Here is a 144179-nt window from a genome sequence, read left to right on the forward strand (position 1 = left end):
ATTGGGTATCTTGGTCCAAGGCAACCTTCTTTATAAAAGTCACATGGATTTCGCTTACAACCAAGATCCATGAATGGAAAGGGGAGAGGATATGTCCATGTAACTCCTAGGGTTTTAAACATCACATACATGCCAATCAAAATAGAAAAATTTAATTTAAAGCACCAAACAAAGTGTTATTTAATCTAGGAAATCTACACACATAGTTTAGACAAGCACATAGGGTCTTTGACAACATCTTACAAATAAGGATTAATAGTTCGTAATGATTATGTATTCATCCAATGATTACCACATACTACAAATAGACCATCAATAACACAAAGACATCTAATCTAGGTCCTAGAAGTAAAGAAAAATCCTAGTTTCAGATTCTAAGTGAAATATGTGCTTTCTATGAACCAACTACGCTCTGATAAAGCAGATTGTGCCCTAGAAGGCCAGAATGACTTAAGGTGCCCCTATCTACACTCAGATAGTGCTAACTATGCCCATGGTGCACTTGGGTCCTATAAGAGCACAATTGGTAGTTTCTAGGCATAGTTGGGAGGCCAGTTGCAAGTTGTGGGGAAATGAGCCCTAAACAATACCCAACAACTAAAACTTTGAAATCTACCCTTCCAGGTGCACCTAGATAGTGTAGACTACACCCATGGTGTAGTTGGAGCCCAAAAGGGCATAGTTGGTGAATTGGGAACAACAAATGGGGGTTGTGGTGGCTCTTACGCCCCTAAAATTGCTTCCTAGAGGTCCCTAGTGCACCTTGATAGAGCATAGTGCACTCTAGGACAACAAGATAATAGAATGCATGAAATGATAGCATATAACTATGTTATCAGACCCCATAATTAATCTAGATGTGATAAGGAAGTGCACATAGTCATTAAACCTTTCCAAGTGAGCTCCTTCCTTGCACCTATAGGCACAAAAAAAACAAGAAACCCAAGTTAGGTAAGCATGTTCACATCTCATTCACCAATTGTAGGACCAAAAAATGGGCTAATATCTAACATACTATGAGAAAATTAGAAACTCGATAAACATACATTGATACCCTCTAATCTACCATAAAAGCCAAATAAACAAAAGGATGAAAAATAAAGTTAAAAACCTCTCTTTCATTTGTAGCTCCCATGTCCTTCTTTCCTCTCCATATGATGTAGCTCCAATTTCCTAATGCACACAATTAGGTTCCTATGATAATGATAACACTATGAGAATACTAGAAGAAGTGATTTAAGCTTGAGAGACCAAAAAGACTAAGACTTAGACCCTAGGGACTCAAGAACTTAAGACTTAGGGACTTAGGGACCAAAATGAGAGGAAGAATGCTCAATTTATAATCATCACTCAAGATGAGAGCATTCAACTTTTCACCTTAGATATGTGACTTCACAAGAGATTCCTTTGAGAATCCATGACACATATGACACAAGATGCCAAATGTGGGATTGTATGATGCTTGGAAGTCAAACATGGCTAAAAATGGAAGAGGATCTATGATGCGTCATGTGACACCTCAAACCCACTTAAAGCCAAGAATCTATGAAAATGGAAGCCAAATATAGATATACATAAGGGAATAAGAATATATGGATTATGAAATATCTTAGCCAAGTGGAAATGGAGAATCCATGATGTGTCATGCCCATGTGACATGATGATGTCAATATTATGTGGAATATTTAAATAAAAATTCCATTATTCCACACAAATAGAAATTAGTAAAAAATGAAATTAATGGTAGAAAATGGTACTTAGGAAATTGTGAATTCCCATAGTTTGTGAATGAAGAATAAATTAATTAATAAAATAAATTAATTGAGGATGTTAGTTAGGAAGAACAATTAATAAAATGACATAGGATTAAATTATGGGTTTTTTAATCCTATAGAGAAAATTAGTTGATGATTGGCCAATTTGATTAAATAAGTGTGATAGTATCCTTTGATGAAATGTGATGATAATGGAGATTGACTAGGATGATGGTGGATAGACCAACTCCATGGTCAAATTGATCGATCGATTGAAATTGATAACATGCCAAGGACACATGACATGAATTAAGGACATGTAACATTTAACTGACGTTGTAAAATGTTATAGGATCAAGATTGGTTGATAGGGTTGATCATAATAACACCAGAAAACACTATCATTGTTATTAAATTGATGATAATACCATGATTTGACAATAGGAGACCCAAAAATGTCAAAGATCAGATGACGTGAATGATAGTTTGACCTAGCATTAAGAGCCATGATGAGCAATACAAGGGGAAGAATGCTAAAAGATATTTTGTCCCCTATGATGATGAAATATTAATTAAGAGGGTGGAAAGAAAAATAAAAAAGGTGCTTGCTCAAGATGGGGCTATTGAGAAAGAACCTAAGGAGATAGAGCTAGAAAGGAATAAATAGGGGAAGCATGAGGATTTCATTAAGCATAATAGGGAAGAGGATGACTAGAAGTTTCTAATTGGTAACCTGGGGATAATGATAAAGGATATAGGCACCCTAAAGCAATAAATGTGGGACATATCAAGGGACTTTGATCAGCCCAGTAAGATGACAAGGGGAGAGAGAACACTGGGTCAACACATTGACAGACTCTCTGAGGTTATTGGCAATGTAAAAGAGGTAAAGAATTTGATGAAGCATGTGCCACCACTTGAAGCCAAGAATGTAAATTTAGATTAGCTAGGTAAATATTTTCAAACAAGAATGGATGGTTTGGATACTAGAGTGGGTAACCTAGATAATGCTATTAAGAAACTAGTAGATCAGAACTGCACTATTTTGAAGACTGTGGCTAACAACTTTAACACCCTACTGAACAAGATGGAATAGAGTAAAGGCTAAGAATCCAATGTTATGAAAGAGGACCAGGGTCCAAGAAAGTGCACAAGGGCTAATTCTAAGAAGAATGAAGGTGAATAAATAGAAAGGTTGGATGACATGAAAGCATCTACAAAAAATATGAACATCCTAGTAGATCAAGCAACAAACCTTTTCAAGACTTTGTAGTTGTTTGGGGGCTGTCTTTTTTCTTTTCTTTTGTTGTCTTTTCATGCATAGTTGTATTTTGGCCTCTTATTTTTGGCTTGTGTTGTTTATTCTTTTTGGGCTTTGAGGCCTTCTATTGTTTGAGCTTATCAGCTTTTGTGGCTTTGTTACTTTGTTCAAGGTTTTGGGTCTTATAAAACCTATTTTTACGTAATAAAAAAAAAAAAAAACTTTTAAATGTTTGTATCATATCAAAGGAATAAGAATGTATGCCTATTTAGAGAATTGTTAAAGAATTATTGTTGGATCAATTTGGTTTTTGGTTTATGCTTAAATCAGAATCATATTTCTCTTAGTGACTGGATATGTATACTTCCTAAATTTTATTATAATAGTTTTTTGTATGACCCTTTCTATGGCTTTGTGGGTAGTATGTTTTGACTTTTAGTTATTGTAGTCAAAGTAGTTGGCTTCTAAGAGTACGACTATTTTTATGGGAAGAGGATGTAATAAACACTCACTTTCTACTTTTTTGTTAAACCCTAATATACCCTTCTATGACATGTTAGCTCTTAGTGATCTTTGAAATAAAATATTTTGATATGTTGAGTAATTGATTATATCAAATAGTGATGATTACTTACAACGATGATATTTATATTCTCTCAATTAATGACTAGATTTATTTTCATAGTGATGTTGTGTTATGTGATTATAATTGATGTTTATAACTATCTTCATGATGATGAAATTCATATGTTAGGAAATTTTGTTATTTATATTCATTGTTTATTAGTTGTACTTACCCCATACTTGCATGTGTATAGTGTGCATATTTGTTTTACATTATTGTTTGACATGCTTGATATGCTTGAGAGAGGGAGTTGCACAATCACTTGCAAGTCAAGATCTATACAATGTACCACTACCCACCATTTCCTATTTAAGTTGTGTGTGTATGTGTATATAGACACACACACACACACACACACACACACACACACATTTTCATCTTTTATGAAGGTTTTCATGTATTAGACATCGAATTCCTTGAATTACAAAGATAAGTGTTCCCTGTTGTAATATTTCAATGGTAAGAGAGGGGAGATAATGTTAAGATCTAAATCTCAACATAAGCCTAATTATTATTCTAAGAAGATAGATAAGATCTAACTTTCGACCTATCTAAATTTGTCAAGGTTGTGTGAATTTGTGGACCTAACTTTGAGCATGATGGTCTTTTTCACTTGTTTTCATATGGTTGAGTCATGTGAGTTTTTGTAGTGCCTCCCATGTTTGCATTCTCTACCTTGATCTATTTTGGGTTGCAAGATACTTTGATACTCATGTTTGAGGATATTTGAGATGACTTGATGGTTAGATCCTATATTTTAATTTACCAATATAATAGATGTTAGATTACTATGTTGTTTAATTTGACCATATCTACATAGTGATGCCTTTTGAATATGAAAGGATATTTTATGATGATATCTGATTATTTTGTATTCAAATATATACTCTATTCATGTTTATATGTGGACCTGTCAGATATTCACTTCATTCTTGGTTTGTGATGTTTTATGTGAAACTGAGTGGTGTAAATGGATTATTTTAGTAAAATTAAATAAATGGTTAAATTAGGTGATTTAATGCATTTATTGCTTGGGTTATATTATTATATGTAACTACACTTGATCATGTTATTTAGTGTGCATGATTCATATCCCTAGCAGTGGCACATGGAATTAGTGATTCAATTGTTTATATCTAATGAATGTCATCCCTATATGGTTGAAATATCCTATTTAATTGATTAAATTAAACCCTCTAGTGATTTAATAATTTTGAAATCATTTGCATTATGTGATTAGACTCGTGACCATGTCTATGCATTTAGAGATTCATAATTGTCATGAAGGTTATTAAGGAATTCTATGATTTTTGGTTTAAGGTAATTATGGGCTTTATCCTATTTAATGTAATTCTTGACAGCTTTGTCGTAGTTGAATTCCAATTACTTAGAACAACATGTTTTCATTTTGATGGATTTAGGGTTTAACTAGGTGACCTTTTTAATTACCCTAATCCTTTACTCACTTGAAAAGTGAATACATATCCAAAAAGAAATTTTATTCCTCACTTCTCACTTTTCTAAATAGAAATTTGAGAGAAAATTATAAATCCTCTTCAAGAGGAAATAATATTCTATTCATTGTAGGAGCTACATGCATGGGATCATCACAAGGTTGGTCTTGTTTGATCTAGCTCAGGGAGACCTTGGATTGCCGTGACTTTTGATAGTTTCTATGGGGTTTTTATTTTACTATTCAGATTCGTATATTTGCCTTTTTGGCTTTTAGGTAGGGCTCTCATGTTTTACCATTTCAGCTTCATTTCTACTTATGTTTTTGATAGTTTTTTGTTTGAAGGTTGAGACTAGTGTTCCCCTTTATTTCTAATTGCTAGTTCTACCTGATTGAGTGGGTATGAGCATTTCCCAATTTTTCAAGATGAGGGTTTGGGGTTTTGCACTGTTATGTTGGCCATTTTTTCATACAACATTCAAAGCCAACTTTTATTGGATTTTTGTGGCTCATTTACTCAAGGGTGGAATGAGTTTTAATTTCATCAATTTTTGTTAATGTCGAGGTTTTGCCTCAATTTGTATGCTACCTAGTTTTCTTTGTTTTTCTTAGCATGGTGTTGGTCATGGATTTAGATTATCCATAGGATTTCTACCTAACCACTTTTGTGTCCTTATATTTGCATTGGGATGTGTATCACATCTGTACTCCTAGATATAGGTTAGTTGAGTAATTTCTTAATTGCATCTTTTATTTCTCATCCAACTATTAAATAGTCTTTGATCATTTCATGTAGTTGTTTGTGCCCACACATGAGGATCGTTCTAGACTTGAACTCCTAGATATAGGCTGGTTGATGGTCTATTCAGTTGGGGTTGGGTTGGGAACGTGCATTGCCTCTAGGCACTCATTGTGATATGACCATGGGTGTATAGGGTAGGCATGTAGAGTGACTTCTCTCATATACCTCGATTATTTTTTGACAAGCTAGCATGAGGAATTTCTAAGAAGTGATAACCAAATTAATAAATGGGTAGTAAAACTTAATTTAGATAAGTGAATGCTTATACAGTGTCTTTGAAGGCATGGCATGATGGTTTCTTATAGGATTTGTTCAATGCTAGTGTGATGGTTTCCTAAGGGATTCATTCTATGTCAATTTATCTTGGGCTTTCTAATGCCAAGCAACTTACACTCCATTATAGTCCCTATATAGTTGACCCATAGAGTGTTTGACCAGGATCTGTTGTAATTGCATTATCTCATGATTTTGGTTTCAGTCCTCTTTACTATCTAGCATTAGTGTTAGCCATAGATGTTTGTTTTATGTGTGTTTGTGGCTGGATCCTTATCTCCATCAACATGGTGGGAATAGGCCTATGGGTTCCATGTGGTTGGGAGGTGTAGCTACCTATACCATTACCAGGGACCAGTGTACAAAGATGGTATATTTCTAGTTGAGACTTATGCTTGATGTTCACTTAGTATTTTAGGTTTCTGGAGTATGCTTTCTTGTGATCTATTCTTTAATTAGAATGTATGGATATCATGTTTAGATGATGTTAGTTTCATTGATGCATTTATTTATTATGATGTTTTAGAATATGGTTAGATAATGTGATTCACTACTAGTTGGAGTATCTATGCTTTGTTAGATTAGCATGTTAGATCTTCTTGTTCTTATGATGTTACTTACATTCTAGTAGGAACACCCTCATAAGACAACTCCAACTATCTATTTGGAAGTTTGGGATGTTATGTTTGAGGTATGGCTAGGGCCCTTAAGGTCTCATGATGTTATTATGGTTAGGAAGAACCGAGCACAAGTTTAGTTGTGTTGGTGCTTAGATGTTTATGCTTTCCTTCATTTGATGTTTGGTTTATGCACATGTATGCTCATTGTGATGTTTCTTTTTGCATGATTACATTAGATGATGTGGATTAGATGTTATATATATTTGATCTCTTCTATTCTCTTGAGTGATCATTCCTTGATTTACATGGATCTAGACTCCCCGATGTGGAGGTTTCTTATTTTTACATTTATTCTTTTACTTTTTGGTCATGCTATAAACTATTTTCTTGCATGGGAAGGAAAATTTCTCATGTGAGTATGTACTTCCTCACATGGAGAAATGAAGTCTCACACAACATGTGCACTTCCTCATGTTCACCTATGTAGTTCCTTGTGCAAACTAATGTACTCTCTCATGCCTAGTAATGCATTCTCTCATGTGTAGCACTACAAAGTCTTGCACGAGACTAGAGACTTGTGTTTCCTCATGTGAGAAATAATGGGTATTTGGGTTTGGTGGAGGAAAGTTTGGAAGTTGGTTTTGGACACCCTATTGAGTTTTGCACCTTCCTATTCAAAATGAATTTCTTTGGGATTTAAAATATATTGTTTCCTTATACTTAAGATAGATTTTAATATATTTGATGATTCATTTGAGATAGGTTTCAGACCTACCTGAGTTAAGATTAGGATTCTAGGAAATTTTAGGATTCAACATTTAGCTTTCAACATGATTTCTAGTAGATGAGTGATCATAACTTTGAACCCTCATCTTGTGTGTGGCCATTGTTGGTCTTTGCTTGTAATTTCTTATTATGTTATGGTTAGTTGGAAATGGACTTCTATATTTAATCAGGATAGGAACTTGCTCTTTGGGGCTTAAAAAGAACATATCTTCTTGTGTATTCTCATGATTCATGTGATCATTGATTTTGAGTTGGTATAGTGCATAGAGAACTTTGGAGGTGTTTGTTAGACTTTTGCTAGTGTAAGCGAGCATGTGAGCTTAGCCATATTTCTTATTTTATTATCTCGTATAGATGTTTCACTTTAGCACTTGGTTACTTTATTTTGTTGTTAAGTAACTTATCTTTAAAAAAAGTATTTAGTGTATCTTTTATCCTTATGTTCCAAGGATATCTGGGTAGGGCATTAAAATTTTATCATATGTTTATCGGGTGAAAGAATTTATTAAGATTAAGTATGACTTATGAATAATGGAGTATTAATATTAGAACATTTAAGTGTGATGAATTATATAAATAGTTTTATTTAATTAAAATTTTGGTTGTAGAATTAAAATATTTAATTAATTATTAAATCAAAAACTTAAATTAAAGTTGCACAAATAATATGAATTGGTTTTAAAAGTCAAGTTGCACATTATATTTGGCTAAAATTATTAATTATAAATTTTCCATAATATTGTACTAAAAATATTGATTCTAAATTAAGTTATAATTATTCTTTCTGAATTCACAATCATTAAATACTTGAATTAATTTAATTTATTCCAAATTAAGAAGTCGAGTTAAGTGACTTTGTTTTTTCTTTTGAAAGATGAGTTTTTTTAAAAGAAAACCTCACAAATATTTTTATGAATTAGATGAGATTTTCATCTTAGGGATTCATTATTATGAGGTGGAAGATTTTTTGAGATTTGTAGAGGAAAAGAAAAAGTAATTCAAAGCTGGAATTTTCGGTTGAAACATTGTTCTATGTTCTTTTCAAATTGCTTCATGTTTTTGAGGTAGTGTTTTTAACCTTTGTAATTTCAATTTAAGAAGAAGAAAGAATTTTTATTTTTGGATTGGTATTGGTCTCTCTATTTCAAAGTTGATTCCTTGAGGCTTTCTTTCTTCAATTTTGGTTATTGTCTTCTTTGTGCAAGAATGAGTGTTGCTAAATTTTTTACCACTACTACAATGTTTTCCCAAATAGCATGTATGCAAGAAGGAAAGGCATCTATCTTAAAAATTATCATTCATTCCTATATTTTTTAATGAGACCAATATTTTTGGAGTGAAAAAGATATCTCAATTTTATTTGCATAATATGAATTTGATACATTTTTGTTTATACATTCAAAAGACAAGAAAATGTATTGAATATCAAATGTAAATATTTCAGACAAGCAATGAGATTATCCTTTTTATCTTTCATACACATGAAAAATAAAAGGAAAGAGAAAATAAGTAGAGTAAGGTGGATGATAGTAACCAATCTTTTCCTTGTGTTTTGACTAGCATAAATGGCTTATTGATGACTTCTCATCTGATCCTAGTTGTACAAGCCTCTTGAGACCTCGTAAAGTCTACACGAGTGAAAAAAAAGCTATTGGATCTCATGGATCTAAGAAATGGATTATTTTTCCTAATCATCTATTTTTTTACCTATGATATCTATGCTTTTCTTAAATTTGTATAAAGAATAGAAAGACTAGATAAGATTCATAAAAATGATCAAAGTGAGAATGTGATTGAATAGTGGAAAACCAAAAATAAATAATTAAAGGGATATTTATTTGATATATGAAACCTTTTACTTTGTAATCCACATCTAGGAAAATAAGGGATGATAGTGAATACAAAGACAAACCCAAGAAATAGCATACATGGAATCTTAAAGGGACAAGTCTCTGTGATTTGAAACCTTGCATTTTATTTGAAACATTCAAGATTAGGTAAAGAATGAATACATAGAGAGAATAAATCATATTTATGAGGAAAAAATAATCTAGGACACATAAATACAAAATCAAGAGTGCAACAAAGAATAGAAATCACAAGCGGTGATCATATTTTGGTAAGAGGAAGCAAATTTTGTAGTTGAGAAACTAGAAAGACATCTCTAACAATAAGAATAATGGATAAAAGTCCAAAGTGTCAATCAAAGGAAATAATTATAATGATCTATTTATAATCTTTTAAAGAGAGCTCAAATGAGAAGAGTTAGTTTTCTAATTAACACTCTATCAATATCATGAATAATGAGGTATACTTGTTGTGAATTGTGTCTCAACCTTGCAAGCTTTTTCTATAAAACTCTAGAATTTTTTTAGAAAATTCTACAATTTGTTTGTGGTAGTTTTCCACATGTTTATGAGTTTGAAAAAGGTGTATGAATTGTTAAAAATGTGTTTAGTCTCCACAACAATGTAGAAGGGATATTTTTAGAGTGTAAACAACTCATTATATGAATTTTATGGGGGTCTAAACTAGAGGACAAAATTATGGACAAAAATGGTATTCTTGGATTTACAAATTACAAATGGGTAACATGTGGCATGTTTGTTTTGCCCATGGTTTTGTAAAATCACAAATGGTTTCCAAGTGGAAAATCACTATAAAAGGAGGGCTTAGGGAGGTTTTTTAATCATTGAGTTCAATTTGTAAGACTGGTGCTAGAAGGAGTCTCTCTAAGTTTGAGTCTGAGTTTGAGTTGGGGTGATGCGCTCCTGTAAGAACTTGATTTGCAAGTGTATTGTAATATTCTTGATTTGAAAACACATTGTGTGGGTTTTAGAGGGTGAGATTTTTCTCCTAGAAGGGTTTCCCCATATTAATCATTGTGTTATGTGTTCATTGTTATTTTGATTATATTATTATGCATTTCTTGAGATCTCTATAATAGTTAGTTGAATTTGCATAATCATCTTCTCAAAGATTAGTTTAGGAAGTGATTCCATGCACCTTAGCTTCCTTACAAGTGGTATCAAAGCTTAGCTAGTTTTGGTTCTATTTGTTGGGTATAGGGTTTTTTGAGCTAATCAAGGTTTGAGTGGGAGCCTGTGCAAAGGTTTTTATTTATATGTTGTAGGATTGCAAAGATGGCAAGAACATCAAGGAGGATTGATGTAGAGAAGTTTTCTAGTACAAACTTTGAAATGTGGAAGCTGAAGATGGAAGATCTATAAATTGATCAAGAGCTATGGGATGTGATTAATGAAAAGAAGTTAAGGCCCATAGATCCAACTTTAGCCTAGAGTATGATGTGGGAGACAAAAAAGCTAAAAGTCTCATCAGATTGTGTGTTGTAAACTCTATACTAATTAATGTCCATGAAGAATAAGAAGATGCTAAGTGAGATCTATCAAGTGAAATCACTTGTGAACAAGACTTTCTTGAGGAAGAAGTTGTATTGATATAGGAGCCTCTTGGTTTTCCTTTTAATAATACAATTTTGTTCATTCTTCTAGTTGCCAATGAGTTCTAGTTATTGTAGAGTGCCAATTTTTAGTTATTGCCAAGTTCTTAGTTATTACTGAGTGATTCCTTTGGTTGCTAAGTGATCGTTTGGTTGCTAAGTGATTCCTTTGGTTGTTGAGTGATCCTTTGGTTGCTTAGTACTTAATGGTTGCTGAGCATTGGAGGATGTTGAGTTTGTAGTTCCTACCAAGTGATTCTTTGGATGTCAAATTTGTGTGGTTGCCAAGTGCCAATATTTTGTGAAGTCTTCATTTGCTAAGTAGTCTATGTCTAGCTCTAGTTTGGGCCAACCTTTGTTGCATTTAATTTTGGTATAGGTAGTTATTGTGAACTAACTTATGGCTATGCATGCATTTAATGTAATATTTAATTATGTGATTTTTTGACCTATGGCCGTTCAAGTATTTAAGGAAGTTTAGGAATTGAGTTTTAGGTAGATTGATAGAATGGCAAGGAACAAAATAAGGTGTTATGTGTTTGGAAGTGTGAACTTCAAGTTGGGTTGTGAATCTAGAAGTTGTATATTGTAATTGGCTATAACACAGAAGACCTTATAACTAGGCATATATGTTGATTATCTGATGAATCAACAAACATTTTGTTCTCCTCCTCCTTGGTGTTGTTCTTGTATTGTGTTTTCCATTGTGTTAACTCTTGTAGGGTGGTTTGGATAGTTGGGTGTACCTTTGGCCCTAGTTATTCTTTCATTTCCTTACATCAGGTGATATCAGAGCTCAAGGTTCATCCTTGTGATGATTGGATCATGTAGAACCCTAAGTGAATTTGGTTGTGGGGTAGTAGATCTACATATTTGACCTATAATTTATAGAGGGTTATGATCTTGCAGGAACCTAATTTGTAAAGATGGTTTGAGGTAGAGGAAATGTTGATAATGCAATATTGGATACATTGAGACAAATTGAAACTAGATTAGATGTTGTAGAGACAACCCAAAGGAGAGGAGATAATCTTGATGATATAAGTGATGATGAAGTAGTAACACCAAAACCTAATCTAGAACCTAAAGAGGACCAAGATAAAGCAAGGTTGTTGAGATTATTGTCTAGAGAAAATTCAAATCTTGCAATAGAAGTTGTCCCTTATAAGGGAAAATTGGACACAAATGTTGTGTTGGATTGGATCAATGGAATGGAGTTATTTGAGTATGAAAACACTCTTGATTATAGGAAAGTGAAGATTGCAATTACTAGGTTGAAAGGTCATGCTTCACTATGGTGGGAGCATTTGCAAACTAATAGACAGAGGAGAGGAAAGGAGAAGATTGGAACTTAGGTGAAGATGGTGAACAAGGTAAAGAACAAATTCCTTCCTACTGATTAACAAGTTATCTTGTTGAGAAAGATGAAAAATTTGAGACAAAGAGACCTAAGTCTGGAGGAGTATACTAATGAATTTTATAGATTGGACATCAGATTTGGACATGTGGATGATGATGTTGAGAAAATTGCAAGGTACATAAATGGATTGAGATCTAGAATTCAATATGAAATAAATTTTGTGAAGTTGGAAAGTGTGGAAGAAGCATACCAATATGCCTTGAAGGTTGATGAGATCTTGACTAAGAAGCATAAACAAAGGTGAAGAGGTAGAGGTGGTAGATTCCAAAGAGGAAATGGTAGATCTTATGGAGAAGGTAGTAGATTTGATAATTTTATGCAATATAAGGGAAAATCTAAATGGAAGAATGATGACAAAGGCAAGAATTAGTGGAAAGGTGGTGATTATTACTAAGGAAGTACTAGATCTTACCAAGTAAGAGGTAATTCTTATCCTAGAAGTGGTTTCTATGGTAATTATTTTAGATGTGGTAAAGAAGGGCATAGATCTTTTGAATGTAGATCTTCTAAAAGTGGGTAGAATAATAGAAATATTGTGATTCAAGAAGACATTGAGAGTTCACCAAGTGGTCTTGAGGCTAGAGAAAATTTGAAGGTTAGGAGAACCTTATTTAATAAGGGAACCTATTTTAAGAAGAATTTTTTCAAAACCAGATGTAAGATGGCTAAAAAATGTTGCAAGGTAATCATTAACAGTGGAAGTTCTACAAATTTGGCATCAGAAGAGCTAGTTACAAAGTTACAATTGCAAAGGTTGAAGCATCCCAAATCCTATCATGTTTCATGGATAAAAGATGAGTATAAAATATTGGTAAGTGAGCAATGCCTTGTGAAGTTCAAGATTGGACATTACTTTGATGAAGTTTTGTGTGATATTATACCTATGGATTTTTGTCATATTTTGTTGGGTAGACCTTGGCAATATGATAGATATGTTGTACATAATGGAAGATTGAATCAATATACTCTTTGGGTAAATAAGAAGAAGCAAATATTGTTACCTTCGATTGAAGGTCTAGATGAGGTTAGTTGTACTAATAAAAGTTTGCATGGTTAATGGAAAAAAATTTGAAGGAATGATCGAGTGATAGCAAAAGCTAGTAATGACTAAGTGATAGTAGATAGTGGTAGCCGAGTACCAAAAGAAATTGTAGAATTGTTGAATGAGTCCAAAGAGATTGTTGTAGAGGATATACTTGATGGTTTACCTCCAATAAGAAGTATAAGTCATTGTATGGATCTAATTTTCCAAATAAATCACCATATAAATTGACACCTATAGAAAATGAAGAACTTAACAGACAAGTGCATGAATTGTTGTAAAAAGGTTTGATCAGAGAAAGTTTGAGTCCATGTGTTGTACCTACTATATTGGTACCTAAAAAGAATGGAGAATGGAGAATGTGTATTGATTCCAAAGCTATTAATAAGATCATAGTGAAATATGCAAAATATGGATGACATAATGGATTCTTTGAGTGGAGCAAAGTATTTTGCCAAGACTAATTTAAAGAATGGCTATCATCAGATTAGAATCAAAGAAGGTGATGAATGGAAAATTGCTTTCAAGACAAAAGATGGTTTGTATGAATGGTTGGTTATTCCTTTTGGTTTGACTAATGCACCTAGTACTTTCATGAGGTTGATGAATTAAGTTTTGAAAAGATTCTTGGGTAAGTTTGTGATTATTTGTTTGGATGATATTCTGATATATAGTAAGACCAAGGAAGAACATCTTTAGCATGCTAGACAAGTAATGCAGAGGTTGAAAGAGGAGAAGTTGCTGATTAATCTGAACAAGTGTTCTTTTGTGTAAGAGGAGATTGTGTATTTGAGATTTGTATTTTAGTTGATGGTTTGAAGATGGATCCTGAGAAGGTTAAAGAAATTTTGGAGTGGCCTACACCTACGAATGTGGGTGAGGTAGATCATTTCATGGTTTGGCTAGTTTCTATAGAAAGTTCATAAGAAATTTTAGTTTTGTTTGTAATGCTATGACTGAGACAATGAGAGGAGATTTAAAGGAATTCAAATGGACACATGGAGCTAATAAGAGTTTTGAGACATTAAAACAAAAGGTTACTAAGTTACTTGTATTGGATTTTCCTAATTTCAATAAAGTACTTCAAGTTGAATGTGATACAAGTGGTAGTGTAGTAGGATCCGTATTGAGTCAAGAAGGTAAACCTGTTGCTTTCTTTAGTGAGAAGTTGAATGATGCTAAAAGGAAGTATTCTATGTATGATCAAGAGTTTTATACTATTGTTAAAACCTTGAAGATGTAGACACATTATTTGATTCCTAAGGAGTTTGTGTTGTATACTGATCATAAAGCTTTACAATACTTGGGATGTCAACATAAATTGAATCAAAGACATATGAAATGGGTTGAGTACTTGAAAAGTTTCACATTTGTCACTAAGCATAAGAGTGGAGTTACTAATAGAGTTGCTGATGCATTGAGTAGAAGATGTTCTTTATTGACTGAGATGAAGGTTGAAGTTCTTGGTTTTGATGAAATGAAAGAGTTGTATAATACTAACCTTGATTTTTCTAAGGCATGGAGAGAGTGCAGAGGACCAAATTTAACAAATCACATAAGTATGATGAGTATTTCATTCAAGAAGGTATGTGTTGTGGCATCCAGAACACATGCCCCATTCCTCAATAGGAATGGGCAACCCCTATCTTTTTTCGACTCATGGGCTCATAGTTTGAGATTCGGGAGAAGAAAGTTGATTATAGTTAGAAATGTTAGGAGTCTAAAATTTGAAAAAAAAAAGTAAGAAAGAAAAAAAAAAAGTCAAAAAAAAACTAGGATTCATGTGCATGCACATGGGCCAAGTGCGCGTCACCCACTGGCGTAGGCGTCGAGGTACGCTGCACAACTTGTCCAGTGCGGCGGGTTATAAAACCCCCCCAAGCACTAACACTTTATTGATTTTCTTGCGAATAGTTTTTTTCCCACACAAGGTGCACTTCCATTTTTTAAGGTCTTTGTTATGCATGTGTTGCGCACCCACTGACGACCCCCTAGCACCACTTTGTTCCCCACAACCTCTACCACATAGTGCTAAAAATTGCATCAAAGAGCCGCACTTCCTCCACATGGTGCTATGCACCTATGTCACGCTAAAAAATTATCACTCACATTGAAATGATCACGGTACTCACTGTCTTAGCGATGCTTCATGCTCATATATTACTTTTTTGGTCACGCTCATGTGTGCTTGATTTGCTCTACCTAGATGGTATGTTGTGCACCACCGCACATGGTGCCAAAACTTTACGGAATGAGCACCCTCAAAAACCTTCATGGTGCTTCATTTCACTCCAATAGTGCCCATGGTAGTGCACTATTTTGCATGCTACATAATGTTTGCAAGTGCATCCACTACCCACATCATGGCATTCACCCCCTCTGTTGCTCATGCATCTTGCACCATGTGACCACTTTGAAACTCGTGCACACTACCCCTTTTGAAGCCCTCACGTGCCCACTTAAAACCCTCGCCTCACACCTCTTGCACATGCATCCACCTCATTACACCCTTTTTTTTTTTAGTAAAAAAAAATATTTAAAATATCCAAAGGGGATTTTTTTTTTCTTTTTTTCTTTTTTTAGTTTAATAGTTTTTACGTCTTATCTTTCGACTAATAAACATTTTTCTCATTGTGTGTAGATAATCAAATGCCATCCACATCAAGAGTAGCACCTAAGCCTATAGTTTTCAAGTTACAAGGTGTACCATCCAAATCAAGATTTCACAATGATTATGTGGAGATCTGAGATACTAACCTGGGACACACTGACTTAGGGGAATTCTTTAAAACTTGTAATAAACCAACCAAGAGATCAGATCTAGTTTCATCCTTGATACATTTCAGGTTGGTGAATTCAACATCACATCCCATATCAATACAATCAATAGAACTAGTAATGACTCTGGTGCAACATTTTGTTTCTAAAGAGAGAGTGGTGAAAAGTGTGATAGGATAAGTGGTCCTTCATCTTTGACTTGACAACATTGAGAGGTTCTTCCATCTCCCGAGAGTAGATCAATTCATTAGGCTCTTCTATGAATCAACAGAGAGATGGTATAGGGAATGTATGAAGTAGGTGACAAATATTATATAGTCATCCTATCTTATTGAGAGACTTCCTCAAGGAAGGATAACAGAAAAGTGGATATCACTCGGGGATATATGAAAGAGGATATCGGTTACTCCATCATCCTTTTGAGCAGAGTCATGAGTTTATCTCTAGTAGGCCACCTCAGTACCTTCATGATCAACTTCATTGAGACCATCAAAACATCAAAGATACCATTGGGCTAGGGCACCACATTAAGTGAAAACTTTTGTGAGTAATCGAGGATGATGAAGGACAAGAAGAAGGTTTATATGATGTCTTACATAGTATACTTGCCTGCAGCAAGGGCAATAGATTATCCCAAATTGTATAGAAAGGGAAACATATAGGATCCCAATGCCTGGTCTTACATAGTCTACCCTCAACTGGTGAAGAAGAAACTATCTACTTAAAGCAAGGAATATAGAATCGTGAATGATGTGTTCATTTTTGCTATCATTTGATTCACTGAAGGATATTATGGAAAGAGGCTATCTAATGAAGCAAAAGCATTAATAACAACTCTCAGGGCCTATTTCATTCAATTTAAGGTGTTCACATACCTGCAGGTAGGTGGTGCCTCTATCAACCCAAAGAAGCTCCCCAAATATTCAATTGACAAGCTAGTGCTATTGGAGATATTCTAGCAGATTGAATTTTCATATGAAAGGGTGAAGAGACAAAGAAGACCCTATTGGACATGGCCTCTCATCATTGGACCATACAAGGTAAAGTGGAAGCAAGACATTTTGAATTTTGAGTGGGAATGGGAGAATTATCCCCTTGAGGAGTACAATTCCCCTAGGATACATTTTGATAATGTTAGGAAAGTGGAGAGTATGGCTAGAAAAGAGTTCCATCATGAAGATGTTATTGAAGATCATTGGATGAACATGAAAAATAAATATGATATCAACATAAGGGATTATTGTAGGATGACTTTGTATGTAGTAGAGAAGACCCTCAATCTCAATATTCTAGAAGAAATAAGGCAACAAGATTCTAAGGAGCTATTGGACCCCCTGTTCAACTTAGACAAAATTGGAGAAAGACCCATCATGAATGTAGAAGTTGACAGTGAGGAGGGTGATGATATTGATCATCAGGCAAGACATCTGGTTAGAATGAAGAAGGAATGGATCAAGAAGCCTTTTTGACTTGATCCCATACCTAATATTGTTGTCTTCCATGCTCAAGCCCACTTTGAGAAAGGTATAGGAAGGAAAGTTACAGTTCCTACTTTTGTGCTCCAATCTCCCATCAAGCTAGAGATAGTATACCAACTTGACTGTCTAATTGGATACTATCATCCTTCAAAGAGGACAAGAAAGAATAAAAGGAAGAGGACTTCCCCGCAAAGAATTCAAGCAAAACAGGGTGAAGTGCAAGAACCTTCCCAACAACAACAAGAAGTGCAAGGGTCTAAGGATACTAGAGCTACTCAAGTCTAGGATATTCCTCCATTGCCTCCCTTTGTGCCTTCCCAATCTAAAGAGGAAGAGAGTCAACAAGTTTCTATACTTCTTGTGCAAGAACAACCAGTATCCCTTTTTGCCTCCACAAAACAAAAGAGGATTAAGATCTGAATGAAGAAAAGGAAAAGGGTGACTAAAAGAATAGTGCCTTTTCCTTCTATTCCTAAAACCATCCTAGAAGAAGAAGAAGAGGAAGAAGAGGAGACAGATGAAGAGGAGGAAGTTCCCATAAAAAGAAGAACCCAACTAGCTAGAGCCATGGAGGAAGAAAGGAGAAGGAGTACCTCGAGCATATCACCATCCACTCAGGCAAGACCCTTACAAGTCTCTTCTTTGGAAGATGAAGTGCAACAGTGGGTAGATGAGAAAAGTGAAGAAGGGGATGATGTATTTAAAATGTTTGTTTTTGACTTCATGCCCGTGGGAATGACATTGATTGAGGCAAATATTAGGCATACTCCTACATGGAAATCCCAAAAAGAAGGCTAGATGTAGATACCACCAAGCACACAAGGTCTTGATCCTAATCCCCCATCTCCACCACAAGTTATGGTGGTAGATAAAGGTTTAGTTACTCCCCCGCTTCCAAGATAAAAAGAACAAGTTGAAGAGGAACTATCTTAAGAGGAGCAATTAGAAAAAAGGGTGACTAATGAAGTATCTAAGGAGGGACAAATAGTCAAATATTCCCAATCACCTTCCCAAGACACTAAGGTGCAAGCTACAGGGTCCACTAAGACTAAGAAAATAGAAGGAGAGCCCTCATTGATGAAAACAACTCCAAGGAGGAGCGATAAGGGGAAGGAAGTTGTAAAACATACTCCTTTGTCCTCAATAAGAAGACCTCTAGCTAAACACACTCCAAGGTGGCTACAAAAGGAAGTGATAAGAAGCTCCAGACCCAGATTCTGAGCTTTATAGGAAGACATTTATGAGATTGCAGAAATTTTGAATAAAACTAAGTCCCTAGCACATGAGGCAATACCATTGGCATTTTTTATAGGTACATGGAATAGCCCAGAGTTGTTTGCATAGGTAGCTATTCCTCCTAGAGATATAGATGCAGAAAGCCTTAGTCCCAAGGATTATGAATTGAAAAATGTCATGTTGGGAAAACCCACATGAGATGCATCCCGATTAATGGTGACCATGGGAATTAAAGAAATCATGAAAAACATGGGGAGGATGAAATGTAAATCCAAGCACTTTGAAGGAAGGTTGAGATCCTAAAGGGATATTTGGCCAAAGTTGTTGGTCCCCTTGATCTTAAGTGCCCTGAGGAGACCTTGAATACTATTCTTAGAGAAGGGGAGTAGTCCATATGGATCCATTTTTGAGAGCCTAGCAACAATGGCAGGAGAGTTTTGAGGAGAAAGGAGTCATGATTATCATAGCAAACTAAAGATGTTACACTCTACACAAGAAAATGTGAATAAAATGGTGGAAATTTTGAAGCAAGACTTCAGCATTATTGATGAAGTACGAGCTTGGAGCAAAGATTTATAGACTCTACAAGCCATAAAGTTTTAAAGATATCAAGTTTTGATTGATGTTTATACATGAGATGAATTAGATATGATTGATGACTAGATAGAAAAGATATCAAATAGCAATAAAGTAATGAAAACATTACATGATGAAATTCATCTGCTCAAGGATCAAGCCTAAGAGCAAATTTTGGAAGCAGAGAGGCACTATAGCGATGCCTGTTTGGATATTTTTGAAGATGAGGAATGTGAGAGGTTGCTACCTATAGATATAGTAGTGGAGAATATTAAGAAGATTTTTGTGGAAGTTGATGATGAGGAGGACATTTGATAGGCCTTCAAAACTGAGGAAGCATTGTTAGAATTGGATACCAAACTTGGGGATTTTGCTGATACCCAAATTGAGGTTGACAATTATATATGAAAGGTCAAGGAAAAATATGAGGCTTTTGATTTATTGGATGTAGCCAAAATAACTAAGATTATAGAGAAATTCAAGGGCAAACATCCAAACATACCCTTGGGATGAAGAAGAACAAAACCTAGATGCTAAAATTTTAGTTTTGGCACTTAGTGAAATTTTGAGATTTTTGACCCTATCGAGGTTTGTAATTTTAGAGCTCCATAGCTATTTAGGTCTGCACCTATGTAGCTCCATAGGTTCATAGCTTTCCAGATACATAGGTCCACAGCTTTGCAGCTCCACAATTCCAGTGGTGCGCTGACAGTTAACTGCTAGTTCCAAAATAGAGCTTTCCATGCATTGAAAACACATTTTGATGGCAGTTTAACTCTGACTAATGCCCTATGAAGGATCAACTTCTAATTTTGGCATCTCCAGATACTTCCACTTTGACTCAGAGCTTTTGCATGCTTTTCTCTCATAATTTCTTTGTTTTTTAACATGTAAAGGCTCATGCATCCAATTAATGAATATAAAATGGATGGAGTCCTACTAAGTACTAGTTAGATAAGTAGTTTTTATATAATTCATTTTTATTATTATTTTAAAAGCATCTTATTGCATGAAGATATCTCTCACTCTCAACACAAATTGAGGAGATGATTTCTTATAAATAGCTGATTGTAATATGTAATTGAGGCTACCATTATTATGCAATAAAATTCTGCTTTTGGTACTAGCATTCAGAGTGTAGTTATTCTTGCATGAATTTCTCATTATTTTGTGGATTTTATTCATGAGATTGTGATTAAGCCAAAGGTTTATTGAGTTATTTCTAGTTGTGCGATCTTTTAATTCTAGTGTTTTCTATAAAGCTATGAATTTCGTTGACGTAACAATCTTGAGAAGAGATCACCCAATTTGTATCTACCTAGCTTTTTGTCTCGCATGAGCATACTTTTTGTGGCCTTGTGATTTGATGAGGAGTGAAACATCATTTTATTTGTTAAAGATTCTCACTGACGATTGCATCAGTGGATTCTAGGAAGCACTACTCCTGTTTTCATTGGTTTCCTACTGATTTCTTCAAAGGTTTAACTCGCAACATGTTGTGTTCTGTAGCTTATGTCCATTTAGGAATTTCAATTTCAAGTCATTTAATTTCACATTATTTTTCTTTTATTTTTGTTATTTTCTTTGCTAACCCCTTGTTATAATAGGACCTCATAGTAGCTGCATTGTTAGAGTTGCATTCATTGAAAAATAGAAAATACAAAAAATATTGTTCTTTTGGTGTGATATTTTGAGACAACAAATAGATTCACTTCGATTCCAAGATAAAAAAATTTTAGAACCAGAAAAGAACTCCTTGTGAACACTCACATTTATCTTCTATTGAATAGATTTTGGTACGCTGCAAGACAAATACTGAACCTTGGAGTGGATTCATAAATAGATTTTCTTTTCAAGAGAGGAATTACACTATGAATTCCTGCCATTGACCTCATGCAAAATGAATGCCCAATAGAAGTGGTGCTAGAAGGATGACCACAAAAAAAAGAACCAACTATTGGAAATAAGGAAGATTTGATAAAGTTTCAAAAATTTTGCACCCTGGCAATAATCTGCACTCCATAAAAGTTCAAAAATCACTTCTAAAATTTTCAAACATTCAGATCCATAGGCCCACAAATCTATAGGTACGTAGGTCTGTAGATCCATAGGTAAATAGGTCCATAGAACTCTGTGGTGTGCATAATTCAAAGAAGTGAGGAAGTGTACTTCTGCAAAGGTGCACTTTTTCTAGAATTGATACAAGCTAGAGGATATGGATCCAAGATCCTCATTCCAACAAGCGTTAAGATCTTCACCAAGTACCCAAGAATTTCTAGAGCTTACTCATTTTTGTAAGCCACGTAGTGACATAGGAATACCCCTAGTTCAATCACTTCCATTTGACATTTCATCATCTTCTTCTACTCCACCACCCATTCAACCATTAGTTAGACCTCCACATATTCCAACAGTCCCATCACCATCCCAGCCACCTTTAGGTCCAAAAAATCCTCCAATGGCCTTTTTCGCAAACACAGTTGATTCACCCATTAACTTGAGAGGTGCACTCCATGACCTCCCTAAGAATCCCAAGAAATTTTTTCCAAGGTTCATTTATGGAGAAACAAGAACCACCGAAGATCATGTCAAGTTTTTTAAGGAAATTTGCAACTGAAAGAAAAATTGCTAATGAGGATGTGGTTCTTTGTTTGTTTCCCTACTCTTTGGAGGAAATTGCCTTCAGTTGGTATGTTAATCTGCCACCTAGATGCATTGGAGATTGGGACACTTTCAAAAAATTATTTTTAGAAAAATTTAAAACTTTCATCAATCCAGTTGTGATACATCAACAATTCATATCTATTAAAAAGGACCTAGCCAAGATAGTTTCATGCTTCAACCATTGCTTTCATATGGCCTCCTGCAAGTTAGAAACACCATACACAATATCGGTTGAAGCCACAATCCAAATTTATTTGAACACTATGGACCCTCTTACTATGATCTTTCTGAGAAGACTTCCTATAGCAAATATTGAGACATTGGACAAAGTCTTTGCATAAGTGATCATGTTCATGAAACAAGCTAATCCCAATGGAGGAGGATTGATGCTTCCTATACAAGCTATCATAACAACACTAACGTACCCACCCATGACAGTCATGGTGCCTAGCAAATTCATACCTATGAATCTGGTTCCACTATAGCAAGTGCCCACTCCACAAACTCTGACTTTGACATATCTAGGGTATGAATCCTGGAAAGCTACTTTCTTCGAACAAAAGACAACAGCTCTAGCTGAGGCAGACGATAATTTTACCTCCGAGTTCAGCCAAATGAAAAAGACTATGTCACAAATGAACAACGAGTTGACATGTCTTAGATTGTCACAAGGACAAAATAAAAACTTCCAAAGAAATAATACTGGCCCCTAAAACAACAATTTTGGTCAAAATTACAATAGGAAGTCCAACAATAATAGTAAGAACAATGTAGGAAACAATGGCAGAGGAAACAACTTCAATCCTCTAGATCACAACAATGGCTTCCAAATATAGAATCGCCAGGGGAACACACATCCGAATAAAGGAATTTTTCCTGTAGATAACAACAAAAACAACAATGTTCAATATGCTGATATCAATCAGTATGATGACAGTCAAAATCCCCCCAATAATGATGGTTCATGCTATAATGGAAATCAAGACATGACTCAAAATCAACAAGCAAATGACAATGCTCCTCCTATGTAGTTTAATGCTATGTTACTGGATTCTTATGAGCCCATACAGAATGCACAAGTTGAACAAACAACCAATGAAGAATTCTCTTTTCCATTTAGCTAGGAACCAAATATTCAACATGATGAGATGTTTTCTTTTCACAATGATAATCGAAACACCTACAAGTTGTGAAATAGAAAAGAACCTTTGATGGATGGAATTCCTCCAAGACTACAACCAACTCCTCCCAATCTAAGAGTGAGTAATAATCTGGCACTAGTCAAGCCCCTATATGGAGGACAATAGAATTAGAATCAAATAACAGTTCCTACAATCTTGAAAAATCTAGCATGGTCTACTGAGAAATACAATGCAGTAGAAGATTTGAAATGAACTATGGCCAACATGTCTATGTTTGACATGTTGCAAAATTGTCTACAACAATGGGAAGCACTAATGAAGACTTTTGATCATACAAAGACCCCTCAAAATACACATATTATTTCTCAAAATGTAGCTCCTCAATAGGTCAATACTTTGAAACCAATGCCAACGATGTTTAAAGACTTGAGGTGCCTCCATTTCTACTAAGTATCAAGATATGTGGGGAAATCTTCACAATTGCCTAATCGACTCAAGAGCCTCATGTAATGTGATGCCACTATCAATATCAAAAAGGTTGGGAGTAAATCCCCAGCCTTCTAATTGAATAGTAATACAACTGGATAAGAATAAGGTGAAAGTGATTGGTGTGCTAAAAGATGTCCGCATACAATTGATAGTCAACCCCAACATTCAAGATGTAATTGATATACATGTGGTTGATATACCTGAGACATATGGATTGCTACTAAGTAGGGAATGGACAAAATATCGAAGAGGATGGTTCTCTATGGACTTCACTCAGTTATGGTTACTATGGAAAGGATTGAACAACCAAATCAAGATAGATGTAGAACCAAAGTTAAAAACTATGATTAATGAATACAATGTTCCTAATGAACTAGTATTCTTGCAATTAGATCTGGGTTCATACAAAGTGATGGCTTTCTCAACCAAAATATTGGATGATCAAACTGAAAAGTAGAAGGTTTCAATTCCAAGGCAAGAAGTTGTAATGTAGTTTGTAGACAACATGGTGGCTAATCTATAATGTTTAGGAGAGGAAGCTAACCTGGCAATCCTACTTCTCCCAAGATTTTGTTGATTGCATAAAGTTAGCCATTCAGAGTTTGAATTTTCATCATGCCAAGAAGTAGTTGCTAAGGTATTGACACAAATGATGGAATCCAAGAGTGATAACATGCTGAAAGATAAACCTATGGAAGATCAAGCCCTAGTAAACATATCTGAATCTGTTGAAAAAGCTAAAGAAGAAATCGAAGACTTGAATGCATCATACAATGATACCTCTTCAGATGGTGGAGGTTTGTCTTCTCCTCCACCAGGAATAATCAAAATCAAAAGGAGAAGATGGTACATGAAAGGGCAAGGATGGACTTTAGTAGTTGTTTGTCCAATAGCCTAGGATGATGAAATCAAGGAATTGATAGGGGAAATTAAAGATAAACAAGAAAAACATGCACTCTTGGTATCAAAGAGTGACAATAGAAAATCAGTAAGTCCACCTCGAGAAAGATTAAAGTGGGTACCTAAGAGACAATCTTTTCAAGTGCAAGTAAAGGAGAAGATGAGAACAAATAAACACAAAGTTAAAAAACCCTAGGAATGCCTAATATGGACACTTCGCTTTGACAGTTCTAGATGCAAATTGGGAGTTGGCGTGGGTATTCAGTTGGTCAATCCTGAAGGTAAGTCTTTTTATGTTGCATATTGATTACAATTTAGATGCACTAATAATGCTACAGAATATGGAGCATTGATTTGAGGACTCCTTTTTTATTTGGAAAAGGGGGTTAAAGCTCTCATCATCGAGGGAGATTCTTAGTTAGTTGTGAGATAAGTAAAATTGTTATACTCCTATAATGATAAGAGGTTTCTCGCATACAGGAAAAGAGTATGGGATTTAATGGATGATTTTGAAGCTTTGAATATGAGATCTATTCTGAGAAGGAAAAATATGGTAGTAGATGCTCTAGCTATTTCAGCTAGTGCATTACAAGCAGTTGAACAAACCAAATTGAGAAGATTTTCAATTGAATTGGTTGTTGTTCCATCCATTTTGGAGAATATCACAAAATTCCAAGTCTTTCAAGATGATCAACATATATTCAAATTTATCATGAGTAGTGGCCACTTTAAAGGGCAAGAAATTGATGACACTCTAGACGACAAACCTGAGAATGATGAAATTGAAGATGAGGATGGGATTATGAATTTAAAGACCAACACTATTCCTAAGGGGATGTTTGAGTTGGAGTGTATCTTTGATCATGATGAATTGACACTTAATAGAATAACGAATGAAGAAAAAGGAATAGAGGAATGTGACTCATACAACTTGGGCATTGATGATGATCCTAAAATGATAAGGGTTGAGAAAGCATGCACTCAAAAAGAAAGAGAAGATATGCTTAAATTACTCTCAGAATATAAATATGTCATGGCATGGAGCTAAGAAGAGCTAAAAACATATGATCTCAAGATTATGACACATGACATTTCATTGAAACCTAATGCAAAGCCTTTCTGTCAAAGGCAAAGACGTGTCAATCCAATCATCAAACCATTGATAATGAAAGAAGTTTAGAAACTTCTCAATGCCAAGATCATTTTCCCTATTTGTCATTCCACATGGGTGGCCTATTTGGTACCTGTATAGAAGACTAGAGAAATTTGTCTTTGTGTTGAATTTTCCAACCTAAATATGGCATCTCAAAAGGACAATTATCCTTTACCTTCACTACATGAGGTCTTACAAATCGTAAATGGTTCAAAAATGATGTCCTTCTTGGATGGATACTCAAGATATAATGAGATAATGGTTGATGAAAAAGATAGACTAAAGAAAATATTCACAACTAAGTGGGGAACTTTTGCTTACAAAAGAATACCTTTTGGGCTGATCAATGCAGGGGCTACATTTCAATGAGCCATGGATGAAGCTTTTAAAGGATTGATAAGTGGATGACTTGACAGTCTTTTTGAAAGATTGAAGCACTCACATTGTGGATTTGAACTAGGTATTCAATAGATGTCACAAGTATGACATATCTCTCAATCCTAAGAAGTGTTCTTTTGGCATCACTAAAGGAAAGCTCTTGGGTCACATCATTTCTAAATAAGGGATCTCCATTGATCCCGATAGAATTGAATCTATTTTGAAGCTATCACCTCCCCACAGTCAAAAGGAACTCATGTCTTTCTTTGGGAACATCAATTTTGTCGAAAACTTCATAAGTGGATTTTCAAAAATAGTCTGTCCCCTCAACGACTTACTCAAAAAGGGGGCTAAGATAGAATGGATTCTAGAAATTAAGAAATCATTCAAGGATATCAAAGTGGACATTTCTATAGCCCTATTACTGGTTTGTCTAGATTATGGGTTACCTTTCAAAATATACTCTTTTGCCTCAGAACATTCATGTGCTGGGATCCTTACGTAGAAGAAAGAAAAGGAAGATGAAAGGTCCATTGCTTTTATGAGTTGTCCTCTCAAAAATGCTAAGTTGAAATACTCAAATCTTGATAAAAAATCCTTCACATTAATCAAGGCAGTAAAGAATTTTTGTCACTACATACTTAGAAGTAAAGTGTATGCAATAGTATCTAATCTAGTAGTAAAGATGCTTTTGATGCAGAATGAACTTGGTGAAAGGAGAGGCAAATGGATGGTGATACTTTAAGAATTTGATCTAGAGATTCAGCCTATGAAACTAGTTTGAGGACAAGAATTGTCTAAAATGATAGCTGATAATGAGGATGGAAATGAAAAGGAATTCAAGTTTGACAATCAATCAAATAAGGATGATCAGAAAAAGATGGTTGTGTCACAAGTTGATATTAATCAGGGAGTAGTGATTGATGTTTGGTACCAAGACATCATCTATTACCTTCTACAAAATTAGTATCCCATTTGGGTGAATAGCTCATAGTGTAAAGGACTTAAAATTAAATGTGAGGCCTATATGCTACGTGTTAGGAAGTTGTACAAAAGAAATTATGAAGGGATCTATCTCAAGTTCTTAGGTCACGAAAAAGAAAAGGAAGTTTTGGAACATTTTCACAACAAGTATGGTACAGGACATGGTTCAGCAAAAGCAACTACTCACATGATTCTAAGATCGGGCTATTTTTGGCCCTCGATATTTAAAGACACTTTTGAGTACGTACATTCTTGCCATATTTGTCAAACCAGTGCCAATAGAGAAAGGAATCTAGCAATGCCCTTATAGCCTATATTTGAGAAACGCCCTTTTGCAAAGTGGGGGTTGGATTTTATTGGGCCGGTTAACCCACCATTGTCAATGGGACACACATTCATTCTCATAGCCATGGATTATTATAAGGTATGGACAAAAGTAGAAACCTTTAGGAATTGTGTTGCTAAGGTGGTGACTAACTTCTTGGAGGAACATATTGTCACTAGGTTTGGATTGTCATTCTCCTTGGTATGTGATAACGGGTCGACTTTTGCATCAACATTCTTGACCCAATGGGCATTTGAAAATCAAGTCATTATCAAGTTTTCTTTGAATTACTACCTACAAGGAAATGGGGTAGCAAAATCCACAAACAAGAACTTGATCACGGTTATAAAATGCTTGTTGGAGGAAAACCCTAGAGATTGGCATACACAACTTAAATATGCTCTATGGACAAATCAAGTAAGGATCAAGAATGCTTTAGGGACTTCTCCATACTTGCTTGTCTATGGACAAGAACCAATATTTCCACTCAACCTCAAAATTATTGTTTTGAAGTTCATGAGTGGATATGATGAAGATGTTGACAAAGTACATATCAAATTGATGAATCTTTTAGACATGGATGAGTAACAAATAGCTTCATTGGAGCACATGGCTAAACACCAAGCAATCATAAAGAGGTGGTTTAATAAGAGAGCCACAATAAAATCCTTCAGGATTTTTGACCCTGTCCTACTTTGGGATAACGTGAAAGAAAAGCTAGATAGCCGTACCAAGTTTCAACACTTGTGGATGGGCCAATATAAGATTATGAAAATTCTTGGCTAAAACACTTTTAGTTTTCTACAAGTGTGTTTGCTTTCAGTTGTGTGCATTGTTTTCAAAGTTTTGTTAGTCCTAAGGGGTAAGGTGTACTTGAGATTTTTCTCAAGACTTTACTAACCATTCTTTGGTCCTGATTTTAGGAAGAGGTATTTCTTTGTCAAAACATTTTGAAGATTGTGTGTCTTATACCAATTGAGAAATGGACATTTCTTGTGGAAGTAAGGGATTTTTATTTAGGAAATTAGAACTCTAGACCAACAAGTTCTCAACACTTTGAAAATTTTAAAATTTGATCATTTTTAGAGTGTTGTTGAATTGAAGTTAAAGATGATGAAAGATTATCCAAACTTCAACTAGTTCAAATAGGAAAGGTATCCTCGAAAGGTTACTAAGATCATTGATTACGGTGAGAGTTTTTTTAAAAGAGTTATAAAAGAGGAATGCAAGGGATTTTCACAAGAGATCAAATCTAAGAAATGACACCAATGTCCTAACTACATAGTTTAGGTGTTGTTAGGATACAAAAGATTTTTTTTAAAAATAGAGATATGGTGTTAAGACTGAAGGATTCCAAAGATCTGAAATGGCAAAAGATACATTCTCAAAATATAGTATCTTATATTCAAACTATTGCTTCATCAAAAGTAGCATTCAAAATGACATGGAACAATTATTCAAAAAAGCCAAAAAATTTAAAGAATGTGGCATTCTACCAAGAGCCCTCAAACTGATTCTCTCATCTAGTCAAGCCTTTGATTGATGAATAGCTTTCGTGGAGATTTTGAATGAATGAGCTAGGAGAAGTATTAGAAAAATTTGATAAACTACATCCTGAGATGTCAAAAGGAATGAATACACATTACACACATTGAGCTTGAAGAATTTAGGTTCTTAAAGTTTTGACTATGAAGTCATTTGAAATAAGCTCAAGATGTTCGAGGTTTGGTTAGTGTTTGACACACATTGGAGGAGTGTTTTCTGATGAAGAAATACCTTGGTCATTTCTTCCTTTTTCAGGGGCAATTTATTGTTGGATCCACAACACACGCCCCATTCCTCAATAGGAATGGGGACCCCCTTATCTTTTTTTGACTCCCCAGCTCACAATTTGAGATTTGGGAGAAGAAAGTTGATTATAGTTAGAAATGTTAGGAGTCTAAAATTTACAAAAAAAAAAAGAAAAGAAAAAAAAGGTCAAAAAAAAAAACTAGGATTCATGCGCATGTGCATGGGCCAAGTGTGCATCACACAATGACATAGGTACCAAGGCACACTGCACACCTAGTTCAGTACGAGGGGTTATAAAATGCCCCCAAGCACTAACACTTTATTGCTTTTGTTGCGAATAGGTTTTTTCCCACACAAGGTGTGCTTCCATTTTTTTTTGGTCTTTGTTATGTGCATGTCGCACACTTGTGCATGGCCCCCTAGTTCCATTGTGTGTCCCACTACCTTCACTGTGTAGTGCTATGCACCTATGCCATGCTAAAAAAAATGCCACTCGCATCGAAATGACCGTGGCACTCACTATCTTAGCAGTGCTCCATGCTCGTACACTACTTTTTTGGCCACGACTGAGTGCACTTGATGCACTTTGCCCACTTCCACTCATGGTGCCAAAACTTTACTGTGCAAGCACCCTCCAAAACCTTTGCACTGCTTCATTTCACTCCAACCGCACCCGCAACAATGCACCATTTTGCACACTACACTATGTTTGCAAGTGTGCCCACTACTCACACCACAACATTGACCCCCTTTGTTGCGTGTGCATCCTGCATTGTACCACCACTTTGAAACTCATGCACATCACCTCTTTTGAAGCCCCCACGTGCCCACTTAAAACCCTTGCCCTGCACCTCTTGCACATGCATCCACCTCATTAGACCCCTTTTTTTATTATTTAAAAAAAAAATTAATTTTTTTTTAAAAAAAATTTAAAATACCCAAAGGGTATTTTCTTCTTATGCTTATTTTAAAAAAATAAAATTAGTTTAATAGTTTTTACATCTTATCTTTCGACTAATAAACATTTTTCTCATTGTGTGTAGATAATCAAATGGTGTCCACATCTAGAGTAGCACCTAAGCCTATAGTCTTTAAGTTCCAAGGTGTACCATCCAAATCAAGATTTCATGATGATTATGTCAAGATCTAAGATACTAATCTGGGACACACTGACTTAGGGGAATTCCTAAAAACCTATAATAAACAAACTGAGAGATTAGATCTGGTTTCATCCTTGATAAATTCTAGGTTGGTGAACACAGCATCACATCCCATATCAGTACAATCAGCAAAACTAGTAATGACTCTGGTGCACCATTTTGTTTCTTAAGAGAGAGTGGCAAAAAGTGCGATAGGAGAAGTGGTCCTTGATCTTTGACCTAACAACATTGAGAGGGTCTTCCATCTTCTAAGAGTGGATCAATTCATTAGGCTCTCCTATGAATCAACAAAGAGATGGTACAGGGAACATACAAAGAAGGCAATAAATATTATAAAATCATCCTACCTTATTGAGAGACCTCCTCAAGGAAGGATAACAGGCAAACTGGATATGACTCAGGGATATATGAAGGAGGATGTTGGTTAATCCATCATCCTTTTGAGTAAAGTCATGGGTTTATCTACATCAAGCCACCTTAGTACCTTCATGATCAACTTCATTGAGACCATCAAAACATCAAAGATACCATAGGACTAAGCCACCACACTAAGTGAAAACTTGTGTGAGCAATTGAGGATAGTGAAGGACAAGAAGAAATTTTATATGATGTCTTACATAGTATACCTACTTGTAGCAAGGGCAACAGATTATCCTAGATTTTATAGAAAGGGCAACATGTAGGATCACAATGTCTGGCCTTATATAGTCTACCCTCAATTGGAGAAGAAGAAACTATATGCTCAAAGCAAGGAATATAGAATCATGAATGATGCATTCATTTTTGTGATCATTTGATTCATTGAAGGAGATTATGGAAAGAGGCTATTTGATGAAGCAAAAGCACAGATAACGACTCTCGAGGCCTATTTCATTCAGTTTAAGATGTCCACATACCTACAAGTAGGTGGTGCTACTATCAACCCCAAGAAGCTCCCAAGATATTTGAGTGACAAGCTGGTGCTATTGGAGATTTCCTGGAAGATTGAATCTACATATGAAAGGGTGAAGAGACAAAGAAGACCCTATTGGACATGGCCTCTCATCATTGGACCATGCAAGGTAAAATAGAAGCAAGACATTTTGAATTTTGAGTGGGAATGGGAGAATTATCCCCTTGAGGAGTACAATTCCACTAGGATACATTTTGATAATGTCAAGAAAGTGGAGAGTATGGTTGGAAAAGAATTTCATCATGAAGATGCTATTCAATATCATTGGATGAATGCAACAAATGACTACACTATCCACATAAGGGATTATTGTAGGATGACTTTGTATCTAGTAGAGAAGACCCTCAATCTCAATATTCCAGAAGAAATAAGGCAACAAGATTATAAGGAGGTATTAGACCCCCATTTAACTTAGACAAAATTGGAGAAAGACCCATCATGAACAAAGAAGTTGATAGGAACGATGGTGATGATATTGATCATCGGGGAAGATGTGTGGTTAGAATGATGTAAGGAATGGATCAAGCAACCTTTTCAACTTGATCCCATACTTGATACTGTAGTCTTCCATGCTCAAGACCGCCCTGAGAAAGATACAGGAAGAAAAGTTACAATTCCTACTTTTGCACTCCAATCTCCCATCAAGCTAGAGATACTATACCAACTTGACCATGTGGTTGGATACTACCATCTGGCAGAGAGGATAGGAAAGAAGAAAAGGAAGATGACTTCCTCGTAAAGAATTCAATTAGAATACAGTGAAGTGCAAGAACCTTCTCAGCAACAAGAAGAAGTGTAAAGGTCTAAGGATAATCCTCCACTACCTCTCTTTGTGCCTTCCCAATCTGAAGAGGAAGAGAGGCAACAAGTTTCTATGCTTCCTACGCAAGAACAACCAATATCCCCTTTTGCCTCCACAAAACAAAAGAGGATTAAGATCCAAATGAAGAAAAGGTAAAGGGTGACTATAAACGCTTAAAAATGGTTCACATCTACAATTTCATCACTTCTTCAAATTAATTTGTCCCATTTTCTCATTCTACTAACTTTGATCTTTTGGCCAAATTGATCATACTTTATCATCTATATCCTCTTTCACATCAATTTCATGTCATTTCAAAATCATTTCATATCAACTCGAAACTATTTCAAATCAACTCAAAATCACCCCAAATCAACTCAAAATCACTCAAAATCAATCCTAATCATCCCAAAACATATCAAACATCCCAAATCAATCATCATCTATCCAATCCTAGGCATTGTTGTGGCTTTCAATGTCTTGGAAACCAATCAACCTATCCATCTTATCAATTTGACCTTAGTACTAGCGTGGCTCTCAATGCTAGGTCAAACTATCATTTATGTCATTCAATCTTTGACATTGTTGAGGCTTTCAATGTTAGATCATGGAATCATCAACCATTTTAATAATATTGATAGTGTCCATCAATGTTATTATGATAAAACCTTTTCGATCAATTTCAATCCTATAGCATTTACAATGTCGATTAAATGTTACATATCAACCAATTCATGTCATGTGTCCTTGGCATGTTATCATTTTTTATCAATCAATCAATCTAACCATGGATTTGGTCTACTTTTCATCATCTTATTTGATATCCATCATCATCACATTTTTATCAAAGCATATGGTTGCATTCATTTAATCAATTTGGCCAATCATCTACTAATTTTCTCTATAGGATTAAATAACCCATAATTTAATCCTATTATTCTTTCTAATTATTATTCCTAATAATCATCCTCAATTAATTAATTATATTAATTAATTGGTTCATCATCTGCAAACCATGGAAATTTGCAGTTTCCTAAGTTCCATTTTCCATCATTAATTCCATTTTCTACTATTCTTATTTTGTGGAATAAAAGGATTTTTAATTCAAATATTCCATAAAATATTGCATCATCATGACACTTGGATATGACACCTCATGGATTCTCCTTTGACACTTGGATAAGATATGTCATAACCAAATATTCTTAAACTCTTATGCATGTATTTTGCTTATTTTTCATACATTGTTGGCTTTAAGTGGGTTGAGGTATCTTATGACGCATCAAAGATTCTCTTCCATATTTAGCCAAGTTTAACTTTCATGTGTCATAGAATCTTAAAATTGGCATATTTTTCATATGCATCATGGATTCTCAAAGGAATCTCTTGCCACATTGCATATGTATGGGTGACAAATCCAATACTCTCACCCTCCATGCCCATTATAAAATAGACACTCTTTCTCTCATTTTTGTTCCTTGGAAGTTTTTCTCTTGGAAGTCCTTGAACCCTTGAAGCCTTGAGTCCTTGGTCCTAATTCTCGATCATTTTTCAAGTCCTTAGCTTCTTTTCATTTTCACACCATTTTCTCTCAAGCTTAAATCACAACTTCAAGTATTCTCATGGCATTATCCATATCATAGGCTTTTGCTTCAATTTTGTGTGCACTAGAGGCAACTTTGAAGCTACATCATTTGGAGAAGAAAGAAGGACATGGGAGCTACAAACAAAAGAGGGGGTTTCTATTGCTTTCTTTATTAGTTTGGCTTTCATGGTAGACTAGTGGGTGCTAACATATGTTGATTGAGTTTTGTGATTTCTCATAGTATGTTATGCATTTAACCCATTTTCTAGTTGCTACATTTGGTGAACCTAGTTCAACATTTCTAATACATAGTCCCATGTGAACCCACTTGAATTACACACAATTTACCAACAACAATTTCAGTAATAATTCCAACAACAAAAAACCATGTTTTGTAAACAACAAGAACAACTCAAACAACAAAAAAAATATCAAAGATGCCTTGAGCAAAAAATTGCATAGAAGCAACATTTTTTATGGAAAAAACATGTGTCACAACAACCTCAATAGATACCCCTACAAAAACACTCATGTACGTGGTCTCACATACAAACAACAGAGGTTTCCCAACAACAACCACAACACATGGCACAACAACAACACATGGTACAACAATCGCAGTCAATCCCACAAAAAGTGCCACATCAAATACCACAACAAGTTCCCCAACAACAAGGACCCTTCTATCTTTGAGGTGCCAACATACCTCCACCACCTAGTGACACTTCATCAGACTCATCAGACACAGAAATGTCAAAACCGAGTAGACATAGTTCCCACCATAGCAAACGGTCTACTCATAGACACAAAAGACTTGAAGGAAAGACTATCATGCAACACCCCAATGAAGAACTATTGCAAAAATTCAAACAACTTTCCAAACAAGTCGAGGCATTGGGAGTCTAGAAGAAATAGGCTCTATATAGAGAAAGGGACCTACGTCCTAATCCATTCGATAAAAGTTTGTATATGCCCCCATTCCCAAAACACTTTGAGGCTCCAAGGTTTGAAAAATATTGTAGAAAAGGCAACCCTATTGATCATATCAGATAATTTTTTACTTCAAGTACTGAACTCACTGATAAACCCACTTACCTTATGAGATTATTCCCTCGTTCTCTAGGTGGGCCCACACTTAAATGGTACTCCAAACTTCCTAGTAATATCAAATCTTGGTCAAAACTTGCAAACAAGTTCATCTCACACTTTGCCTTTAACATTACAAATGAGGTGACACTTTCTGATTTGTGCTCAACTAAACAAAAGGTAGGAGAGCCATTCATCACATTTTTACTCCATTGGAGAAGCTTAGTCAGTCAATGCTCACTAGACATTCTTGAAGAACAACAAGTTAACTTGTGCATTGAAAACTTAGTCCTAGACTTAATGTATGAACTCAAAATCAAGAGCCCAAGCACCATTTCTAAACTAATGAAAAAAGGGGCTAGTATTGAAGATGCTCTTATCCATAAGGGAATCCTCAAGACAAACAAGGATAGCACCAATACCAACTTGTCTAATGACAAGCCAAATTTTTTCTCCAAAAATAAGAATGTGACTAATGATGGCATTTTAGATACTTAAAAAATTAGTACAACACAACCTAAATTGACTTTGAAAGGCACAAACCCCACAAATTCACAAGCTCCTAATCAAACAACACCTCAACAATAGAAAACTAATACTTCCATGCAAGACAAAAGACATCCTAGAACAAAGGGTAGAAAATTCACACCATTGGGGATACCTCTTGAGATTGCACTACAATAATTGCTAAGTAATAACTTCCTGTAGTTACCCCCAATCAAAGATGAACCATTGACTAAAGCAGATTGGTGGGATGACAACAAATACTATGATTACCACTGCACCAAAGGACATAAGACTTCATCATGCTTCCAATTGAAACATGCAATACAAGATCTTATTAATGATGGTGTAATCACAGTTGACCCATCACTGTTAGCATCCAACTCTAACCACACTATATTCAAAGATCATTTGGGTAATCATGAAAAAGAGAAACCCTCAAGTTCAAACTCAAACTCACAAGTGAATGTGAATTACACATGCATGGGATATGACTACACTGTCAATTATTTCAATGAGACTGATTCTTGCATATCCGCATTCACATTGAAGGCTAAAGACCCTCATTGTGTTGTCACTACATGTTGTGCTAAGATCACCCTACCTAGAGCACCATCTAGACCTACTACTCCTATGAGACTTGCATCCCCTAGTAGAATTGTTGCTCCTACTTCATCTGATTATAGCCTTGTTGAATAGCTCGGCAAAACCCCTACACAAATATTGATTTTGGACCTACTTTGTGCATCCCCCCAACACCAAAAGATCTTGGAGCAAGCCCTTAAAGAGTCAATAGTCCTAGATAACATGGATTTTTTCCAGTTCCAAGCCATGATTGGGAACCTATCTGCCTCACAATATATCACCTTTTCCACTTGAGATATTCCTAAGGAAAAACCTAACCATAATGATCCCCTTTATCTCAAAGTCTTCATCCATAATGAAAAAAGCCAAATGTGTCTTAATAGATGGACGAGCAAGACTGAACATCTGTACTCTTAAGGTTGTCAACAATTTGGGTTATTTTGAAGATGATGTATATCCCTCTTGAAGAATCACAATAAAAGCTCATGATGACGGTGAATGCTTCTCCAAGGGCATCATCACATTACCTATCAAAGTTGGTCCAGCTACTAAAGATACATTTTTCTATGTTCTAGATATAGAAATGAATTGCAACATGATATTGGGATGCCCTTGGCTTCATGATATGAAAGAAGTCCTTTCTACATATCATCAATGTCTAAATTTTTCCTATCACAATGTAGAGGTTACCATCCCCAGTGATCTAGATCCTTTCTAGTTTTGTTCTAATCTAAGAGATGCTACTGCATTCCAAATCCAAACAAAGAATGAAGCACAACCCACAAATTCCTCTAAGTATGTGGATGCTGATATATTTCTCAGTAAAGCCAAGGAAAAGATGAAGATTGAAGACAATGGGTGTGGAGAGTACTTTATTTCTCAAGTCTCTCACATTAGGGAGTCACTAGTTTCTCCCCAATCTCATGGTAAATCACAACCACTTCAAGCACAATATTCAAAGATCAATACAAAGAATGATACTTCTATCAATGAGAATACATCTAAATGTATTGAGAAAGCAAAAGCAGAATGAGAACCCACTTTGATATCTCCTAGCAAGTATGGACTTGGGTTTACTATCATGGAGAAACAAGGTTATGATGGCTATAGTGGTCTTGGATCTCAGAAACAAGGAATCACAGAACCTATCACTACAAAAGGATAACCTCCTAGTTTGGGGCTTGGATTTAAACCATTAGGAATAGGTCCTCCTAGTACCATGGTACCTATGTGTAAGACTATTGATGTTTTAAAATGATGAAAAGGCATCTGAGGATATCCCACCTAAAACCAACAATCCTCTAGCTTCTAAGCATAACCCCAATGATCCAACTGAATTAAATACCCATATATCTACCTTCAACCAAAGCCCATTCCATATTGATGATGACATCCCCTCAAGTTATCCTGAACTATTAGATTGGGACCAACATGGACCACCAATTTTATCAATTCGATGATGATGAAACTCTCATAATAGACTTTGAAGGCATTATGACTGAAGATCATAAAGAAGCAATTTCTTCTAAAGAGAACACATTGGTATATTTTGGGGAGACAACTCCACCTTCTAGTTACAAAGAAAAAAGAGAAAAAGATTGCAAGCATAGGTCTCTTGGTGAAAACTGAAAGGCACCATTAGACTATAAAAAATCAAAAGCTAAGCAACTCCCAAGGATACAAAATGAAAAATATGATGGCATGAATATTAGTGTTCCAGTGTTCAACATGCCAAAAAGTCATTTGGAGCTTTCTCGATCAGCATTCATGTGGGAGGTCATTGGTCTGAACGTTCCTAGCACACAGACACCCTCAAGTATTTCTTTCACATCGGGTTCACCAAATGTAGCAACTATAAAATGGGTTAAATGCATAACTACTATGAGAAAATTACAAAACTCAATAATCATTTATTAGCACCCACTAGTCTACCATGAAAGCCAAACTAATAAAGAAAGCAATAGAAACCCCCTCTTTCATTTGTAGCTCTCATGTCCTTCTTTCTTCTCCAAATGATTCTAGCTCCAAAGTTGCCTATAGTGCACACAAAATTGAAGCCAAAGTCTATGATGTGGATAATTCCATAAGAGTACTTGAAGTTGTGATTTAAGCTTGAGAGAAGATGGTGTGAAAATGAGAGGAAGAATGCTCATTTTATAAAGGGAATGGAGGGTGAGAGCATTGGGTTTTTCACCCATAGATATGCAATGTGGCAAGATATTCCTTTGAGAATCCATGTTACATATGAAAAAATATGCCAATTGTAAGATTCTATGATGCGTGAAAGTCAAACATGGCTAAATGTGGAAGAGAATCTATGACGCATCATAAGACACCTCAACCCAATTAAAGCCAAGAATCTATGACAAAGAAGCTAAATAGGGACATGCGTAAGAAATAAGAATATTTGATTATGACAAATCTTAGCCAAGTGTCAAAGGAGAATCCTCGAGGTGTCATATAAAAGTGTCATGATGATGCAATATTTTATGGAATATTCGAATAAAAAATCCTTTTATTCCACAAAATAAGAATTAGTCGAAAATGGAATTAATGATGGAAAATGAAACTTAGGAAATTAAGAATTTCCATGGTTTGAGGATAATGAGTCAATTAACTAATAAAATTAATTAATTGAGGAAAATAATTAGGAAGAATAGCTATTAAGCATAATAGGATTAAATTATGGGTTATTTAATCCTATAGAGAAAATTAGTAGATGATTGGCCAAATTGAATAAATGAATGCAACTATATCCTTTAATGAAAATGTGACGATGATATAGATCAAATAAGATGATGATAAATAGACCAAATCCATGCTCAAATTGATTGATAGATCGGAATTGATAACATGCCAAGGACACATGCCATGAATTGGTTGATATGTAACATTTAACCAACATTGTAAATGCTACAAGATTGAAATTGATTGATAAGGTTTGATCATAATAACATTGATGGACAATGTAAATATTATTAAAATGGTTGATGATTCCATGATCTGACATTGAAAGCCTCACCAATGTCAAAGATTGAATGACATGAATGATAGTTTGACCTACCACTGAGAGCCACGATAGTACTAAGGTTAGATTGATAAGATTGATAGGTTGATAGGTTTCTAAGGAACTGAAAGGCACAAAAATACCTAGGATTTAGATAAATGATGATTGATTTGAGATGTTTGATATGTTTTAGGTTGATTAGAACTTATTTTGAGTGATTCTGAGTTGATTTGGGGTGATTTCGAGTGATATGAAATGGTTTCGACTTGATTTGATATGATTTTGAAATGACATGAAATTGATGTGAAGAAGGATACATATGATAAAGTATAATCAATTTTGGCCAAAAGATCAAAGTTAGTAGAATGAGAAAATGGGACAAATTAGTATGAAGAAAAGATTAAATCATAGATGCAAACCATTTTTGGGCATCTACATTTTGCCCCTCTTTGATACAATGTGATTTAGAGCATTGTGTCAAAGAATAACTGATGAGAAAGCCACAACATGCCCCAGTCGGGATGATATATGGGTGCCCCCTTGAGAAATTGACTCAGATAAGCATATAATAAGTCATTTTTTTGGAAATGAGAATACAAAATCATAGCAATTGATGGATCGCAAATCAGAGCTAGGATGTGAAAGTTATGAGGTCCCAGAGTGCAGAAAGGGGTCAATCAGGAGCCTAAGAGTAATTGCATGGGTTACCACTCAAGAAAGACACAAAATGATGAAAATGATAGTTCATTTTTTCCACAACGAAGATAAAAATCCAACGAAACTGGCAAATTGCAATTTTGAGTTAAAACGCAAAAGTTATGGGCTCCGGACTGCAACATAGGGGCCCTAAGAGGAATTCTGGGCATCCTACTGTCCCAACTATGCCCAAAACTCAACCAAGTGTGTCAATGATGCAATTTGTAAGCCCAAGTGTTCCATGACAGTACCAAGTGTGTCAATGATGCACTTGGGAAGCCCAAGTGGACTCGAAAAGTGCAAGATGTGCCTAAAAATGCTCTAGGGGCCAAAATCAACATGACAAGGGGCAACTAGGAGCCCAAGAGTAATTTCAAGGATTAACCCTAAAAATGGTGACCAAATAATTAAAGTGATAGCTCATTATGTTCATAAGAAAGATATGAGTCCAACGCAATAGACGGTTCATAAATCAAAGTTGAAACACAAAAGTTATGGCCTCTGGAGTGCAACATAGGGGTTCCGAGAGCAGTTCTGGATACCCTAGGTCCCCAAGTGCACCCAAAACTATACCAAGTGCATCAATGACATAGTTGGTATGACCAAGTGTGTCAATGACATAGTTGGGAAGCCCAACTATGATATGAAAGTGTAGATTGCACCCTAAAAGGCTCTAGGGACCAAAAACAGCCCGATTGGACTCAAAATGCCCCAATACTTTGTATGCATGCCCAAAATGGTGGAAAGATGTTAGAGCATGATTGAAATCATCAAAAATGGTCATATTTGGTGAAATATGGTGAGAAAAATGTTAGAATGAGATTGAACCAAGTGGACAGCCACAGAAAGTTGATTGACAATGTAGGATGATGCAAGAATGCATGAATGCAAGATGAAGATGATTTGGTGAATTAGAAGACATGATCATCGTGATGGAGAATGAGATGAAGAAGAAAGATGAGACAAGCAGATGTTAGTATGATGGAAAGAATTTTACTTTCAAAAAGTGCACTATATGTCAAATGGAGCATTATTTTGATATGGCAAATGGAATGCAATGCATCATGGAATAAAGGACCAGAGCACAAATGCAAGCCTTTTGTGTAAACAAGCATGATGCAGACAAAAAATGACCTTGTCCTTCCTAAGGCATAAGTACATGCCCCAGACTCTGAAAGGTACATTGTAACAGACAAAAATAGAAAAAGATGACCATGAACCATCCCAACCACTCTCATAGATCAAGTTATAACATCGAGTAGAATAGGACCATGATCAAAGAAAAATAAAGCAAAAAACAAAGCACTCACTAAACAGCGTGAACCAATAGCTATTCTTGTTTTTTATTACTTGCTTTTTAGTTAGATGGTGTTTGATAGGTTGATCATATGATAGTGCTGATTGTGGATTCAATTGATAGGTTCGTAGTGATATGTTGGATCGATTATTGGTTCACGTTGCCCAGATAGTGTGATTGTCTTGAAAGTGTAGTGCTTTGAGTTTTAGGCTACAAAGTGCAAGTTTCTCTGGATCCACTTCAAAATTTAGATGCTCAAAAATGGTTTGCATCTATGATTTCATCACTTCTTCATACTAATTTGTCCCATTTTCTCATTCTCCTAACTTTGATCTTTTGGCCAAAATTGATTATACTTTATCATTTGTATCCTTCTTCACATCAAAGTGTTGAAGTGGATCCCAAGAAAGTGAAAGCAATACTTGACATGCCTTCTCCAACAAATCTAAAAACCCTAAGAGGACTACAAGGAAGATTTCAGTCTATCCATAGGTTCATTGCGCAACTAGCAGACAAGTGTCACTCCTAAAAAGCAACTTTCTCAGGATCCACTTCAAAGTGTAGATGCTTGAGATCTTTTGATCCAACATTGATGTAGTGGGCACTGTCCGAGTGCACTTGGGGGTTCTAAAACCTTGTTTTGGATTCCATATAACATTTTGGGGCTTCAAATGTATCCTTAGGTACCTGGTTAGCTCCCCTTACATTACCTTACCTAGATCTGCATTCTGCATCACCTAGTTTTCATTACCTTCACTTAAGACATAATTCCCTAGGTCATAACCTTTTTTTTTCACCTCCCAATGCATCCTAACGTCAACTCCATCATCTTAGCTTCCTAGCATATCAGTTTGTCAACCATACCCTTCAGAATCAGCAAACATTCTTCCTAGCTTACCAACTATGCCCAAAAACTACCAACTACACCCAAACTAGCTCCAAGTGCATCAATGATGTAGTTGGTACTTTTTGAGCACACTTGGCACTTTTAGGGTGCACTTGGGTACCTGCATGACCATTTTGGCCCTCCAAACTGCACTTTAGGACCTTAAAACTGCATCCAGGATCCTCTACACCTCCCCATTCTACACTTGACCCAAAACTACATCTTGCACCCAAAATCCCCTTTTGCATCATAGGAATTGTCCATATCACACATATTCTCAATATCACCACCATTTCAAGTCCCCAAAACATCATTTTGAACCACCAAAACCTTTGAATTTAGTAAAAAATCTAGACAAAGTATGAGTCTTAGAGTATCTCCTAGTGTTGGCGGATAATGGATCTTGACTAGCCTTTTTATCTTTTCTTATCATTTTCTTTGGTCAAAATATATCTATGTCTTGATATATTTGACCTTGTCATCTTTTATCAATTTGATCTTTTCGTCTTTTATCACTTTTTGGTCAAGATCCAAAGTCCTTTATCACAAGGTTAAGCTCCTAGAAAAAATACTTTCTAAAGGTTTTACCTAAGTTCAAAATCTTGCATACACCTCTATCATTAGCATAGTCATATTCCTAAACATCATTTTGACTTACACTAGTGGTATATCCCCTTCATCTTGCATTGATCAAAATCCTAGCATCATTTTCATTACCAAACCCTATCAAATTGTCCATCAACCAAATCGCCTCCTTGAGCATTTACCCTCATTTTTCATGTCCCAAACGTCATTATCAACCCTTCCACACCACCCCTTACATAGTCTACCTTGCACAAACCAACCTTTTACTCCTTAGGAAGTCCAAAACATAACCCTAATTGTCATTTTTCATACCTTAGAGTCATTTTCATCCCCTCTAGTCAAACTTCAAAAGATCACCTTGCATTTTCCATTTGCATAACATCCCTAGGACATTTTAACTTTGCACATCAAAACCCTAATTCATTTAGCATTTCCTCATATTTCATAGGATTCCTAAACACGCAAAAATCCCAAAAACACTCATATCTTGCATACCCACCACTCTAAATCACCCAAAACACTCAAAATTTCCAATGTATTTGCATTCTTAGGTATCATGCCAGCACTTACTAGGACACAATCAGCCTAGAGACCCTAGGAACTTTATCAACCTTTGTTTTCTAAGGCACAAACATAACCAAAACCTCTTCCAAGATAGAGAAAGAGCAAGAAAACCCAACAAACCTTTGATAAAGACCGAATCGAGGTATCACAACCATTACTAGCAAACCCCTTGAACATGTATCCGCAAGATCCTCATAATCAAGCTATGGCACAACAAACCTTGAGCAATGCACCTACCATGAGATTTCCTCCAAAGACTTCCCCCACACATGGGATGGTTCAATGGAGTCCTAACTTTGAACCTATATTTGTGCCAATACCACCAGGAGGAGGAAATGTACCAACCATACTCGAAGATGAATGTTAGTGAACAGATTGTCCTTCGAGAAATGTATGCAATTCTGACCCTGAATGCCTAAATGAAAGGAAAAACTAGCACCAACAATTGGATAGGTTATCATTGGGATTGATAACCTTCCTCTTAATTTTATCAAGTATAGCTCCCCATATGAAATATTCAATGAATTTTTTGTGAATACAATTAACCAAAAATCATAAAAGGATACCAAACATCTACCTGTAAATATAGCATAGATGTGAGAAAAACTAAACAACTACAAGAAATTAAATGGTAAATGACACAAAGTCCATTCACCTTGACATGCTACAAAAGACAGAATCAAGAAACACATTATCCATCTTCTTGAGAAAGTGCAGAAATGAAGATATGGAGATATAACAGCATATTTTAGAGAAAACCAAAGTGACACAAAGATCACAATTAGTGGAAAGTAGATTTCTCAAACTCAAAGTTTTGACAAACAATTAACTCTCAAGTCTCCCTCCTCTAAAAGCATAAAATGCATCACTATTACAATCACCATTAATAAAATCTTGAGGTTTTCTTTGCATTTTAAATAAAATACAACTCTCTTGACACACAGTTCAGAAAGAAAAGAGAGAAAACCCTGTCTCTGCTTCTCATGACCTACTCAAGAAAATGGACTAATGCTAGAAACAATCTGGAAGATTTCCCTCTTGGCTATAGCAAAAAGTCTACAGTCTCAGAGAGAAAAATCTATGTAACCCCCTGGCTCAACTCTTCTATTCTACAACATCAAAGTCTCCAGCACCGAAAGAAGTGGAACTTCTACTCTTTCTGCTGCTGGCTTATTTATTATCTTTTCATCTCCCATGAAACCTTTTCAGTTTCCATAACTGAATCTTGAAACCATTTCTCTTCACCTTCCTTGATAGATTTTCTTTGATTTTTATGATATTTAGCTTTTAAAGGTTTTTCACTAAATCAAATGTCATCTTAGCATATTTGGACAAGTGCCAAATGAATAAATTAGTCTAGTAATAATAATAATAATTTGCTGCTGGGCAGATTTGTTTTGATAGTCAAATGGGTCTCGGTGCGAGGGCCATAACTAATTATTCCACTATTGGATTTCCTTCATTTTTGGTTATGTTGGTGAAATCCTAATTTTGCACAACTTTACTGGAGCAATTGAGAAAATTATTTCTAAATAAAAAGTTATCAAAGACTGAGTGGAGGTATATAAAACTACCAAGATAATCAAACTCGTTGAACCTATTTTAACCATTCGAGCTCATTTGAACCTGTGGGATGAACTATTTTGGACTTGTGATTGCATCATAGGATCTTCTTCATTTTTTGATATGCTGGTTCTAGACTAGTCACTTATGTTCTCACTAGAGCTATTTGTGAAATTATGTCCAGGTGAAAAGTTACAATTCGTTGTTTATCAGTATACAAATTGTGGTTTTGAACTGTCATGCCATCAAACCTATTGAACCATCGAACTTAACATTTGAACCTGATCTCTGAATCACTTTGAACCATTTTAAACTTCTAAACCAAGCTACTAAATCATACATGTGAACCTCTCAGAATAGATAATTAAACTTGTATGAGAAAATTGAACTATTTTGAAACACTTTGAATGACTTCAAACTTCAGTTCGAAGTGGTTCAAAACTCTGCACTTGAAGTTTTGCAATTGAATCCTTCAAACCAGACCTTCATCTTGATTTGCACTTTTGCATCTTTTGAAACTATTGAGCTGATTGAAACTGAATTATGAACAAAAACTAGATTCTAGTATTAAGTTGAACACAATTTTTGAACCATTCTGAATTAACAAATTTGCATTTTTGAACTCATTTGAACTTCTTCGAACCTGTCATACCCCATGAACATTTCTGAACATAGAATAAGCCACATCAAACCAACAAGCCTATAGGCTCATTGAATTATCATGAGTTGGAGGAGAACATTTGAATCACTACATTCTGAACTCATAGGACCAATCTAAAACTTGCTTATGTTGAACCTGCAAGATGAGTCATTTGAACTACTTTGAACTACTTTGAACTAAGGTTCAAAGTGGTTCAAAAACACAAATTAGAAGTTTTAAAATTATGACCATATCGGTACTAACAAGGGCTCTAATTGCAGGACTACTTTTTATGCAAAAATAGAGAACTCCAGCAATCTCTAGGAAAAGAACAGTGCCTTATCCATTGGGCCAATAGAGTCAACAAGAAAAGAAAACTAGGAGCTACTTGCAGAGAGGGTGGAGGGGAGTAGGGAAAAACCAACAACCAACACCTAAACTACCAGCAAACACAAAGCTTGCACATTATTCCAACTAGCACTATGCACAAAAAAAACTTATTTACGATATTTACAAAATTAGGAATAGGACCTACCATGAAATTGGAATAAAGAGAAGAATCATGTGAAACCATTTACCAGCTGAGAGAAATGGGAGCCTTTTTGAATTAGCAGGATGTACCTTAATGGAATAGCTCCAAACCATTGCTCGTTGATGACTCTTTCAGTACCAAACTTCAAACTGAAAGTGCACATGCATATTCTAATCCAACATTCCTTTCCAAATAGCCATAACTCATTATAACACTCTTCTTTACCCAAGAATTGATCTTCAATATCCATAGGGTTAGATTCCATTTCAAACTAAAAAAAATTGAATGTTGAAACTTCACCAAGAGATGGTGCACAATATCTAAAAATCTTGTCATCAAGATTTAATTCATGCACATTACCTTTAATGTTATGGTCAACTTGCAGGCATAGAAATGCCTCATGCAACATAGGATCAATCCTTGAGAATGTGATTTCTTCATCTCTTTCAGGGAACCAGCTATCATCAATCCTTCCATCGATTCTATTCCTTTCTCTTTCTAAGATGCCATCACATATCTCAACACTTCTTTTACACTCCAAATCAACAATGTTATACATAGACGGATGAAAAGAAAAGTTTTCAATAAATACTTCATCCTTAATCTAATTTGGACAACTATCTAGTACATCATTAGAGGAATCACCCAGCTTGAGTGATGATAGGAACGTGTCTGTGATTTCCTATTCCTCATAGGTGATATTTTCAGATGATGTTATAATAGAATTTTCAAATGGCTGGAAAAGAGGATTTTCTCTAATAATAGTATTCTCACAAAACCCCGTTGGCATGAAAAGTGGATCAAGGTTGCTCCAGACAATTTTACCCTCCTGATTTTTAGACTTTTCTTCACCTTTTTCATCATTGGTGCTGGGATTCTCATTTTTAACCTGAGTATTCTCACTTTCCCATTTTATTTCATCATGGTGTTTAACCTCACTTTCACATTGTGAATTTTTCACAATGAGGTTGTCTTCATCTAGAGGTATCTTTGTCTCATCTCTATGAAAGAATGAATTACCATCAAAAGAAGTATTTTGAGAGAGGTCTTCCAGCTAAAGACATAACAAGAATTTGGAAATGACTTCTTCTTGTTGACCAAGTGATGTTTCAGCTGGACAGTTCACAAATTGAGTGCTAATTTCAGCATCTTCATAACGAGGAAGAAACTTTTCTTCATGCACATTCACCCTTTCATAATTACATATTTCATTATTAAATGAAAAAAGTCTTTGCAAGGGCTGGTCACTAGCTTCCAAGCACAAAGAGTCATGTTCATTCTTCATGTCAATGGGAAATTCATCTCTAGACTGCATGTCATTCTGAGTTGTTTCATCAAGAAGACTTTTCAAAGAGAGGTGATCAATATCATAAGTGAAAGACTGAAACTCAGGCGGCAAGTTGTCTAAATTTTCATAACTAAAAACCTCTAAAACAAGAGGACCATTGTCACTCTTAAAACCAAAATTTTCAAAACATGAAGAGAAAGTTTAAGAAGTGACTTCTTTATCATCAACAACACTAATAAAATTTTCTGTTGCATTACTTCTATAGTGGAAAGATTCTAATGTAGGTTTGTATTCATCATTCACATCTAAAGGGCTGATGACTTCACAATCTCTCATGGCATTAAAAGACTTATTTTTAGACCCGACATGGCTAAGAAATGTTCCAACAGAATCTTCAAGCAAAGAATGATCAGCATAACCCTCTACTATAAAATTTTCTACATGAGATGGAGAAAGATCTTGAGATAAGATTTCATCAATAGTGCTTACCCTTTTTCTATTGTTGGCACAAATATTTTCATTTGTTGAAGTTGGATCAATCTTAGGCTAGAGTAATTCTGGTTGGACCTTTTCTTTGCTAAAGACTGAATAGTTGCATGATATAAAATGAGATGAAATCATCGAGGCTTCCTCATTACCAACATCCAATTCATCTTCAAGTTGTTGGACCTTCCTCTTGTACATTTCCAAATATTTTAGTTTATGATACCTAGCACAGAGGCTTTTCCACAACAGCCAAGGTAAGTCATCATCTTCAATGGGTATATTGTTTTGGACACCCTACGAAATGCTTTCTTTGAAGCTGCACACGAACTCATGCAATACTTTATCATCTATTTGATAAAGTTCTGGTAGAGAAGGGTCTAGTCTTAATCTCCTCATGACTTTAATGGTCGGTATGGTATTTGCAATAGAGTTTCCAATCCCCTGCACATAGAGATAATCAAAAAATTGAGGAAACAAATGTTAGGCAATGATCTTCATTTCCTCCCTAGTGGAGTCACCAAAAATCTATTAGTGAACAGATTGTCCTTCGAGAAAATGCATGCAAATATGACCCTAAATGCCCAAATGAAAGGACAAACTAACACTGACAGTTGGACAGATTATCACTGGGTTGATAACTTTCCTCTGAATTTTATTGGGTACAGCTCCCCGTATAAAATATATAATGAATTAAACGTGAATGCTTTCACTAGAAAGCATAAAAGGACATCAAACATCTACCCGTAAACACAGAGTAGATGTGAAAACCTATAATACTGCATGAAAAGAAAGAAAAGAACAACAACTGACACAAAGTTCATTTGTTGAACACTGTGTGTGTAATGAAAACAAAACTATGTCATTCATCTCCTTCAGAGAAGTAAAATCATAGCCTTGCAGAATATTTGGAATGTCAACGTAATAAAGAAACAATGAAAACAAATTGTAATTTTAGGGAAAACTAGAAATGACTCAAAGTCCAAATTTAGTGGAAGGAAAAATACATTATCAACAAATTATAATATGTTTAACCTTCAGCCTCCCTTCCCTGACTGTAAAAGAGAGCAAAGACTCCTTTACACATTGCAATCTGACCATTATTTAAAGAAAAACATAAAATTCTTTCACAATATTACATCAACTATAAAAATCCTATCTCTATCTCAGACACACAGTTCTAGAAAAGAAAAAATAGCCCATGCTCTGTCTCTCACAGCCTCTCAAGAAAATGGAATCATTTGCAAAATCTCCTTCCTGCCTGAAGCTCAAAGTCTGCAGTCTAGAAGAAGCCAGAATGGAACCCTTTCTAAATACCTATGTCCTTTATTTATTCTTCTCTTTGTCCATCTCCATTCCCTTTCCCATAATTGATTCTTGGAAATCAATATTATTTCTAAAGTCATTCCCATGGAAACTTACAATTTTCCTCTACCATTGGTTTTTCTTGATAAACCTTATTTAAAATTTATGTTTTTCCACTTTCTTCATTTTTCTCTCATTTATGTTTTGATAATCTTATAAAATATTGATGTAAATATTTTATAAGAATAATTTGAAATATTAAATGAGACTTGGACAAGTGGCACATTATTATATTATTCCAATATGAAAATACTTTTGATTCTGGGCGGATTCAAAATAACTCTGTCAGAAACAATGGGTCTCAGTGTAGGACCCATAACTATTTATCCCATTGTTGGATCTTGCTAAATTTTGGATATGTTATCCAAATCCTAGTTCTCCACATTCTCACAAAGGAAATTTTTAAAATAATGCCTGAGTCAAAAGTTACAAATCTTTGTTTGAGGGTCTATATGATTATCATAAAATCCGACTTGCTGAACTTGATCCAAAAAGAAAGCTTCTCTTCATATTTTTATGCAAATTTGTGGGCTACCTTCAATTACTTTTCTAGATTATTGTAATGCAAATTTATATCTAAATGGCATGAACTTTGTGACAGGAGTTGTGTTTGAATGCTTATATTAAAAATCGTTGGTACCCTTTATAAACTGCTTCAGTCTGTCACAACATTTCATGATTGAGCAACTTTATTCCCTTTGATCAGATCTAATTGACATTAATCATGTTCACACTTGATTGGAGCACATTCTTACTATCAGTAGCTAGTATACCTGATGATGCAGCATCGTGGCTATACTCTCTTTGAGATATAGAGTTATTATGCTTGGGTGGATGCTAGTTTTCTTGCAATGTAATTTTCTTCATTATTTTCCTATCACACCGTTTGGAGATCTTGGTTGACCGTGGCATACAATGTGTAAAACACTTGATTTTCCATCGACCCTATGGCAGGCTTATATGTGATTCAATAATTAACATTGCCATCTTCAATCTTCATCCTCTTGGTGCAAACTTTCAATGTACGAGCCCTTTGATTCATCTTTACTAATCTGGGAGCTCCATGTTCCTCATTTTATGATGGAAGTGTGATCACTAACAAGCTTCAAGTTATATACTCCTGGGATATCTGTATCCTCTATAGCTTATTGGACTATCAATTTGCACCTTGAGATTACAATTGTCCCCCTTCAAGATCTGCATTTGGAGCTATTAACCTGACTTTGAGAATCTGAGACTATATTTCAGAATCTAATTTAGATCTGTATCTAAATCTTGAACCATTGAACCATATCAACAAATCCATATGAAGAGAAAAATGGACTACTTTAAATCTCTAAACCACTTATGAATGATATCCCAAGACTTATGTATCCCCATCTTTGAACACTAAAATTTGAATTGGCATCAAGAAGGATTAGATAGATTTGATGGGGTTTCCAGTGAAGTCTGACTTTTGAACTCAATGATCTCGATACTCCTGCCACTGGATCACCAAATTTGAAGATATTGAGCTCAGACATTGTCTCTGAATCTGTATGTTGAACTGATGAACTGCCTAGAACTTCTAAAGCATCAAACCACTTTGAAATTTTGAACCTAATCTTCATCTTAATCTGCACCTCACATCTTCTTAAATCATTGGGTTGAGACCAAATCATAGACAAAGGCTGAGCTCTGACCTTTTCAAACTAACCAATCTGCATTTTCAAAATCATTTGAATTGTTGAACTACTTTGAACTACTTTGAACTTTAGTTTGAAGTGGTTCAAAAACTCTAAACTTGAAGTTTTGAAACTGTGATTATATTGAGTGGTAACAAGCCTGTTAGTACCCGATATGGTCATAATTTTAAAACTTGTAATTTGTGTTTTGAACCATTTTGAACCTTAGTTCAAAGTAGTTCAAAGTAGTTCAAATGACTCAACTTGCAGGTTCAATATAAGCAAGTTTCAAATTGGTCTTATGGGTTCAGAATGTAGTGATTCAAATGCTCTGCTCCACCTCATGATAATTCAATGAGCCTATAGGCTTATTGGTTTGATGTATCTTATTCTATGTTCAAAAATGTTCATGGGGTATGACTGGTTCAAAGCAGTTGAAATGGGTTTGAAAATGCAGATTTGTTAATTCAGAATGGTTCAAAAATTGTGTTCAACTTAATACCAGAATCTAGTCTTTGTTCATAATTTAGTTTCAGTCAGCTCAATAGTTTCAAAAGATGCAAAAGTGCAGATCAAGATGAAGGTCTGGCTTGAAGGATTCAATTGCAAAACTTCAAGTGCAGATTTTTGAACCGCTTCGAATTGAAGTACGAAGTCATTTAAAGTGTTTCAAAATAGTTCAATTTGCTCATATAGGTTTAATTATCTATTCTGAGAGGTTCACATGTATGATCTAGTGGCTTGGTTCAAAAGTTCAAAATGGTTCAAAGTGATTCAGAGACCAGGTTCAAATGTCAAGTTCGATGGTTCAACAGGTTCGATGGCATGACAGTTCAAAATCACAATTTTGTATACTGATAAACAATGACTTGTAACTTTTTACCTTGACATAATTTCATAGATTGCTCTAGTGAGAACATAAATGACTAGTCTAGAACCAGCATATCCAAAAATGAAGAAGATCCAACTGTGCAATCACAAGTTCAGAAGAGTTCATCCCACAGGTTCAAATGAGTTTGAATGGTTCAAACAAGTTCAACGGGTTCGATTATCCTGGCAGTTTTATATACCTCCACTCAGTCTTCGATAAATTTTGACTCAACCATAATTTTCTCAATCGCTCTAGTCAAGCCATGTGGAATTAGAATCTCACCAACATATCCGAAAAAAAAGGAAATCCAATGGTGGAATAATTAGTTATGGCCCTCACACTGAGACCCATTTGACTGTCAAAAAAAATCCGCCTAGCAGAAAATTATTATTATTATTATTATTATTGGACTGATTTATTCATTTGCCACTTGTCCAAATATGCTAAGATGACATTTGATTTAGTGAAAAACCTTTAAAAGCTAAATGTCATAAAAATCAAAGAAAATCTATCAAGGAAGGTGAAGAGAAATGGTTTCAAGATTCAGTTATGGAAACTGAAAAGGTTTCATGGGTGATGAAAAGATAATAAATAAGCCAGCGGCAGAAAGAGCAGAGGTTCCACTTCTTTCGGTGCTGGAGACTTTGATGTTGTAGAATAGAAGAGTTGAGCTGGGGGGTTACATAGATTTTTCTCTCTAAGACTGTAGACTTTGTGCTATAGCCAAGAGGGAAATCTTCCAGATTGTTTCTAGCATTAGTCCATTTTCTTGAGCAAGTCATGAGAAGCAGAGACAGGGTTTTCTTTCTTTTCTTTCTGAACCGTGTGTCAAGAGAGTTGTATTTATTTTAAAATGCAAAGAAAACCTCAAAATTTTATTAATGGTGATTGTAATAGTGATGCATTTTATGCTTTCAGAGGAGGGAGACTTGAGAGTTAATTGTTTCTCAAAACTTTGAGTTTGAGCAATCTACTTTCCACTAATTGTGATCTTTGTGTCACTTTGGTTTTCTCTAAAATATGTTGTTATATCTCCATATCTTCATTTCTACACTTTCTCAAGAAGATGGATAATGTGTTTCTTGATTTCATCTTTTGTAGCATGTCAAGGTGAATGGACTTTGTGTCATTTACCATTTAATTTCTTGTAGTTGTTTATTTTTTCTCGCATCTACGCTGTATTTATGTGTAGATGTTTGGTATCCTTTTATGCTTTTTGGTTAAAAGTATTCACAAATAATTCATTGAATATTTCATATGGGGAGCTGTACCTGATAAAATTCAGAGGAAGGTTATCAATCCCAGTGATAACCTATCCAACTGTTGGTGCTAGTTTGTCCTTTCATTTGGGCATTCGGGATAAGAATTGCATACATTTTCTTGAAGGACAATTTGTTCACTAATAGATTTTTGGTGACTCCACTGGGGAAGGAATCGCAATTGCAGTGTTTTCTTTTCTCAAAAATCTGAAGGTACCTCCTCGAGGATGGAGGTTGGCGGCTCTATTGAGGAAGAATGTCAGAAAGTCTTCCTTACAAATCAAGAAATCCTAAAGGAATGGGTTCCAGCAAAGGATGGAGATACCTTTAAAATCTACATCTTTATCCCACCTTTCAAAGATAATCCCATCAGAGAAGTTACAAAAGAAGTAGCAAAGAAAGTGAGCTGGTTGAAGTCTTTCTATGGTGCTATCCTCATCAAGAAAAGACCCAAGATGCAATATTTAGAAGAAGAAGAAGATGCATGTGAAAAAGAAGAGATAGCTGAAATGGAATACAAAGAGGAGAAATATCTTGAAGAGGAAGTAGTTCAGTTGAAGGAGCATTTGAGGGAAGATAATGATGATAAACCTTGCATTATCACAGTTTCACCTAGGTATATAAATCTATTTTTCTTGAGTGACCAAGAAGTACGGCCAAAAATACTCCAACCTCTGGTTGATCCAACTTCAGCGGATGAGATTATTCATGCCAAAATGGAGAAGAGGTAAGCAATAATGGTGAAATCTTGTCTCAAGATCTTTCTGTATCTCATGCTAAAATTTGTATAGCAGAAGGTCATGGTGATTGTCCTTTTCCTGAAGGTTCTATTGAGATACTTTCTTGGGACATTTTATTTGAAAGTGAATCTCTAAATGTCACAAAAGATTGTGAGAGTATTGGTTCTTTGGAGGAGAATGTGGAAAAAGATCTTTTCCTTGAATCTTTTCATTATGAAGATGTTGCAACGGAAAACCTTGTAGGGGATGTTGTTTTCAATGGAGGTGTATTCAAATCTTTTTCTCCTCATGCTAAGAGTTTTAGTTTTAACTATGTGGATAGTCTCCCTATTACAGAAGTTTTTTTTGATGAGAAAGTAGACAATTTGCCTTCGGATTTTTAATGTTTCACCTTTGATGTCAATCTACTTTCTTTGGAAAATCTTCTTGATTATAAGATTTGGAATAACATGCAGTCTAAAGACGAATTTCCTATTGTCATGAAGAAAGAGGATGATTCCTTATGCTTACAAGCTAATGACCAGCCCTTGCGAAGACTTTATCCATTTGATGATGAAATGCGTAACTATGAAGAGGTGAAAGTGCATGAAGAAGAGTTTCTTTCTCATTTTGAAAATGTTGAGATTAGCACTCAGTCTGTAAACTGTCCAGCTGAAGCATGGAAAAAAATATCATTTGATCAACAAGAAGAGGTCATTACTGAATTCTTGCTATGTCTTTAGCCTGAAGATTTCTCTCAAACCAATCCTCTTGATGCTGATTCAATTCTTCATGAAGATGAGACAGAGATGCCCCTACTAAATTTCTTGTTGAGAAAGAGGAATATGAAGTTGGCCTTCAATCTAGTGGTGGTTCATCCGATGTGTTGGAGAATGCAATTCTTAATGGAGAAGAAGGAATCATAGGTGCATTTTTGTCATCAGTCAAGTTGGATCATTTCTTGGATGATGCCTCAGGTACTTTTTCAAATCAATTTCAGAATGAAGTATTTATTGGCAATTTTCCTTTTCATTCATCTATGCATGATGTTGCTAATTTGGGTAAGGCTGAGATATGTGATGGCACTCTGAGAAGAGAAGGGGATGGGATTTATGATATATTTGATGATAACTAGTTCCTTGAAAGGAATGAAGAAGACATATATCCAAGGTCTGATCCTATGCTGAAGGAAGCATCACCATGGTTGCGAACTGATCATAACCATGCACAAGAATTGAATCTGCATGACAATATTCTTGAAGATTGTACATTGTTTTTTGTTGAGGCCCTTTCATTTCATATTTTTCAGCTTGAAGTGGAGTCTAACCCTGATAGTGTGAGAGATCAATTCTTAAGTGGAGCTGAATACTATGATGAGTTATGGCTCTTTGGAAAAGAGAGGTGGATCAACATATGCATGCACACTATTAGTTTGAAGCTTGGCACTAAAAGAGTCATCAGCACAGAATGGTTTGGAGCTAGTCCATTGAGGTAAGCTTTGCTGATTTAGAAAGGCTCCTATTTCTCTCAGCCGGTAAATGGTTTCACTTGATTCTTCTTTCTTTCGGTCTTTATGGTAGGTTCCTTCCTACCTTTGTAAATATTGTAAATAAGTTTTTGTTGTGTGTAGTGTAGTTGGAATAATGTGCAAGCCTCGTGCTTGATGGTAGTTTAGGTGTTGGTTGTTGGTTGTTGGTTTTCTGGTTTTTCCCTACTCCCCTTCGCCCTCTCTACAAGCAGCTCTCGATCTTCTCTTGCTAACTCTATTTGCCCAATGGATAAGGCACTATTCTTTCCCAAAGATTGTTGGAGTTCTCTAATTTTGCATCAAAATTAGTCCCACAGTTAGATCCCCTATTAGCACTCAATATGATCACAGTTTCAAAACTTCAAGTTCAGAGTTTTTGAACTGCTTTGAACTAAAGGTCAAAGTAGTTCGACAATTTAAATGATTTTGACAATGCAAATTGGTTAGTTCGAAAAGGTTAGAACTCAACCTTTGTTTGTGATTTGGTCTCAGCCCAATGATTTTAGAAGATGTGAGGTGCAAATTAAGATGAAGATTAGGTTCAGAAGTTCAAAGTGGTTCGATGGTTTAGAACTTCTAGGCAGTTCATCAGTTCAACATACAGATTCGAAGACAATATCTAAGCTCAATGTATTCAAATTTGGTGATCCAATGATGGGGGTATCAAGATCATTGAGTTCAAAATTGAGACTTCACTAGAAACCCCATCAAATCTATCTAATAATTCTTGATGCCAATTCAAATTTTAGTGTTCAAAGATGGGGATACATAAGTCTTGGGATATCATTCATAAGTGGTTCAGAGGTTTAAAGCAGTCCATTTTTCTCTTCATATGGATTCGTCGATATGGTTCAATGGTTCAAGATTTAGATACATATCTAAATTAGATTCTGAAATATAGTCTCAAATTCTCAAAGTCAGGTTAATAGCTCCAAATGCAGATCTTGAGGGCGGGCAATTGTAATCTCAAGGTGCAAATTGATAATCCAATAAGCTATAGAGGATGCAAATATCCCACGAGCATATAACTTGAAGCTTGTTAGTGATCACACTTCCATCATAAAATGAGGAACATGGAGCTCCTAGATTAGTAAAGATGAATCAAAAGGCTTGTACATTGAAAGTTTTCACCAAGAGGATGAAGATTGAAGATGGCAATGTTAATTATTGAATTACATATAAGCCTGCCATAGGGTCGATGGAAAATCAAGTGTTTTACATGTTGTGTGCCATGGTCAACCAAGATCTCCACACGGTGTGATAGGAAAATAATGAAGAAAATTATGTTGCAAGAAAACTAGCATCCACCCGAGCATAATAACTCTGTGTCTTAAGGAGAGTATAGCCACAATGTTGCATCATCAGATATACTAGCTACCAATAGTGGGAATGTGCTCCAGTCAAGTGTGAACATGATTAATGTCAATTAGATCTGATCAAAGGGAATAAAGTTGCTCAATCATGAAATGTTGTGATAGACTAAAGCAATCTATAAGGGGTACCGGCAATTTTTAATATAAGCATTCAAACACAACTCCTATCACGAAGTTCATGCCATTTAGATATAAATGTGCATTACAATGATCTAGCAAAGTAATTGAAGGTAGCCCATGAATTTGCATAAAAATATGAAGAGAAGCTTGCTTTTTGGATCAAGTTCAACAAGTCAGATTTTCTGACAGTCATATAGACCCTCAAACAGAGATTTGTAACTTTTGACTCAGGCATTATTTTCAAAATCACCTTGGTGAGAATGTGGAGAACTAGGATGTGGATAACATATCTAAAATTTAGCAAGATCCAATGATGGGATAAATAGTTTGTGTCAGTTGTTGTTCTTTGCTATCTTTTCATGCAGTATTATAGGTTTTTGTGTCTACTATGTGTTTACAAGTAGATGTTTGATGTCCTTTTATGCTTTCTGGTGAAAGTATTCACGTTTAATTCATTGTATATTTTATACAGGGAGCTATACTCAATAAAATTAAGAGGAAGGTTATCGACCCAGTGATAACCTGTCCAACTGTTGGTGTTAGTTTGTCCTTTCATTTGGGCATTCAGGGTTAGATTTGCATGCATTTTCTTGAAGGACAATCTATTCACTAACAATGAACAATCACACTCCTTTGAATTTAGCCAACCTAACACAAGTACCTTCAACTATAACACATCAAACATACAACAAGTTATTATACACCTAAGTGATGACTCTGACACTGATTATGGCATCACTGATGAAGAAATGGCTAGGGCATGTAAAGACAAAAACTTTCATAAAAACTTCAAACTTTTGGCAGCCCAAGAAATTGTCAAATTCAACCCAAATATGGAAGGACCTAAGTCCAAACATCAAACCAACACAACCATTGAAAACCTATAACCCATGATCAATTTGTACTTAGATAAGGGAAAACAACCTTTGGAGTTTTCAAATGTAATAATGGCACCTATAAGGACCCATCGAGAACCAACAATTGAAATCCTCCAAAGTACATTTGAACACATAAATGTTAACCCCTTGTTCAACGAAATAGCACCAATCCCTAAACATCCCAAAAGTACATTAAGACTTGATTTTAGTCACATGATGCAACAACAAGATGCACCTAAAGGGACTTGTGCTCTAGGGATGCTAGACATACCTTCTTTGGAGGCAAATCAACAAAGTACACCTTTGCTCCTAAGTTTACCAGGTGCTATGACATCAAATGCTATTGACTCTCTCATAAGTACAACATATGAAACATCAAGCGCAACCATCTCTATGGACACACAAAGGAAAAGTCTTATTGACATTATGCCCATTCTTAACAAGAACACATCTCATAGTCAAGTCAATATGATGTCACAAGTAGGAACATCTAACACACAAAGGTACCAAAACAACAATCCAAACATGACATTCAATTCTCAAGGACTTAGTCAACCCCCATGACAACAACAACCTACAGTGGTACAAGGACTCAACACTTCCAAGGCGTAACCAAGTCTACATCCACTTAACACACATCACACATATCAACAACAACATCAACCACAACAACAAAAATCTCAAGTGGGGCAAAAATCCAACATTACTAATACGTACTCCCATGTGAAACCACTTGACTTACACACAATTTATCAACAACAATTTTAGTAGCAATTCCAACAACAACAAATGATGTTTTCTAAACAACAAGAGAAACTCAAGCAATAGTTGGAATGCCAAAGATGCCTTGAGAAACAAATCGCATACCAAAAACATTTTTTACAACAAAAATATGTGCCACAACAACCTCAATAAATACCTCTACAACAACAAGCACGTACATGGTCTCACATACAACCAACATGGTCTCACGTACATGGTCTCATAATAGACTTTGAAGGCATTATGACTAAAGATCATAAAGAAGCAATTTCTTCTAAAGAGAACACATTGGTATATTTTGGGGAGCCAACTCCACCTTTTAGTTACAAAGAAAAAAGAGAAAAAGATAGCAAGCATAGGTCTCTTGGTGAAAACCAAAAGGTGCCATTAGACTATAAAAAATTAAAAGCTAAGTAACTCCCAAGGATACAAAATGAAAAATATGATGGCATGAATATCAATGTTCCAGTGTTCAACATGCCACAAAGTCTTTTGGAGCTCTCTCAATCAACATTCATGTGGCAAGTCATTGGTCTCAACCCTCCCAACCCTCCCTTATATCTAGTTGTTTATCCCACATCTAGCTACCTAATTTTCCCAGCACCTAAGATCAAATCCTTCTCCAACAAGCCTTTGCATATGTCATCATCAATGACATCCCACATGACATTTCTATTGACCCAATTATCCTTAGATGCCTTGATTCATAAGAGATAGACACTATCTTACATATAGTACATGATGGTATATCTCGAGGCCTTTCCAATGGTTTGATTTTAGCTACAAACTTGGAACAACTCCTATGTAGTTATGGTCATTCATGGATCCAGAGCTTATCAAGTAGTAGCACCAACAATAGATTTTGTATTAGTAGTTGTTCGTAGCATTCTTAATTCCATCTAAAAGTCCTAAAAAAAAATATCAAAAAAATAGCAAAAAGTCCTGAAAAAAGAAAAGAAAAAAGTGAAAAAGGTCATGAAAAAATGGATTCCTTGATGAAAACCTAGCAAATAGGCATCTTGGCATGAAAATTTGAGTCAAGAGAAAAATTCCATCCAAAAGTGAAAACCTAACAAACATATGCTTTGGGAAAGTACCATGGTGAAAACCTGGCAAACAGGCACCATGTGTAATCAATTATTGCTCCTCCATCTATGGGGATTCCATCTGGTCTTTTCCCCCTCTATCATTCCTTGATCATATCCTTCATATTGCAAGACATCCTTGGTCTCTTATCATGGCTCACGAACTAGTTAATGTTCTTTTTTATCTTTCTTATGCATCACCCGTGTACACACACACTCTACCATTGGCCTTTGTACATAGTTTGTGTCTTGTTTGGGGGCATATTACCTACATGGTGCATGAGTTTGAACTTGAATTGGGGGCATATCCCTAAGCACTTTTTATCCATTGGACCTATCGCATAATAGATAGGAGCTAACACTTGTATATGCTTTTATGATCCTAAAAAAATCACTAAAAATTGTACAATGTCCTAAAAAAGCAATAAAAACCATAAAATGTCCTAAAAAAATCACTAAAAATTCAAATACGATCCTGAAGTAAAACCTAAAAATTGTAAAATGACCTGAAAAAACTAGTCACACAAAAAAATCAAATATCCCAAAAACCCTAAAAATCACAAAACCCATCAAAAATTTGCAGTAAACCTTGTACATATTCATTGTGGATAACCATCCCTTTTGCATAAACACTTGCACTTTGCAAACTGAAACTCAAAGCACTACGCTTTTAAAACAATCACACTATCTGGACAACATGACCAACAATCAATCCAACATGTCACTATGAACTTATCAACTGAATCCACAAACAGAACTATCACATTATCAACATGTCAAAAACTATCTACACACCTAAAACATTAACAAGAATGTAATAATGGACAAGAATAGCTGTTGGCTCACACTATTTAGTGAGTGATTTATTTTTGCTTTGTTTTTCTTTGATCATGTCCCTATGCTACTCAATGATATCAACTAATCTATGAGAGTGTTTGGGATGGTTCATGGTCATCTTTTTCTATTTTTGTCTATTACAATGTACCTTTGAGAGTCTGGGGCATGTACATATGCCTTAGGAAGGACAAGGTCATTCTCTATCCACATCGTGCTTGTTTATGCAAAAGGCTTGCATTTGCGCTCTAGCCCTTTATGCCATGATGCGTTGCATTCCATTTGCCATATCAAAATAAAGCTCCATTTGACATATAGTGCACTTTCTAAAAGAAAAAGTCTTCCCATCATACTAATAATTATTCATCTTATCTCCTTAGTCTTCTATCATTCATCTCCTCATCCACCACCATGATCATGTCTTCTGATTCACCAAATCATCTTCATCTTGCATTCATGCATTCTTGCATCATCCTACATTTTCAATCAACCTTAAATGGCTTTCCACCTAGTTCAACCTCTTTCTAACATTTGTCTCACCATATTTGACCAAATATGACCATTTTTTATGATTTCACTCATGTTAGGACATCTTTCCATCATTTTGGGCATGCATGCAAAGTTTTGAGGCATTCCGAGTCCAATTGGGCTTTTTTTGGCCCCCAAAACCTTTTAGGGCACAATATTCACTTTCAAGGTGTAGTTGGGGTTCCCAACTATGTCATTGACACACTTGGTCATACCAAATATGTCATTTATGCACTTGGCAACCTAGCGTATCCAAAATTGCTTCTAGAACCCCTATGTTGCACTCCGGAGGCTATAACTTTTGTGTTTCAACTCTAATTTATGAACCATCAGTTGCATTGGACTCATATATTTGTTGTGAACACAGTGATTTATCATTTTAATTATTTGGTCACTATATGGAGTGGTAATCCTTGAAACTACTCTTGGGCTCTTACTTGACCCCCGTCATGTTGATTTTGGCCCCCAAACCCTTCTCGGGCACATTTTGCACCTTTTGAGTCCACTTGGGTTTCCCAAGTACATCATTGACACACTTGGTACTATCATGATGCACTTGGGCTTACCAAATATTTCATTAATGCACTTGGTTGAGTTTTGGGCATAGTTGGGGACCTAGGATCCCCATAACTGCTCCCGGAGCCCCTAAGTTGCACTCCAGAGCCCATAACTTTTGCGTTTTAACTCAGATTTGCAATCCCCCTGTTGTGTTGGATTCATATCTTTGTTATGGAAAAAATGAACTATCATTTTCATCATTTTTTGTTTTTCTTGAGTGGTAACCCATGCAATTACTCTCGGGCTCCCGATTGACCCTGTTCTGCACTTTGGGCCTCATAACTTTCACATCTGAGCTTTCATTTACAATCCATCAATTGCTATGGTTTTTTCATCTTGTTTTCAACAAATTGAATTATAATATGATTATCTTATTCAATTTATGAAGGGGGCACCCATATATATCATTCCTACTGGGGCATGTTATGGCTTTCTCATCAGTTATTCTTTAAGACAACACTCTAAATCACATTGTATCAAAGAGGGGCAAAATGTAGACGCTTAAAAATGGTTTGCATCTACAATTTCATCACTTCTTCATACTAATTTTTCCCATTTTCTCATTCTACTAACTTTGATCTTTTTTCCAAATTGATCATACTTTATCATTTATATCCTCTTTCACATCAATTTCATGTCATTTCGAAATCATTTCATATCAACTCAAAACTAATTCAAATCAACTCAGAATCACCCCAAATCAACTCAAAATAACTCTAAATCACCCCAAATCAACTATAAATCAATTGAAATCAGTCCTAATCAACCCAAAATATATAAAACATCCCAAATCAATCATCATCTATCCAATCCTAGGCATTGTTGTGGCTTTCAGTGTCTTGGAAACCTATCAACCTATCAATCTTATCAATCTGACCTTAGTACTGTCGTGGCTCTCAGTGCTAGGTCAAATTATCATTCATTTCATTTAATCTTTGAAATTTTTGAGGATTTCAATGTTATATCATGGAATCATCAACCATTTTAATAATATTGATAGTGTTCGTCGATGTTATTATCATCAAATCTTTTTGATCAATTTCAATCCTATAGCATTTACAATGTCGGTTAAATGTTACATATCAACCAATTCATGTCATGTGTCCTTGGCATGTTATCAATTTTCATCAATCAATTAATATGACCATGGATTTGTTCTACTTTTCATCATCTTATTTGATATCCATCATCATCACATTTTCATCAAAGGATATGATCACATTCATTTAATCAATTTGGCCAATCATCTACTAATTTTCTCTATAGGATTAAATAACCCATAATATAATCCTCTTATTCTTTCTAATTATTCTTTCTAATTATTATTCCTAATCATCCTTAATTAATTAATTTTATTAATTAATTGGTTCATCATCTGCAAACCATGGAAATTTGCAATTTCCTAAGTTCCATTTTCCATCATTAATTCCATTTTCTACTATTTCTTATTTTGTGGAATAAAAGGATTTTTAATTCGAATATTTTATAAAATATTGCATCATCATGACACTTAGATATGACACCTCATGGATTCTCCTTTGACACTTGGATAAGATATGTCATAACCAAATATTCTTATTCTCTTACGCATGTCTCTATTTGGCTTATTTGTCATAGATTCTAGGCTTTAAGTGGGTTGAGGTGTCTTATGATGCATCATAGATTCTCTTCCACATTTAGCCAAGTTTGACTTTCATGCATCATAGAATCTTACAATTGGCATATTTTTTCATATTCATCATGGATTCTCAAAGGAATCTCTTGCCACATTGCATATCTATGGGTGAAAAATCCAATGCTCTCACCCTCCATGCCCATTATAAAATGGACACTCTTTCTCTCATTTCTAGTCCTTGGAAGTTTTTGTCTTGGAAGTCCTTGAATCCTTGAAGTATTGAGTCCTTGGTCCTAATTCTTGAGCATTTTTCAAGTCCTTAGCTTCTTTTTATTTTCACACCATATTCTCTCAATCTTAAATCAAAACTTCAAGTATTCTCATGGCATTATCCATATCATAGGCTTTTGCTTCAATTTTGTGTGCACTATAAGCAACTTTGGAGCTACATCATTTGGAGAAGAAAGAAGGACATGGGAGCTACAAACAATAGAGGGATTTTCTATTGCTTTCTTTATTAGTTTGGCTTTCATGGTAGACTAGTGGGTGCTAATGTATGTTGATTGAGTTTTGTGATTTCTCATAGTATGTTATGCATTTAACCTATTTTCTAGTTTCTATAGTGACTAAGAGAATGGTGCCTTTTCCTTCTATTCCTAAAACCATCCTAGAAGAAGAAGAAGAGGAAGAAGGGGAGATAGATGTAGAGGAAGAAGTCCCCATACAAAGAAGAACCTAGCTAGCTAGAGCCATGGAGGAAGTAAGGAGAAGGAGTGCCTCAAGCATATCACCATCCACTCAGGCAAGACCCTTACAAGTCTCTTCTTTGGAAGATGAAGTGCAAAAATGGGTAGATGAGCAAAGTGAAGAAAGGGATGATGTATTTGAAATGTCTATTTTTGACTTCATGTCTATGGGAATGACATTGATTGATGGAAAGATTAGGCATACTCCTACATGGAAATCCCAACAAGAAGGCTAGACATAGATACCACTAGGCACACAAGGTCTCGATCCTACTCCCCATCTCCACCACAGGTTATGGTGGTAGATAAAGGTTCAATTACTCCTTTGCTTCCAGGATCAAAAGAACAAGTTGAAAAGGAACTATCTCAACAGGAGCAATTAGTATAGAGGGAAATCGATGAAGTGTCTAAGGAGGGACAAATAGTCAAATATTCGCAATCACCTTCACAAGACACTGAGGTGCAAGCTATAGGGTCCATTGAGACCAAAGAAATAGAAGGAGAGCCCTCACAGACAAAAAAAACTCCAAGGAGGAGTGATAAGGGGAAGGAAGTTGCAGAACATACTCCTTTTTCCCCAATAAGAAGACTTCCAACTTAACACACTCCAAGGTGTCTGCAAAAGGAAGTGATAAGAAGCTCTAGACCCAAATTTTGAGCTTCAGAGGAAGACATTAATGAGATTGTAGAAATTTTGCATAAACCTAAGTCCCCAGAACATGAGTCAATACCATTTGTATTTGTTATAGGTACATAGAATAGCCCAGAGTTGTTTGCACAGGTAGCTATTCCTCCTGGAGATACAGAAGTAGAAAGCCTGGGTCCCAAGGATTATGAATTGAAAAATGTCATGTTGGGAAAACCCACCTAGGATGCATCCCAATTAATGGTGACCATTTGAATTAAAGAAATCATGAAGAACATAGGGGAGGATGAAATGGAAATCCAAGCACTTCAAAGGTAGGTTGAGATCCTAAAGGGATATTTGGCTAAAGTTGTTGGTCCTCTTGATCCTGAGTGTCTTGAGGAGACCTTGAATACTATTTTTAGAGAAGGGGGAGCAGTCCATATGGATCCAGTTTGAGAGCCTATCAGTAGTGGCAAGAGATTTTTGAAGAGAAAGGAGTCATGATTATCATAGAAAACCTAAAGATGTTGTACGCTACACAAGAAAATGTGAATAAAATGGTGGTGATTTTGAAGCAAGACTTTAGCATTATTGATGAAGTACGAGCCTGGAGCAAAGATATACCAACTCTATAAGCCATAAAGGGGAAATGGTATCAAGTTTTGATTCATGTATATATTGGAGATGAATTAGATATGATTGATGTTTGGATAGAAAAGATAGTAGATAACAATAAAGTAATTGAAACATTACATGATGAAATTCATCAGCTCAAGGATCAAGCTCGAGAGAAAATTTTGGAAGCAAAGAGGCACTGTAGCAATGCCTGTTTGGATATTTTTGAAGATGAGGAATGCAATAGGTTTCTACCTATATATATAGTAGTGGAGAATTTTAAGAATATTTTTGTGGAATTTGATGATGAAGAGGACATCTGACGGGCCTTCAAAATTGAGGAAGCATTGTCAGAATTGGATACCAAACTTGGGGATTTTGTTGATACCCAAATTGAGGTAGACAATTATAGATAAAAGGTCAAGGAAAAATATGAGGCTTTGGATTTACTAGATGTAGAAAAAATAACTAAAATTATAGAGAAATTCAAGGGTAAACATCCAAACATACCTTTGGGATGAAGAAGAACAAAACCCAGATGCTAGAATTTTAGTTTTGACACTTAGTGAAATTTTGAGATTTTTAACCCTGTTGAGGTCCACAGTTTCATAGCTCTATAGCTACATAGGTCCACACCTATGTAGCTCCATAGGTCCATAGCTTCGTAGCTCCACAATTCTATAGGTACATTGATAGTTAACTACTAGTTTCAAAATAGAGCTTTCCATGCATCGAAAATGCATTCTGATGGTAGTTTAACTGTGACTAATGCCCTATGAAGGATCAGCTTCTAATTTTGGCATCTCTAGACACTTCCACTTTGACTCGAAGCTTTCACATACTTTTCTGTCATAATTTCTTTATTTTTTAACATGTAAAGGCTCATGCATCCAATTAATGAATATAGAATGGAAGTCCTACTAAGTACTAGTTAGATAGGTAGTTTGTATATAATTAGTTTGTTTTATTAGTTTAAAAGCATCTTATTGCATGAAGATATCTCTTACTCTCAACACAAATTGAGGAGATGATTTCTTATAAATACCCTATTGTAATATGTAATCGACACCGCCATTATTATGCAATAAAATTATGCTTTTTGTAATAGCATTCAAATTGTAGTTATTCTTGCTTGAATGTGTCATTTTTTTGTGGATTTTATTCATGAGATTGTGATTCAGCCAAAGGTTTATTGTGTTGTTTCTAGTTGTGTGATATTTTAGTTTTGGTGTTTGCTATAGATATATGAATTCCACTGACATAATGAGCTTGAGAAGAGATCACCCGAATTGTATCTACATAGCTTTTTGTCTCGCATGAGCATACTTTTTGTGGCCTTGCGATTTGATGAGGAGTGAAACATCGTTCAATTTGTTAAAGATTCTCATCGATGATTGCATAAGTGGATTCTAGGAAGCACTACACCTATTTTCATTGGTTTCCTACTGATTTCTTCAAAGGTTTAACTCGTAGCATGTTGTGTTATGTAGATTATGTCCATTTAGAAATTTCAATTTCAAGTCATTTGATTTCATGTTATTTTGCTTTTAGTTTTTTTATTTGCTTTGCTGACCCCTCATTAGAATAGGAAGTCATAGTAGCTACATTGTTAGAGTTGCATTCATTGAAAAATAGAAAATACAAAAAATATTGTTCTTTTGGTGTGATATTTTGAGACAGCAGACAGATTCACTTTGATTCGGAGATTTTTTTAAAAAATTAGAACCAGCAAAGACCTCCTTGTGAACACTCACATTTATCTTCTACTAAGAAAATTTTGGTACGTCACAAGACAAATACTGAAACTTGGAGTGGATCCATAAAAATATTTGCTTTTCAAGAGAGGAATTACACTATGGATTCTTGTCGTTGAGCTCATGCAAAATGAACTCCCAACAGTATGTTGTTGAAAGGTATTTAATTGTGTATTCCTAGAGGCTCTATTAGGTTGAATTTGATCAAGAAAAAGCATAGTGGTGGATTGACTAGACATTTTAGAATTGATAAGACATTGAGTTTGCTAAGGGATAAGTATTATTGGCCACAAATGTATAAAGATGTTCAAAAATTTGTGAAGAGTTGTGGAGTTTGTCAAGTTGAAAAAGGAGTAAGTTAGAATACTAGTTTGTATATACCTACTGTTGTTCCTAAGAAATCTTGGAGTGACATCAATATGGATTTTGTTCTTGGATTGCCTAAAATTGTGAAGGGGTATGATTCTATATTTGTTGTTGTGGATAGATTTTTTAAAATGGCTCATTTCATACCATGTAAGAAGACATCAAATGCTGAGCATATTTGCTAGACTTTTATTCAAAGATATTATGAGATTGCATGGACTACCAAGAAGTATTATTTTTCATAGAGATAGTAAGTTTGTTGATTATTTTTGGAAGACTTTGTGGAAGAAGATGGGTACTGAATTAAGGTTTAGTCTACATTCCAACCATAGAAAAATGGATACATAGAGATTGTAGATAGAAGCTTGGGTAATTTATTGAGATGTTTAGTTGGGAATAAGCCAAGTGATTGGAAGATGGTATTGGTGCAAGTTGAATTTGCATATAATAATTCTATAAATAGGAGTATAGGGAAGACACCTTTTGAGATTATTACTGGAATGTAGCCTAGAGGAGTATTAGATTTGAGGGATGTTTCTAGTGAAGAAAAGAGAAGTATTTTAGGAGAAGAATTTGCTAAATTTATAGAGTCTTTGCATAAGCAAGTAAAGTTGAGATTGAAACAAAATAACTAGCAGTATAAGGAGAATGCTGATAAGTCTAGAAGACATTATAATTTTGAAGTTGGTGATGAGGTGATGGTTCATTTGAAGAAAAGATGATTTCCTATTAGAATATATAGTAAGCAACAGATGAAGAAGTTTGACAATGGTAATTCTTATGAAGTTGAGTTACCTAATGACATGGATATATCTCCTATATTCAATGTTGTTGATTTATATAAGTATCACAAGTTAGATGATAAAGTTGTTGTATCAAATGATAATCCTAATAAGTAGATTGAAGAAGTTGAATAGATAGTGAATTAGAGAGTTGGTAAGAGCACAAGAGGAAAACATTACAATGAAAATTTGCTGAAATGGAAGAGCAAACCTAGTGAAGATGCCTCATAGATTTCTTAATCTGAGTTGGATTCAACTCAAGTTGTGATATCTCAGTGATTCAAGAGAATCATTTCTTCCAACTTTGGTTATTTGATGTAGGAGCATCTTGGGTTGCCTTGTAATCTTGCACTTTTGTTCATTTTTCCAATTGCCACTAAGTTCTAGTTATTGTCAAGCACCAATTTTTAGTTGTTGCCAAGTTCTTAGCTACTACTAAGTGATTCCTTTGGTTGTTGAGTGATTATTCCTTTGATTTTTTAGCAATCCTTTGGTTGTCGAGTCCTCTATGGTTACCGAGCATTGGAGGATGTCAAGTTCATAGTTGCTGCCAAGTGATTCTTTGGATGTCGAGCTTGTGTGATTGTTGGGTGCTAGTATTTTGTGAAATCTTCATTTGCTGAGTAGTCTGTGTCTAGTTCTAGTTTGGGCCAACCTTTGTTGCATTTAATTTTGGTATAGGTAGTTATTATGAGATGACTTATGGATGTGCATGCATTTAATGTAAGATTTAATTTTGTGATGGGTTGAATTGTGGCTGCTCAGGTATTTAAGGAAGTTTAGGAAATTAGTTTTAGGTAGATTGGTAGAACAAAGAGGAATAGAATAAGGCATTAGGTGTCTAGAAGTGTGAACTTGAATTTGGGTTGAGAATTTGGAAGTTGTATATTGTAATTGGTCGTAACCCATAAAGCCTTATAGCCTAGCATGTATGTTGATTATCTAATGAATTAATAAACATTTTGTTCTCCTCCTCCTTGTTGTTGTTCTTGTGTTGTGTTTTTTTTTGTGTTAACTCTTGTAGGGTGGTTTAAATAGTTGGGTGTTCATTTGGCCCTAGTTATTCTTTCCTTTCCTTGCACCATGTATTCCTTGAGAGTGGAAGAAGATGGATAGATTTCTGAGCATCTTGAAAGTTTTAATATGTTGGTGACTTAGTTGACCTCAGTTGGGGTGTCGATGGATGAAGAAGAAAGGTGCAAGAAGAAGCAAGATTTTGATTCTAAGTCTAAGAAGGAAGATGAAGATGCTTTCACCATAGCCTTGGCCACTCATGCAAGTGACAATGCATGGTTGATAGACTCAGGTGCATCTTTTCACATGAATCCTAATAGAAATTTTTTTAGTAATAATGAAAAGTTTGATGGTGGTAAGGTGTATCTGGGTGATAACTTAGTTCTTAATATTGTTGGTCATGGAAGTATTCATGTGAAATTTTCTGATGGTAGAATTAGAAGTTTTGATTCTGTCTTGCATATCCAAAGACTAGTGAGGAATTTGTTATCTATTAGTAAACTAATAGAAGTGGGTGTGGATGTACAATTTTTTAAAGCAAGTGTGAAAATGGTGAGACATGCTATGGTAATAGCAAGAGGAAGTGGATTGGATACATTGTACCAGCTTGATGCATGCAGATTGAGTGCAATAGTACTTCTGATAAGATTATGAAGAGGACTACTTTGTTGGAGAAGGAGAGAGTTTCTCTTTCAATAGATGGTTGTGTTTTTTGGGTACCCAAGGGTGCTCTATCTATTGAATCAAAGTTACCTACAGAGAAAACTATGTTATGACACCAAAGAATTGGCCACATAGGTGAGAATGGTCTACAAACCTTAAAGATTAAAAACTTTTTTGATGGGTTGAATGATTGCAATCTTGATTTTGATTTTTTTGAGCATTGTATCCATGGTAAACAAAGCCATGTTCAGTTTTACTTAAGTTCTCATAAGTCCTCATGTATTTTGGATCTAATCCATTCAAATATTTTTGGTCTAGTTGATGTTCCTTCTATTGGTAGATCAGTTTATCATGTTTCTTTCATTGATGATTTTAGTAGAAGAACAAGAGTTTATTTTCTTAGAAGTAAAGCTGAATTTTTCAATCATTTCAAAGAATTTAAAGAAATGATTGAGTTGTAGACTAGAAAGAAGATAAAGTGTTTGAGAACTGATAATGGTAGTGAATATTGCTCTAATGATTTTAACACATTTTGTAAAGATTGTGCTATTAAAAGAGAGAAGACAACTTTGTATTCTCCATAGCAAATTGGAGTTTCAAAAAGAATGAATAGGACCTTGATGGAGAAGGCTAGGAGTATGCTAAGTGGAGCTGGAATGGGAAAAAAAAATTGGGTTGAAGTTATAGGCACTACCTACTACCTAATAAACAGGTCTCCTACATCAACTCTTATTGATAAGACACTAATGGAAGCATGGTCAGGCCACAAGCCTTCAATTAGACATCTAAGAGTTTTTGGTTGTGAGGCATATGCTCATGTGCCAAAGGAGAAGTAGACAAAATTGGAAAATAAAGCTGTCAAATATATCTTCATCAGATATAGTTATGGTATGAAAGGGTACAAGCTTTGGGATCATATTGCACAAAAGGTATTCTACTCTAGAAGTGTTATTTTTAGGAAACTGAGCTTTCTTCTATTACAATGTAGCCAGAATAGATAAAATAAAAGAAAGGTGTGATTCAACCTCCTACTACACCTAAGAAAGTTGAATCAAAGCCCTTAGAAAGACAAGTTGTTGAAGAGAGCTCTATGATTTCTAAATCATCAGAGGAAGAGGGAGAACCTAATCATGAACTTGAACTTGAACTTGAACTAGATCTTGTTCAAAGGTCTAGTAGACAGAGGAATGCACCAAAAAGGTATGGACATTCTCCTAATGATTGGAGGTGTATATTTTCTTTGAATGCTAATATTGATGAACTAAAATCTATAGAAGAGGCTCTTGGTATGAATGATTTAGAGTCCTAGAAGATAGCCATGGAAGAAGGGATGGCAACTCTTAAGAGGAATGACGCATGGGACCTTGTAGCATTGCTTAAAGGATGGAAGCCTAATGGTTGTAAATGGATGTTCAAAAGGAAGATGGGTTTAGATGGAAGCATTGAGAAGTATAAAGCATGTTTGGTTGCAAAAGGTTACTCCTAGGTTGTAGGAATTGATTATGGTAAAAAAATTTCTCCTATAGCAAAAATGACATGAATTCAATTTTAACTTTTTATTACAGAAACTTATGCTCTATAAGTTGAGTAGATGGATGTGAAGACAACTTTCTTTCATGGAGATTCAGAGGAAGAAATTTATATGACACAGCCATAACATTTTGTGGTGAAAGGTAAAATTCATTTGGTCTATAAATTGAAGAAATCCTTGTATGGTTTAAAACAAAGTCCTTGGATGTGGTACTAGAAGTTTGATACATATGTATTGAGTTTGAGACTTGTGCAATCCAAATCTAATCACTATATATACTACTATTCTAATGGTGATTATTTTCTTGTTATTCCCTTATATGTTGATGACATGTTGTTTATTGGCAAAGGAAAAGGTTTGATTGCATAATTAAAATCTCATCTCTTAGCAAAGTTTAAAATGAAATATCTTGTTACATTTTAGGAATGGAGATTATAAGAGATAGACAAAATAGGAAGCTTTTTCTAGGTCAGAGTAAGTATGTTGGTACTATTCTAAGAAGATTTAATATGTAGGATTCCAAACCATTGTGTTCCTATTACTATTGGAACAAAGCTTTCTATCTCATAGTTTTCTTCATCCCCATTGGAGATGGAAGAGATGAGTCAAGTACCATATCAAAGTGCTATTGGAAGTTTGATGTATGCTATGGTCTGTACAAGACTAGACATTGCCCAAGTAGTGGGATTACTTTCCTGTTATATGCCTAATCTAGGAAGAGCACATTGGGATGTAGTAAAAAGAGTTTTTAGATACTTGTGGGGTACCTTATAGTACTCTATATGTTTTCATAGAATAGGAAATGAGCATTTCCTAGATATTCGAGGCTATGTGGATTTAGATTGGGTCGATGATGTTGATAGGAGAAGATCCACTTGTGCATATGTATTTACATTTTTTGCCAGTGCAGTTAGTTACATGAGCAAGGGACAAGTTGTGGTTTCTTTTTCCACTACAAAGGCAAAGTATATGGTAGCTACTCATGCTTGCAAGGAAGCCATTTAGCTTAGGAGACTATGTCCAGATATAGAATTCAAATAGGATGCAATGATAATTTATAGTGATAGTCAAAGTGTAATCTACCTATGAAGAACATAACATTTCATGTGAGGACCAAGTACATTGATGTACAATATCATTTTGTGAGAGATATGGTCAAGGATGGTAAGGTGAAGCTGGAGAAGTTAGAGATTTTGGTGAATGTTGTTGATGCATTAACTAAGCCCGTGAGCATAGAGAAGTTTGGATGGTGTTTAGATTCTATGGGGCTTTCAACCCCTAGCAATTAAGTCCATGAAACTTTGGATCCCTTGACTCTTGCAAGGTGTTTGACAAGTGGGAGAATGTTAAGAATTGTGTCTCAACCTTGCAAGCTTTTTCCAAAAATTTTTTTTTTTTTTAGAAAATTCTAGAATTTGCTTGTGGTAGTTTTCCATATGTTTATGAGTTGGAAAAAGGTGTATTAGTTGTTAAAATTGTAGAAGGGCAATTTTTAAAGTGTAAACAACTCATTATATGAATTTTATGGGGGTCTAAACTAGAGGACAAAATTATGGACAAAAATGGTATTCTTGGAGTTACAAATTACAAGTGGGTAACATGTGGCATGGTTGTTTTGTCCTCTAGAACAATGTAGAAGGACAATTTTTAAAGTGTAAACAACTCATTATATGAATTTTATGGGGGTCTAAACTAGAGGACAAAATTATGGACAAAAATGGTATTCTTGGAGTTACAAATTACAAGTGGGTAACATGTGGCATGTTTGTTTTGCCCATAGTTTTGGTCCATGGTTTTGTAAAACCACAAATGGGTTCCAAGTGGCAAATCACTATAAAAGAAGGGCTAAGTGAGGTGTTTGAACCATTGAGTTTAGTTTGTAAGACTGGTGCTACAAAGAGTCTCTCTGAGTCTGAGTTCGAGTTTGAGTTGTGGTGATGGACTCTTATAAGAACTTGTATTGCAAGTGTATTTTAATCTTCTTGATTTGAGAATACATTGTGCAGGTTTTGGAGGGTGGGATTTTTCTCCTAGAAGGGTTTCCCCATGGTAATCATTGTGTTATGTGTTCATTGTTATTTTGATTATATTACTATGCATTTCTTTAGATCTCTACAATATTTAGTTGAATTTCAATAGTCGTCCTCTCAAAGATTAGTTTAGGAAGTGATTCAACAAACCTTAACTTCCTTAAATATTTTCAAGCAAGTAAAATATTTTTCAATAGTTCTTAAATTTGTCTATGCTAATACTATTCCTTATTGTACATGTGAAATGTGGTTGACATAATTACTAATTCATATTCATCATATTATAATGGTATACAAAGTCACTAGATAAGTGAAAAGGCTATGCTAACAATGAGAAGGAAGGACAATGTCATAATTAAATGTGATAGGGTTTTGTAAGAAAAGAAAAAACACACATTTATGACAGTTAAGAAATCAAACAACATTATAAAATCATCAATTTATTTTTTTAATAATTTTTATTATGTTTACAAGTTCCATGAGCTCTAGGGTTTACACTTATAGTCATTGCAGAAGGTGGGTGAGGCTCTAAAATTGGTCTTTAATTTGTCCTTTGCATTGGTCATAGCTTTTTTTGGGTTAGGGAAGTCTATGATTTCTATTGTGTGTGTTGATAGAGGTTCTAGAGAGTAGATTCTTTATTTTAGTAGTTTATTGGAGGTGGATAGGGCCCACCTTGATGTTTAACTAGAATTCAGGTCATTCCTATGGGATGATCTTCCCCTATCATAGTTTTTGATGGTACAACTCTTTTTGAATCAAGGGTCTAACAAAGTCATTCTCTAATTGATTTTGATAATTTCAAAAAGGGAACTATAGCTAGGGCTCCTAGCATTTTTTGTCTTATGCTACTAAGGTAATTAATGGGTCTTCAGTTCCCTCTACAAGAAATGATCCTTTCTCTATTTTTTCTACTTTCTTGTTTTGATTAGATAAGTAAAATGTGCAAGATATTGCATAGGAGATTAATACTCTTTTTGATCATGCAGTAGTATCTCACTTTTAGGGTCTCTCACCGAGTCTTTCAAATTTGCGTGCTTGGATTTCCAAAGAATTGGAACCTATATTATCTAGAACTATCCACCTTTTCCCCATGGCTAATATTGTTAAGTTTGATGAAATTGGGGATCATAAGAAGATCCTATCTTTTTCCTAGTCAAATGTACACCACTTGATGATTAAGAAACCTTGGCATCCAATTTTTTCCCCCAGTACCAAGTTTTTACTAATTTCCTAATCTATTTTTGGCTCCCTTACCTTCCTCTTCAACTTTGGGTTAATTCCTTATTGGAAGTGGTTGGTGAATATATTGGTATCTTTTTTATAATTGATGAAAATTCATTAAACATTTTTCATTCCACTTATGCAAGTATCCTTGTTGAGATGAATATTTTAGAGGGTTTATGAGAGAAATTTAAAGTTAAGCTTCTAGAGTAGTTGGATTCAAACACTAGATTATGAAGGAATTCTCTTCATATATAGAAAATGTTACAAAACTAGGCATTTGGTAGCTGATTGAGGTCTTTAAAGGCTAGAGAATAATAAGACTTCTTCTTGGTGGAAGGGGGTTTCTTCTGAAAAGTATACTATTACTCAGAAGATTTCTTGGGCTCCCCCCTATGTAGAGTCTTTGTGTCATATTGCTCATGACCTTTTAAATGTTCTTATTGTTTCTACTTGCACTATTGTGGGTAGTGAGGTGGCTAGTTTGAATGTTGTTGTGTGTTCCCCTACAATGGAGAAGTTTGATTGGGTCAAGGACCCTGTCAGATCCAGTTGTACTATGGATGTTCCCTCTGATGGAATTATTTCCATTGGCTCTACCTATGTTTCTTTTACTAGTTCTTCTACAATTGATTTTCTTATTCTGGATTCATAGATGGTGGTCTCATTAGTTAATGAGGGGTAGATACATGTTACTAGAAAGCACCACAATAAATCCTCTTCTCATTTTCATATGAATCTCTACTCCCATAAAAAAAGGGAGGTAAAGGAAAATCTTAGTGTTTTCCTTGTTTAATTTGGTTGAGGGTTTCCTTCCCTTAGGGTTTATTGGGACATCTATTCCCTTTTGAAGTTGGTCTATTTTTCATCTATCTTTCTTGGTTGTTGTTTATTGATTTATAGTGGAATACAAGACCATTATTTATTTAATTGGTGGTAGATATTCTTTTTAGTGGGGTTCTAGATCCCCTTTAAAATATATTTTATGGGGTTTTAGGTCCACTTGAAACCTTATTTTACCCTATATTAAAAACACTGTAAAAATCATGATGAAAGTTCCTTAGAAGGAATGATGAGTAGCTTAGTTCATAATGCATAGCTAGAATAGTGCTAAGGAGAGTTTACATGGAGAACACTTGAAATGTGATTATTTTACAAAAGAAAATCTCTACAATAGAAGGGAAGGTTCACTAGTAATAATAGTTGTTGCTACCAAAGCTCAATGGCATTCATTTTACATAGTACAATGATAGAGAAATCATAATTCATAATGGATTTGAGTAGCTAAAACAATGAAATAAACATATACAATGGATAAAAGCACTTGCGACTATGAAAATAATGGTAAAATAAAATGTAATAGATGAAAATGTCAAATTTCCATTTGACAAAACAAATTTCATACCTTCATTAATATTTGTTTCAAGTTATAGAAGTTAAAATTATTCCACATGAATGTATTAAGATCTACAAAAGGGAAAAATTGTATGGGTTCTTATTCAAAGGTTGTGACATCGATATACTTTGAACTACTTCTCACAAAATCCATAATTTATTCTTTTGATTCAAGAAAAAAATAAGTTGGTAGTATTTACTCTAAATAGATATCTCCTATCCATAGATTATTCATTAGGTATAACAATCAAAATAGAAATCACAAATGAGATTTGAAGCTTTCATTTGAAGAGAAAGATGTATAAACCTCATATGATATTGATAAATATTATTTGAAAAATGATCCACTTTTAAAAAATAGGAGTAGCAGTTGATTTTAATTAAATGGTGATCTAAAGGTTATGGTCAATAGTAATCTTTCCCTAGTTCAGAATGTTGAAGCTATTTTAAATGAGAAAATAGAAGTAGTTGGAGCAAAAGAGATGCAAGTTCAAGTTGTCCAACTAATAAGCAATATTTTAATACTAGGTATTGATGAGGTATATATGGGAGATCAAAAAAAATCCCATCTCATAATTTAGAATTTGAAATTAAATAATGCATGCTAAATTCAAAAGGAAAGAACCTGCACCCTTTCTTGAATTCCTCATCGTAGATCTTGACATAAAAAACTTGTTTTAAAAAATAAAGAAGGAAAACCATTTTTGGGTTATTGTTTTTGTTAAGAAACATGCATGTAATACTAAATCAAATAGGAAAATGGAAATTTATACAACAATAATGAAAAAAACATCAAAGTAATCTTTTGGAGTTACCTTTTGGATGGTCAATATTTTATTTGTAAAGTTCATTGGAAAAAATTCAATGTTTGAGCTTCAAATTCCTTAGAAGCTTCACATTCCAATCATGGTGGCACTAAAAAAGAAAAATATATAGCCAACTAACTTTATCAAAATGCAAGAACTTTTCCATGAATAATGGAAAAACTTTGCAAATATGTTAAAACTAACATTTCTAATCAATAGGTGCTTTGTAACATGGAATAGAACTTCAATGTTGATCTCCAAATGTCTCAAAAGAAGCTTCATGTTTTCATCTATGGTATCTAGTTAGGGTTTTTAAATCCCTCAAAATGCTCATCTAAAATTTGGAAAATGTAAAATGATAAAGTTTGAGGGGTTTTATACTCTCTAAAAATTCCTTAATAATGTTTAAACAAATTTCAAGTTTGATGCCCTTGTCATTTTGATGGGATTTTTATTTTTTCAATTTCATATATCTATATTTAATAGTATAGTGATATATGTTAATGATATTACTATATTATTGTGATTTTTGGGAGCATCCTAGGTTATTTGCTATTCTACTCACCTTTGTTAATTCTTTCTATAGTATCGAGTTTAGTTGTTGCCAAGTTCTAATAGTTGTTGAGCTTAGTAATTGTTGAGTTCCTTTATGTGCCAAGCTATTCATTGTTAGTTGAGAATTTTTGTATGTGCCAAGTTTTCTAGTGTTGGACAAGAATACCTTCATGTGCTGAGTAAACCTAATGTTTTTTGATACTCGGTTCTTTCTTTGACCAAGTCTTTCTATGATTGGTCCTTAGTTTGAGCTAACTTGTGTATTTAATTTGGATCATGTATTTATTATAGGGATCTTGTCTTGGAATGAGTACATACCATTTTAAGGTTGGCCTTCTATTATGTAATGATCTAGAAATTTTTGTAAGATGTTTGCCAAGCATAAATAGAAATGTTAAGTTTAGGTTAGGTGTCACTTAGAGAGTTGAGAGTAGATATTCTGGAAATATCAAATTTAGAGTTGGATCATGGATTTTGTAGTCGTATCTTTGTGTCTAGACATAACCCAAAAGGCCTTATAGCTAGAAATGTATGTTGATAACTTGATGAATCAATAAAGTATTTTCCATTTCTTCTCTCTTTTGTATTGTTCTCTATGTTGTTTACTTTCATTGTGTTAACTCAATCAGATTTTTGGATAGTTGGGTGTGCTTTTGAACCTAGCTATTCAAGCCCTCCTTATATTAGGTAGTATCAAATCCTAAGGTTTTTCCTTGAGGATATTGGATCATGTAGAACCCTAAGTTTTATTTGGGTTGTAGGGTGGTAGATATACAAATCTAACCTATAACTTGCAAAGGGTTATGATCTTGCAAGAACCTTTAAAATAGTTTGAGGTAGAGGAAATGCTAACACTGATATTATGTATATATTGAGACAAATTTAAGTTAGATTAGATGCTATGGAGATAGTCTTGAGTGGAGGAGCACATCTTGATGATGTGATTGATGATGAAGCAATGACATCAAACCCTAATCTAGAACCTGAAGAAGATCAAGATGAAGAAAGATTATTGAGAGATGATGGAAAATTGGACACCAACATTGTGTTGGATTAGATATTTGATATGGAGAAGTTCTTTGAGTTTGAAGGCATTTTGGATAATAGGAAGGTGAAGATTGTAGTCACTAGGTTGAAAGGTCATGCTTTACTATGGTGGGAGCATATGTAAACTGATAGAAGAAGAAAAGGAAAGGAGAAGATTAAGGCTTGGTTAAAATTGGTATAAAAAAAATTCATTCTTGTTGATTACCAAGTTAGCATGTTGAGGAAGATGAAAAATATGAGACCAAAAGATATGACTGTGAAAGAGTATACTAAGGAGTTTTATAGATTAGACATCAGAGTTGGACATGTGGATGATGAGGTTGAGAAAGTTGCACAATACCTAAATGGATTAAGATATGGAATTCAAGATGAGATAAGTTTTGTGAAATTGGAAAGTGTGAAAGAAGCATATCAAAATGTCTTGAAAGTTGAGATCTTGACAAAGAAGTATGAGAAATGATACAGGGGTAGAGGTGGTAGATTCTAGAGAGGCATGGGTAGATCTTATGGAGAAGGTGATAGATCTGATAATTATGTACAAGATAAAGGTAACTCTAAATAGAAAATTGATGGTAAAGGAAAGATTGAAAGAAGAGGTGGTAGTTCTTACCAAGGAGGTACTAGTTCTTACCAAGGAAGAGGTAATTCTTATTCTAGAGGTGGTTTGCATGGTAATTATTTTAAATGTGGAAAAGAAGGGCATAGATCCTACAATTGTAGATACTACGGTGAAAATGAAAAAGGTAACAAAAATGTTGTGATTCAAGGAGATCTTAAGGGTTCACATTTTGGACCTAAGGTAGGAGAGAACTTGATGGTAAGGAGAACTTTGTGTAATAAGACATTCTATGAGGAACCTATCCTAAGGAGAAGTATTTTCAAGACCAAATGTAAGATAGCAGGAAAATGGTCTAAAGTGATCATTGATAGTGGAAGTTCAATAAATTTGGCATCAAAGGAGTTGGTTACAAAGTTACAATTGTAGAGGTTGAAGTACCCTAAACCCTATCATGTTTCATGGGTCAAGATAAACATAAATTATTGGTAAGTGAGAAATGTGTTGTGAAATTTAAGATTGCAAACTATTTTGATGAAGTTTTGTGTAATATTATTCCTATGGATTGTTTCCATATTATGTTGGGTAGACCTTGGAAGTATGATGGACATGTTGTGCATCACGGTAGATTGAATCAATAAACACTTAGGGTGAATGGAGACAAAAAAATATTTTTGTTGTCGATTGAGTCTCCTGATGAGATAAATTGTACTACTATTAGAGTTTGCATGGTTAATGGATTTTTTTTGAGAAAGAGATAAAAAAGAACCAAGTTTGTTTTACTATAATTCCTAGAGGGCCAAGTTATGGTGGAGATGACCAAGTGATTGAGTATAGTAATGATTGAGAAACATATAGAGTCCAAGAAACCAAAGATAGTGGAGGTTGAGTGATAGAAGAAGTTAATAGTGTTAGTCAAGTGCCAGCAGAAATTGAAAAACTTGTTAAATTAATACATGGAGATTGTTGCAGAGGATATAACTAATGGTATACCACCAATAAGAAGTATAAGTCATTGTATGGATCTAATTCCTGGAGCTAGTTTTACAAACAAAGGACCATATAGATTAACACCTACAAAGAAAGAACTTAATAGACAAGTGCATGAATTATTGTAGAAATATTTGATCAAAGACTATTTGAGTCTCTATGTTGTACCTACTATATTGGCACCTAAGAAGAATGAGGAATGAAGAATGTGTAATAATTCTAGAGCTATTCAAAATATCATAGTGAAGCATAGGTTTCCTATGCCAAGGATGGATGACATAATGGATTATTTGAGTGGAGAAAAATATTTTACCAAGATTGATTTGAAAAGTGGTTATCATCATATTAGAATTAGAGGAGGTGATGAATGGAAGACTTCTTTCAAGATAAAAGATAGTTTGTGTCAGTGGTTGGTTATGCCTTTTGGTTTGACTAGTGCACCTAGCACTTTCATGATGTTGATGTATAAAGTTTTCAAAAGATTTTTGGGTAAGTTTTTGGTTGTTTACTTGGATACTATTCTGATATTTAGTAAGACCAAGGAATAAAATCTTTAGCATATTAGGAAAGTATTAGAGAGATTGAAAGAGGAGAAGTCTTTGATTTATTTGAAAAAGTATTCCTTTATGCAAGAAGAGATTGTGTATTTGGGAATTTTGATTTTAGGTAATGGTTCAAGAATGGATCCTAAGAAGGTTGAAGCAATTTTGGAATGACCTAAATCTAAGAATGTGGGTGAGGTAAGATAATTTCATGGTTTGGCTAGTTTCTACAAGAATTTTATAAAGAATTCTAGTTCTATTTGTAATGCTATGACTAAGACAATGAGAGGAGCTCAAAAGGATTTCAAATGGACACGTGGCGCTAATAAGAGTTTTGAGACTTTGAAGCAAAGGATTTTTCAGTTACCTATATTGTCTTTACCTAATTTCAATAAGGTATTTCAAGTTGAATGTAATGCAGTGGTAGTACAACAAGAGCTATGTTAATTCAAGAAGGAAAACCTATTTCTTTCTTTAATGAGAAGTTGAATGATTCTCAAAGGATGTATTTTGTGTATGATCAAGAATTGTCTTCTATTGTTCAAGCCTTAAAGAAGCAGAGACATTATTTGATTCCTAAGGACTTAGTGTTTTATATTGATCATAAAGCTTTACAATATTTGGGAAGTCAACATAAGTTAAATTAGAGATATACAAAGTGGGTTGAATATTTGCAAAGTTTCAAATTTGTGATAAAGTAGAAAACTGGAGTGACTAACCAAGTTGTAGATGCCTTGAAAAAATATATTCTTTGTTGATAGAGATGAAGGTTGAATTTCTTTGTTTTGATGAGATGAAGGAGTTGTATGATACTGACCCTAGTACATTTAGGTGAGAACTATTGGCTTCATAGATACAGAGACTCTAGGTGTTGATATCTCACAAAAGGAGAAGACTCCAGAAATGAGTGATAAAGGGAAGAGTATAGCTGAGAAAACTTCATCCTCTAAAGGTAAATCCATGGTATAGCATATCCCAAGGTGGCTCATAATTATTTTTATCCTTTACTTTCTACCTAACAACTTGACAGGTGTACTCAATGATCTTCCTAATAAAGCTCTAATAAAGCTTCTTCCTTGACCAAACAACTTTGCAGGTGTACTCAATGATCTTTCTAAGAATCTTGAGAAGTTTTTCCCAAGGTTTATTTATGGAGAGACACAAACTTCTAAAGATCACATTAAGGTTTTCAAGGAAATTTGCAACCAAAAGTAGATTGCTAATGAGAATGTGGTTCTTTGCTTATTCCCCTACTATTTGGGGGAAGTTTCCTTTTATTGGTATGTTAATCTGCCACCTAGATGTATTAGAGATTGGGCTACTTTCAAAAAAGTGTTCTTAGAATAATTTAAGACTTTCATCAATCCAATTGTGATACATCAACAATTCATATCAATCAAAAAGGATCCAACTAAGATAGTGTCACACTTCAACCATAACTTTCACATGGCATATCACAAGTTGGAAATGCCATACACTATACCAATTGAAGCTGCTATTCAAATTTATCTAAATGCTATGGACCATCTTACTACTATTTTTTTGAGAAGACTTCGGGCAATGGATATCAACAAACTAGACAAAGTCTTCACCAAAGAAATTACCTTTACTAAGAAATCCAAACCTAATGGAGGATTGATGCTTTCAACTCAAGCTATTACTATAATCCCAACATATCCTATTAGAGTGTCGACAATGCCTAGCCAGTTCATACCAATGAATACAATTCCATTACAATAGGCACCCACTCTATAAAACCAAGCTTTAAGATATCTAGGGTATGAACCTCCAAAAGTTGTTTTCTTTGAACAAAAGGCAATAGTTTTTGCTGACGTAAACAATGGTTTTGCCTTTGAGTCTGGTCAGATGAAGAAGACCATGTCACAAATGAAAAATGAGTTGACTCCCTTAAGATTTTTACAATGACATAATAACAAATTTCAAAGAAACAATGCTGGTCCTTACAACAACAACAATTATGATTAGAATTACAATAGGAATTTCACCAAAAACAACATGTCGAGAATAACAATGGAGGAAACAATTATAATCCTCCTAACATAGCAATGGCTTCCAAAGACATAGTAGACAATGTAACACTCATCTAAATAATGGGAGCATTCCTAGAGATAACAATAACAATAATGTTCAATATGTCGATGTGAATTAGTATGACAATGGCCAAAATTAATCTAACAATGATGGTTCATATTATAATGGGAATCAAGACATGACTTAGAATTCACAAGAAAATGACAATGTCCCTCTTGTATAGTTTAATGTTGTGCTACTAGAATCCTATGATTCTACATAGAATGCGTAGGTAAAGCAACCAAAGAATGAAGAATTCTCTTTTCCATTTAGTCAAGAACCAGACATTCAATCAGAAGAGATGTTATCCTTTCACAATGATAATTGAAATACATACAATCTATGAAGTCAAAAAGAACCTATGATAGATGGAATTCCTCTAGGACTACAACCAACTCCTCTTGATCTGAGAGCAAGTAATAATCCAATGCCAATTAGGCCCCCATATGGAGGAAAAAAAATCAAAACCAAGGAATTGTCCCAACAATCTTGAAAAATCTAGCTTGGCCTACTAAGAAATATAGTGTAGTGGAAAATTTGAAATGAACAAAGGCCAACATGTCCATGTTTGACATGCTACAAAACTATCCTCAACAATGAGAAGCACTGATGAAAACTCTAGATCATATAAAGGTATCCCATATTATGAATACTATTTCTCAAAAGATAGTATCTCAACAAGTCAATACATTGGAGGCAATGCCAACTATGCTTAAAGACAAGGTTGAGGTTCCCCTGTTTCTACTTAGCATTAGGATATATGGCAAGAATTTTCATAATTTCCTAATTGATTCAGGAGCCTCACATAATGTTAATGTTATGCCATTATCAATAGCAAAAAGTTTGGGAGTTAATCCTTAGCCTTCTAATCGAATAGTGATACAATTGGATAAAATAGAGGTGAAAGTCATTGGTGTGATGAAAGACATTTGGATAAAGTTGATAGTTGACCTTTGAATTCAAGATATCATTGATATATATGTGGTTGATATTCCTAAAACCTATGAATTGATACTAAGTAGAGAATGGACAAAATGCCTAAGAAGATGGTTTTCTACGGATTTCACTCAATTATGGTTACCATGGAAAGGGTTGAACAATCAAATGAAGATAGATGTAGAGCCAAACTTAAAAACAATGATTACCAAATATAATGAACCTAATGAGGTTGCATTCTTACAATTAGATTTGGGCTCTTACAAAGTGATTGCTTTTGATAAGATTTCAACCAAAATATCCATTGATCAAGATGAAAGATCCAAGGTTTCCTTTCCAAAACAAGAGGTCGTAACATAGTTCATAGATAACATGGAGGCTAATTTAAAATTTTTAGGAGAAGAAGCTCCCAACATCCTCCTTCTCCTAGGATTTTTCTAATTGCATAAAGTTAGTCATTTAGAGTTTGAATGTTCATCTTTCCAAGAAGTGGTCACTAAAGTATTAACACAGATGATGAGACTAGAAAATAGCAATGATCTAAAAGATGAACTCGTAGATAATCAAAATCTTATAAACATATTTGAATCTACAAGAATTGTTGATGAGGAAATTGAAGATCTAAATATGTTATTTAGTGATACCTCTTTAGATGGTGGAGGTTTGTCTACTCCTCCACTAGGAATGATCAAAGTTCAAAGAAGAAGATGATACGTGAAAGGTCAAGAATGGACTCTAGTAGTCATCCATCCAAAACCCAAAGTGGATGAAATTAAGGAATTGATAGGGGGAATTCATAATGAATAAGAAAAACATACACTCATGGTATCAAGGAATAAAAATGGAAAATCACCAAGTCCACCCTGCGAAAGACTACAATGGGTACCTAAGAGACAATCCTTTCAGACCCAAGTTAAAGAGATGTTGAGGAAAAATAAGCATAAGGTTAGAAAACCCAAGGAAGATCCAATTTGGATACTTAACTTTGATGGTTCCAAATGCAAATTGGGAGCCAATGTAGGTATTGAGTTGATCAACCCAAAAGGTAAGTCTTTCTATGTACTATATCAATTACAATTTAGATGTACTAATAATGCTGCAGAATATGAAGCATTGACCTGAGGACTTCTTTTCACATTGGAGAAATGAATCATAGCTCTCATAGTCAAAGGAGATTCTTAGTTAGTTATAAGACAAGGGAAATCATTATACTCCTGCAATTATAAGAGATCGCTTGCTTACAGGAAAGAGTATGGGATTTAATGGATGACTTTGAAGCTTTAAACATAAAGTATATTCCAAGAAAGAAAAACACAATAGTAGATGCTCTCACTATTTCAGCTAGTGCATTACAACCAATCAAAAGAAAAAAATTGAAAATATTTTCAGTTGAATTGGTTGCTACTCCATCTATTCTACACAATATCAAAAAATTCCAAGTCTTTTAGGATGATCAACATATACTCGAATTTATCATGTGCAATGGCCACTTTAAAGGGAAAGAAATTAATGACACTCTAGATGAAAAACCTAAAGATGATGAACTTGAAGATGAAGATGAGATCCTAAACTTAAAAACCAACACTATTCCTAAGGGAACGATTGAGTTGGAGTGCATTTTTTATCATGACAAATTAGTAATTAACAAAAGAATGGTCAAAGAGAAGGGAATTGAGGAATGTGATTCATACAATTTAGGTATCGATGATGATCCTAGAATAGTAAGGATTGGGAAAGCATGCAATACACAAGAAAGGGAAGACATGCTTAAATTACTTATAGAGTATAAGGATGTTATTGCTTAGAGCTACAAAGAGCTAAAGACATATGATCCTAAGATTATTACGCATGACATTCCATTAAAACCTAATGTAAAGCCTTTCTGGAAAAGATAAAGGCTTTTTAATCCTATCATTGAACCACTAATAATGAAGGAAGTTAACAAGTTAATTGATGCCAAGATCATCTTCCCCATTTTCCATTCTACGTAGGTGGCTAATTTGGTTCCTATATAGAAAAAGACTAGAGAGATTCATCTTTGCATAGATTTTCATAATTTGAACCTTGTGTCTCAAAAGGACAATTATCTATTGCCTTCACTAGATGAGGTTTTACAAATTATAAATGGTTCACAAATCATGTCATTCTTGGATGGGTATTTGGGATATAATTAGGTAATGGTTGATGAAGAAGATAGGCTAAAGACAACCTTCATGACTAAATGGGGAACCTTTTCTTACAGAAGAATGCCTTTTGGGTTGATTAATGTAGGGGCTACATTTCAACAAGCCATGGATGAAGCTTTTAATGGATTGATAAAAAGGTGTATAGTCATTTACATGGATGCTTTAACTATCTTTTTAAAATATTGAAGCACTCACATTGCTAATTTAAGACAGGTATTCAATAAATGTCATAAATATGACATATCCCTCAATCCTAAGAAATATTCATTTGGGGTTACTAAAGGAAAGCTCCTAGGTCATATCATCTCTAAAGGAGGAATCTCCATTAATCCTAATAGAATTGAAGCTATTTTGAAGTTATCACTGCCTCATAGTCAGAAAAAACTTAAGTCTTTCTTTGGGAAGATAAATTTTGTGTGAAACTTCATAAGTGGATTTGTAGAGATAGTACATCTCCTTAGTGATTTACTCAAAGAGGGAGCTAAAATAGAATGGGCTCTGGAGATTAAGAAATTATTTGAGGATATCAAAGTGGCCATTTGCATGGCCCCAATACTGGTAAGTCTAGATTATGGACTACCTTTCAAAATATATGCTTTTGCTTTAGAACATTATTATGCTAGGATTCTTACACAGAAGAAAGAAAAGGAAGATGAAAGATCCATTGCCTTCATGAGTTGCCCTCTGAAAAATGTAGAGTTGAATTATTCTGACCTTCACAAACAATATTTTTCCTTAATCAAAGTAGTAAATAAGTTCTACCATTACATACTGAGAAGCAAGGTCTATGCGATTGTGCCTGAACCAATAGTTAAGAAATTGCTAATGCAAAATGAACTTGGTGAAAGATGAGGGAAATGGATGGTGATCCTTCAAGAATTTGACTTAAAAATTCAACCCATGAGGTTAGTTAGAGTTCAAGGATTATCAAAGATGATAGCAAATAACTAGACCAAAGATGAAAAGAAATTTAGGTTTAATGGTGAAATAGTTGTGGAAGATCAGAAGAAGATTGTAGTATCTCAAGTTGATATTGGTCAGGGTGTAGTAACATATGTCTAGTACCAGGATATTATTTACTATCTTTTACAAAATCAATACCCCAGTTGGATGAATAGTTCATAGTATAAGGGACTTAAAATGAAGTGCAAATCCTACATGTTGCATGATAGAAAGTTATACAAAAGGAACTATGAAGGGATATATCTAAAATATTTGGGATGCGAGGAAGTAAAAGAAGTTCTAGAATAATTTCACAATAAGTATGGTATGGGGCGTGGTTTGTCAGAAGTGACTACTCATATGATTTTAAGATCAAGTTATTTTTAGCCCACAGTATTCAAGGATACTTTTGAGCATGTGTGTACTTGTCATATCTATCAAACTAGTGCTAACAGAGAAAGACGTCGTGCAATGCCATTAAAATCTATGTCTGAGATATGCCCCTTTGCAAAGTGGGGGCTATATTTTATTGGTCTAGTTAATCCACCGTCATCAACTAGACACACTTTTATTCTCACGGCTATTGACTACTGTACACGATGGACAAAAGTAGAGACAATTAGTAATTGCATGGCTAAGGTGGTTACAAACTTCTTGGAGGAACATAGTTATTAGATTTAGGATGCCATTCCCCTAGTGTGTGATAACAGATCAGCCTTTGCATCAATATTCCTAACTCAATGGGCCTTCAAAAATTAGGTTATTATCAAGTTCACTTCAAATTATTACCCACAAGGAAATGGGTTAGATGAATCTATAAACAAGAATTTGATCATAGTAATCAAATGTTTGTTGAAGGAGAAACCTAAAGATTGGCATACACAACTAAAATATTCTTTATGAACAGATTAAGGGTCAAGAATGCTTTGGGGACACCTCCATATTTTTTTGTTTATGGACAAGAGCTAGTATTCCCACTTAATCTCAGGAACCTTGTTTTGAAATTTATGAGTGGGTATGCTGAAGATGCTGATAGAGTACAAATCAAATTGATGAATCTTTTAGGGATGGATGAAAAATGGACAGCTACTTTGGAGCACATGGCTAAACATCAAGCTATCATCAAGAGGTGGTTCGAGAAGAGGGCCACAATAAAATTCTTTAGAATTCTAACCTTGTTCTACTTTGGGATAAGGTGAAAGAAAAGTTGGGCATCCACACAAAGTTTCAATGCTTGTGGATTAGTCCCTATTAGATCATGGAAATTCTTTGAGAAAATACTTTTAGGCTAAGTTCCTTATAGGAGGAATTGGTTCTATTGCTAGTCAATGGAAAATTTTTGAAACATTACTTTGAAGGCTAGAAGACCCAAAAAAAAAAAAAAAATCCACAAGTGTGTTTGCTTTTAGTCAAGTGTTTATTTTCAAAGTTGCATCAATCTAGGGGGTAGGCGTACTTGGTATTTTTATCTTGACGTATCTCTTTAACCATTCTTTTGGTCTCAATTTCAGGAAGAGATATTTCTTTGTCAATATTTTTTGATGATTTTGTATCTTATAGCAACTAGAGAATGGATGTTACTTGCAGTAATAGGGGACTTTCAGTGTTGAATTTAGGATTGTAGATTAACAAGTTCTCAACACTTTGCAAATATAAAAAATCAATTATCTCAAGTGTTGTCAAGCCAAGGTTGAAGATAGCAAGGGACAATCCAAGAATTTATATGTTGTGCATGTTGTTGAGACTTTATTCAAAGAGATTATTAGATTGTATGAATTACCAAGAAGTATTATTTCTGATAGATACATCAAATTTGTTGGTTGCTTTTGGAGGAATTTGTAAAAGAAGATGGATACTAAGTTTAAGTTTAGTTCTACATTCCATCCACAGATAGATGGATAGATAAATGTTGTGACTAGAAGCTTGGGTAATTTGTTGAGATGTTTGGTTGGAGATAAGATGAGTAACCATGATATGGTATTGATACAAGCTAAGTTTGCACATAATAATTATGTGAATAGGAGTATTGTAAAAGTATCTTTTGAGATTGTTATTAGGATGCAACCTAGAGTTATATCAGATTTGAGAGATGTTGTTGGTCAAGAGAAGAGAAGTGTTGAAGGGGAAGTATTTTCTAATTTTATAAAGCCTTTACATGAGGAAGTAAAGTTGAGATTGGAACAAAGTAATCATATATAAGGAGAATGTTGATAAGTCTAAAAGCCATCATGTTTTTGAAGTTGGTGATGAGGCCATGGTTTATTTGAAGGAAGGTAGACTTCCCATTGGAATATACAATAAGCTGAAAAATGAAGAAGTTTGGTCCTTGTAGGGTTTTGAGAAATTTTGACAGTGGTAATGCCTGTTAGGTTGATTTACCTAATGACATGGATATATCTCCTATATTCAATGTTGTTGATTTTCATAAGTATCATGAGTCAAATGATGATGTTGTTGTACCAAATGATTATCTTAAGAAGCAGATTGAATAGGTTGAACATATATTAGATTAGAGAGTTGGTAAATTCACAAGAGGAAAAGATTACTATTTATATTTTATGAAGAAGAAGAACATACCAGTTGAAGATGCTACATGGATTTATCAATTTGAGTTAGATTTGGCTTAGGTTGTGACACTTGCATGATTCAAGAGAATCATTTCTTTCAAACCTAGCTGTTTGATGTGGGAGCATCCTAAGTTGCTTTCTATCCTACTCATCTTTGTTCATTCTTCCTACTAGTACTAAGTTCAATTGCTACCAAGTTCTAATGGTTGTTGAGATGTAGTCATTGCCAAGTTCTTGTATGTGTTGAGTTGTCCAGTATTGTTTGAGTGTTCCTTTGTGCACTTAGTGAAGATTTTTTTTTTTTGATGCTTGGTTCCTTGTTTGACTGAGTTTATCTATGATTGGTCCTTAGTTTGAACTGACTTGTGTATTTAATTTGGATTGTAAATTTATTGTAGGGATCTTGTCTTAGGATGAGTGTAGACTATTTTAAGGTCAACCTTCTCTTGTGTAATGATCTAGAAACTTCTGTAAGCCATTTTGTAAAGCATAAATATGGATGTCAAGTTTAGGTTAGGTATCACTTAAAGAGTTGAGAGAAGATTTTTTGGAAATAGAGAATTTAGAGTTAGATCATGGATTTTGAAGTTGTATCTTTGTATCTAGTCATAACCTAGAAGGCCTTATAGTTGGGCATGTATGTTGATAACTTAATGAATTAATAAAGTATTTGTCATTTCTTCTCTCCTTGGTGTTGTTCCCTATGTTGTTTTCTTTCATTATGTTAACTCAACAAGGTGTCTAGATAGTTAAAAGTGCCTCTCACCCTAGATATTCAATCCCTCCTTGTGTCATATTGAATACAGATAATAAACCAACTTTTAATTTTCTATTTAATTAAACCTTTGTAATTTAATAATTATTAATTCATAGATATTATAAATCAATTTCTAATTATTAAAGCTTCTTTACTAAACATAATATTGATGCACTTTCAAAAATGATAAGATGTATTCATGAGCTCAAAGACTTCTTCCTAAAGTCTAATCAATTTTTAGACACTAGGAGGGAACATAGGAAGGTAAAATTTGACTTTTCCTTAGATTTGGGAGGTTATTTTTGAGAAGTTGGAGCAATTTTGGGGTGGTTTTATTGAGACATGTGTATGCTAATGACTTGAAGGGACTTTTTTATGATTACGAATTCATTTAAAAGTGTCTTGTTTTGGAGGCTATGTTCTTGCATCTAACCCTAGGATTTTGAGGGTAGTTTGTATAAAATGAGTTTTCTAATTCATTTTGGAGTTGAAGTTTTGTGGAAGATTTTTCTTGAGTTCTTTTCTCTTCATGTAGTTGTAACTCATTATAGGATATATTGACAATAGTACCTTGTGATTTTAAATAAAATTGTGGATTTTTCTAAAACTTAATTGGTATTCACTTTATTGTATGCTTTAATTCTAATTCAATGTGTTACTTGTTCTATATCATATTTGTTTGAATGCTACAATTTTATTTCTCATTTTGTGTCTATAAGTGAATATCACTATATCTTGCATATGCCACAACGTATGAAATTAAGTTCATTAAATCTAATTGATTGTGAAACTTCATTTTTCCTATCATCTTGTATAAGGAAAATTCTCCTTCTAGTGAGATACTTTTATATAAGTTATGCATGCATAAAGTTTGTGTTATTTAATCATTGTAACTTTTATCAGAATCACATTGTGTACAATGTTCTAGTATATCCATATTAGTTTGGTGTATCACCTACTAAGTCCATTTGATTTGAATTATCTAGATTTATTTATGATTTTTTTCCCTTTTCCTAAAAAGTTTTATAGTTTTTTTTGAGATTAGAAGGTGGTTGTATAATAGGAAGCAACCTAAAAAGTAGGGGTTTACTTCACTGTGAATAACCCATATTTGATAAATTGATCCCCATGTTATACCAAAATTATGATTGTTTGTATTTCATCAAGGGTACAATTTCAGTGCATAATATTTTTGGCATGCTTGATAGGACAAAGTCTAAATTTTTTAATTATTGTTGTTTTGATATGTTGACAAGAAGTTACTAACCTTTTAGAGGTTGAGTTTAAGCATATTTAGTGACTTTTTGTGAAGGAATAGATTATTGTTGTAGCACTTTTTATGAGAATAAGAGAGACCAAAATCTTAAAGTGTGTTAAGTTTTTCAGTTATCTCCACCAAGAAGAAGATGGAGAACACTTAGTAGGAATGCCCATTATTTTAGAGTCTAATCAACACCACCTAGTGTAGGAGATCAACCTCTTGTATCCTAAAAAATAAGAATATAGAGGACTTCAAAAGAGCATTATGTCAGACACTCAGCTTCACAAAATATTAGAACAAAGCCCTCAACTTCCACTTTTACAATTTTTACATTATTTGCAAGTAGTAACTATGCTTTGACCAATGCTTAATTTCAACAACCAATACTACTTCAAAAAGCTCTAATATTTCAGCATTAGCTTCAATAATCTCTAGTTTAGTTTTAGAAGTTCCAATTTTACTAAAAAAGGTTCAGCAATACATTCTAGCTCCATGGTTATAACAAGATCTTTTTTCTTTTTTGTCTTCCAATCAGGGTAGTTCTTTGAACTTAAGCCAAAATGATAATATTACATTAGAAGCTTTAAAGGGATTGCATAAATTTACTAGAGAAGGTTAGATAACACCATTTGAACATATTAGAAATATGGCCTCACTATGCAATGTGCGTCATTTGGTACAAGAGAATGTGGTTATTAGATTATCAATTGCATCCTTCAAAGGAAAAATGCTAGAGTGGTTTGAAAGCTTACCAATTTCTTTAATTTCAACATGGGACCAATTGAAAGATGATTTTACAAGATTTTTTGGAGAAAGATAAGATCTTTTTTCTATAGTAGAATAATTAACTACTATCAAAATATCGCCTCAAGATAAAATGGAAGATTACAATATTAGTTTCCAAAAAAATATGGAACATAATACTTTCTATAGTAAGACCTTCTGTTGGTTATGATTTACTTTACTATTTAAAAAGCCTAAATAGTGATATCTCAGTAATGATTCAATCCATGGGAGGTACCTCATTACCCTAAGCTTATAGTATAGTTCTTAGAGCACAAAATAGTCTCATTCAAGTGGGAAAGATAACACAACGACCACCCATGCCTATTTCGTTGACATTCAACCTAATATACTACTCCAAATGCAACCTTTGACTCCTTTACATGTTGTTCAACATTTCCTACTATTGGACATTATGAATTGTGGTTCCTTCTAATGAGTTACAAGAGATCAAAAGAGGTAAGAAAAAGATAGAGAACATCTTAAAAATCATGAAGAATGAGTTGATTAGTATCTAGAAGAAGTATCAAGGGCCTAGGCCAATATTTGAATAGAAAAATCAAGGAGCGAATTAACAATACTAGGGTTAAGGGAATATATATTAGGAAAATAAATAGTCATGCCAAGGGGCCTAGCACCAAGGTTGTTTTCAAGGAGCTAGACAAAATATCAGTCAAAGACCTTTTACATCATACAATCCAACCCCTCTTAATGTGGTTAAAACAGTAATAAATATTATTCCAATGTAGAATAACCTAAGAATATAATATGAATGGTGTTTTCTATGAATGGTGTTGTATATGGTGTTGTCTATGTAAATAATTGCATAACATGGCCACATGTTTGAATGTGGTAACTAATGAAGTACTTTTGGTCTAAAATACTACAAGATCACAAGTAGATATACCTCTTGGTATATCAAAACAATAATAAGATGCACTATAAGATTATGAGATTGCATTCCTTAAATAGAAAAGGGGAGGTATCTTGTGGTGTAAATGATAACTCAACAATTGCAACCAATACATGAGAAAAGAACAAAGCTCTAGAAATAGAGAACACAACTGAGAAACATAAGGGAGCTACAACTATAGAGACATTATCTGAACTAATTTCAAGTATGCTAAGGTGAGCACCTATCATTCCAACTAAAGAAAATCCTCGCAAGGATTTTGATCCAATGGTTGCTAAAGTAAATTCAATAAATCTTTTCAACATTGTAGACAATATGAATAATATGGGTGTGACCAAGACCATGTGGAGCTCATTGGTTATTTTAGACAAAGAATTTTTTTGAAGGAAGTTTTGTCTAAGGAGGTTATTCCTAGGCAAGGTGTTGATGAAAGTTGATAGGTTGTCTTGGTAAATATATAATAGATATATTCTCCTTGAGGAAATTGATAAAATCCATAGTAAGAGTGTGAAACATCCTCTTCTTTATCTCTCATTAATTATTGGTGATAAATTAATGAACAATCATATGGTAGATAATATAGTTAACAAATTTGTAATGCCTAAAAATGTAGTTGATCAGTTGGGTTTAGCTTATAAGCCATTAGAAAAGAGGATGGTTTAATTAAATGGTTCCACTATCAACATTATAGGTGTCATTCCTCACTCAATATCCCAGAGGAATTAACCTCTTAGAGTCACTAAGATTACTATTCTTTTTTTTTTTAAAGTTAATATAAAAAAAGTTAACGTAGTGTGGAAGAAATAAAAAGATAACATATTGCATTCACATATTAATATTATCTACATAGGTTGCATTCCTCTAAGATTCCTAAACAAGGTACCACATGTATTAAGTTTTTATTAATAAGTAAAGTGTCCATGTTAATTATAAGATCAATATTAGACAACTATAAAGAATGTAAATACATTATCTTAGTTGATGAACCATTATTACTATATAAATTATATCATTAAATTGATTCCACAAAATAATCTCAATACAAGACATCCATTACACAAGCTATATGGTATGCCATGATAAAATAGGTACACATAAAATATAATATCCAAATTACTTCAATTATAAAATATTTACCTAAATTAAATAAATCAAGAGAAAGTAAATAATCCTCTAAAATTGTTGAGTATAAATAAACAAGTACATCAAGAATCTTCGAGCATAAGCATTAGTAAAAATTCATCGGAGCTCATATGGTAAGAAATCCACTACCACCTGACCTCATGAACCTAAATGGTTCACTCCCACTATCCTAAGGAGAAAACATCAAGTCCTTATCAGAGATCAATTCACAAGATACAACCAAGTAACAAATATGGAAATCTTGAAAGCTTTCTACACAATGCTTCTACGAACATGGTAAGGATGATGATTTTAATTTTCTAGATGAAACCACACATACATGAAGGTATCATGTATAGGGGAAATGGCATCATGTGATTCAACTCTAAGGTAGCCCAATAGTCTCTATGGAACCCTTCCCCTAGTGACTCTATGTGGCATCAATGACCTTTTGTACAAATAAGGTAACTAACTATGCTTCCTAAATATCTCTTTGGATAAGAAAACATCTTCTCCCACTCCCATCTTGGTCTTTAAAAGAACTCAAAGCATGGGTGAGGAACTTATCTTTTTATTTTATTTTAAATCCAAAATCTCATGAATGTTTCATTATCATTTGTATTAAAGAACTTACAATGAGCTTCCATGGTTGTCTAGTTAGTGGGATGACCCTCATTGTAAGCCACTCCTTTTTTATATACCTAGATTACCTACCCAAGGTTCAGTTAAGTAAAAGAGAAAATAAATTCAAAGTTTATAATAAAAAATCATAAATCAAAGATCATCATAACCATCAAGTAAATTAATGGATAAAAGTCCAAATTCTCACATCCTATACAAGAATTCAAACCATCTATCTCATTATAGACATAATCAATGTTCATCCATCCTATAATGGACATTTCAAGTTAAATAACATCACATAAATAGACTTATTGATCTTATTGTGCCACCCTTAGAGGAGACAGTTAGAAATATAGACAATATGGTGAAAGATTTGCACAAAAAGGTGGATAAGTTGGACATTAGGGTCATGGGTATTGAGAACACTTTGAAAAAGATTGTTGAACAAAGTTGCTTAATTTTAAAGGCCACTATTGAAAATATTAAGATCCTTTTGGAGAAGCTAGAATAGGGGAGAAATAACCATGGCAATAAGGAGTTGAGGGATGATTAAGGACCTAGTAAATGGACTAGGGCAAGTTCAAAGAAACTTGAGGCTATGGATGATAAAGAGGTTGATGAGCTAAGGGCTTCTGCAGTTAAAATGAACATTCTAACTGATCAGGTAGTGGACCTATTGAAGCCTTTCTAGCTATTATTTTGCTATCTTTTTTTGGTTTTTTTGTTGTCTGTATTTTTTGACCCTTTGTTGGGGGTTCTTTTTTTCTAACTGCTTTTATTTTGGTTGTTGATGCATAGTTTCATTTGGACTTTTTTTACTTATATGCTCTGCTCTTTGTAAAAGGTTTTGAGTCCCATAAAAACTTATTTTTACTTAATGAATACATCACATAAATAGAGAAATCCTAAACAACAACAAACTTTATCTCCAAACATGGAGTATCAAAATCTCGTAGAGACAAATAACCATAACATAGGATTATCATAATACTACACATAAGGTGACTAGGTAAATCATATACAACATGTTGGCTCCTGATTTGAGAGGGTTTTAATCACCTCTTAGAATGTGAAGAATACCTAGGAGTAAGTACAAACCATGACAAATACTTCCAAGTAGACCAATAGGACCAAGTGACAGGACCACTCTATCTTCTACACTTTTAACTCTACAGGATTCATGTAGATGCACCTTGGGATTAATCATAACTCCCTTTTATAAAAACACCTTAAATTAATCCCACAAAAGAAGACAATAGCCTTTAATTCTTCTAACTTAATGAATAGAAGAAGTGATGAAAGACAATTAATCCTTAAAAATCTAAGAGTTCTTTAGTCAAACATAGGCTAACTCTTTCAAATTTACAATAGAACAAAAACTAAAATGATTTAAAATTTAAAATTTTTTATTGTGCAAGATTCAAGTCCACTCAAATGATAATTCAATTCTTTATACATTGGGCAACTCTCATCATAAATACACTAAAACTTAATGATCTACTGATTAACTTTGTAAACAAGCTCAATACATAATTTGGAATATTATGCTTATCACAATCTTCTTACTCAAAATTCAATGACCTTATCATATCACATTAAACCTTTTCATAACCCATTAGGTTAATAACAAAGCATGAGATGAAATATAATTATGAGAGAATTACACTAGAAAATTAAATCAAATTGTAATTGAATTATAGAAAATCAATGAAAGAAATAAGAAGAGATAAGATCCAATGTGATGGAACTCCAATATTGGCATTTGCATAAATTTTCTTGAAATTGTACAAGTAGAGTATTGGGAAATGACTCAAGATAATTCAAAATAGATTTATAGCCCCTATAATTTAAAGATTATCCATTAATAAGTATATAAAGCTTGACATCAGTAGTATGGACTGACTGCAATAAAAAAACTTAGCGGAATAATATTTTCAAACCCCTTTTCGAAGCCTTGGAATTTTTTTTATAAGATAGGGATTGCAACAAGCTTCAAATTGGAAGGAATAGACACATGTTATCCTTTCATTTTACAAAATAATCTAGTTATAAAAAAAACATGTGACTCATCATAGGATGTGTGGATAGTTGATTTTGTAGGAGCATGATGTGACACTTTATGGGTCACGTGATTCTTTGTCTCTTTCCCCAAACTGAATGTCCCTTTCAAAAGAGAATATCTTTATCTATTATTGCTCATTTGGTGGGGCCTCATTGTTTGAACCATTAGATGAGATTTATATTTTAATCAATTATTTATACTCTTCTTTAGTTGGTCACTCATGCTTAAGAATTTGATTTGCCACCTATCTATATGGATTATATTTCACTGTGGTTGTGTAACTTCTTTTTCAAAGTTTTAATATAATACCCAAGAATTTACCAACTTTGAAATCTGCTCTTGAAAAAGTTCCATATTTATATCCTTGGCTATAATATTTACCATACCATTTACCTTGGTAATAGCCTCTTTTCTCTATTCAAAAAATTATTTTACACTTTTACCTTCCTTCAAAATTGGTGTTACCAACGTATCTTCAAAACTCTCCAAGTTATCCTTCAACTCCATCATTTTGTTTTCAATATAATTATGTAAAACTAAGAAATTATTGAGTGGTTAGAAAATTTTACCTATGAGCATGGAATTTTTTGGAGCATTGGGGTCTACTTTCATGCACAAATCAATATGCTTCATCTTTTATATCCTACTGACCTATTTCTGATACATGAGTTTTACAAGTCTTATCATCTTCCAACTTGTTGATAGCCAAATATAGAAATTTACATAATTGGTGGAGTCTGAACATCCTTGAGTTTATCTTATTATGCAAGTGCATCTAAATAGTTTTGACAATAAGCTCTATGCTATAGACAAAATTATTTTTGTTATTTTTAAGTTTTGGCTATAGAGGCACTATGACACTAGGAAGAGTGAATGGAATTATACTAATTTTTTTTGAAGAGATTGTCTTTTCTTCATATTTTCCTTGAGTTGCTTCTAGTATGTTGCCTTTTTCTCCAGTAAACTATTTCAAGTTTGTAAGCTAGTATTTGTTTTGGATTAGTTCTCATAAGTAGAAAACACATGCTTAAACCTCCCTTATAGGACCTCATATTTCTTTTTTTTTTTTTTAGCCACGTTGTGAACATGTGATGCATATTAACCCATGCCACCTATTGCTTCAAAAAGCTTAGCATCATCAACTCTCTCCAAAACTATATTGCCTCTGACAACAATACTTTCATCAATAATCTCTTTCCCTATAAAAGAGTCAAAAAATGACCATGTGACTTCATTTCTTGCATAATTCAATTAAAAGCTATAGCATCTACTATATTCAAATTTGGGAGTAACATAATCGCTGAATCATTTACAATCTTCCTCCCTTCTTCTAGATTAAGTGCTTGAAATTTTTTCATCATTTCATTCTCAATTTCTTGTACAATTTCCTCAAAGTTGACCCTAGCTTTTGTGCCTTCTTCTCATCCACTTTTTGTAGGCATTCAATTCTATAATACCACTAGAGAAACTATTTGAAGGAAATTGATTTTATAAACTCATCATCCTCAATAAATTATTTGCATGCTTCTAGCATTACATCTCTAGAGAGCACTCCTTTATTTCTTCTATGGTAATTTTTGAAACTAGTGCTCTTGGCACTTGGAGGGGACCACATGTTAGAAATCCCTGTGGTACATAGATATATTTCTCCTCAAATTCTTTTTCAAGAATGCCTTCTCTGTTTGTTGATCTATGGATGGGGCTCCCTTTTCTTCAACCACAAATTCATGGTGTATGCCTAATGGTGAAAGTGGGGTAGTTAGTTTTGGAGATTGTGGGGAAGGGGTTCTTGTATCAGGATCTTTAGTTTCTTTCCCCTTGTCTATAACTTGTGCACCTCTACCTCTAGTTGACTTCCTTCTTTGATAAGCCATCAATTTAGTGTCATTTCTTTGTGTCTTGGCTATGTTGACATCCTACTATTTTTCTTCTTCTTTTTTCTTGTTTTGGCCTCTTTCTTGCAAGAAATCACATTAGAGGCCTAAAGTAACAAATATTCTATATCATCTACAAATTTAACTTTGCAAACTTTATCTCCACTCATTTTTTTATTCATAATTTCATATACTTTTGAAAGATTATTAAAGATAATTCTCAATTTTTGGTCACATGTCTTTACACCTGGCAATGGGTCATAGTTTTTCTATGTCTCTTTGAATTTATCCCAAAGATATTTAGTATCATGCCAATGTCTTTTCTCTTTCTTTTAGAACTCTAGCTCTTCATTATTTTTTATGATATCCCCTAGAAGGTTAAATTTGTATTTTCCTCTTGATGCTACCTTTATATTATTAATCAAAATTTCATAAAAATCCTTCCATATTGTTGAACCTCTTGGAACTAACACCCATTGAATAGGGCCTAATAAAATAGATTATCTCATTATGTCCCCCATTTATCATTGCAAAGTAATTTAAGTTCTTGTTCTAGATTTAATTAGGAAACTAGTCTCCTAGAGCATTCCAATTTGTCTCATTAATTGAAGGAAACCAATCCTCAATGGAACATATCTAGGTCATACCAAGGGTCTACCTAGAAAACCAAAAACCCTAATAATTATTGTGTGAGGATTAAATGAAATGTCTCCCCACTGATGGATTTTTTTTTGGTTTCACATCATAGTTAATTAGCCTTAAGAATGATCAAAGGAGGGATGGAAAATGTGCAATAAATGGTAAAACTATTCTTCTTAAGGACAAGGAAAAATCATTTTCAAACAAGGTGAAACTAAAACCATTCCAATTAGTAGATAAACTTATTGATCATAACTGGACTAGTAATGCTTTATCCTCCCTATCAAACTCTATATACACATTATGAGAAAAGTAGTCCCTATTATGGAAGAGAATCATGTGTATAAATAATGAATACCACCTAAAATATATGGATTTTCCTTCATGCAAAGTTGCAATCCCTTCATTGATCTCCTCTTCTAAATACTAAGGGGAAACATAGATTACATCTTCTCCATATTACTGGATCCCCGATCACATCCACATAGTAACCTTACTAAATTCTCTTCTTCTAGTTAACCCTAGTACTTCATAAAAGGCAGTATGTATGTTCACCAAATTGTCATCATTAAGCTCCAAATTACCTAAAATATAGGATATAGCTAGAGGGGTTAATTTGATTCTATTTACTTCCTTCAAGAATAGGGTCAATAATGCTTATTACATATTTGGTTTGGTACAATCAAAGCTTCTTCAAATATCTTGAAATCCACTTCATCAGTTACCTCTAGGGAATTCTGGAGATCAAATGATTTCCTTATATATTCTACATCAATTTTTAGTAAGAATTCTTCATCCAAATCCCTGATGATGTGGATAATGGGATAATATCTCCTTGCAACTTCCAACAACAAATAAATATCCAAAAATATAGTGGGCACCACTGATTTTTCAAGGTCATATTTCCATACATTATGCAATGGACTTCTATCATTACCCTGGCCATACTCCCTTCTAAAAATATCTAGAACCTTTCTAGGTATGTTTATGTCACATACATTTCCATATTTATCCGTGAGTACTGATCAAACCTCATTATTTAGGGTTTTCCATATCTCCATAGCTTCTGTCCCTTCTTTATATAATGGTAACTAATCTATGAAGACATCATGTAACCTCTTATCCTCATAATTAAATTTTCTAGAATATTTCTTGGGAGGCATTTTGTTAGTTTTCAAGATACTTGTTCAATTGAAATCAACTAGGGTTCACTATATATCAACATTGTATCTTATGATTAAATCAATCCAACTGAATCTATAATCTTAACAATACACACTTTCTTAGGGTAAGGGAAACTTCATGCTTGAAAGCTTTCACAAAGTTTTTCTCTAGATATTTACAATGATCCTCTAAATTCTTATAGTAGGTAGTCAAATTGTCCTGATTGACTACCATAAACTTGTTTATGAAATCAACAAAATTTGCATTCATAGCTCTCTAAAAAATTTCCCCAACATTGATAAGTCCAAAAGGCATTCTCATATACACATATTGTTCCCATGGAGTAGTGAATGCAGTCTTGTATTGGCCAGCTTCATCTGCCAATATTTTATTATAACCAAAGAATCCATCCATCATGAATATGAGCTCAAAACTAGTCACCCTATGTAACATATATTCCATATTAGGGACTCCATAATTATCTTTCAGGAATAAAATGTTCACATTTTTGAAATCTACACATAACCTTATCTCCCTATTCTTTTTCCTAACTGGTACCAAATTTGAAACCCATGTTGAATATCTAATGGGTTTGAAAATTCCCCCATCTTTAATCTTCTTCAACTCTTCTTTCATCTTAGGGGCTAAGGTAGGGTTAATGGGTCTTTGCTTCTGCCTAAATGGTTAAGCATTCTCTTAAAGAGGGATTACATACTTAAACAATTCTTCTTTGTAAGCCTTCAAATCATCATATGACCAAGAAAAAACATGCCTATACTTTCTTAACAATCCAATCAAATATTTTTTTATAACAAAATATAGTCTTTTACCTATATATGCTTTCTTGGTAACCTCATTTATACCCAAGTTTATCTCTTCTAACTCTCCTAGCTTATTTTCTTTAACATCTCCTTTTTCACCATCCTTTGTCAAACATGGTCTTTAAGACAACTAAACCTATGGGGCCTTTTTTGGCCTTGAGCTATATGACTTTGTTCCCGCAAATAGTATCCTTCCCACCTATGTTCTCAATAAAAGCACTATAATCCAATTCTTTCCTGTGACACTTGTCTTCACACTTAAGGATTTTCAACATATGAGATTTGTCTTCAGAAACCTACTATCTTTTAACATTATCAGGGATCAAAGGCCTTTTCTACACTTGTACATTAGATACTCCTACAAAGGATATGCCATCTAGTTTGATAGCAACATTTTCTACTAAATCTACCATTTTATTGTTGGTTTTGTCCATCCAACTATTCCAAAAGCATCAAAGGCTTTAGCTTCATCCCAGAAAACATTTCTATATTTCTTGAGTCTCTTATTTTTCAATGCATAGGATTATCTAAAATGGGACACCACTAGCTTAGAGTCACCAATTACATATAAGCATCTTATACCATATCTAGCAGCTACTCTCAAACCTAATAGGAATTCTTCATACTTTGTAATGTTATGAGTGCATGTAAAAGCTAAAGTAAAAGAGTATCTAAGAGTTCTCTTTTATGGTGAAATGAGTACCACTCCAGCTCCAACTCCCTCTTTAGAACTAGCACCATAAATGTACATAGCCCATAGATCATTTTTGTTAGAGAAATTTCTTTCTTCTTATGTCATTATTAAAGGTGGCTTCTTCTTTTCTAAGACAACCAAAGGATTGATATCAATTTCCAAGAAATATGTTACATTGTTGTCAATATTTTCCTAAATCATGAGGGTAACCCTGGGCTCCCTATTTACCTTCACAGCCTGGTCACCTATGTGAAAGATAGAAAATGAAAGATTACATTTCAAATTACCTCCCATTGTATAATTCCACTTTCTAGACAATAAAGATTGATACTAAGGAGGGATTCTACTACTAGCACACTTGGGGTAAGTTCATGGTTGAGGTATATATCTAGTATATAAAGTAGTGCACTTATAGTTCCTATGATAGGGACTTCTTTAAATCAAGAGTACAACATCTTCCATGTTTTGTATCGACTTTCAAGCCTAAGAATTCCATTAATTTGAAATGCATATCTACATTTGAAGCTCTTGAGTCTATCATACATTTTTTTACAACCCTCCCATTTATAACTAGACTTAGAAAAAATGGGTCTATCTTCTCAATGCAAGTAGCACCATAATTATCTAAATACATAGGAGGAATCTAAGACAATATCCCTTCAACTTCCTTGGCCCTATACTATACATCCTTCTTTCTTGTTAAGGGTTGACTATATTCAATATTATATGTCACTCATATAGTTCCTAACCAAACCAAGGCCTTACTCTTATGCTCTTCTATCCTAAATAATTCAGACAAAGGAACCTTAACTATAATCTGAGAAAACATGGACAACATATCTATAGGTGTATGAGGGGGAAACTCAACAAGCATACCTTGTTCCTCCTTTGGTTGAACAATAGTGTTTACAAGTTATTTTTTGACTTTCACTTTTGGTACCTTTATCTCAATAGCTTGCTTCTTTATTTCAATATTTTGGGATGTTCTCACCTTCTTTGGTTCCCATTTATTTTCCTTCATAAATTTCACTTTCATTACTAGGTGGTCCTTGAACTTATTACCATTAGACATCTTATGTGTTACATTTTTTTAGGAATAATCCTAATGTTTTTCCAACATCATTGTTCATAACTCTATTCTTAAATTGTAATTACTTTGGACATAATCCACCATATCCATTGTGATCTTATCAATCTCTTATTTTGATGATTTCCTCAATTAATATTTCCCATATTAGCTATCTATTACAAAATTGATCATCACCATCTTCATCATCATTAGAAATAATTTTCTAGTGAAACCTTTCATAATTATATCTCTATGAGTTTACATCCATTGCATACATTTAATGATTAGAATTGTCATCATCTTCACAAAAAGATTGCACTAGGTTACATGCTCCATTATCTAGATTTTCTTCTTTAGAAATTTATTCAAGATGAGCATCTTGTGAAGCTGCTATTGACTAGGAAACTGCACAATATTTTGGAAGGTGTGGGGATTGACAGGCCATATACCAAGGAGTGTCTTCTGCCATATTCATAGTTTTTCTTTGTAATGGGTTTGGACTAGTTTTCTCATTATTCCCCTTAGCCATATTTTTATAGGTTTCCCATATTTCCATTGAGTATTGTAGGGGTAATTTTGTAACCTAAATTTTATATTAAAATTGTTGTTTAATTATAGCTTGTCACCTATATTTGTTCTATTTACATTTCCTATTGGTGGCTTCATATTCTTCAACAAGTTCAACATCTGATCTGTCTTATCTTCCTCAAGTTTTTTGTTTGTAGCAAGGCTCTCATTTTCCCTCTTTTTACTCCTAGACCTAAATTTTTTGGGTCATCTATTCTCCCTAGTTTTCCAAATGCTCTCCTATTGTTTTCTATATTTACTACAATTATGAAAGCATCTCTTGGAGTCTTGGGATATTTTTCTCTTAGGATATAGGCCGCCTTGTTGTCAAAATCATTAAAATGATATTTTTCATCCAGCCTCATTACTTGGAAAAACTTGTACATCCCCTTCTGAAATGTCACATTAAAATCAAAAGTAGATTCATTCTAATTTTTCTTGATATTGTTGAATTTATTGAGTATGAAACTAGCATTTGTATTATCTCCATACTATTCCTTGAAACAATTACCTAGATCACACCATGAAGCGATACTGTCATCAGGGAGTCTTCTAAACCAATTCCTAGAATCATTAGTAAGAGAATCCACAAACAATTTCATGACAACATCCTCAAATTCAACTTCATAATCATTCAACATATCTATAAAAATTTTGAGATGCTATTCCTTACTACCTGCATTATTTCAAGTGAACTTAGTAACCTTATCCATTATCTCATTTGTAATACGATTGGGATAACTAGGGATTCTTATAAAGTTTATCTATCTATACCTCTCTAAATATATAAGCCTCTTTTGGATAACAATTCCCCCATTTTAACTAGGACTAGCCATATTTGTAACATGGTTTATCACACTGGAATTCACTAGTTTTCCTAATGCGACATTTCCAACTCTACAACAAGATATCATAGGATTTGCCTTAAAATTTCCCATATCATTAGTTGAAAGACGAGGGACATAATTAGAAGACATACCTTGGGAAGATACCACAAGACCAACACTAGGATAGGAGGTAGACTTAAGGAATTGGATCTTCTTCTTCATCTCAGTAGCTTGTGCTTTATTTTCAATCTTCTCTAGTTCCTTAGAAAGGTTCACACATTCCTTCCTAGTTCTTTCCAATTCTATATCAATTTGTAACATGCTAGGGACATCTTTTGGAGTTGTAGTAGGTTCATTTATATGAATACTAGTCACCTTCTATTTTCCCTTATATAATCTTAGTTGTGGGTTTATATATATTCATCGTGTCTTTAGCCTTCTTAATGGGTTCATACTAATGGACCTAATTAATAACTGGTCCCTCCTTTATAAGATCAAAATTATCATGTAAATATTATTCATGTTCCATGAATTTAGATCTTAGATTTCTCAATTGTTCAAATATATTTGCATGTAAGGATGCAAGTTTTTCCTCTAACCTTTTGTTTTGTTCTTTTAGGTTATCCCTTTCCATGATGGCATTCATGGTTTCTATTTATTTATCTTTCTCTAGACATGTCCTCTTGGCATCCTTTGCAACAACTTATCTTTGGAGGATCTCTAACTCAACATATAGATTAGTGGTATTGATAGTAGTAGCCTTTGACTCTGTGGTCTTACTAAGATCTATGAGATTTATCTCAATTAAAGGGACATACTCTTGGTGAGATCCATCAAGCTAGGAGCATATTGAGTTTTCATTTATGTCCATACTTCTCAATCCAAATATTTGAGATCTGATGTACCAATAGATGATACTAGTTTATCTTCAAATATTTCTTCTCATTAGAAAGGGGTGTTGAAAAAATATCCTAAGATGATAGTATTATTAGATTCATAACTCTTAGAGGAGAAAAAATTAATCTTTTATAATTTGAGGCTCAAGATTTACCCCAACATTATATCTAGGTTGTCATGCATGACTAGATGATCCACTTTTCTTAGGCCAGATCTTTCTATTACCCTTGGATAAGTCAGTCAATAATGGGACATCAAGATGTGCTTTTATGTAGGCCCTCATATTTTTCCTCTTTTCTACCATTAAGATAATAATGAAATGCTAATTTCAAAATAGTGGTTAAGAAACCTTGACCAAGTCACCACTCACCTAGGTAAATGAAGCTTTCTTAATGATAAACCTTGAAATTCTACTAAATAATGAACCAATCAGAGTGAGGTGTGAAACCTAGTCATGTGAAAGACATAAAACATGGCTGGCCCACTTAGTGCATAAGATAAAGCACACTACTCAAGGAAGAGTACTAAAAACATCAACCAAGGATAAAAGCTTCTAGTAAAAATAGATCCAACTCTACAACATAAATAACGAGATTGTTTTGACATATGCAACACTTTTCACACATGACTCATGTCATATTTTGTTAGAAGAGTCACAATTATTTTGGCTCTTGATTTGATAGGTTTTTAGTCACCTCTTGGAATGCAGAAAATGTCTAGAAGTAAGCTGCAAACCATGAAAATTACTTCCAAGAAGATCAATAGGAAACATTGATAAGACCACTCTATCTTCTACACTTTGAATTAGGTAGGATTCAAGTGAGTGCACCTTGGGATTAATAAGAACTACCTTTTATAACAATAACTTTGAATTAACCCAGGGGAGGACAATTTGAGACAAAGATTTGATACAAAATATGATGAGAATGTGACAAGTGTGTTTGGCAACCTAGGACTAATGAGGAAGGATATTGATTTGATTAAGGGTCAATTGCAAGATATCTAGAGGGAGTTTTATCATCTTAGTAAAATCAATAGGGGAGAGAGAACTTTGGGCCAACAATTGGATAGACTTATTGATCTAATTGGTAATGTTGAAAATTTTACAAATGTGATGAAAAGAGTACAACCCCTAGAGAAGACAATCAAAAATATGGACAATGTGGTGAGAGGTGCATAGAAAAGGGTGGATAAGTTAGACAACAAGGTCATAGGAATTGAGAACACTTTGAAAAAGATTGATGGACATAGTTGCTTGATTCTAAAGTGTTATAAATGCTTTAGAATAACTGAGGGGGGGTGGGGGTGCTGAATTAATTATTCAAGGTCCAAATGTCATATTTCAAATTTATTGACTAAGTGTAGTGAGCCCATTCAACCATTCATTCATCCGGGCTTAAAACATTCCTATTCAGCAAGTTACTATAAATCAACATGCAAGCATAACACATGGAAAGATCAACATATAACATAGTGATTTACGTGGCAACCCAATTTGGGAAAAACCACTAGTAACATGTTACTCAATTCTCACTCTTCTAGAGTGATGCCTTGTGAAAGGCCTGCCCTGTTAAAGGCTTACAACACACTATTATATGTGACCTAGTTAAAGGATTTATCCACCTTGTTAGAAGTGGGCCTAGTTAGACAACTATAGAACATTCACTTGGGATGCCACTCTGTTAAAGGATTTACAAATGGCTATTAAACCAACCTAAAACTATAGGATTTTCATATCTAATACAACTGCTAGAGAGTATAAGAAAGTCTTTGACCTGATTACAACATACAACTTAACTTGTAAATCTCATATCACTTCTTCAGCTCATAACTTTGCCTGGCTTTCAATCTCTTGTAGTTTTGATAGCTTGCCTTCCTTTTAAGCCTTGTCTCCTTAAGTCTTCATGCTCAATGTACCAGTGCAATCATCTCTCTCTGACCACTTTATCAAAGCAGAGTCTCTATGCTTTGTTCTTCCTTCTCCTAGATACCTTCTCTTTGACACCCTTCAACCACTTTGCAATATGGCACACCAGCAGCTCTTGCTTCTTAGCCCATGACTCCTTAAATAGAAGTTTTGAACATTCTTTTCCTACTTAATTCTTCCATCCTTTAATTTATGTTCAAATGGATTAGGTAGGATTCATTGAATCTAATCCATATTTTTTTCCTTCTAGAAATTCTTGAATAATCCTTTTGAATTCGCTCAAAAATAGTTTACATAGAATTATGTATCACCATCTCATCATCCTTATCCTTAAACTGGTTCCCAAAATTTAAGGTAACAACTTTGTTCACTCAGATTTGACAAATCTTTGCAATCAACCTTGTTCCAACTTACACTTCTAGTGTTTCTAAGTGTATCAAACCTCTATATCTTTGAGTATGTTTTCAATACACCATTTAACCATTGTCTTAGCTGGTCCTTGCACTTTATTACAACATCATAACTCAACCTTTCCCTTAGGTGCTCTTATTACATCTTGTTGATTAAATCCTCTTCATCAATCAACTAAGTGATAGTGCTTGGATCTTATAAGCAATTGTCATTCCTACAAATAGCAGGTTTGACATCAATGATAAAAAAATGATTGAAAACATTCTTTATCAACCAACTTGCTTCTTTGCAACAATCTCCCTCTTTGATCTTCAAAAATAATCTTTTCAATTAGATTTTGAGCAATCTCCCTCTTTGGAATTGATGGAAAACCAAACTGATCATCCATTAGACCAAACTATTTAACCATGTTATCAAAATGCTAACTAGGTTAGAACAGTAAGTCAAATGCCAAAAAGAAAATTGGATTACACAATTTCTTCCTCTCTACTTCTCCCTCTTAGCTATTGTATCATTTTTCTTTCCTTTCTTACATTTTCTCCCTCTGTATGCATTCTTTCTCTCATCTTTTGATCAGAGCTTTATCCATTGAGTGTTGTTGATCAATTTTTCTGCTACTTCTTCCTCATACTATTGTTTAAATGTTGTTGATAAATTTCTCTGCTACTTCTCCCTCTTTGACAACAATGCCAAAGACATATTATCTCAGCATCTTAACATGCAAGTGTAGAATTTGTAGGCTCTTTCAATTTCTTCCTTTGTCACCTTGCTTGTGACTAATTTTTTAGCTTCTACACTTTTACTACTTAGGCATAAATCCTAAAGTAAGTATCCTCTGCATCAATGTGTAATATTTCAACAATCAATTCATTTGATGTAGGAAAGTCTTGCTTTTGCTTCAAGTAGCCTTGGCTGGGGTATCAACCCTAACTTACCTCTAAGATATTCAAAAGCATATTTGGGTAGTGCTTTTGTAAATATGTCAACAATCTATTCCTTTGAACTAACATATTCCATCTTCACTTGCTTTTCTTCCACCAATTCTCTTACATAGTGATACTCGATTGCAATATGCTTGGTTTTGGCATGCATTACAAGGTTCTTTGGTATGTTGATGGCACTTGTATTATCACAATAGAGTATCATAGGCTTAGTTATTTCTTCCTTCATACCTTGCAAAAGATGTTTGAGCTATACAATATTGGTGCAATTGATAGCAGCTGCAACATATTCAGCTTCTGCTATTGACTGTGTGGTATAACTTTTCTTTTTATTGGTCCAGGTAATCAATCATTTTCCCAAGAAAAGTGCTCCTCCATTGGTGCTTTTCCTATTATCAATGTTACCTCCCTAATCTGCATCAGTTTAGGCTCTCAATTCAAACTTTTCACTCCTCTTGTAGTACAAAACAAAGTCATCAGTTCCTTTTAAGTACCTCAATATTCTCTTTACTACCATCAGATGATTTCCTCTTGGATTTGCAAAAAGTCTTGCCACTATTCCAACTGCTAATGCAATGGCTGGTCTACTATGTACAGCATACTACAACTTTCCAATCATTGATCTATACATTGTCTGATTCACTTCAACATACTCATCATTTTTGGATAACTTATGTTCTATTACCATTGGTGTGCTAATTGGTTTTGAGTCTTCTAATCCAAATTACTTGAGTATCTCATTGATGTATTTTGATTGGGTCACAAATATTCCATGCTTCAATTGATGTACTTGAAAACCAACAAAGAATTTGATTTCTCCAAACATTGACATCTCAAACTCATGTTTCATTTGGTTAGCAAAATCTTTGCATAGAATATCTTTTCCTCCAAATATTATATCATTAACAAAGATTTCTGATATTAAAATATCCTTACCTTTTCCTACCTTGATATACAAGTTTTTCTTATCATCTATTCTCTCAAATACTATCTTCACAAGATATTTGTGCAATCTCTCATACCATGCTCTAGGTGCTTGCTTTAAACCATAGAGTGCTTTATGCAATTTGCAGACCATATCCTTGTTGCTATCATCAACAAAACCCTTAGGTTGTTCTATATAGAATTCCTCTTCTAGTATGCCATTCAAAAAAGTAGACTTGACATCCATCTAGTAGACTTTGAAACCTTTGTAAGTAGCATAAGCAAATAATGTTCTTACTCCTTCCATTCTTGCAACAAGGGAAAATGTTTCCCCATAGTCTAATCCTTCTTCTTGTGCGTAGCCTTTGCAAAATAGTTTGGCTTTGTTTCTAGTTATCTCACCATTCTCATCAATTTTTTTTCTAAACACCCATTTAGTAACAATTACATTCTTGTCAGCTGGTTTAGGAACTAGGGTCTAGGTTTTGTTCTTCTCAATCTGGTCTATCTCTTCTTCGATAGCTTTATACCAGTCATCATCTTATAGTGCATCTTTCACTATTTTAGGCTCAACCTTGCTTAGTAGACATGATTCATTTCTCAGACTATTCCTTTTCATTGGTCTAGCATCCTTTTCACCAATGATTTGATCGATAGGCTAATGTATTCTCACATACTTGGCTAGTCTTGGTTCTATCCTTCTTTCCATGTTTGTTTCTTTAGCTTCAAAGTCATTTTTTTTTCCTCCATCTATTACTTCATTGTCTCTTTCATGTGAACTAATTTTAGAGTTAGAATGTGCATTTCCTTCATTTTGCAACTTGGCTTCTAAATGTAGCTCAACATTCACTGGCTATGACTCAGCTAATACTAAATTTTTTTGCTAATTCCCAACTTGATTGGTAGCATCATCTTAAATAGTCATTCCTTCATAAAAGTATACAAAAGATTTATAATCTTTTGATTGCTTGGATTCATCAACTTGTACTTCTGCATGCTCATCAAAATTTACATTTGCCCTCTCCACAATCTTGTTAGAGTTAGTATTCAAACACTTATATGCCTTACTTCTAGTGGAGTATCCAAGGAATATGTCTTTATCACATTTTGCATCAAACTTGCCATTTCTAGTATCTTTAATAATATAGCATTTACAATCAAATACTTTGAAATGTTTTACATTAGGTGAGTGACCATACCATAATTCAAAAGGTGTTGCATTTGTACCTTTCTTGACTTGAACTATATTCAGGGTGTAAATAGTAGTACATATAGCTTCTCTCCAATATTTTAGAGCAACATTTTTCTCCATCATCAAAGTTCTGGCATAGTCTATCACTAATCTATTTCTTCTTTCAGCAATACCATTCTATGGTGGAGTTCTTGGTGTTGATGTTTGTCTTTTGATGCCTTTATCATTGTAGAATATTTAAAATTCCTTTGATGTGAATTCTCCTTCCCTGTCTAATCTTAGGCACTTTAAAATATTTCTTATTTCCTTCTCAACTCTAGCCAAATACCACTTAAATATTAGAAATGAATCATATTTTTGCTTCAAAAATATGGCAGTCATCATCTTGGAGTAGTCATCTACAAATAGCATTATGTATTTGTTTCTTAGGTAGCTTTGCACTTCTATTGGTCCACATAAGTCTGTATGGACTAGTTCTAGTACTTCTTTGGAAGTGTATGTTTTACTCTTGAAACTAGACTTAGTCATCTTTTCTAGTTGACATTGTTTACATATTATGTTTTTAGGTTTCTTTAGTTTGGGCAAACCTCTGACTTTCTGATTTTTACTGATGCTAATTAGATTGTCAAAGTTGACATGATAGAGTCATTTATGCCATAGCCATACATCAACAAGTCTAACAACAAGACAAGTTGCATCTTCCATATCTAGGTAAAACAAATTAATTCTAGTTTGTTCACCTTTTTCTATCAGATTTCCATTAGTGTCATAGATCTTGGCAAATTTGTTTCCAAATTCTACTTTGCAACCTACATTACCTAATAGTGATACACTCAACAAGTTGTAGTTCAATCTTTCAACATAGTATGCATTATGACATGAAATTTTCTCTATAAGTTTAATTGAGACTTTTCCTTTGATTTGACATGGAGCATCATTACCAAATCTAACACTATTTCCATCATACTAAGTAAAGGTAATAAACTTACTTTTGTCTCCTATAATGTGATGTGAGAATCCACTATTTATGATCCACTTGTCATTCTTGTTCACACAAGTTACCAATATTATTGCTTCATCTTCATCTGATTCATCCTGTTAGAGTAAATAATTAATTATTAATTATTTATTCTATTACTTAAGCTTACTTAGGTTAATGCATATTTAGTATTTAATGCATGTAGTGGTTGTTGTTGACAACTCGGGAGTTTTCTCCTTTTTTAGCATATTCCACTTTCTGAGGATATGTGCTGAGTTGTCGTTTTTGTCCTCTACCTCCTTCCAGCTTGTTCTACAAGCTTCCATGAGGCCTTTTTAAACGGTCTCTCTCTCATTGTAATAAATTCCATTCACATAGCAATCTCATTTTTCCTATTGTGAAATATTTGCTCTTGCTCTTTCGGTTTCTCTTCAGCAAGCTATTTGCATGTAGGTGATCTTGGCGACTGCGGAGTTGGATTTCATCAACTCCTACATGGTATCAGAGCCTCCCTGCTGCTTCTTGTTTGAAGGATTTGTGAAGCCGTGATTCGAAGTCACAAACCCTAGTTTGTTTGTGCATTTTTTCTTCAAATCAGGGCTAATGCGAATTTTTGGAGCACTTTCAGCCCAAACGGGCATCACCATTGGATCCGGAAGGCCGTTTGCAGTCAAGATTCATATAAAGCTTTTCGTTTTTGGAGACAGGGCAATTTTGGCAATTTTTTGAGGATCCCGGGTTCGCTGCCGTACGGATCGTACGGACGCAGCGCGAATTTTTTTAAAAAAATATTTTATTTCGGGCGCCGCCACCGCGGGGCCGCCGCCGCGCCACCCGCGCGCCGCCCGCAGCGGCCGCAGCAGGCAGCGCCGCCCGCGCTCTGCCGCAGCTCCTCCCGGCTCCGCCACTGCCCGGCCTCCTCCTGTCCGCCGCCCGGGCGCAGCAGCCTCCGCCACTGTAGACAGCGGCGCCGCCGGGTTTTCCTCCCGGGCGCCACTGCCACCGGCGGTTTCCACTGCTCCGCCGCCCTGCGGCCTCTCCAACCACCGACCGCCACGTGGCTTCTGCTGACGTCATATTCCGGTGCGCTGACGTCATTTTCTGGGCAGTGACATCATTTTCCGGTAAACGGATTTTTTTGCCGGTGACTGGTCTGTGACGGGCATACGGCCGTCAAATTTATGCCACTGTCTGTAATTTTCCAGCAAGTGCATTTTTGGAGCAGCAGTCGGTTTTTTGGCTATAACTTGAGCATACGGAGGTCTTTTTCCGATCCGAAAGAAGCGTTGGAAAGCTGACTCAGAGACGGACGCATTGGTGCTAGTTTCGCACGATTTTGAGTTCGTTTGAGCTTCCATTTTTAGTGTCAAAGTAGAGGTTTTTTCTGCACAACAAATCCAGGTTCCTTTCCAGTTTTTTTGCTCTCCTTAGTTGTTTTTTTGTGGTATTTGGGAGATATTTTTGTACGTTTGTGGGGGGGTGTCTTTCTTTTCTATAATTTACTTCAGTTAAGACCCTTCTACTTCCATCTTCTTCTTTCTCTCAATGGCGGATCTATCTATATCCCGTCTCACACCACACAACTACCACACATGGAAGGCACAAATGACTAGACTTCTAATGTCAAGAGGTCTATGGTCTTATCTGGATGAGCATCAACCCAATCTCCAACGACCTTTTGAGATTCTACAACACAGGAACAAGATGGATGAAGCCATGGGGCTTATTGCACTCAACATTTCAGACAGCTTGTTGTTTCACTTGGATGGTTTGACTACTCCACGGGCTTATTGGCTAAGATTTCAGACTTTGTTTGGACAAGTAAATGAGTTTCGGGCACTTCAGCTAGATGCAGAATTGACTTCTTTGACACCTAATCACTTTCCCACCATTGAGGACTTCTTGATGAAGTTCAAATCTCTACGTACACTTTTGCAGGGATGTGGGAAGAACAAAACAGATGATGAGTGTATCTTTTTGGTACTCTCAAAGTTAAAGGGACAGTATCAGATCTTCTCTTCCACTTTCTACTCCACTATGGATGCCTTGGGTGATAGACATAGGATGCCTTCATTTGAGATATTTTGTAATCGGTTAACCCGTGAACAATCAAAGATTACTCAAATGGATTCACTTTCAAGTTCTCAGTCACAGGTATTGCTTTCCAAGGTTACACAGGAACAGAAGTTGAAGCAGCTATCAGATCCCTCTTCTACTAGTTCATCATCTTCTAACAAGAAGGAGAAAAAGAAGACCGCAACTCCTACCTGTTCCTATTGTGGGAAAGGATCTCATGATGAGGCACGTTGTTTTCAGAAGAGATGTGATGGCTATGAGAAACAGATTGCTGATTTGCACGCTCTCTTTCAGAAGAGCACTATTTCCTCTCCATCCTCTTCTACCTCACAAGGGTCTTCTTTTCAGGCTTCTTCCACCTCTTCAACATCTACATCAGATCTTGGAAAGGGTCATGCATTACAAGCTTCTATTGCATCTTCTTCACAGGTTCCTTGGATACTGGATTCAGGTGCTTCTCACCATATGACATCTTCTCAAGGTGTCTTCTCCACTCTTGAGGCTTCTCCTATTCCTCACATTCTCATGGGGAATAACACTGCATTACCAGTCTGTGGGAAAGGTTCAGTTCACATCCAAGATGGTATATTCAATGATGTATTGTATGTTCCATCTTTGTCTGCCAACCTTCTCTCAATTTCTCAGATTACACGCAGTGGATCAGGGAAGACAGTTGAGTTCACTACTGATTCAGTCTTCATTCGAGATCGTGCTACAGGAGATCTTATTGCTACAGGGGCAGTTGATCCTTCCACTCATCTCTATACCTTCTCACACTTTGGTCCACCATCTCCTTCGCAGGAGCATCGTGTGGTGCAGTCAGGACACTTGAACCTTTGTATTGTTCCTGAGATCCCTATTTTGACTGCCACACCACAACCAGATAAGGGCTTTTCCTCTCTACAAGATTCTCCTTCCACTCTACCTGATCTTCCAGCTTCATTTATTGAGACTCCAGGTACACTTGTTGCAGATACTTCAATGGACATTCATGACAATGTCATCACACCTGCCTTGGGAATTCCCGTTTCGGTTCCTCATACATTCTCTTCTGGACATCAGCTAGGCTTTCCAATTGCTCCTCTCACGCAGGGATTTCCTTGTTACGTACCTTTGTTCCTTCCGAATTGGAATTTCATTGGTTCGATCATCTCTACAGGAACTCCATCATTATGGGGGGGGCTTGGTGTCTATTCTCATGGGGGGGCTGGTTGTACTTATGGTTTTGAGAGAGTCTCTTGAAACATTTCTGGCGGAAGTTGTCCTTGGGGGGATTGGTTGAGGCCTTCCTTCCTTCACTTCATGTTTTTTAGCATGTTGTTTTTACCTCTTTTTGGAGGAGGGTTTTTCCCACAGGGTTTTCCCTCTTTCTCCGTTTTACAGAGGTTGCATTGTACATGGGTACCTAACATGGCCTCGTTGCCGGGACCCATTTTGCATTTCATCTTAGTTTTGTGAGCTTAAGGCATTTCCCTAAGTTGCACTTAAGGGGGGGTGTTAGAGTAAATAATTAATTATTAATTATTTATTCTATTACTTAAGCTTACTTAGGTTAATGCATATTTAGTATTTAATGCATGTAGTGGTTGTTGTTGACAACTCGGGAGTTTTCTCCTTTTTTAGCATATTCCACTTTCTGAGGATATGTGCTGAGTTGTCGTTTTTGTCCTCTACCTCCTTCCAGCTTGTTCTACAAGCTTCCATGAGGCCTTTTTAAACGGTCTCTCTCTCATTGTAATAAATTCCATTCACATAGCAATCTCATTTTTCCTATTGTGAAATATTTGCTCTTGCTCTTTCGGTTTCTCTTCAGCAAGCTATTTGCATGTAGGTGATCTTGGCGACTGCGGAGTTGGATTTCATCAACTCCTACACATCCTTCATGGCCAAATAGACTACTTCATCATCATTCTCATCAGAATCTTCTTCAACAATGTAGCATCTTTTGCGTTTGTCTTTGTAATCTCTACTATCATCTTCTCTCTTGTTCTTGTACTTGTTTCCTTCTCTTTAGTTCTTCTTCTGTGTACACCTTGCAGAAATATGACCTACTTCATTGCAATTGAAACAAATGATAGGCAACTTACCTTTCAATTTACCTTTGCCTCTATGCAATCTTCTAGCCAGTAGTGCTTCCAATTGATCCACATCTTCCTCATTTGTGTTGTTTTCACTGGATGCATATTTTTCTTTTCTACTTTTTCTTTTTGATGTCACCTCCTCAGTGTCTTTCAATGTTAGCTTGGCCTTGAAAGTAGATTCAAGGTTCTCAGGTCTGTAGTTATCAAAGTTGGATAGTTCAAATGCAGTGTGTCTTCCTACCATTCCTTCAAAGGTTAGTGTGTTTCCTTGTGCACACCTTAGCTCTTGGATGGCTAAAACTTTAATAGCACAGATAGGAAGCAGCGTTCTCAAGTATTTTCTATTGACAATCTCATCTTCCAATTGACCGCCTAGACTTCTTATTGCACTTAGCACTTCTTTCATTCTAGATCCATATTAAGCAACATTTTCACATTCCTCCATTTTCATGTCATCAAATTTTCCTCTGAGGCTTTCTTTCTTTTCTCTCTGAATATTTTGATCTCTTGAAAGATATCTGTTAGGGCTTTCCACATCTTGAATGTAGTATCACATCCTTTGATGTCATCAAATTTAGCATAACTAAATGCAAAGGCAATCTCTAGTATTTCTTGATTGTGCTCCTTTCTTTTGCTCAAATCATCTATAGATAGGAGTCCAACTGGATCTACATGCTCCACTCCAATTGAGCTTTTTTTCATAATCACCTATTGATCCAAGGTGTAGTTTCATTAGGCTTTTCCATGCAACAAAGTTGTCTTTTTTGAGCTTGGGAACTTCTCTCTTGAACATCTTGATCTTCCTACTTCCAGTACCTTGAAACTAAATCAACAAATGGTTCTGATACCAATTGTTAGAAATGCTTTAGAATAACTAAGAGGGGAGGGGGGTGAATCAATTATTCAAGGTCCAAATGTCCTATTTCCAACTTTTTCACTAAGTGTAGTTAGCCCATTCAACCATTCATTCATCTAGGCTTAAAACATTCCTATTCAACAAGTTATTGTAAATCAACATGCAAGCATAACACATGAAAAGATCAACACATAACATAATGATTTACATGGAAACCCAACTTGGAAAAAACCACTAGTAACATGCTACTCAATCCTCACTCTTCTGAAGTGACACCCTATGAAAGGCTTGCCCTATTAAAGGCTTACAACATACTGTTAAATGTGACCTGGTTAAAAGATTTATCCACCTTGTTAGAAGTGGGCCTAGTTAGAGGACTTTAGAACATTCACTTGGAATTCCACCCTATTAAAGGATTTACAAATGGCTATTAAACCAATCTAAGTCCATAGGATTTTCATATCTAATACAATTTCTAGAGAGTATTAGAAAGTGTTTGACCTAATTACAACATACAACTTAACTTGTAGATCTTAGATCACTTCTTTAGCCCATAACTTTGCCTGGCTTTCAATCTCAGTGTTGCCTGGCTTTCAATCGCTTACAGTTCTGATAGCTTGCCCTCCCTTCAAGCTTTGTCTCCTTGAGTCTTCATGCTTAATGTTCCAGTGCAATCATCTCTCTCTAACCAATTTATCAAAGCAAAGTCTCTGTGCTTTTTTTTTCCTTCTCCTAGATACCTTTTATTTGACACCCTTCAACCACTTTGCAATATGGCACACCATCAACTCTTGCTTCTTGGTCTACGACTCCTTAAATAGAATTTTTGGACTTTCTTTTCCTACTTGATTCTTCCATCCTTTAATTTCTATTCAAATGGATTAGGTAGGATTCATTGAATCTTACCCATATTTTGTTCCTTCTAGAAACTTCTTGAATAATCTTTTTGAATTCACTCAAAAATGGTTTACATAGAATTCTGTGCCACTAGCTCATCATCTTTATCCTCCAACTACTTCACAAAATTCAAGGTAACAACATTGTCAGCTTAGATTTGAAAAATCTTAGACATTTTCAATAATGTAGTAGCTCGACACTATTGAAATTTTGGTGCTTGACATACACTATGTTACTCAACATCAACTACATTTTATTGATGCTCGACACCTACTATTAATTCACTTGGCATCCACTAAAATTTTATATTTACTCAGCTCCTTCTATATCACTCGGCACTTGAACTTCACTTGGCACCTAAAGATTTCTCAGCACCTAAAGTTCACTCATTTTCTTAGCTCCAACTAAAAAATTTCTCAACTTGAACTAGCTTACTCAATACCCACTAATGAACTTAGTTTAAGCTTTGCAATTAACCTTGTGCCAACTTACACTTCTAGTGTTTCTAAGTGTAGCCAACCTATGTATCTTTGAGTATGTTATCAATACACAATTTAACCATTGTCTTAGTTGATCTTTGCACTTCATTACAACATCATAACTCAACTTTTCCCTTAGGTTCTTTTGTTGCATCTTGTTGATTAAAACCTCTTCATCAATCAACTAAGTGATAGTGCTTGGATCTTATAAGCAATTGTTATTCCTATAAATAGTAGGTTTGACATCAATGACAAAAAAATGATTGAAAACATTCTTTATCAACCAACTTCCTTCTTTGCAATAATCTCCCTCTTTGATCTTCAAAAACAATCTTTTCAATTAGATTTCCAACATAAAGGCCACTGTTGAAAATCTTAAGGTCCTTTTGGTGAAGGTCGAATAGGGGAGAAAGGACCATGGTAATAAGAAGTTGAGGGATGATCAAGGACCTAGTAAGTGAACTAGGTCAAGTTAAAAGAATTATGAGGCTATGGATGATAATGAGATTGATGAGCTAAGGGCTTCTATAGTTAAAATGAAAATTCTAGTTGATTAGGTAGTGGACCTATTGAAGACTTCCAAGTTGTTCTTCTATTCTCTTTCTTTGGTGTTCTTGTTGTCTCTTTTGTTTGACCCTTTTTTAGGGGTTCTTTATTTCTTATTTCTTTTATTCTGGTTGTTGATGCATAGCTTCATTTGAATTTTTTTTTAATATGCTTTGCTCTTTGTAAAAGGTTTCAAGTCTTATAAAAACCTATTTTACTTAATCAAAACAATAACTTTGAATTAATCTCATTAAAATAGACAAAAAAATTCAATTCTTCTAACTCAAAGAATAAAAAAGGGACGAAAGATAACCAATCCTTCAAAATCCAAGAGTTCTTTAGTCAAGCTAGGCTAACTCTTTTAGATTTATAATATAACACAAATTAAAATGATTTTGAATTTAAGATTTATTTCTATGCAAGTATTTAGTCCACTCAAATGATAATTTCATCAGTGCTTTATCTATTGGGCAACTCTCCTCATAAATCTAACACTCAAACTAATTTACTTTGTAAACATAATCAATACATAATTTGGAATCTTATGCTTATCATGATCTTCTTACTTCAAATTTAATGACCTCATCAAATCACATTAAGCATTTACATAACCCATTAGATTAACAAAAAAGCATGAGATGAAATATAATTATGAGAGAATTACACTTGAAAATTAAATCAACTTGTAATTGAATTACATAAAATCAATGAAACAAATAAGAAGAGACAAGACACAAACTGATGTGACTCCAATATTGGCATTTGTATTAATTTTCTTGAAATTTTACAAGTAGAGTATCAGACAATAACTCAAGATAACTCAAAATATATTTCTAACCCCTATACTTTATATATTTTACATTAATAAGTATAGAAAAATTGACAACAATACTATGAACTAACTAAAAAATAAACTTCATGGAATAATATCTTCACATCTCTTTTCCAAGCCTTGGAAATCCTTTTATCAGACAAGGATTGCAACAAGCTTCATGCTAGTAGGAATAGACACATGTCAACATTTCATTTGACAAAATAATTTAGTTATAACAAAACATGTGACTCATCATAGGAGGTGTTAGCTATTGATTTTGCAGAAGCATGATGTGACACTTTATAAGTCATGTAATTCTTTGTCTCTTTTCCCAAACTGTATGTCACTTTCAAAAGAGAACATCTTTATCTGTTACTACTCATCAAGTGGGGCCTCATCATTTGAATCATTAGATGGGATGTGTATTTAAACCCATTCTTCATACTCTTCTTTAGTTGTGATGAAGGGTGCTCCCCTTAATACCATAAACACATAATAGAAACAAATAATCAATAACAATTGGGAGAATAAAATATGGACTTCTTATTATCATTGTAAATGAGGAATTATAGAATTTAGAATTACAATATGCTAACCATAAGGGCACCTTCATTACAGTAATTAAAATTACAAAATTTAGAATTAAAATATGCTAACCCACATGGGTGCCTTCATTGTAGTAATCTACAAGACAATGTTGTGAACTATCACCCCAAGCTTTCTTAGACAATATTTAGGTATTTTTTAAATAGGCAATTTTATGTCACCCAGGAAGGTTCTAGACACTCAAAATTAATACCTAGGGATGACATACCTTAACAATACATATAGAGTCACCCAAATATATTTTTGACATTTATTTTATAAATTTTGGTTAGCCCAACTTTGGAAGACCATAACTCTCTAACCATTGCTTTGATTGGCTATTATAACCACTTTTTAAAAATGTTAGCTCCTAATCTATAGACATGGATTTGCACAACTACCCATCTATCAATTTTGTGGACCTCATCTAGGGCCTCTAAGGCCTTCAAAACTGAGCCTAAATATTTTATATCAAATTTTCTTACCAAAAATATGTATTAACTTCACAAACACATATAATATGGCCATGAAACTCTATTGACAGATTGATATAACTAAAATGAACCTTCAACTCTAAAATTAGAACATTTCGAGCTCGTATGACTTACTAAGTAGTAAGCCTCCACAAATAATAATTTTGCATTAAGACAACCCTTATTGAAATAATTGAAAGGAAATATTTTTTGGGTGATGCAAGATTGCTCTTACACCCATGATGCTCCTGTATCAAACACCCAGGGTAAGTTGAGAAGTGATGCCATCATGTCTCAAGAATAAAGAGGAAAAAAAAGATGTTTACCCTCCTCCTTTTCTAATCATGATGAATGTTCTACTAGCCTCCTTTTTCATTTGACAAGGTATGCTTAAAAAGTTTTGTTCCTTGTGCTTTTTTCCAACATGACTGCCCAATATATCCTCAATAGCTTTTGTAGTTGAACTAGCTATTGGAATACTCCACTACACTTATGCAACTTCATCCCCATCACCTCCTTCATGGTACTCTATCAAATCTAAAATATGAAATACTAGTGAAATATCCAATTCAGCAAGCAACTCCACTTCATAGAAATTTCTAGAATCATGCCTTTTCACTATCTTGCACAGTCCAAACTTCTTCATTTTCAGCTTATTATATGTACCCACTAGAAAGTGCTCCTTTCAAAAATGAACCATGATGTCATCTTCAATTTGAAATTTTATTATACCTCATTTTTCACGTCTTCCTTAGCCTTATACTATGTATTAATCTTGATAATTGTCATGCCCAAACTACGAGGGCAAAAACACACAAACTTTTTCTTTTTTTTTTAATTTTAATAATAAGAGTGCTCAAAGTTCGATAAGGTTAAATTACATTTCAAGAAAGGATTCTCTTCATTACATCTTAAGTTACATATCTTGAGAAGGAATGAATCATTAAACTAATATCGACGTTTATTTCATTTCAACTAATCTTACCACAATAGATTTAAATTTCCTCTATAACAATATAATTAAGATAAATTTAACATTTATTACATAGCGTCTTTTATCTCATATAAAGTTAACTTTATAAGAAAGAAATTTTAATCAAGTTCAACTAGATCAAGTTCAATTACAAATCTCATAGTCAATTATCAATTTATAATTTAATCGAGATTGAAAAATCGCTAAGAAAAACAATTAACTAGAATAAAAACATATATATATATATATATATAATTTATTAACTTTAAATATTTCGACTACTTTAACACAATAATTAACTAACAAAATTCTACTAAAAAAAAATCAATTAACAACTAATTAAATCTAATACCCACTAACTAAAAAAATAAATCAATAATACATTTAGACTAGTTTAAAATCATTATAGTATAGAGCTAAAGTTATACTAATTTAATTGACGATAGAACTTATAAATTAATATTAATTTAACATCATACTTAATTCATAACAAAACTAAACATATCATTTTTAAATTCTAGTTCAATCACAAATCAAATACCACATTCAAATAACACTAAATTAAAACTAAAATTGCAACTAAATTATATTGCGATATATATACATACATATATATATATATATATATATATATATATATATATATATATATATATATATATATATATATATATATATATATATATATATATATATATATATATAAAATACTAACTAATTTAAAATTTAAACTATATTACATTTAATATTAAACTAACTTTATTTATAATTAACTTTAAAACAAAAACTTTAAAATAATACTACTATTCTAATATGATCCTTTAACTAATTTTATTAACAATTAAACAAACAAAACAAATTACATAAACTAAACTAAAAAAATGTTAATAAATTAAACTAATTATATTAACAAAATAAAATTTCACTAGGAACTAACTAATTAAAATTATTAATAAATAACAAAAAAGAAACTAAACTATACTAACATAATAACTAAACCTAACATCACTAACCTACTAACTCTAATACTAACTATCTCCCATCCCTAAACTTCCCTACATCCCACCCAACAACCTCTCCTTGGGCAGCGCTTCCCAAGGAGCGCTTCCCAAGCACTGTCCTTAGGACAGCGCTTTGCCCAACACTGACTAGCGCAGTCCTAAGGATGGGCGGCCAAACCAAATTAATTATTTAAAACACAAACTATAGTGCCTACCCTCATTCACATCTTTTCTGGACATTGTTATTATTATTAGACTATGATAGACTAGTCTTATGTTGATGGATTAGTGGTATTGTTTTGACACTATCAGACATTATGTTATGGATTCAGTGGTTATATGATGAGATCATTTAGATTTTACATTTCATGCATACATGATGATCATTATACTGTTTTTAGTTATTATTGATGATTAGATGGATGGTTTATTATCTTATGTGTTTTATTATGGATACTTACCCCATACTTGCATGTGTATGGTGTGTGTGTTTTCTTATTGTATGGTGTTTTTGATGTGGTTAAGGAAGGGTGTCGTAGTCACCTGCTTAGTCGGGATCTACATGATGCACCACTTCCTACCATTATCTATTTAGCTTAGCATTATATATATTGTATGTACATGCATGGTTTTTTTGCAAGTTGCAAGTACCGGGTATCGACTTTCCTAAATTGCCAGGATGAGCGTACCCTATTATACTATCTCAATGATAAGAGAAGGGAGATAAATTCTCAAGTCCAAATCCCAAACCTTTAAGCCAACTGTCCTAGTGAGGTGGGACAAGTATCTGGATATCTTACCCACCGAATGTGTTGGATGACATGATTCATGATTTTTAACCCTTTAGATTGATTTTGAGTGATTTGCTCTATGATGGGTTTTCATATTTTATTTTGGAGGTCTATGGTGAATTTTCTATTAATTAAGTCTTAATAAATGGAGTTAATTAATAAATTAATTATTTGAGAAGATTAATATAAAATATCATGTTATTTGATATTTTGATTGTAATTAATTAAATGTGAATTATTGAGGAAAAATGAATTAAATAAAAGAAAATTAGAAATTAAAATTAATAATAATAATAAAATAATAAATAAATAATAATAATAATAATTATAAAAGTTAAAATGAAAGTTATAAATATTTAAATAGAAATTATATAAAAAGTGAATTGGAGTTATAAGCTTGCATGGGAGTTAGCGCACTTCTCTATTTCTCATGTGTCAACAACACGGGGGTTAGTGCATCAATTAAGCACATGGTGTCTACAACCCTAAGGCTCATCTTGAAGGTTGGAAAAGACCCATGCTTAATTGGTGACACCTTCCAGCTATTTGTAAAAGCATTCTAGATGTTTCCTGAAAGCTCTTTATATTCAGGCATTCATAGAAGCTTAGACATAGCGTTTGGAGTGCAATTGGAGCATTGGGGGACTCAAGAATTTTGAAGAAAGGAGAAGCTTGCTCTGCAGATTTTCTGAGAAGAGCGATTTAGCATCAGAATCCGAGTAGATTCTTGTGATTTTACTTATGCTATTTTCACATCATGCATTCCATGTCTTCTTTGTGTCTTCCATATATGTCTTCTGAGAAGTTTCATCTTATATGCATTCTCAATGTGGGTAGATTAATTTAATTGGAGAACTTTATATGCAAATATCTTATTCTTAATTGTAGATATAACCTTTGTGAAAACATACATGGTTATTTATTTAGATCTGCATACATATACATATATATAAATATATATTTATATATATGCATATGTATACATTCATTATGAATCTATTATAAAATTTGAATTACATATATATATATATATATACTGATATATATATACATATATACCCATGTATATTTATATATAATGCACCGAATTGAGCGATTAATAAAATCGCAATGGAAGATTTATTAATTTGCATTGCAATTTATATCGCATGGAACAAAGTCTATATATTATATGCCATGGGCACATTTCGTACCCCGTGCCGCTAGAAGGCAGAGGCCTACCGTCGCAGGTCTGCGGTGACAGGGGTACCATGTACCTGCTATCGGCGCAGTGCTTGCGACCGCAGGTACTGCATACCGCAGCATGAGTTTGAGGGGGGGGGGGGGTTTAATTGATGTTAATGATATGCAAAAAAAAATAACAATAACATTTATGTTAAAATGTTTACATACAATTTGATTCTAATATGGTGTAAATCAAAATTGTTAATTCGATTTAATAAAAACGTAATACATATGTATATATATATATATATATATATATATATATGTATATATATATATATATATGTATATATATATATATATGTATATATATATATATATGTATATATATGTATATATATATATGTATATACATATATATGTATATATATGTATATACATATATATGTATATATATATATATATATGTATATGTAATATGTAAATATGTAATTTATAAATTTAAATTATTATTTGATCAATGGCTTATATTGAAGGTTTATTTTCATAAGGTGACTCTTTAATAATTTTCAACTATTTAATAATTTAAATGTTTTAAATTATTAAATAAGGAATTGATAGTTGGGTGGGGGATGTATCAAACAAATGTTATTAATTGGAAAATGGATTTTTAGTTCTAATAAGGAAAACTTTTATTCAAAACAATATATGTGTTCCTCCATTCATTCTTCAGATTTGGAAACATAAACTGAGATCTCTACATTTAAACTCAAGTTGTAAAACCAAAACATGTGTTTACATTGTGTATTCTTTATGCTATTGTTTTGGGTTTTGGGTTGACTAGTGTTGACCAATATAGGACGTCTACCAGAGGCTTGGGGGTTATGTGATTGTGGTGACATGATGATGTTTTAATCTCGATCTTTATAAACCCAACCATGATTATGTGATGAAATGCTCTATGTATTGGTTGTGATTACTGATTGTTATAGTTGAGATTCTTATGTATGAGACACTTGACTTAACCATTATTTTTGGTCATCGATCAGTTATCCTTGGTTATTTTTCTAGTCGCCATGATGGGACTGTTATGTGGATTTATTTTGATGATATCATAATGTGACATGTTTGACTCAACCATTTTTGGAGTCTTCGATCAATATGATTGAGATATATATATATTGGTTATTGAGAACCATTGGATATTTGATTATCAGTGATACTTTAGTTGCCAATAGAGAGTTGTTGTGTTCATGATTTTCTATGGATGTTAGCTCATGGAGATTTGATGCTTTTATGCATATTAGATGATTTTGTTATGGATTATCTTTTGTGATTTTGAGATTTATGATTTCATGAGCATTAGGGAAGGATATCTGCATGTAGTGACGAGAAGTGGCTTGCAATGGGGGTCGGGGCCCTAAGAGGCTGCCAGGGTAACTCATTGTAAGTTGGATTAATAAGTGATAACATTCACACCTAATACTAACTGAATGAACCTAAAAAGATAAGTGTTTAGTTCTCGCCCATGCCTTGAGAACTTGTACAGGCTAGGATGGGAGTAGTGAGATGCATGGTTGCGACCTTGTGTTCCGTAGTATGCCTCGTCAGTATGAGAGGATACTAGTGGCCGCATGAGATTAGTATGGACCCGTGGAGTTTAGCTAACTTCCATGGTAACTTGTACGTGATAATTGCGATGACACTTTCCTGCTTGAATAGTACGTTCCTACATGTCATTGTGTGCCTCTAGGATTAGATATCAGATTTTGTGTTTGAAACCTTTGAGTTAGTATACTTTTAGGATTCTTGGACTTATGGAGATTTATGCTATGTGATTTTGATAGCCTGTTTGGGACTTGAGATTATCTCCTCGGCGCGGTGGGAGTGGACCACTTAGGTACCACGCAGTCGGGTGGTAGTGTATTTTTCACTCTTATCATTTTGAGATTCATTGAGACATTGTGGCTGATGCGTCCTTCATGATGGTGGATATGTATCCTTTTTCATTGATGATTAGCATATGTTAGATGATGTTATCTTATGCTTTTATTTGCATGTTAGATTACTTCTACATATGATGTTGTATTTATTAGGAGTGGCATTCCTACTATGTAATACTGATGATCTCTTCGGTGATTTGGAATGTTACAAACGGAGGGATGGATAGGATCCACGATGGTCTAATGATGTTATTGAAGGTTGGGAGGAACCGTGCACTTAGTTTATTATTTTTGATCTGTATGATGGATGTATATGTTCTCTATCATGTGTATCATGTGATTATCTCTACTTTGATGTATCATGGATTAGAATAGGATGATGTACCTTATTCTATGTATGTATATTTTTGAGCTTGTCATACCCTATGACATGTACAGTGGATGATTGAATATTTGAAATGTAATGTATAAACATGGACTTATCATTATTATTTCATGTGGATGTTGTACTAGATGGATTCAGGTATGTAATTCAACGTTAAGGGATCTTAAAGAATGTAATCTGTTATTTATGCTATGTTTACTTTCAGATGGACATTGCTATTGCTTCCGTTATTGTGCATAAGTTATATGTGATTTTTACTTCTATGAAAAAAAAAATGCTACTAAACATAGTGAAATTCTAGGTTAATTCTTTGGATCCCGTGGCGGGGCATTACACAAACTTTTAATACCCTCCACCATACTGAGCGCCCATTAAAGAATGAAGATGGGATGGGACATGGGTGATAGGGTGACGTCACCCTCCCATCAACACCATTGACTTGCCAAATAGACTTACTTCAAAAAGACAACTACTTTTTTAATGCATTACAAAAGGTGACACCCAAGGGAAAAAAGGTGGAGCATTTACCATATAAAGTTTTATAGGTATGAGTTAGTATATTTAGGATATTTTAATAACTATGATATTTTTATTTACTTGATGTTTATTTTATTATTGTTTTAAATTTTAAATCTAATTTTTTTTATAAGAAAAAAGGATCTTTTTAGAGAATCTTTTGATTCTCTGTTTCCAAAAGAATTAATTTGAATCTCCCATACAAAAGGCAGAGAGTTTTACTCTCTTGCAACATTTATTTTAAAAATTTTCTAAGTATAGATTTCAAAGCATGTATATATATATTTTTTTTTAAGGTATATATTTTTTGAATAGCTTTAAACATTGATACAATATTTTATGTCTTATCTACATCCATGATATAATTTTCATTTCCAACATAGAAGTAAACTTGAAATTTGCCTAGTTAAATTGACATTATTTCCATCCTATTTTGATGTGCATCCATCCAATTTAAAATTTATTATTAAATCACATGACAAGAAATTATACTCAAACACCAATTTTATTGGCAAACCTGATTCAAGGGCTTAGCCGAGAAAGAATCAGGAAGAAAACCCGACTTCGTTGCCAATCCAACAAGGTTTGAAATACCAATTTACATAGGATATCAATCCCAAATTTCAACAATATAATTGAATTTTCTTCATGACCCTCATAAAAGGATTTATAATGTTTTCTGCAACACATCTCTAGAACCATGGAGGAAACAAATATCTGATTGGGTGACAACCAAGCATAACCAAGAGACAATCAAACAAGCATAATCATACATCGTTTACACAATAGGATTCACAATGAATCAAAACTAGGGAAAGGTGGATTCTTCCAACTAGGAGAAGTCAAGCACAACACCAAACAGATGCCCAATTAGGGCTATATACCAAGAACTTCCATTCTTCCATTTCAACATACCATAATTATACAAGGTTTGTGCTGATAGGTAGGGGCCCATAACACCCTACCATTTCTCCCTCTTCTCATCTTGAGAAGAGACTCTACACTGGTTGGAGTTTGACTAAACAGACCTTTCCCAAAATTGGTCACTTCTGCCCTCTCCAAGGGTGAGTAATACCAAAACACCCATGCAAGAAAAATCTCAAAATTGAAAACATAAACATGAAAGGAAATCATCTAAAAATAACATGATTTGCAAAGGTCCCCAACATACCCACAAATATACAAAAATGAAACAACAACAAGGTAGCATAAGCATGAAACAAGAATGAAATCTGAACAAGGGAGATGAGAATTCCAACCTTCACAAAGAGGTAATGGAAATGAACAAGTTTGAGTAGAGTTTCCCTTTCCTTGCTTCAACCTTCAAGAACTCCTCTCTAAATGTAGAGATTGGGTAACCACCTCAACTAGTCCAAGAAGGGCCTCTAAATAAGCCTCAAACTCAACCACCAAAGGGATCAATAACTTCTCCTTCCCACCTACAAATCTAGAAGCTCCTAACTCAAGCCCTACTATGGTTAAACACTAAGTGGAGGTGGGGTAATGAAACTCATGGTAGCCATAGTCAATTTTCGCACAAAAGCAAAAGGAGACTTTTTGAGTGGCCTCAAAAGTCAACAAAAGGGGCTTAGGGGTTGGAAAAGACCCCCAACCCATACCCATACCCCTTGGGTATAATTATTGCATGTTTCAAAGTCTTAGGAATAGGTTTAGAGCCAAACAAAAGTTAGGAAATAATTAGGACCAACTAACCATCTTAACAAAATAGATTAAGCACTAATCTGGATTAAGAGTGACTAAACTCGATTAAGAACCCAAGTAGCAAACTAACACTATTTTAAACTGACTTAGGTCCATGGGTTACACAGCTAACCCTAACTAGCACGCTAAAGAGCACAACAATTCATGAGTATCAAGCGATACTAAAAGAACATAGCTACGAACATAAACATTCACTGAACACAGAGAGATACATACATACATACATCTCACAATAAATTTGACTATGAACAAAAAGGTTTCCAAAATTAGCACATAGAGATTAGTTTTTTTCCTCCATCAGTTTTTTCAGCTAAAAAATCTACACATTCATTGCACACATCAGTAGTGCCATAAAATCACATGTACATATGTATATACGTATCAGAAATTTACATAAATTGAAACATACATCAATAAGGGTTTCTTCATCCTACTTAATTCTTAACCATTTAAAATCTCTTAATCAAAGTATCAATCCTACATTTATTGATTTTATCAACATACATATACATAAAACATTAAATGAAAAACATCAAATATCTAAAAGTAACATCACACAGCATGAAATAATATCATATGTTCTAAGCATCAGATAATGTCTCGACATCTCGAGTCGTGAGTATCAAAAAGATAAAGTAACAACTAAGGCTATGAAGGGTCGGGGCAAAGCCTCACATCCTCCCCCACTAGGCATGAACTTCCATTGGAGTTCATCAAAAGATAAGGGTATAGAGATAGCATTCGTGCTGCATCCTCCAAAGAAATCGTGACCTCGTCATAACATTCTCGCTAGACTCTAACTTGGTCCAGCTCTCGACCTCGAGGAGCTAGGGTCTGTCGGGTAATAATATGGATAGTCTCTAGCGCTAACTGGCTGACCAACTCCACCTGTAGCTCCAATAACTGTAGCCTGATGCTCAATCTGGTGATTGTCAACCACTGCAAAAACTCTGTGGGACCTGCCCATGTCTCCAACTATCGGCTCTGAAAAAGCCCCTCCCTGACCACTGGATGATTGTCCATGTGGACACTCTCTAGCTATATGACCCATGCAACTAAAAGTATAGCATGGCCCTCAGGTATAAGATCATGTATCTTGTGATCCTGACTTCTGTGGGCCTCCTAACCTGCTAGACCCACTGTATCCACCCCTAGAAGACTGCTGAGTCTGTAATGACTGTGACTGTGGGGTATGTACTCTCTGATCTTGCTATGACTACCAATGCCTGGGCTTAGAGCCTTGATAACCCTGTGAGGGTTCCTGTTGCTGCTGTTGAGACTGTTGGCCCTTAGAGGACCCTGGTGTATAATTCTGATTCCCTTTCCAAGGGGGTTTCTTTCGGGTAGAGTTTTAGTTCTAAGACCGATCTCATGATTCTTGTCTACCCTGAGTATCCTCTACCACTAGTGCTATCTCCACTACCTTTCTGAAGGTGGTAGGGAAGGCCATCCGAACTGGACCCTAAAGTGAAAAATTCAAACCCATGATAAAATGATGTACCCATAGTTTCTCGTCCTTCATGTATTCCACATAAGGAAGAAGCTCAAGAAACCTGCTCTCATACTGTGCCATTGTAAGACCTCTCTGATATAGAGAATGAAACTACTCTATTTGTTTCTGTCGAAAATGCTCTGACAAGTACCTCTCTCAAAATCTTTTTAGGAAAGACTCCCATGTGAGGGTATCCATCCTCACTCCACCTATGATCTCCTCCTGATGCCACCAATTGGAGGCATCCCCTCTCAACTAATGAACTGCTAGGCATGCCTTTAGATTACTCCCATAGGGTCATAATTCAAAGCATCGTTATAGGCTCTGCAACCATGCCTCTGCTACTGTCCTCTCAGTGGAACCCATAAATAATGGTGGTCCAAGTTGAATCAATTCCCTGATATCATCTCCTATATGTCTAGGAGGTCTAACAAGTGGGGGTCCTCTTTGGTGTATTGACTCACCTTCATGCTCATCCTACCCCTCTAACTATCTTGGTGGGGGACTCCTAGTCCTCTCTTTGACTCTGGGCCCGCCTCCTCCGGGTCCCTCTGCTTCCACTACTGGAATCTGCTGAACTGGCTGAACCCCAGGTACTACTCTCTGCTGAACTACACCGATCAAAGTCTGAAGTGCATCTATAATGTCTTGGTTCGAGTTTGGTGGTGGTGGAGGTGGAGGTGGTCCATCCCTTGTCTCGCTCTACCACCTCTCGCCCTACGACCTCTGCCTTGTGGGTTGCTTCGAGTAACAGGAGGCATCCTACACAATTTAATGTTTAAGTTTCAGAAGCGTAAGGGTTTAAGGTTCCTAGTGTTGAAACACGGGCTTTGATACCAAAATGCCATGCCCAAACTACAAGGGAAAAAACACACAAACTTTTTTTTAAAAAAATTTAATAATAAGACTGCTCAAAGTTTGATAAGGTTAAATTACATTTCAAGAAAGGATTCTCTTCATTACATCTTAAGTTACATATCTTGAGAAGGAATGAATCGTTAAACTACTATCGACATTTATTTCATTTCAACTAATCTTACCACAATAGATTTAAATTTCCTCTATAACAATATAATTAAGATAGATTTAACATTTATTACATAGTGTCTTTTATCTCATATAAAGTTAACATTATAAGAAAGAAATTTTAATCAAGTTCAACTAGATCAAGTTCAATTACAAATCTCATAGACAATTATCGATTTATAATTTAATCGAGATTGAAAAGTCGCTAAGAAAAACAATTAACTAGAATTAAAACATATTATATATATATAATTTATTAACTTTAAAGATTTCGACTACTTTAACACAATAATTAACTAACAAAATCCTACTAAAAAAAATCAATTAACAACTAACTAAATCTAATACCCACTAACTAAAAAAATAAATCAATAATACATTTAGACTAGTTTAAAATCATTATAGTATACAGCTAAAGTTATACTAATTTAATTGACAATAGAACTTATAAATTAATATTAATTTAACATCATACTTAATTCATAACAAAACTAAACATATCATTTTTAAATTCTAGTTCAATCACAAATCAAATACCACATGCAAATAACACTAAATTAAAACTAAAATTGCAACTAAATTATATTGCGATATATATACATATAAATAAAAAAAATACTAACTAATTTAAAATTTAAACTATATTACATTTAATATTAAACTAACTTTATTTATAATTAACTTTAAAATAATACAACTATTCTAACATGATCCTTTAACTAATTTTATTAACAATTAAACAAACAAAACAAATTACATAAACTAAAGTAAAACAATGTTAATAAATTAAACTAATTATATTAACAAAATAAAATTTCACTGGGAACTAACTAATTAAAATTATTAATAAATAACAAAAAAGAAACTAAACTATACTAACATAATAACTAAACCTAACATCACTAACCTACTAACTATCTCCCATCCCTAAACTTCCATACATCCCACCCAACAACCTCTCCCTAGGTAGCGCTTCCCAAGGAGCGCTTCCCAAGCGCTATCCTTGGGACAGCGCTCTACCCAACACTGACTAGCGCAGTCCTAAGGATGGGCGGCCAAACCAAATTAATTGTTTAAAACACAAACTTTTAATACCCTCCACCATGTTGAGCGCCCATTAAAGAACGAAGATGGGATGGGACATGGGTGACATCACCCTCCCATCAACAACATTGACTTGCCAAACAGACTTACTTCAAAAAGACAACTACTTTTTTAATGCATTACAAAAGGTGACGCCCAACGAAAAAAGGTGGAGCATTTACCATATAAAGTTTTATAGGTATGAGTTAGTAAATTTAGGATATTTTTATAACTATGATATTTTTATTTACTTGATGTTTATTTTATTATTGTTTTAAATTTTAAATCTAATTTTATTATAAGCAAAAAGGATATTTTTAGAGAATCTTTTGATTCTCTGTTTCCAAAAGAATTAATTTGAATCTCCCATACAAAAGGCAGAGAGTTTTACTCTCTTGCAACATTTATTTTGAAGATTTTCCAAGTATAGATTTCAAAGCCATGTATATATATATTTTTTTTTAATGTATATATTTTTTTGAATAGCTTTAAACATTGATACAATATTTTATGTCTTATAAATACATGAATGAATTTTATCTCCTAAACATCCTGAATAGAACTATTAACTATAATCATTTTTCTATCCTTAACATAAATTTTCATATTTATCATATAAGGAAAAACGTAATAATTTGCTCAATCAAACTGAATCTACATCCATGATATAATTTTCATTTCTAACATAGAAGTAAACTTGAAATTTTCCTAGTTAAATCGACATTATTTCCATCCTATTTTGATGTGCATCCATCTAATTTAAAATTTATGATTAAATCACATGACAAGCATTTATACTCAAATACCAATTTTATTGGCAAACCTGATTCAAGGGCTCAGCCGGGAAAGAATCAGGAAGAAAACCTGGCTTTATTGCCAATCCAACAAGGTTTGAAATACCAATTTACATAGGATATCAATCCCAAATTTCAACAATATAATTGAATTTTCTTCATGACCCTCATAAAGGGATTTATAATGTTTTCTGCAACACATCTCTAGAACCATGGAGGAAACAAATATCTGATCGGGTGACAACCAAGCATAACAAAGAGACAATCAAAAAAGCATAATCATACATGGTTTACACAATAGGATTCACAATGAATCAAAACTAGGGAAAGGTGGATTCTTCCAACCAGGAGAAGTCAAGCACAACACCAAACAGATGCCCAATCGGGGCTATATACCAAGAACTTTTGTTCTTCCATTTCAACATACCATAATCATACAAGGTTTGTGCTGACAGGTAGGGGCCCATAACACCCTACCCTTTCTCCCTCTTCTCATCTTGAGAAGAGACTCTACACTGGTTGGAGTCCAACTAAACAGACCTTTCCCAAAATTGGTCACTTCTGCCCTCTCCAAGGGTGAGTAATACCAAAACACCCATGCAAGAAAAATCTCAAAATTGCAAACATAAACATGAAAGGAAATCATCCAAAAATAACATGGTTTTCAAAGCTTTCCAACATACCCACAAACATACAAACATTGAAACAACAACAAGGTAGCATAAGCATGAAACAAGAATGAAATATGAACAAGGGAGATGAGAATTCCAACCTTCACAAAGAGGTAATGGAAATGAACAAGTTTGAGTAGAGTTTCCCTTTCCTCGCTTCAACCTTCAAGAACTCCTCTCTAAATGTAGAGATTGGATAACCACCTCAACTAGTCCAAGAAGGGCCTCTAAATAAGCCTCAAACTTAGCCACGAAAGGAATCAATAACTTCTCCCTCCCACCTACAAATCTAGAAGCTCCTAACTCAAGCCCTACTATGGTTAAACACTAAGTGGAGGTGGGGTAATGAAACTCATGGTAACCATAGTCAATTTTCGCACAAAAGCAAAAAGAGACTTTTTGAGTGGTCTCAAAAGTCAACAAAAGGGGCTTAGGGGTTGGAAAAGACCCCCAACCCATACCCATACCCCTTGGGTATAATTATTCCATGTTTTAAAGCCTTAGGAATAGGTTTAGAGCCAAACAAAAGTTAGGAAATAATTAAGACCAACTAACAATTTTAACAAAATAGATTAAGCACTAATCTGGATTAAGGGTGACTAAACTCGATTAAGAACCTAAGTAGCAAACTGACACTAACTTAAACTGACTTAGGTCCATGGGTTACACAGCTAACCCTAACTAGCACGCTAAAGAGCACAACAATTCCCAAGTGTCAAGCGACACTAAAAGTACATAGTTATGAACATTAACATTCACTGAACACATAGAGATACATACATACATACATCTCACAATAAATTTGACTACGAACAACAAGGTTTTCAAAATTAGCACATAGAGATCAGTTTTGTTCCTCCGTGAGTTTTCTCGACTAAAAAATCTGCACACTCATTGCACACATCAGTAGTCCCATAAAATCACATGTACATATATATATATACGTATCAGAAATTCACATAAATTGAAACATACATCAATAAGGGTTTCTTCATCCTACTTAATTCTTAACCATTTAAAATCTCTTAATCAAAGTATCAATCCTACATTTATTGATTTCATCAACATACATATACATAAAATATTAAATGACAAACATCAGATATCTGAAAGTAATATCACATAGCATGAAATAATATCACATGTTCTAAGCATCAGATAATGTCTTGACATCTCGAGTCGTGATTATCAAAATGATAAAGTAACAACTAAGGCTACGAAGGGTTGGGGCGAGGCCTCACAATAATGTGTTTCCTCACCTCATTGTGGATATTCTTTAAATGTTCTACAAATTCTTCTACTTCAACACTACTCATCTCTTCTTTATCCAACTGCCTCAACTCAAAAGAATATCTACGATTGCTCCCATATACAATCTAGAATGGTGATTTGCCAGTAATCATGTTGATAGAATTATTATATGAAAATTTTGCCTATTGGAAAATCAAATCCCACCCCTTTGGCTTGTCTCAAACCAAACATCTTAGCAAATTTCTCAAAGTGTGATTAATAACTTTTGTCTACCCATCAGTCTATGGATGATGTGATGAAATGAACTTCAAATCTATCTTCAATTTCTTACACAATGTATGCTAGAAATACTAAAAAAAATTGGTGTCTCAATCTAAAATTATACTTTTTGGTAGACCATGTAGTCTCACCACTTCTTTGAAAACAACTCTCTCACATGAACAACATCATTAGTATTCTTGCAAGGAATGAAATATGTCATCTTTGAAAACTTGTTAACCACAAAAAAATAAGAATCATGCCCTTTCCAAGTCCTTCATAATCCAAGAACAAAATCCATGGTGACATCCTCCCACAACTTCTCTAGTACATGTAATCGCTGATATAACCATGTATTCTGCTTCACTCCTTTCCCCATATGACATACTCTACAACTTTGTACAAAATTCTTTGCATCTTGCTGTAGTTCTAGCCAATAATAATTCTCAACAACCAAAGAAATGGTCTTATCTCTCCCAGAGTGTCCAGGAAATCCTCCATTATGCTTCTCCTTGACGAGATTCTCTCTCATCGAACTTCGAGGAATGCACAACTAGCTTCCTTTGAAAAAAAAATACCATCTTGGATTATGAAATCCAACCACTTCATCCTATCAAGTGTAATAGGCTCTGTACAAGCCTTCCATGCTTCACCAAAACTAGGATCCTTTGGATACAAATTCTTGAGTTGCTTGAACCCAACCACCTCAATCTGTATCTCTATTAGAAAAATTTGTCTTCTATTAAGAGAATCTACAACTCTGTTAGACTTCTCACTTATGTTTCAAAATAAATGTAGAACTCTTCAAAAAATCAACCCACTTCAAATGTCTTTGGGTCAATTTGTCTTGATTATTCAAATATTTCAAAGCTTGATAATTGGTTAAATAAACAAACTTCTTAGGAAGAAGATAGCGTCTCCACCTCTTCAATGCCCGAACTATATCATAAAATTCCTGATTTTAAACATAATATTTTAGTTTGGCATCATTCAACTTCTCAATGAAATAAGTAGCAGGTCTACATTCTTGGCTCAAAACAATTCCTAATGCAGTACCACTAGCATCACAGTATACTTGAAATGCCTTGTTAAAATTTGGAAGTGCTAAAACAAGTTGTTGTGTAACTTTTTGTTTCAATAGATTAAAGTTCTTATCTTCTCGTACAATCCACTTAAATTCTTTCCTATCCCCTCTCATTGTTTGAGTCAAGGGCCCACAAATACTACTAGAACCTCTTATGAACTTTCTATAAAATCTATCTAGTCGATGAAAAGATCTTACCTCCATAGCACTCTTTGGAGTAGGCCATTCAAGGATAGCCTTTACTTTCTTTGGGTCCATTTTTAGACTTTTTGTTTCAACTATGAATCTTAGGTACACCAACTCTTTCTTTACAAAAATGCACTTCTTTAGGTTTACCAACAACTTTTCTTCCCTTAACTTATCAAACACCTTTCAGATATGCATCAAATTATCCTCCAATGTCTTACTAAAGATCAAAATATCATCTTGATAAAAAATGACAAAATTACATATAAAATTCTTCAGTTTTTCATTCATGAACCACATGAAAGTGCTTAGTGCATTAGTTAGCCAAAAAGGCATGACTAAACATTCATACAATCCTTCTCTTGTCTTGAAGGAAATCTTCCACTCATCACCTTCTCTAATGTGAATCTGAGGGTATCCACTCTTCAAATTAATCTTCACGAAATACTCAGTGCTACTAAAATAGTCCATAATATCATCCATCCTTGGCAATGGAAATCTATATTAGATTGTGATCTTGTTGATAATGCAAGAATTTGTGTACATCCTCCATTATTTATTCTTCATTTGTGCTAATACTATTGGTACAACACATGGACTCAAACTCTCCCAAACCAATCACTTTTGCAAAAACTCATGAACTTGTTTGTTCAACTCTTCACTTTATGTTGGTTTTATTATGTGTGCTGCCTTGCTTGGAAAATTGGCTCCTAGAATCAAATCCATCTAGTGACTAATCTTCCTCACTAGGGGTAATCCATCAGGCACATTATTTGACACAATATTAGGAAACTCTCCCAACAAATATGCAACTTATGCAGGTACCTCCTCTACTTCCTTACTATTTTCTGGGATTACATCAAAACACGTATGCTCACACTTCATAACTTGGATAAACTCATTTCCATCAATAAAACATATTCTAGTAGCACTACATACCTTTTCTTCTTTCTCCTTCAATGGCTTCAACTTATGTCTCACTCCATCCTTTTTTGAAGTGTAGGTATTTTCTCACCCATCATGTACAACATGTTTTTCAAACTACCATGGTCTGCCCAACAACATATGGCATATGTTCATCGACATGACATCACAAAGCACCTCATCCTAGTAGCTTCTAATCTTGAACTTCATTAAGCATTGCTCATTGACTATGACCTTGTGGTCATCTTGCACCCAAGAAATACAGTATGGATGTGGGTGTTTCTCTCTCTTTAGCTTTACCTTTGTGACCATCATTTCTAATACTAGACTATTAGTACTTCCACCATTAATGATTACATCACAACACTTATCTTCACATCTCTGCCTTGTGCAAAAAAAGATCCTTCTTTGATCAGGTTCATTCTCACCACTCAACAAGACTCTTTTTTTAACTATGACTTCTCCTCTTTCAACATTTTTAGAATGTGATGATCTATCTTCATCAATATGTGCAACTCTAGCCCGACCTCCTACTCTTTGATATTTCCTTCCTTGGAACTGGGAACATTCAAATGCTTTATGCCCTTCTTCTCTGTAGTGAAAACACTTCCCACGAAAGCATCCTCTTCTAGATCCTTTTCATTTACCTCTTCCTCTTTGATCACTATTGTTTTGATCATGGAAATGAGTGGAATTATTTTTACTTTGGAATGGTATCCAAGAATTCCAATGAAAGCATAAATTAGAAAAAAGGATAATTTGGAACCCGAAGTACCAAGTGAAAACTGTAATCACCTAAAAATGCTCATCTAGACTAATCTAGACTATTAGCCCCCTTTTCAACATTTTGGCTAAATTAATTTAATCGTTTATCTAGACCAAATTGCTAATAATCAATTTATTTGATTATAACCTATAGTTTGACTATGCTATCCTAAGTTCATTATTTGATTAAAAGAACATGTCCCCTTTTAATTAAATAAAAGACCTCATTCTTCTAACCCACTTAAAGTGCACACATAAAGTCCTTTTTCTATTTTGCAATTAAAAGAAAAGGCTTTGTGACTTTTGTCTTATGTGACAAGTCAACTTAAATTCTATTGGTTGACTTGTGTGTGCACATGGATCACTCTTCTTTTCAAATTCCACCGTTGATCATCCACCATCTTCATCTTGATCTCTACCATCCATACATCTTTAAAAGGGAGAGAGCTTTCCCCCTCAAGATCCATCTTTTGAACATTGTTATGCTGTAGGTTTTCTAACAGGTTTCTTTGGAGCTTTGTGGAGAACTTCTATTTCTTGTCTACATTCTCTCATCCATGGCATCATGGCATTCTATCTTAGCTTAGCTTTCATTTTTACATGTAGCTTAATCTCACATAGCTTAATAATGGTATTGTAACACTCTCATCCATGCTTAGAATAGCTGCACTTTTCATATTCATTATAGTTTAATCTTTAGTTGCATTGCATTCTTGAGGAACTCCTTGGGACATTTTCATTCTTGCATCTTGTCTTTGGAACCTCTCATTGCATCGTATACTAGCAAGAAGAGTATCTCTAAGGCTCATCTGAGAGCTTTCTTATTCTTGAAATATACTCTCTTGCACTCCATGGATAGGGAGCTCTAAGCCAGCATCCAAGCATTCCAACTCATGGAATCTTTTGGATAGAATGGTTTAGAGTGTGACACTTTCGAGTGTACATTTTTGGCGCCCACCGTGGGGCTTGAATCAAGTTTTTAGCTCCATTTGCTTTTATTGTTCATCTCTAGTTTTTTACAGCATCATATTAAATCTAATCAAATGCTTTTGTAAAATTATCACTTTGGTTTTAAGGCCAACCCATGAGTAGATTGGTTTGAAGGCCAAAAACTTAGTTGGTTTAAAGATTTGATCATATCTTTTAAACCGCTTAGAGTTTGGTTCTAAATTTTTTTTGCAAGTTAGGTATGTGCTCAAAATATCTCAGTCAAATTTTTAGAGTATTGTGACGTGATTTTCAGGAGTTATGAGTTTTTCTTTGTTTTTCATAAAAAGCCGTTTCTGATCACAAATCAGTGCATTTCTTGAAAAAAACTTACATTTTCAAAAAAAAATTTAAATTCTAGTAGGGGTTCTTTCTTTGTGTTTTGAATTTTGAGGTCATATTAAGGATAAAAAACTCGATTTGATAAATTTGGCCTATTTTGACAAAATCAATCTCTAGGGAGCAAATGAAGAGATTTTTTTGAATTTCTTCCATTTTTGGAAATATCTTTGATTTTTAATAGAGGTCTCTTCTTTTCATTTTTATTTTTGGATATGAAATAATAGCAAAAAAGTCTAATCTTGTTGACTAGGTCAAAATCAAAGAGTAAAAATGAGAGCATTTGTGATTAACTTGCACTTTCTTTGCATGCACTTGGTTGGAAGATAAATTGAATTTTTGAGTCAAATAACCACTTTTTATTGTAGTATTTTATGTTATTTTACACTAACTTATGGTACTAACAAGTTGTGATTGCAGGTTGCCATCTTTATGAAAAAATTTGAAACATTGCATAAAAAGAACGCATGTCAAAGCTTCAAATGCGCAAGGACTACTAACCATTGTTTGCAGGGCTGCCCAAAGCATAAAAACTCAAACTTTCTTACTTTTTTTTTTCAATTTGCGGCATTGACTAATTGTTCATTTTTCATAGGCACATAAAACTTGTGATTGGAGTCTTTTGGTAATAGGAGAATATGCTCTTCACCCTTGTGGTGAATCAGAAATCTTGACTTTCCATTTGGTTTCAAAAGCAAGGGGTAACTGAATCTTCTTGGCGTGTTTGGGAGAAAATGATTAGAATAGGAGAGTATGCTCTTCACCCTTGCGGTGAACCAGAAATCTTAACTTCCAAAAGTTAATCCACTTTGTGTAGTTAGAATCCTTTAGAGGGCCTGCTCTCGGACAACCTGAGAGGAATGACCCAAGTGGGGACAAGCTGATTACCTTGCTCTTCCAACCCACTATAAACTCAAAGCTACCAAGGACACAAAACTTTGGTAGACGTAGTGTTTATCTTTGCCTAGTGTGATTGCTTATGGGATTTCGACCATAGGGAGATCACTAGGCAAGAATGCTTAAGGTACTCTTGTGAAGCAAGATCAGTTACTCATCACAAAGTGAGGTGTCCCGTAATTGGGAGCAAGAGGAACACTATGAACGAAAGCCCTATCTAAACATCCTAAGTTAGTACCTACCTTTTTTAGCTACTCAACTTCTTGGTGCAAGGATCGATCCTAGTGGACTACCCAGATCACCCCAAGATTTTACACTCACCATATGTGTTCCCTTGGTTGTGCTTATGACACTTCCATGAAAAAGCCAATATCTCTTGTGGGAAACCACTTGCTGTGAGGTGAAGGAGCATCAAGTGTGGGCCAAGTTGTTGAGTAATGAACCATGTCCTTTAGGTAGATATTGCTTGATGTGTTCTCAAATTTGGTATACTAGTGAAAATCTTTTGAACATACACATGATGATAGTTATACGGCTTTCTTTTAAGACCTCACATATTCTTGTATCATGCAAGGTTGCTTTGTCCCTTGCTTGATTGTTTGAAGATTACTCCATGTGTCACTATCTTGCTTGGAAAGAAATTGCTTTTGAATATCAAACTTGCTATGCTATCAACTATTGTCAAACTTTGTCAACCAAGTCAAAATGTCAACTGCAAACATTTTCTTGTGTTGCTTGCTAAGGAGAGTCTCATCGTTTGACTTTGATTTGCTATATCTTTAGTTCTTAAATATGCTTAAAGTGACTCTCTGGTCTTGGTGCTCTTGGTCTTTCTATCTTCATGGTCTATGCATGCTTGCTAGTTATCCTTTTGCTAAAATGGTTACCTTGATTTATTGACTACACTCTTGGGTTGGAAAAGTTGTTCACTTGTCACCCCACTTGCTCTATCTATTTGGCTATTTGGGCATCTTGCCTAGCTATTGACTTGAGTCATTCATGTCATAAGTTTCTTGGACATATTGTTTTACAAGTCACTTTAATCTCTCTCTACTATCTTGGCAAGTGAACACTCTACCTCCTATAGTTTCAACATCAAGTTATCTTCTAGACTATTTTATGCTTGGCTTTGCATCTAAAACTATGGAATTAAAAGCTTGTGCTACCAAACCTAAACCAAATCTAAATGATCATGATATCCTCCATGTCACTAAAGAGTTTCAAGATCTATATGCACAATATAAAGAACTAGAAGAGACAAATGATCTTTCTTACCTTCATCTCTCTAAGCGCATGATAGAAATGAAGTCCAAACTTGAGAAAAGGTTAGAAGAGAAGATTGCATCATTACATGAATCTTCTTTAAGGTTTTTACATGAATGTGAGTCACCTTCTTTGAGGTCATCCTCTTCTTCTAGGTCTACATGCTCTACTTCAAGACATCAAATGTCTTCATCTTCTAGATCTAAAGGCCTCTTTAGAGAACAAGCAAGTGATACCTCCTTTGAGCCTATGCTAAAATTTCATGATGGACCTATCTTTGACCAAGATAATGATGAAGAAATGGATTCATACCATTCACTTGAGAAACAACAAAAGGACTCTAGACATACTTCTAATAGAACTTTTGCTCCCTTGGGAGATTCTTATGATGACACTTTGCAAAAACTTCTTGGTAATAAGATCATCATGTTACCTAAGTCTAGCTCATATGGAAACCCATTCTTGGATATCTATTGTGCTTATCATCAACATAATGAGCATAGTACTTCAGATTGCATTGAGCTAAAACATAAAATCCAAGATCTTATTGATAATGGAATTATTGATACCTTTAATGATTCATGTGATGAGGATACTTTTCTTGAGAAAGATCATATTAATGAACCTATGTTAGTGATGGTTTCCTTGATAGCTCCACTTCTTCCAACACTCATGCATCTCCCAACACTTCAAAGCTTTCCAACATGCCTCCATCAAATAAAGAACCTAATTCTTTCCACATAGACTATGTGTATCCTCAAGGGCTACCTCTAAAAGAAACTCAAGCTAACCTTCACTTGGCTACAAACCTTTTCCATGCTACTAATCCTAAACATCCTCAACCTTCATGCACTACTATGCCTAATCCAAGCACTACTCCATTCACTCTTCATTCTCCCTTGTCCTTAGAAGTGGCTCCATGTCAAGAGGACTCTCAAAAAGAAAAAGCTATAAATTTCAAGAAAGATCAAGATCAAGCACCCTTTCATCTCTTTCAAGATTTTTCCCCTCCATATCCTATAACTTGTCCACCTCCTAAGTATGATGAAGATGCCACTTCCATTATCTCCCTTGAGCTTACTGAAAATTATGAGAAAAGTTCTCTTCATATGCTATCCAAGGCTACTTGTCAAGATCAAAGCATCCCCTCATGTTCTACTTCTCCATATCCACTTCAAAATTGTGCTCAAGCTTTAAGTGCTTCTATTAAAAATGTTGTTCCTATCAAAGGTACTCATGAGTCTATTGATGGCTTTGACAATGTTGCTCACTATAAAGATGTTGATATCCCTTTTCACTATCCATTTGCATCTCCTAAGTCTATCCTTGGTCCTTATCCATCAAAGCTAAAGCCTTCAAACCTTCCATCCATATTGGGGCCTTATGTTCCTCCATCTCCTATATTCACTCCTAGCTCATTCCCTAGCTCTCGTATAATACCTCAAGATCAACAAAGACAATCATCCTTGATGAATTTTCACCCATCTATACATCTAAACCAGTCATATCATCCTTATTCATCCACAAATCCCAAGTCCTTTGGAAGTGAGAATAAACATAAGAATCCATTGAAAAAGAAATATCACTATGTCCCATCTAATCGACATGTGAATGCTAAGAAGGAAAATGCACAAAAGAGACTACAAAGGTCCACTATTAAGATAGCTAAATCAAAGGAAATGTGGGTTCCTAAATCCATCATTGAAGAAATGCACTCTCAAGCACCCAAAGAACGAGGAAAATCTAAAGCTATGTGGATTCCCAAGTCTCTTTTGAAAGACTTGAATATTGAAAATACTTCAAAGTTGACATTCAAGCTTCCAAAGGCTTCCATTCCATCTTCTTCCAAAAATCTTCCTAAAAATATTCTAAAGCCTTCCACTCGACTTTTTCCCAAATCTCTTCTACCAGCTCATACATCTAAATCTCAAGCTATTTCATCCATGATTCCTCCATCATTCCAATACCCTTTGAGGTGTGTGTCAATGTTGATCTTGTACAATATTTCAACTACCCTCATGAAATCCTCTAAAGCTTACACTAACTTTCTATACATGAACTCTTATCCTCCATATACTCTTCCTACTACCATTTCTCTTTCATCACCCTATCAACATCTTTGAGCATACATTTCTATGGTCTTGTCTTATCATGGCTTATCTTTCCTATAAGAGCACTATCTAAATTGACAAAGCTTGAGATCTTTCTAAAAATTCAAGAAAAAGAAAAAGAAAAAATGAAAATGTGCCTTGGTGAAAACTACTTCTTGTGGCACCTTGGTAGCAAAAGTAAAGAGAAATAAATTTATCCTATGGTGAAAACTACTTCTTGTGGCACCTTGGATAAGTACCATGATGAAAACTTGGCAAACAAGCATCATGCGTAATTCTTTCACCATCCATCTATCCCCTCTTCTCTCTTTGATCTTGAAAATGTTGAGCTATCTTTGCATATTGGCTATCTTATCCATGAGATTCTCTATTTGTGCTTTCTCATTCCCTCATAGCCTCCATCTTGAGCTTTATTTTTATTGCTCTATCCCATCGCTATCATATCTAGTTGACCCCTTGGTCTTGATCATAATAAATGAAAAATGGTTCCTAGGTCTCTTGACATGTCTACTCTTTTGGACTGCACACTTCATGCTATCTCACTTGTTGGCTTCATTGCTTATCCTAC

This window comes from Cupressus sempervirens, chromosome 7 (genome assembly GCF_028749045.1).
Source record: "Cupressus sempervirens isolate cs-2001-9-10 chromosome 7, ASM2874904v1, whole genome shotgun sequence".
NCBI classification, from domain to species: Eukaryota; Viridiplantae; Streptophyta; class Pinopsida; order Cupressales; family Cupressaceae; genus Cupressus; species Cupressus sempervirens.